This window comes from Semicossyphus pulcher, unplaced genomic scaffold (genome assembly GCF_022749685.1).
Source record: "Semicossyphus pulcher isolate SPU_LCO1_2020_fin unplaced genomic scaffold, fSemPul1.0.p SCAF_22, whole genome shotgun sequence".
Taxonomy (NCBI): Eukaryota; Metazoa; Chordata; class Actinopteri; order Labriformes; family Labridae; genus Semicossyphus; species Semicossyphus pulcher.
This window is the reverse complement of record NW_027211696.1, coordinates 9,778,587-9,890,717: the sequence shown is the minus strand read 5'-3', so window position 1 is coordinate 9,890,717 and position 112,131 is coordinate 9,778,587. Positions and strand designations below refer to the sequence as shown.

Below are 112,131 nucleotides of genomic sequence, written 5' to 3'. Positions count from 1 at the left end.
ACACCTGGTTTGACGGGAATATATAAATTACAAGTACATGTAGTTTTGAAGCATTAACAATCTTATCATCTCCCATTCTACAGCTGCAGGAAGCATCCCTTTTGATTTGTTCTATCAGCTCCCACTGTATCTGCACCACTGTGCTGACTGTGCAGGAAGCTTTACATTCACATCAGCATGTGACTTTGTCAATGTATATACCCTTTAAGAGATTTTTATCATTTATAACGGCCCATTTAGTGTATCTGATTCTGGGTACATCATCGCATTCAGTGCATCTGTCTTTTTCTTTTCCACAAAACTATCTCTTTCTTTCTTTCTCTCTTTGTTTGATGCAGTAGTTAAAAGGAATATCATCGAAGGAAATGAAAATAATTTGTGATGCTTAAATAAACTACCTTGGTATTCTTTTAAAGCAGCTCCACACCTTACATTAGTACATTTCAATGGAAAAGACAATGGCGCAACCTACTGGACATGTTATGAATTGCTATTTCTTAGCATGTTGGACACAATGCAAAGAGATTATACTGAAGAACTTGAAGAAATACATCCAATATCTAGTGAAATACACTATTTTATTAACTATGGCTAACATATAAAATGTATCCATTTAATATACTTTAAATATAAGCTTAATTCAAAAGAGGCAATGTGCCTGCAAACTTATTTCAGATGTATTTTTTAAATATATGTTTTTATATTTTAAATGTATTATGTACGGAAGCCCTTAGCGGACAAGAATCCATACATTTTATTTACTCGGTTTTCCCCATAGACTGTTTTTTTCCCCACGATAAGGGGTAATGTTTCTCTCGAAAATACACAAATGTATTTTTAAAAACACCATTTTACACATCGTTATATGCAGAGGAAGGTAGAGAGAAGTACACATTCTCTATGTCTCACTTTATCTCATATAACGTTCAAGCACAAAGTAATTTAAACACATTAAATCTTTATTTAGCTTTATTTCTCTCTGCTAAAGTTATTGTTACTCATTAACAAATGTTACTATCTCATGACATGTTAGCAAGTTACGACAGCAAAGTTACTCTGTTAAAAAGACAAAATATCTGACAAATGTGGAGAAAAGCTCTATTACCGTTTAAATTAAATAATAACGAATGAATTCAACTATGTAGGATAGGTACCTCTGTACTCAATCAAATACTTTGGCGCAGATTTTATCCATAGCCTACCTTTTTACTTGAAGTTGTAGACTGGAGTTTTTCAAACTGAAGACACCGTTTTTTTCGTGACTTGGACAGGGCAGATGTTTAATTGCTAGCTTGGAATTCATTAATTAACATTACGTTTTGTGCATGATAAAATAGGAACTTTGTGGGAGCATTCAGGACAGATGTTGCGCATGCGCTTCGAGTGACTATGGCAACTACATAAACTGACAAACGTAGTTAACGTAACAGTTTGCGTACTGATATTTTTTTACGTAGAGTTGTGCTATGCTCGGTTCGAGTACATGCTAACGTTACACTGTGCTTTTATCTTATAACCGTTGTTATTTTCTGACAAGTGGTTCAGAGGAATACTGACTGCGGGCGGATAGTCTCTCTCTCTCAACCCGGAAGTACAGGTTAGTGGGGAGGAAGCTCTTAACATGCTCGTTTCAGTTAGCAAGTAGCAGCTCGTGTGTTCATCAATTATTAAGTGAAATGCCGTTAAATTAAGTTATATTTGTAGATAGAAGAGCTTACGTTAAATAATTGGATTGCTTTGGATGAGGCAAAATTCACTTAAGGGCTTTTACATCAGTTAATGTAAGACTTATTACGATCATAATGAATAATATCAATAATAATTTTGACCAAGTCTAATACTGTATCAGCTTGTCATTAATCGCCCCTGTTATCACCAGTGACATTGTTACAGATTGAATCCCGACAAGAGAAGTAATAACACCAGGTTCATTCATACATCTTTGACAGCCATGGAGTTTCTCCCAGTACTTGACCCACTAGATAAACCCAAAAAAGGATTATGGTAAGCAAATACAGATTCCACTTTTAATGTATAAAGATAACGTTTTTAACTTGCTGAACTTGTTTTCTTGTCAACAGGTATTCTTTGATACCCAGGGGAGGAGCTCCAGGTGTTAGCGTGGGTCACACCTGCACGTTTATTCCATCTGCAGATGAGGGAAAAGGAAGAATCCATATTGTTGGAGGAGCCAACCCAAGTGGCAGTTTCTCACATGCACATATCATAAATCTAGGTAAAAAGTAAGAAACTGTCTAGGGATATCTGTTTTTTGTTGTTGTTTTTTTTAAATATAGTATATATTTGAATAAAGCTTATATAATCAATATGTGTGAACAGGTTAACATAAGGGATTCAAGCATGTGTGCCAATTAATATGTACTTGGCAGGGTTCTTAGTATGTTCTCTTTACATTCAGATCATGAGGCTTTTTTGCATTCTTGTCCTTTCTGACTCCACCAGATAATCATGAATGGGACATCCCGGAGTGGGAGGGTTTGGAGCCGCGGTATGAACACTGCTGCTTTGTGCCGGAGAGCTGCGCTCAGAGCCTGTGGGTGTTTGGAGGGGCACAGCAGAGCGGAAATCGCAATTGTATCCAGAATTTACAACTAACAGGTAAATCCCAATCTAGGTTCACCCTGTAATCTCTAATCCTTATTAGTAGCATAGCACTTAGGTAATTACACAGAGTAATTCTGACTTAATTCATAGAAGAGGAGCTAATTTAATGTAGCAGTTAAAACTTTGCAAATCACTTGGTTTTTAATTGTTCTGTATGTAAACACTGATTTCTGTAAACTAATTTCTGTTTGTCCAGAGAGCGGGTCTTGTTGGAAGAATGTATCAGTGAATGGCAAACCCCCCAGTCCGAGGACGTACCACACCAGCTCAGCGTGCTTAGGGGACAGACTGTACGTCTTTTCTGGCGGGGAAGCAGGAGCTGCACCTGTCTCAGACCCCATGCTTTATGTCTTTGATACAGGTTTGTGTTGAATTAACCAGCTGAGCAATATAATAGGCGTGTTCTTGCAACGCAACACCCACCTATGATGTTTACAAGGTATGCTGTATTACCACCAACACTGAGACAGTTTGCCCCACAACCCTACAGGCTAAATTACTTTTTTATTTTATGATCCTGAAAATACATAATTGTCATTATCTTGTTCTATTTATTTTGAATTGAGATTGTAAACGTGACTTTTTCGGAAATTATGTGACAAATCGAAATTGACTATTTTAGAGATAACAGAAAGAGGTAGTTGGCAAACTGCACAGATGTTCAGTGGCTCCTTATCCCCTTTAGAAACAAACCACAGGTGTTTTTTTTATTATTTTTGTTGAATAGATTCCTTCTCAGGACTGATTTGACGTGAATGCATGCTTGATTGACATGTTACTTTAAGTTTTGTTGCACCTGTTAAATCAGGCTAACTCTTCATAAGTAAATAAGGTCTAATCACAATGAATGATTGAAAACACCTGTGTGGGTGCGCAACACCTTTTTAAAGGGCCAGTTCGCCAATTTTCAACCTCAGTCCTATCATGCCATTATGGGGAGCTAATGCCATTAGGGTAGAAAAAAATTCAATTTCGCTCTGTGCCTTTGGAGGACGCTAACTGCTTTTCCAATGGGCCCTGGAAAACCTCTGCTAGGCTACATAAAACATGTGGCAGAGGCCAGGGATCTTTCTAAATGCATGCTGGGTGTTGTAGGAATATAGAATGGACAAAACCACAAGCTGTTTGTATAACTTTCTCCACAGCTATGTCAATTACACATATTACTGCTTCTATTGATTACAGAGAACAACAGTTTTGACTAACAGTGACTTTTTGTAGGGGCATATTGCTTTAATATCTTTGTCGCATTGCATTTTGTGCCTTAAGGGTCCTGTGTTTTAGTGCATGTTGTCTCTCTGGCATTGCTAGCATGGATACTTACATGTAACAGAGCCATCATAAGTGTCATTAGTAGCACCTGCCCTTTTCCTAGAATAAGTCACACTGCAACAATATAATGTATCCTTTAAAATACTCTCCTTATTTACCACAATGACAACGATAAGCAAATATGTGAACGCTTTTATCCTTTTTCTTCCCAGTGTCGTCCACATGGTCCCAACCAGAAATACAAGGCCGCCAGCCGCCAGCCAGACATGGCCACATTATCGTAGCAGTGGGTACAAAGATCTACATTCATGGCGGCATGGCTGGGGACAAATTCCACAACGATATGTACTCTCTTGACACAAGTAAGCCCTATCGCTCCTGAATCATAATACAATCAATAAAGCTAATTTATTTAAGCTGTCTAGCATTTATGTCAAGATAAACATACTGGAGTAAATTGTAAAGGCTCAGAACTAAAAAAAATATAAAAGCACACACCTTCTATTTTAAAGGGAGCATGAAGTGGGAGAAAGTGCAGACCAAAGGAGACATCCCACCAGGAGTAGCGTCCCACTCAGCTGTGGCACTGGGCAAGAACATGTACATTTTTGGGGGAATGACAGCAGATGGAGCGAGCAACTCTATGTACAGATTCAACAGTGGTACGCAAACTTTTAGAAGCAATTAAAATTGCTTGATTTGTCTTACACATCACTTGAAATATAAGTCCTCTCATTACATTTAGCTTGTGTACTTTTTTTCTCCTTTTTGCAGACAAGAATAGATGGGTCCTCATGAAGTTTGAAGGAGATATGCCACCCAACCGCCTGGACCACTCAATGTGTTTGTTACCATGGAAGGTGTGTGCGGAGGGGAATGAAGATGAGGAGCAAGCCAACAGCCCGGCAGCCTCAGAGACAGTAAATTTAGCCTTTGTATTCGGAGGGATGGACACTCAGGGTGTCATTCACAATGACTGCGTCGTGACTGTGGTGTCGTGATGTTGTAATAAATTGTTTTAATGTTTTATTGGAAACCCAGGATGTCTATTTTGTACTGTTGATACTTAAATGAAAAATGTTTTTGCAGGTTCACTAGAGCTCTGAAGCGTAGATCTTGGTTCTAAGGACAGGCTGGAAACAAATATAATGACAGACAATAAAGTGACATTTTGTATCAAACATTTATTTCAATGTCTTTCCAGAAGTACAACGACCAGATTCAATAAATAACTTTAGCCTTGCCTGTGGACATAATGAGCCCTTGATGCCACAGACTTCGAACTCAATGGACCCACTAACACCTGCCCCCCCCGCCCCAGCCCACCCCACCCACTAAATCCCTCCCAACTACATAACCCCAACAGGACTGCCTGAGAACAGCAGCAGCAAGCCTCATATCCAGGCTGACGAATATCTCCGCCTTGCAGCGAAGAGAAAACACCTCTCCCGCACACTGAAACCTATTTTTAAAGTCTTTCAGAAGATTCAGCATGGTTGGTTGTTATCGCCACCCCTTCCCAACCGTTCCTCTCACTATTTGAGTCCCATCAGTCCAATATGTACATCTAGGTGCCGCTACCAGAGAGGCAAGGGGCGACAGAAGAGGCATCAAACCTGCCTACAACTCATCCTTCTCCTCTTGCTCGCTCTCGCCGCCCTCGCCGCCCTCTGGTGGTGGTGCTCCTGCACTGCCATAAAGCTTGCTGATAATGGGTTGAACCACCTCCTCCAGCTCCTTCTTCTTAGCCTGGAAGTCCTCCAGCTCAGCTTCCTGGTGGGACTCCATCCACTCAATCTTCTCCTCTACTGCCTTCTCAATGATTTCCTTGTCCTCATCCGACAGCTTGCCACCGAGCTTCTCCTTGTCGCCGATCTGGTTCTTCAGAGAGTAGGCGTAGCTTTCCAGCTCGTTGCGGGAGTCGATTCTCTCCTTCAGCTTCTTGTCCTCGTCGGCGAAGCGCTCGGCGTCGTTCACCATGCGCTCGATGTCCTCGGGCGTCAGGCGGTTCTGGTCGTTGGTGATGGTGATCTTGTTCTTGTTGCCTGTGCCTTTGTCCTCAGCTGTGACACGGAGGATGCCGTTGACATCGATCTCAAAGGTGACTTCAATCTGTGGTACGCCACGAGGTGCGGGAGGGATGCCAGTCAGGTCGAATGTGCCCAGCAGATGGTTGTCTTTTGTCAGAGGACGCTCGCCTGAAGAGAGAAAGAATGAATGATTAAGCTTTTGCAAGATTTCGTTTTTCATGCGAGTTTTTAATTCATGTTAGGAGTGTGCAACTCTTACCTTCATAAACCTTAATGGTGACAGTGGGCTGGTTATCAGAAGCTGTAGAGAAGATCTGAGATTTCTTTGTAGGCACCACGGTGTTCCTGGGGATCAGCTTGGTCATCACTCCTCCAACGGTCTCAATACCAAGGGTGAGGGGGCACACATCCAGAAGAACCACATCACCTAAAAGAGAGGAAAATGTTCAGTAAACGGGATAAAAATGGCCACTTCAATGAAAAAGATACAAAAATGTATGATAAGGATGCCTTACCAGTGTCCTCCTCTCCAGAAAGCACTCCAGCCTGCACAGCAGCTCCATAGGCCACAGCCTCATCAGGGTTGATGCCCCTGGAGGGCTCTTTGCCATTGAAGAACTCCTTCACCAGCTGCTGGATTTTGGGGATACGGGTGGAGCCTCCGACCAGGACAATCTCATCAATGTCAGGCTTTTTCAGGTCAGAGTCTTCCAGCACCTTCTGTACGGGCTTCATGGTGGAACGGAAAAGGTCCTAAAACAATAAAAGATTAACAAAAAGTTAATAAAATCAAGAATTGGTGCTTAAGTCAACCCTTTAACAGAACTGAAGTGATTGATTTATAACTCACCATGTTGAGCTCCTCAAACTTGGCACGGGTCAGGGTCTCAGAGAAGTCCTCTCCCTCAAAGAAGGACTCGATCTCAATGCGGGCCTGGTGCTGGGCGGACAGCCCCCTCTTTGCCTTCTCAACCTCGCGACGCAGCTTCTGCACAGCGCGGTTGTCTTTGCGCACATCTTTGCCGGTCTTCTTCTTGTACAGCTTGATGAAGTGCTCCATGACGCGCTGGTCGAAGTCCTCGCCTCCAAGATGAGTGTCACCGTTGGTGGCCACCACCTCGAACACGCCATTGTCGATGGTCAGCAGGGAGACGTCGAAGGTGCCGCCACCCAGATCGAACACGAGGATGTTCTTCTCACCGTCTCTCTTGTCCAGACCGTAAGCAATGGCAGCAGCAGTTCTACAAAAAGAAAAAAGAATATATTAATTAAAGGGTTTCAAGTTTCAGTTTCAAACCGTTAACAGATGAATACATTATCTTACTAGGATACTTACGGCTCATTGATGATTCTCATAACATTCAGGCCAGCAATGGTTCCAGCATCCTTGGTGGCCTGGCGCTGGGCATCATTGAAGTAGGCAGGGACAGTGACCACAGCATGTGTAACCTGAGGGAAAAATGAGAGCATTAGATTTGATAATGCATATTTTATTACCAAGTGTTATATCCTTGTATACAGATATTTTTGTACCTTCTTGCCCAGATAAGCCTCAGCAGTCTCCTTCATCTTAACCAGCACCATGGCAGAGATCTCTTCAGGAGCAAATGTCTTCATTGTGCCGCCACCAATGTCAACCTGAATATGGGGTTTGCTCTTCTTCTCAGTAACCTAAGGAGGAACATAAATCATCAATGTTATACAACATGACAGATGCTCAAACATTAACCAAAAACATGAAGACTCGATCACAACTACCTTTACTTCAAACTGTCAATAGTAGAAATTTACCTTGAATGGCAGGTACTTGATGTCCTGCTGCACAGAGGAGTCCCCCCAGGCGCGCCCAATCAATCTCTTGGCATCAAAGACGGTGTTCTCAGGGTTAGAGGTCAGCTGGTTCTTGGCAGCATCACCAATCAGACGTTCACCCTCACTGGTGAAAGCCACATATGATGGGGTGATGCGGTTACCCTGGTCATTGGCGATGATCTCCACACGGCCATTCTTGAACACTCCAACACTACAGGAACACATAAAATTTGTTAGTGTCATTTAATTTTCAAAGTTTGCATTACTACATTGTGATCAAAACAATGAAGACAGCTGTCACTCTTGTTTTCTTACCATGAGTAGGTGGTCCCCAGGTCGATGCCAACCACAGTCCCCACACTCTCCCTCTTGTCGTCGTCATCGGAAAACACGGTGCCGGCCATCAGCATTACCACCCACAACAGCTTCATCCTTGCTCGCTTTTTTTGTCAAATCTACGGAGAAGAAACACATTGTAAGAAAAATGTGGCCTTAGGCTCATGACGTGTGCTCCCTGCCTTCCTTGTTCACCAAGCTACAAGCTAAGGCTAATGCTGGATGCAAGTTACTGGGTCTTAAAATTCATTATGTAACGGAAGCGGGGCCAAAGAAATCACAAAATGTCAAACCTCTAAGTCTTGAAAGAGCACTGGTAAACTGGGTGGAGCATAACTGCCTCTTTCTATGGATGTTAACACCCCTGACTACATTTTTTTTTTCAGTCCGCCGGTAGCTAGCTAAACCACGTTAGCGTGCTTAGCAGGCATGCAGGGGAACATAACGTGCCATAGGGAGCAGTTAAAAGTACTTTCTTTTTGCATGGTATATTGCTGTAACATTGGCTGTCTATTAGCATTAAAACATATGGTTAACATCGGTTTAATACATCACTATCGTCAAAGTTGGCTTAGCTGTCTTCATCATAATAAAAATGTCTTCAAATTATGTCTTACGTTGTCGCAATATCATATTCAAAACAATGTTTTCACATACCTTTATCGCAGAATTGTCAGTCAATTAACGGCCTTGACGTTGCCTCAATTGGTACAAGCCTCCCAATGCAAAGTGTGTCTCTTTTATCTGCCTTTTCTGTACTCTTTCCTCTGTGAAGTGATGTTGAATGAACAGTGCTCTCTCCATATATAAGCCGTCACTTCTTCCCAATCGTGGAGGCCTGCCATTGGCTGAGCAGCTGCTCGTTGGAACGCGCTGATTGGTTCCACCCGGCACGCTGGCCGCCGGTGATTTGCACACATCAGGTCTCGGCGACGTCACGGCTTTTCACCACTGTGCCGCTGCTGATTGGCTGTCTGTCAAGGGTATTCATGAACACAGTTGGAGCACTGACACGCCACTCTAAAGACTAGGGAAGTAGACTTTTTCACATTTTACAGGCTTATATTTGAAGTGAGTGCAATTTTTTTGTTATACTAGACCCACATGTATAAAACTTGCATTCATTCTCATGTTTCTGTTGTTGAGCTAGTTTATCTGAGTGCATATTTTGTTGGTATCATGAGTAGTAATGATGACTCACTACAATGAGTAAGACATGTAAAAGCCATGTGTAATATGCATGTGACTACATAGCCTGAAAGCAAATGTTGTTGCATCAGATGAACTATTTTCAGACATTTTCATCATTGAATGTACACACTTGCAATTATGGCTGACGATTCCCATCATCAAATGCAAGCAACACGCAATAGTTAGAACATAAAGTTTTAACATAGAGGCACTTTCCATTTCAAGTACACCTGTGATCAATATACATAATCATTAACACACTGTACATTTAAGCAGATCAAACACAATGACACACACTGTATTATCTTACGGCCTACAGTTTCAATGACAAAAGTCTAAATAGGTCAATGTTAGGTAACTGGTTGCCAAAGCCACACTCTAGTCTGTTTGAACCCTTTCAAATATGTAGACTTATGCCAGCCAAAGTATTTAGTACTGTCACTAAACATTTAATCAGATGTAGCCTGTGTTTCTCTTAATTATGATGCTCGCCTATGTATGTATTTATGTAACTAACACGAAGTTCTCTTCTCTTGTAAAACCAAGCTGTAACACAATAAATATGAAAAACAGAGTGAAAAAGTAAAATCTGCAAATAGGATGAGGTTCAAAAACAAATCAGCTTGTTTCAGGAATTTGTAGAATCAAGGATTATTTAAAACAACACAGAAGATTAAATAATGTTGGCCTTCAGAACTATTTTGTAAACAGGTGGATTGTGCTTGTGATTGGAGGGTATAAAGTTTTGATATGCCCCGTGCTTTCTGCTGATCTCTGTCACTGGCAGTGTGTTCATTTAACCTTTGCTAAGGTATCCTCCTGTCCCTGTGTGGTCTGAGTGCTGTGGGTCAGACTGAGAGGAAAGCAGAATTATAATTCTTCATTTGTCTTCAGGGGGATTCTTGAGCACCAACTAGCCTGTGTGATACGAAATAGAAAGTAAAACAATGACACTACTGAATACTGGAGGAAGTGATGGAGATCAGATATAAGAATGGTGCCAGCTGAAATGAAGAAAAACGCGAATTAAAAACATCATAATTAACAATGGTTGTTGTTTTTCTTTTTTGTTTGTTTGTTTTACATGGTACATAATAATTGACCTCTAACCCTTAAACCATTAGAATAGCTATTTTCTGGCATCATATACATTAGAATTACTATTTTGTGTCATAATCAATATATGTAAAGATTAACATTTCTGCAACAAAAACACCTTATTGTTCTCTAATAGAATATATCTGTAAGAAACAAAGTTAGCAAGTGGTAGCTGTGGTTGTGTGAATATGGGGTTAAAATGATTCCCTTATTCAATGATGTTCATTCACCCACAGTTAACTGATTTAAATACAAGTTTATCCTTACAAAAACACAATAACTTAATTATATAGCCCTTGTAATTATACAAATTGGAATTAGCATACCTAAGCTATTATCATTTATATTACCACCTTACAGTTAGAAATTCCTGAATGTAAATCCATGTAAATGTCACATGAATTTCACATGAAGTGCTCTACAATGTTGACTCTCAAATAAAATATGATGCAATTTTCATGTAGGAACTTGATAAGAGTCATATATATGGATGCCCAAGTGGTTATCTTTCAATTTACATTAGCTCAGTGTAAGACTGTCAAGATGTAGGCCTACACAGTGGTCAGAAAAAAGAAACTTAACAAGCAGAATGAAAGGAAAATTGATACATTTCTAATATGAAAGATATACACTCACCAGCCACTTCATTAGGGACACCGGAAAAATCTAATGAAGTTCAATACAACAGCACTGCCATGGATTCTGCTTTTATGAAGTTTAGTTTTTGTTGACTTTTGTTTTGGTGAGTCAGAACTAAATTATATTGAGATGTGTCATACACGAGGGGGCCAGAGTATTAGAGACACCTCTGAATATAATTCAGCTCAGTACAGCCCCACCACCAATTATGACCTTGATGCTGAAATATCATTGAATTAACACCTCTATGACAGCTTAGAAAAAGGCCTGTACATTGTAGGCAACATAAAAGCAAATCTTATGGTTTAGCTGCTGTATTGGATTACATTAGATTTTTCAGGTGTACCTAATGCAGTGGCCAGTGAGTGTATATCATTGATCTTTGTTAACCATAATGCATATTCTTGCATGTTTATAGTAGTGAACACACCTAGAGGAACACAAATAAGAGAGTGACCAACATGAATGAAAGCTACAAATGTCACAAATCTCAGTAAAGACAGATAATCAAATTATAAGTGCTTACTTTTTTTTTTTTTTTTCAAGATTTGTTTTTATTAACAGGATGCTTATTTTACAATTCCATTCCAACAGAGCAGGTGTATGCATATTTATTTTAAATAATAATAATAATTACATAATAAATAAATAAATCATAGAAATAATAAAAATAAAGAATACGCAGTAATTATATATCATGATAATAAATAAAATCTTTCTCTCAAATTACTAATGATTATTATCATTAACTACAACAACAACCATATATAATAAAAGCAACAATATCAGTAGCAATAACAAATAAAAATATGAACATTTAAGATGCTTACAAAGTAATGGTTGAAACAAAAATAAATAAATAAATAAATAAAATACAGCAAAAAAAAGTAAAGGGGTTCAATTTTGTTTAAAATATAACAGCAATACATATTTTTTACACCTTACATTTAATACAAGATGCATATGAACTGAAATTGAAACAGCGTGAAAGTGAAAATTTCACTAAAGCAACATTTGTATAAGAAACACAGGCCCAGCGCTGCGCCCCCTATCGGCAGAGACACCAACAGACAGCAAACTGATGACGTGGTTCGGTCCGTTGACCAGAGCAGCAGTATGGCCGACCAGAGCAGGCAAATTAAACTCGCTGCAGCTAAGAAAAAGGTAAAGTATCTTTCAACTTGCCTGGCCTAAAATCTTAGGAAGCACTGGACCTATCATAAATCTGCGTGTTTGTGTTGCCGGTGCTTTTTCCGTTTTGTTATACATTTCTTGGCGGAGCAGGGGTGTTGTCATTACACGTCGTCCGACCTCTGCGCTGTCGCTCGTCCCACCTCTCTCGCTACTCTTGAGGCTTCAATGCGCAGGACACACCGGTGCTTGTTCTGGGCCTCTATTGATAGCATTAACTTTTCCAGATTATGTAGACTATTTTTAGTTAATTGAGACATTTATAGCATCCCCCTCCGTTTACCTAGTCAGTGATTAACTTAACTTACTCTCTTTACCCTGTGGTTTCATGTGTCTTTCTAGCTAATGTTGAATATGTTATTAGCAAACCTTAACGTGCTAACTGAGGCAAGTTATCGTTAGCAGGCTGGCTAACTGATGAATAGTTGGCTATGTGTGAATGTAAAGAATGCCACACAGCAGTCGGGCAGCTTTCTACCTTATCTGCAGGATGGCTCAGTTATCTAAGAAATGGACAAAAATAAGCAAATTTAAAACAAACACTGAGCTAGCATTGTAGCACAGTTAGCTTGATAGAATGACGGGGACTGTTTTGACAGCTGACACCCCTCTTGTCCTGTCCTGCTGGGGGCTTTGGCTAGGTGTGTTGTTAGGAAGATGGCCTTATCAGTTGTGAAATGTGAGCTTCAGGAAATGACTCGTCAGCTTTTCTTGCTGTCTAACAGCATTTGTGGATTAGTGGTCGTGCTGATAAAATGTAACATTTAGCTGCAGTTCATCATTAGTGTTTTAGTTCCCCCTTTGATCTTCTCTGGTGCCATACGGCAGCTGTCACGGGCCAAATGCCAAAACAAACGCATTACCTAAGCACAGATGATAATAGTTTACCACAAGTTATCGACTTCATCTTGTTTGGTTTAGGACAGTCAAGCAAGTCATAATTACAGCCAATAACCTCTCGACAGTAGCTATGCCTTCAGTCTACATTAAAAACATTTTTAGTTTTTGAGTAACTGCTGTATTTTCCTCTCAGATCAAAATTTACATCCCCTTATTAAGCTTGAGAGATCCCTCCAGCGATGCATCTAGTCTTGATATTATTACCAATCAGTGTTCAAAGAAAAGGAATACAGGGTCATTTATTAAAAAAAGGCTGCAGAGAAGTTTTCCATCACTCGCTGCACATGTTTTACGTTTACTTTTTTCTTTATTTGCTGCTCAGCTGAAGGAGTTTCAGCAGAAGAGCTCCCCTTCTAGTGTGGGAGGGGAAAAGGGCGGTGGTGGTGGAGGAGGTGGTGGAGCAGGGGCGAAGAAGAAGAGGAAGGTGAAGGGACCGAACCAGCACGATGCATCTTCAACAGACAGAAACTCTCCAGTCAATGTAAGTCATTCCTAGTCGTTCCACCTATTTGCCTGCTTGTCATTCTGCGTTGTTCGTCAAATAACAACCTCTCTCTCTGTCCTTTGTGGGTTCTCAACCTTTTGTGACCCTGTGATATAAATCTTACTATTCTGAACAATTCACATTGACTGTTATGTTTCTGCTTAGGCAGAAGAAACAGTGTTTTGTGTATGCACATGTTCTGCATACAATCTGCAACATTTCAATAGGAACATTTTAACAGCAACAAAGCAGAGCAGCGCATACCTGATAGAAGAGAACTGCACGCTGGTAGATTAAGTCCTGTATTGTTTGTTTTCTCTAGTGGAATGATTTGTAATGTCCTGCTCAGCCATTTGTCACAGAAAAGAAATGCTGCTTGTAAATTGATACGGCTGAATTACTATAAAGTAGGCAGAAGCTTTAGTCCGCTATCAAGCCCACACTGGCAACAACACAGTAGTAGCTGACAGGGCGGACAGGACGACTTTCCAGGAAAGAAACGGACACTGTAAAGAGATGAACATTATACTGCCCATGGTTATAATGCAGTTGTAATTTGTTTAATATCGTTTGAATTTCAAGCACACACAGATCATTGCATGGTGAAGTTTCTCAAGTCTGCAACAAGGTTTGCCACACACAGTAGACGTTTGTCTAAGCCTTAACACATTAGGTGTCATTTGGTTTTGCAATTTGGTTGTGAAACATCAGCCTTATTTCATGAGGCGCTTTTCAAAATATATGCAACAACAGGAAGATAAAGGGCTCATGCTCTAGCTATTAATAGGTTCTTGTTTGATTCTTGTCTGAATGGATAGCATGTGGACAGATGCACAGGAAGTGATCCTTATCAAAACAGCAAATTCTACATCTGATTCACGATAATTAAATAATCATTATCATGGAAGCGGTGAATCACCGTCAGATGCTTAACATTACACAGACTTGTATGAATTACAAACCATGCTCTGCTGATGTGTTTTAACTCGGGATTCTGGAGAGCTCAAAATGTCACATATGTTTGAGCTCAATATCGAACACGTCTCATTCCGTGTGGTCTGCTTTTAAGGTTCTGGCAAGCAAATTGAGAGAGTCAGTGAGGACACACAGTTAGACATGTGACTCTGGCACACAGCTTTCACACACAGGGGCTGACTCTCAGGTCAGTTTTCCGCCAACAATGTCGGCCAGCAGTTCTCCAAAGCCTGATTTGAATCTGAGAGCTTGCTGCAATGTCTCATTGTTTGTTCTGATGCTGTTATTTTTCCAACCACATTTAATTATCTGTTCTTTTATTATTTGTAGATAGAGTCTTGTAGTCTAAACAGGGTCTTATGTTGATGCTGGAAACAACCAAGGGAAGTTTTAGGGTGTAAAGCAGAGAAGACTGATTCACTTCACTTTTTTTCCTGCCTCTTACTAAAGCATATTTCTTTGACCTTTAAGACCGTCTAACTTTTCAATCAATCAAAAGGCAAAGGTGGCACATGCTATTTTAAAAGGAGACATGTGAGCAAGGTCAATTTGTTAGCTTGTGGAGCTAATTGTTGAGGAACCTGGAGCAGCTTTGGATTCACAGGTAACATTTAGGAAACATCTGTGCAGCACCTGTTCAGACTTAAGTGTTGTTTACGTGAATTTTAGTGATTCATTTACGGTTATTAAGGAGCCTTGGTTGTCAGCTGACTGGATGCACTAGCCTCTGTGTCTCCTCATTACATATCCCTCCTCCTTTTAAAAATGTCTCCTAGCAGCTGCTTCTCTGTGCCTGTTTCCCTTAAATCTCTATCACTGGCTAAACTGTTCTCTCCCCTTTCACGCCTCCTCCTCCACCTTTCTTTCTTCTTTCCTGTAGTTTGACCGTATTTTGAAAGCTTTTACTCAAAGCAATGGAGTAGTCCTCCCTCCTTATGGCAACAGTCAGGTGAGCCTCTGTCTGTCTCGCTCTGTCTTTCCTGTCTCCGTTCTGCCCCGCCTGTTTTTTTTCCATCTCTACTTCAGCTACTCCTCATGTGGTATTTATTATTTCCCCCTGCTTTTCCATTCTGACCTGCTTCTTCCGTCGAGTGCACATATTTGTTTGAGTCTCAAAGAGCAGGAAGCATGGGACCAAGCTGAGTGCAAACTCTTGCATTGTTGTTATGCACCCTAAATCCTTGTTAAGAGAGTGCGTTAATGGATGAGACAAGATGAGGGTGCACAGTTGTTTCTCGGAGGTCATCTGAGTGTTGGTTATCTTCTACACCATCTTATGTTAAAGTTCATTGTGGCTAACGGGATGCACCTTGATCAGTTGTTGCATGTGATATATGAGCCTGGGTGCATCTTGCAGGCATGCATCAGTAAACAAGAAACTATTTTCTCATTGCTACTTATGTGCTTTTGTTTTTCTTGTGTCTTGTTTGCCTGCACTAAAAGTATCATTTATCTACTACATATAATTACAGCTGTCTCTGTTGCCTTTAGCTTCAAAGTCAGAGAAACTCAAGCAACATAGAAGGCTTATTCACTCATTTACACAGCACAGCCTGACTTCTTTTCAGTGCTTTCATTCTGCAAGTGTTGCAGAGAGCCCCATGGGGATCAGGGAAGCAGCTTTCCTGCCACAGCTCAGAGCTTGCATTCGCAAATACCAACAATTCCTCCACTATCTTATTATATTATGTCTGCTTAGATCAATTTAACTGAAGTTAATGGAAACACATTTAAACATCATTGTGATCATAACAGCTCCTTTTCTCAGCATGTAACCAGTGTGTGCATTTTTTGCGTGTGTGTGTGTCACCCCAGACGTTTGCAGACACGGAGGTCACGGGGTCCTCAGATCCTCAGCCGCTGGAGGACCCAGCGGGCGAGCCCTGTCGCGGCTCACCCGTGTCTAACCCCGCTAGCGCTAACACTGCTACTAATCCTGAGTCTGCCGGTCACAACGCTGACCTGCAGGTGTGTGTCTCTCTCTTAATACCTCCCTGTCGTACGTGCTCGTGTTTGTCTGCACGTACTGAATTTAAAAGTCTGTTGCTAATACGTGTGAGATGAAAACAATCTGCTGCTTTTGTTTGTGAATTGCATAATGTGCATCGTCATCACACATTTCTTTTTATCAAATGTTCACTCCGTGTTTTCTGTCCCTTTTTTCTCTCCATCTCTCTCTCTTACTTTCTTTCTGCAGGACTATCCTGACACCAACGGCAATGACAGCTTAGCAGAGGAAAAAAGGTGAGGAGAAAAAATTGCAATGATAAAAGTAATTGTTAATTACTAATGCAACATAGTAAATAACAGTTAATGTGTGTGTTTTCTGCAGACCCCTGTCTTCCACAGAGAGCCTGCGACAGCTCTCCCAGCAGCTGAACGGCCTGGTCTCTGAGGTACGACTTTAAAACTGCCGCTGTCATCCTGTCTCTCTCTCTCCCTCCCTCGCAGACACACACTTCTTTGTCATACACTGTAAGACTTTTTACAATAACACTCTGCCACTGATGTGCACTCCCACCAAGAGGGTGTCGCGTCTATTCTTGGCAGGAATGCACTGGAGGCATTTTCAAATTTGCCAGTTGTTCCCAATGGCCTCAAGCACGCTGGCAGCATCAACTGCGAACCTGCTTCATATATATCCTCTGAACTCGGCTTGCACAGTCAACAGCCAATCAGGAAGTGTGCTTATTACTTTTAATAAGATGGGTATTATATTGCAGATCTTATACTGGGTTTTACATTGATACTATAAGCTTATTTATTTACTTTTAAGGAGATATTTTAAGGGTTTTGTTGCCCCACATGGTGGTGAAATGCAGGTGCTACAACTGCTGACTAAACAGATTGCTCATCTGCAATGCATCTGCTTTAAGCTCATACAGACAGGTCATTGTTCATTAAATCATGCACCTCATGCATTGCTACAGAAACAGTGTTTTTGTGGGAGATTCACTGCTGAGGAGTTGAGGCCGCACATTTACTGCATATAAACCACCTAATGTGCGTGTCCGTTTCATTTCAGACATCTGCTGCTTACGTGAATGGAGATGGTGCATCTTCTGTCAGTGAAAGAGAACTGGAGGTAAGATGGAAATCTAACACGCAGAAGGTAAAATCTGAAACCTCAGTTAAAAGCCAGTCAGGTCATTTAATAGCATCTTAATACCAGGGGATTTACAGTGAAGAGGCAGCCATGACATTAAAAGCAGGCCTGCATATGAGGTGAAACTCAATTCCCGAACATACTGTGGTAGAGTGGCTTAACTTTTGCAGCACTTTATTTGATACAGGACAGTATGCTGGCTATCTGGCTGTGTGTAATGGTTAGACTCATGTTTTCAATGCCGTCTGTGTAAAATACCCAAAACTTTCGACCTTTCTGACTTTGTGTAATCTAATTAACCACACAACGTGCATCATATCTACTCCCCAAAGTGTGCCTTGCCCTTTGATTTATCTTATACATGATACAAGTACAAGTACAAGCTAACAATGTGGTTGTCATAATGCATCCTAAAAAAATTTCAGGTATTTCAGACGATTGCTAGATGGATTGATGATTGACACGTTGATGCAAGGCAGATTAGATGTCTGAGTAAATGTATCAATTAGGGGTGCCGGTCTGGCGGTCGGTCCTCGACTCTGTCCCTTGTCCTTTAGCTGCACGTCATCCCCACTTTGTGATGTCACAAAGTGCAGCGTGTAGTAAAAACTGTGTGAAACCCGGCGTCCACAGCAGTCTGCAGACTGAGCTGAGAAGCCTGGAGATTACTCCAACAGACTTTTACCTACAGATCTGGAACTTGACCCATGTTTAGTCTGGACATCCAACATTGTAACATTATATATATGTCTTAAAACAGCATAATACCCCCCTTTAATAAAGGCAAAGGCCAAAAAACTATGATTTTATTTTTTTGAGACAGCCTTTTTAATCGGCCCATTAAGCGCAACTTAGAAACTCTCAGACTTTCTATGACAGCCTGGAGACATTAAGGACATGTTAGATTGACTGTAATGACGCTCCCCTACCTTTAAACTGGCTCCATTAATGAGTTTAACAACCATCATTTATTTTAATTATCTGCCTCACATGTCATTATCGAAACACATTTTTTTGCACCACTTGTGGAGGTTCTATTGTTTTTCCTTCATGTTAATAATTCACATTTGAACTCTTCTGCTCCTACCACGTATTCTTTGTTTGACTTTTTGCCACTGCACTCTTTTTTTTTAATTTGTTCTTTCCCGGATGCATGTGTGCACGTGATAGAGTCGGAACCAGGAGCTGGCAGCCGCCCTGGAGTCCAGCAACCTAACAAACTCTCAGCTCAATACCAAGCTAGACCAGCTGGTAAGAAGCTGTGTGTGTGTGTGTGTGTGTGTATGTGTGTGCATGTCTGTGTGATCGGAGTAGCCCCCTTTTTTCCAGTCATCCCACAAGTACCACATCAGTGCATGTAATGTTTGCATTCTGCATGTCATCTTAAGTACCCACGCTGCTAACATCATGCATGGTTCTTATGTAAATTATCTTTCATTTAGGTTGACTAAAGTATAATTAGAGCTCTCATAATATGATGCCTTATTGTAAGCACACTAACAACAGTAGCCTCAACATAGAAACAGAACAGGTTCCTACTTTGAGCTGTCCCTGTCCTCTCTAGCATGCAGATGAAATCTTTTCTGCTTGTAGTTTGGTTATGTCTTAAAGACCTAGATATTGTGTAACCTTTCTGGGATGATGAAATACACGTTGATCTCTCCAAAAATTAACCTTCTACCCTGTTGGTCTGGCAGGTACAGCAATCTCAGGGGTTCTCGGATCAGCTACAAAAGGTAAGACGTTACCCTCTCTCTGTCTGTTCTTTTCCATCTCTATTCTGGTCATTCATAAACGTTGGTATTTTTCTTCCCTCAGGAGCGAAAGGAATTCGAGCAGAGATTTTCAAAAGAGCAGGGAGCCATGCGGGAGCAATTACAGGTAACCTCCCAGAACACATTGATTGAATTTGCTTCTGAAAATGTGTCATGGCAGACTTTAACGTCCTCCTTGCCCCTTTCTCGTTTCAACCCTCCCGTCCCTAATTCAACGACGTGATGGAAAGTTAGTCAACGTATATATTCTCTGTTTGTCTGTCTTCTCTTAAGGTTCACATCCAGACCATTGGTATCCTGGTATCAGAGAAATCAGAGCTACAAACTGCACTACAATACACACAACAGGCTGCACGGCAAAAAACAGGTGTGTGTGTTTTAAAATCAGATGATCGGGCACTCGAATGCCAGTTTTTCATCTTGGCGAGATCTCACCTCACCTACTGCAGTTAGTGAACAATTTGTGTGTCTGTCTTTCTTTGTGTCTGTGCGTGTGTAGGTGAGGCAGAGGAGTTGAATAACCGTCTGCAGGCAACAAAGCAGAGAGTGTCGGAGCTGGAGAGAACACTGTCCTCTGTCTCAACGCAGCAGAAACAGTTTGAAAAGGTACCACACATCGCAGTAATTGCCCCCTCGGCGATACAGAGACATGACATAATAGAACCATTTTGACTCTCAATGAGGTGCATGCATGTAGCATAGATAAATTCATGTTTTAAATTATTCCCTGAGATGTTTCTTTCCCGCTGTCTGATTAGTTTTTTTTTCCCTTTCTGTCTCCAGCACAACAAAGAATTTGAAAAGGAGAGAGACAGCCTGAGGCTAGAGGTGTTTAGACTAAAGTAAGTCACTTTACCCTCGCATACACAAAGTCATGTTCACGCTAATATTTCCACAGCAGAGGGTCTGTTAAAGGAGACATTCAAAAAGCCACTGTCAGTCAAAGCTGGTGTTCTCTGTGATCGATAGAAGCAATAATATTTGAAGTTGGCGCCATAGCTGTGGAGACAGTTGTACAAACAGCTCGTGGTTTCGCCCGTTCTACATTCCTACAACACCCAGCATGCACTGCGCCCCTCACTCTGAAAGGAACGGCCCAGCGAGAGAGACTGGAGTGAAATACTACCGTTTCGATGCCGGCAATGGCTCAGAGTGGTACAGAATCCGAAACATTGACGAGAATATACCGGTGGGTCTTCAAAAATCTTCAGGTCTGCAGTCTACGTTTCAAACCTGATGATTTTGAACGAGACATGACATCGTTGGCGGCCGTCTTAGATTGAGGAAGTGTAGTTTAGCGAGCTCCCTGGCCAGACTACGTAAAATGCGTCATCTGGCGGAGGTTTTCCAGGGCCCATTGGAGAAGCGGATAGCGTCCTCCAAAGGCACAGAGAGAAATAGCATTTTTTTTTCTACAATAATGGCATTAGCTCCCCATAATAGCATGATAGGACCAAGGTTGAAAATCGGTGAACTGGCCCTTTAAGAATCACTTGGACATTCATTTATTTTTACTTGTTATTGTTCTCTGTTTCCTGCCCAGGGACTACAGATGCAAATTAGCTAAGAAGCTGTGCATTGTCCCCCACGTCACACTGAACTCTTATAGATTTAAAATGATGAACAATCTGTGTGTGTGTGTGTGTTTGCAGCAATTTGAGTGAAGAGTCGAAGCAGCAGAGCTCCGAGCTGTCGGAGCAGCTAAAGCTGAGGACAGAGGAGAACGGAGCGATGAGGCTGGAGGTGGATGATCTTCGCAAGAGGCTGGAGATGGCTGACCTCATGCTGCAACAGGTTAGTAAGGACACTCACATTTATCTCACCAATAATTGGCAGTGGTGGATCAACATTACAGCCAATCTATGACAAAGCCAGTGCTTGGGATCAGAGCCTAAAATGTTTGTTTGCCAGCAGTGCAGCCAAATGTTATCTTTTGATGTATGTCCGCATTTCACGCCAATATTTTTTTTAATTTCTTTCCAGTACTCCAGTCAGTCAGATCCCTCCAGTGCCAACCAGCAGGTCCAGTTACTGGCGGAAGAGAAGCAGCAGCTGGAGGCGCACAATCACCAGGTGTGTGTACAAAAACCTCTGAACTTATAGCTCAGCAAAGGTCATGATAATTTTCCTACTGACTCATCTGATGTCCTCTACCTTCCACTTCTTTTCTATATTTCATAAATTAATACAATTATCAAGTATCTCTTATGATCTGAAAATGTTGGTTTGTTAACACCCCTTTCCCCTTCATATTTCTGATGTTGTAGCTGATGGAGTCGATTGCCCAGCTGCAGACAGAGAGGGACGTCTATGCGGGGCAGATCCAGGAGGAGGGCCGTGTATGGAAGGACAAAACAGAACAGCTGCTCACACAGGTACGTCTTACAGTAGCTTCAGCATAGACTTTATGCTGCGCTAAAGCTTTGAAAATGAAGAAAGTGGTTTGTTCTTGTTATTGTTCTTTTGTTTTGGTTCGAAACCAATGACTGTATATAAAGATGGACGGCGCGTCTCCATCTGCTCTCATTGTACGAAATTGAAGCCAAAACACCTCCTGTGACGGGCGCTGCCATCTTGCGCTGGAGCCAGAGCTCCAAATGCAGGTGGAGCCGCTGTAGCCACTTCCGCTAACCAAAACACACACTTAAATTACGTCACGTTGAAGCACAAGCAGATTTGGAAGATATGGAAACTTCAATGACTGTAGTGATTGTGTTAGTTACGTCTCCTCTCGCCGTTCGTCCTCGACTCTGCTAATCCGGAACAGATCGGCTGCAGGAGCCGTATTTGTCAACACAGCTGTCAATCATCCTTTTTACAGCATCAAATAACTAATTAAAACTAAGACTTGGACATAAATCAGCATGATAAGCACTAACTATAATGACAGAAACCATGTTGGTGTGTATTTAGATTTTATAATTTGACTCATGTCCCATCTGTTAACATGGAGGAGGCGGGCTTTACGACCTATACTGCAGCCAGTCAGCAGAGGGCACTCTAAAAGTTTAGGCTTCACTTTTAGGGAGCTGTCATGTCGTCCATCTTTTTATACAGTCTATATTTCAAACTAATTACTAAATAATTTTCTGTGTGTCCAGGTATCTCTGGTTGCAGAGGAGAGGGACAGAAACATCAGCCGAGTCCAAGAACTGGAGGCCAGCATCACAGAGCTAGAACACGCTGCAGGTAAGAGAGTCACACTGCCTTTATATAGTGCGTCTTCCTTGTTCTGACTTTTAAGTTTAAAAGTTTAAGTTTAAGTTTCTTTGAAGTGAAGAACACCTTTATTGTAGGGAGCAAGCATTGTAGGGAAGGAACCATGGAGCTCTCATTATATATATATCATATATCTCTCCTTAGTAGAATTAGCAATAGTGCAAGATTATGCCTTAGTGTAAAGGGGTCACAGTAAAGCATCTTAGAGACTGGGCACACTTCATTGACACTAAACATGATTGTCATGCTTCTTCCTCGACAGCGCTGTTGTCCCAGGAGAGACAGACTCAGAATGCTGCACAGCCTCAGTCCTCGGGGCCGTCAGAGAGCGAGCTGGCTCTGCAGGAGTCCCTCAACACTCTGTACCAGGAGAAAGAAGCTCTGACAGCACAGTACCAGGCACAGGTAATCACACTGATGTTCCTGTACGCCCCTACTACACTTCACCAAAGTTCCTTTTAATGGTCATTCTGTTCATTACGTAATGTTTCTCATTAGTACTCTCTGGTTTGTGTGTCTATAACCAGCTTTTGTGATGTTTCCTCTAGCTGCGAGATAACAAGCAGCTGAGCCGCCTGTGTGCGGAGCAGGAGACGCGTCTCGGGGAGCTGGAGCGGCAGGTGGAGAGCGAAGTCCAGGAGGCAGAGGACCGCCGACGCATGTTAGAGGACGTTCAGTCGGATAAGGCTACTATTAGCCGTGCGCTCACCCAGAACCGAACGCTGAAGGACCAGCTGGCTGAGCTACAGAACGGCTTCGTCAAACTGGTGAGGATGAAAATGTAGCTGTCTATCTGTGTCTTTATTTGATGACTTTATATTGTTCATGTAGTGCAGCCTGAAGGGTGGGAGACTGCTGTGTTTAAGCCAAAATTCCTGTTGCTCCTTCATTTGTACAGACTAATGAGAACATGGAGCTGACCACTGCCATTCAGTCTGAGCAACACGTGAAAAAGGAGCTGGCTCGTAGAATGGGGGAACTGCAAGAGGGCCTGCACAACGTCAAAGAACAGGTACGGTCAGTTTAAGGTATTTTTCCCTGTACTTAATGTCATGCACAGATGGTAGCGCAATGTATAATAATAGCATCCAGACAGAGATGACAACACAGCTGATTTCTCCGTTTCCTCGACTCCAGCTGGAACTGAAATCTAAGGAGACTCAGGGTCTGCTGGAGCAGAGGGACCAGGTAGTCGCCCACCTGCAGCAGTACCATGCAGGCTATCAGACCCTCGCCTCAGAGCGGGAACAGCTCCACCACCAGTACCTGCAGCAGATCCAGCTCATGGACCGGTTGCAGCACGACGAGAGCCAGGGCCGCGTGCAGCTGGAGATCAGCCACAATCAGCTCAAACAAGCGCAGGTGTGTATGTCAGGAACACCTTGTCCAATGATAATGTATGCATGTATGTTGTGGTATTTTTATGGCGTGCTGTTCCCATCAATATCTCTCAGACAACCTCAAACAGACTTGTTGTTTTAAACGCCCCTCTGTCTCCCCCTACAGGAGCATTTGGACCTGCTGGTCAGAGACAACGAGCAGCTGAAGGCGGAGGTGAAGGAGCTGCTCAGCAGCTCAGCTCTCAGTCCGTCACCTCGGGACCAAGGTAACATTTTTACTATTATACTGGTATATTGGAAAATAAGGCTCCATCTCAAAGCTTCTTTATATGTTATTTCTTTTTGTGCACCTTCCTCTAAAATTGAAAAAGTAATAAAGGATTTCTTTATATATATTTCACTCTGTCACTAAGGCGATGGAGTGGAAAGCCAGTCCCTGCACGAGAGCCCAAAGAAGTCCTCCTCCATAGTTATCCCAGAAGACTTTGAGAGCCAGACAGAGATGGTGAGGAAGTTGACATTTACACAATACATCCAGTGCGATGTCGCTGAAAAGACATTACAATGTAACATCATTTTGGCATTATCCTCAACTTTTTGCACCTCACAGGAGGAGTTTATTCGAGGAGCTTTGGCCGAGCTGGAGGCGGAGAGGGACGAGGTCAGACGACAGCTGGAGGAGGAGCACCGGCTCCACATGGCTGCCCGACACCAGGCCGCCGTGGCCCTCAGCCTGGAGCACCAACACCACATCCACCAACCTGCTCACGACCATCATCACGAGCACGATCACACTCAGGACCAACATAGTCACTGTGAACACAGCCACGAGCATTCAGGTGAGGAAGACGAGAAAAACACTGCCTGAATATTTAGTATTTGCAGTGCTTTGTGTAAACCAGCTGTTAACTTTGCGGCCCTTTTTCCCCAGACGGAGGAGTACCAGTGGAAGTTCATCGCGCTCTGCAAGCCGCCATGGACAAGCTTCAGCAGCGTTTCACCTCCCTCATGCAGGAGAAAGCTGACCTGAAGGAGAGGGTGGAGGAGCTGGAGCACCGCTGCATCCAGCTGTCTGGAGAGACCGACACTATAGGTGAGACAGCGGGATACTTTTTCTGTGTATACTTAGAACTTTTGGTTGAATTAACACTCTTAAAACAGAAAGGAAGAAAACTCTATGTCCTGTTTATGTCTCTCCAGGGGAGTACATAGCCCTGTACCAGAGTCAGAGGGCCATCATGAAGCAGAAACACCAGGAGAAGGAGCAGTACATCAGCATGCTGGCCCAGGACAAGGAGGAGATGAAGGTGATATATAGCAACCTTTTTACTGAACGTGCTTTGTTTTGTTTTCCTCCAAACTTACATTTCTTTGCACGTGTCTATTTGTCCTCCCCCGTTTATCAGGCGAAGCTGGCCGAGCTGCAGGATCTGGTGATGCGTCTGGTGGCTGAGAGGAACGACTGGTACAGCCGCTACGCAGGAGCTGTAGCCGGCGCAGGCACCGCGAACCCTGACCTGCTTCCTGTCGGGGAGGATCACATTCACGCAGAGCACCATGCACACGCACACTCAGAGCTCGATGCTGGCAGTGGAGCAGGTAGGCACAAACTGTAGCACTGTTGAAGCGCTCTTTATGTTTTATTCAGTGTAGCTTCACCCTCCTGCTCTCCCTCTCTTTCTCTGCACCAGAAGCCATGGAGATCATCCCCCTGTCGGAGCCCTCCGCCGGCCATGAAGCCTCCTCATCCCAGACGCTTTCCACCGGCTCGGCCCAGACCGACTCCAAACCTCTGGGGCCCAACGAGGACGGCACGGCCCAGCAGATCATGCAGCTGCTCCACGAGATCCAAAACCCCCAGGGGGCGCTGAGATCGCCCCCCTTCCTCGGAGAGAACCCGTGCATCCCTTTCTTCTACCGGCCGGACGAACAGGACGAAGTCAAGATCCTGGTGGTGTGAGGTGCGACAAGAGGCTACGTACGTGCGTGTGTGCGTGTGAGATATTGGACATGTCTTGAAGTCTGGGGAATATTAGACACCACAGTTTCTAGCTTATTTATCACAGAACTTTGACACCCTGCAAAACTGGTCACAGATATGTGAAAGATGACCCCTCTCTGTTCTGTGTGTTGGCACTAATGTGTGCATGGTGAATAAGAGAGAGCATTTTAATCCTTGTGTTTGTTTCCATCTACGATGCTCTCCCCAGGAAAATGATAATCAGTATTTCTCAACACAATCTGATTATTCCCTTTTTGTCATTCCCATCCCCCCTCTCGTGTCTCCCATCTTACACATAAGTGCAATAAAGGGGCCGTCCCCTGGCTGATACAGTACTTAAAGAGCTGTCCGAAACGTAGCAGCCTGTTTGTGTGCAACTCTCACTTTTTACACAATTCACTGTACAAAAATGCCAAAAAAAAAAGAGCATCACGTTTGAATGTAATAACCCGATTATTTACGTGCGTGTTCGCGTGAAATGTGAGGAGAAGCGACGATGGCGTGAAAAAGGTGCAGGGAGGGGATGCAAGATGTAAGAGAAAGTCAGTGAGGAAAATAGGAACAGCTTTTGCTCGTTACACGATCGGGATCAGGAAGACGGACGCAGGTGTCGCAGTTTGGTTCTGTTGCAAAACCTTTAATCTCTCCGTGGTCGTCTTCTCCTCCAAACACTGAGAGTGAGTCATGTTTGTACAGTGTGTTAATTTATGTAAATGTTCGTGGTGTGATGTTGTCAAACATCCTGTTCGACTGAAAGAGATCACCAGCGTTACAAAGAGGTGGTTTATCAGTCACTTAGGGGAGAGATGCAATTTAAAGACCCCATAAGGAAAACACTTTTAAGTCGGATTATTAAGTGTTTTATCTGCTTCAGATTTGTGGTGCAAGTAGCTGCTCTCCACGTTTAAGTTCTACTTTACCTTTACGCCATTAGCGTTACACATACAAGGCTCATTGGCTTGAGGAAGTTACAGGAAGTATTGTCTTTACTCATAACTCATCTAATCAGGAGGCATTAGGTCGGCAGCTCGGCCTCTCATTACAAACTGGAACTTCTTCTTCACGGGTTCTTTAAAGTTCCCAAACAAACCGACACTATAAAAAGGAGCGGGTTCTTTTCTGTTACGTTCGCTCGCAGCTCCACATATCAAAGACGAATCAATGCACATATTTACAACTGGACTGTGTGAGTGACGCGCGTGTGTGTGATCCAAACCTTTCCTTCAGCCGAAAGTTGCATCCGTTGTACTTTATTTGTAGATCAGATTATATAAGTATGATTGCACTAAAACTGTACAAAGCTTCTCATCCTTGGGACAAATTTCAGACGCTACCGCAGAGTCTCTTATTAACGTCTGCGGAGGAGGGGAAAAAAAGGAATCCTATGAAGCCCTCGTGTTACGCTGAGGTTTCCGATCGAAGCGAATGAATTGGGAGCGTGTCGGCGAGTGTGTGTGCGGTGTTGCACTCGGAGGATAAAGGAGGAAGGTGTGTAAATATGACTAGAAGTAATGACATTCAAGAAGTTATTCCTGAAAGTGAGGGACCAATCAGAATTTGAGAAGTCCTTCAAAAAAATTGTAGAAACAAAACTCGTGATTGGGTTTGTTTATAATTTATAAGTTAACTTGATCTCCTCTGGGCATTAACAGCAAGACATCTGAACGAATGAATGAAGATGCTCATATTCACATGTAGATCGACGCTCTCCGCTCACATCTGAACACAAAGAGCGGCACGACGACGGCCTTTCATTCATCATTTCAGATCAAATCGCGGCAGGAGCCTCTGTTTTCTAAGAGTCTCTCCATGATTTGAGTTTGCAATGCCACGAGGGTCTCGCTCTACATCTTTTTGCTACTTTATTGAGGTATTTTTACCCTCTTATTTTGGATGTCTTGGAAGTTTAAGATCTGTCGTGTTTACTTTGACATAGAGGACACTTTAGTTCAATTATTAAACTGCACACTTGTAAGTAATCACTAAAAATAACGGGACAGGAAGCGTTAGGGTAAATTCTGGTATTTTAAGCCTAATTATAGAACGCAAAATGTATTTAAAGTATAATGTGGAGGCCGTGCTGTGTGTGATCGGTGCACTACATCTGCCCCAAACAGCAGCGCTTCGTTGACATTCTTAATTTATAAATTCCTCGCGTTGTAGCGTTCCGTCACTTTTTTTTTCCTTTTTAAAATGTGCCACAAAAATATGATTTTCCTTCACTTTGATTTTGGGAGTGGTCAGACTAAGAGTAAATATACAATAAAATAATTTTAGTGTTGTTTCGGGGCTTGCAAATTGAAAACAATGTGGATGAAATAAATTCCCACGCTTTCTAATTCACTGTTAAATATGTAACGTGTGATTGAAACCAATAGCAACATGAAATCATCTATTGTCTTTACTGTAAAGGAGGTGGTGTATATACTGTAACTGTGTAACATATTGTATAATATTCTGCCTGGTGTGTGGGGGGAAAGCTGCTCTGCCGTATTTACTGGCAGTGTGAAGTGTGTGTATGCCTGTTAGTTCGGAGTCGGGCGTCGGCGGCGGTTACTGACTGGCTGTGATTTATTACAAAGATTGACTAAAAAAAAGAGGAAATATTCTATTTATTTGGAATAAGTTAGTATCTCAACTAATCAGTTTTAATGTAAAATAGAAGTGTTGGATGGAAATGAAGGATCTTTCAGAGAACTGATTTGTTGGAGGGCTGCTTCTGACAGAAGCTTACTGATTTGTTTTTTCTTCCTTGAGTAATATTTTCTCCCCTTCTCCTGAATAAAGCTGATTGAGCAACTTGAACACTTTGTGTCTTGACTCCTGTATGATTTTTATTCTCCTAAATGTTCTTCTGTGACTTTGGTAGTAAAATTACCGGACGCATTTTAATGTGTCATAGTCATAAACATTGAATTTCTATGTCTGGTTTGAACATAGGGGGCCTTTATGTGTTGAGTTTGCATGTTCTCCCAGTGCATGCGTGGGTTCCCTCCGGGTACTCAAGCTTCCTCCCACAGTCCAAAGACATGCTCGTTATGTTAATTGGTGACTCTAATATGGCCCTTAGGTGTGAATGTGACTTTGGTTGTTTCTGTGTCAGCCCTGTGATTGACTGGTGACTAGTAAAAGTACAAGGTGTAACCCCGCCTCTCGCCCAATGACAGCTGGGATAGGCTCCAGCCCCCCCCTCGATCCTGAACAGGATAAACGGTATAGATCAGGGGTGGGCAACCCTGCTCCTGGAGGGCCACCTTCACCTTCAACACACCTGATTCCAATGTTTCGCTCGTTACCAATCCCCTGAGACGCTTCAGTTGGTTGATAACGAGCAGATCATTCGAATCAGGTGTGTTAGAGTGCGGAGAAACCTAAAACATGCAGGAAGGTGGCCCTCCAGGAGCAGGGTTGCCCACCCCTGGTATAGATAATGGATGAATGGATGTTTCAGAGATGAGTGAAAATGCCCATCACAATTTTCTTAAGCTCAAGCTTATTTATAGAAAGTGTGTCGATCGATTGTTGATCTTAAACTAATGATTTGGATGTCTCTTCTCATAAATCTCATGTATTTGAGTGTATCAGGTGTTTTACATGCTTATTTTTGGGTTAGATTGTGAATAGTTGTTAGCCCCATAGGGCCGCCTAAGCGGAGGGCGTAGCAATAGTATAGACAAGACTGAAATCTTTGTGCAGTCTGCCCTTGACTGTGTATTTGTTTTATTCCTCCAAAATCCTTCTATCATTGGTGACAACCTCACTCCACAGATCCCATGTGGCTGTTCTGCTAATGTCTTTTTGCACAAAGAAGAAAGAAGACGCTCCATTCAGTACACTGAAGTTTTTTTTAATGTGTTGACAAAGCATGGCAGTCCCGCAGAGTAAAGTCACCGTTTCATCCACAGCAGGTTGAACAAGATGCAGGGCCTGGATTCTGCAGGAGTTCACACATTCGCACCGTCTCTCCCTGCTTTTCTACAAACATAGAGAGACAAGAAAAACAAGAAACACCCTCTCTGCAACAAGCTAAAAGTATCAAACAACCTGCCAAGGTCCATGTACATCACTGCATTACACATTTTTATAGGTTTTTCAAATATTATTTCCATATACATACACTCATTTATTCAGAATAATTTAAATATTCAGCAATTCCAGACTAAAATCTCTAGACAGTGGAAGTACAAGTCCCACAAGATGCACCACACATATACATAATAACACGTTAAGATATGTCCATCATAAACTATTTACTGTTAAATAATAAGTAGAATATGCTTTTAAGTTTTTGTGTTGCAGTCGTGGAGTACTAAGATTCACAAGGGACGTGTTCAGGTGGTTATTAAATGACTAGAATGACATCAATTGAGGTACAGAGATGAGTATTTGTGGCTGGTGGGTTGTTGTTTTTTATCAGGGGGTAAAAATACAACACATCACACTGACAGCAGAGCTCAGTGGCAAAAAACAGGTAGTGGAAAGATGGATTCAGATCACAGGATCTCAAGACAGCGACGTGAGGTGGAGACAGGAGGAGCGATTGAGAGTTTTATGCATAGACTGTGGCTGTGTTCATGATCTCACTCACCCCCGTGACCACTGAGAGAAGAAAGCAAAGGATGAAAAAAAGAGGGAGAAAAACAAAACAAAATGAATGGCAAGGCAAAATGCTGAAAGATTTCCTGTAGGTACATCAGAAGATTTGATGCATATTTACACTGCAGCCATTTTCCTCTGACGTCACATTTAGGGTGGGAAGCTAAAACACTGTTATAAAGTTGTACAGTTGTATTCCAGGTTGAATGTCCTTTAGGTGAAGTAAATCTGACAGATCTTTAAGTCCATATTTGACAACCAATTAGCCACCATTAGCATACAACCGTTCCCAACAAACGTTATGTTGCCAGCTAACATTTACTTTCCCTGCTAACATTCCAGTTGCTAGCTAACATTCATTTTCCTAGCAAACACACCCGTTGTTAGCTGACATTGTTTTTCCTCGGGAACATCTCCGTTGCTAGCTAACGTTTACTTCCCTAGCTAACATACCCGTTGCTAGCTAACATTCCCTTTCCTAGCAAACATACCTGTTGCTAGCTAACATTCCCTTTCCTAGCTAACATACCCGTTGCTAGCTAACATTCCCTTTCCTAGCTAACGTACCCGTTGCTAGCTAACATTCCCTTTCCTAACAAACATACCCGTTGCTAGCTAATATTCACTTTCCTAGCTAACAAATAAGAAAGTGAGCAGGTAGCTGAATGCTAACATGACCTGCTGTCTAACAGAAGCTAAAGGCGTTATCAAATATGAGGTTTTAATTTGAAATATGGACAAATCTGCCTTAAGATTTTCACAATTCCTTGTTGCTGATCTATCAGGATTTGTCAGATATGCCATTACACAGGATTTTTGCAACCTGGAAAACAATTAAACAGCATTTTGAGCTTCCCACCCAGAGTGTTTCGTCAAAGAAAAATGGCCGCTGTATAAATACAGTGAATGTGGTTGAAACTGACTTACAAACCCTCTCCAAATATCTAAAACTTTTCCCATTAGGGACCTCATTCCCTTTGAATAAAAAGGACGTATAAGGAGCTATCTAACAGTCTCGAGGTGCATGCGACCCATGCCACAGATTCCCTTCCTCTCAATTTAAAATGTACTCTAATTCTTGTGTGATTAATGTCATTCAGCAGCCTGCAGAAGGACATTCAATATATTGCACTTTCTATTTTAATCCCGCCTCGATAAGATAATGCAGTACTGTTTTTTTTTTTCTTAGAGAGGAGGAAAAGTGCCATGGGAGGCGCCTCTTTCAGCCAAAAAAAGATTGGGAACATTTTCTTTGTTGCATAGGTTCTGTGGAAGCACAGACAGCAGCGTTTTTTCGAGGTGGTTGTGTGTGAGATTAGTTCAGTGAAATTTTTTTTGCTGTCCACTCAGAATGATTCAACTACACAAGAAAGTTACATCACAGGTGAATTCAGTGACAAAGAGAAAGAAAGGATGAAGAACAGCAGCTCCGATCTGTTCAGGCATCTGAGCGTTCAAGCCTTTCTCCTTCGTGCGAGCCGATTAAGAGTGAGTGATTAAGAAATTGAGGGATCTTTTTCTTCAAGCGTGACAGGCAATACAAGGTAAGTTAAAAATGTTTTGGTGAAGTTTTCCTTTATAAGAAAAAATGAAATAAATCATAAAAGTTAACTGGAGAAATAATAAGTAGGTCAGCAGCCAGAACACCCTTTAAAAAGGCTGGAGTATAGAGAAATACTCAGGCGAAGTGTCATGCAGAATTAGCAGGGATACACTGTATATTCTGTATGTATTTGCTTGTATATACATAGAAACCGTAAATATATGGGTGTGTTTTATGTAAGCAGGTGAGCATGCACATGTGCACACACTCACAAATTTTTTATGTCATATTTTCAACAGTTTTTTTTTTAAGTCTGAGGGTGCAGCATGTTCGTATGTCAGTCATGCAGGTGTGTTTCAAGTATTCTGCAGCATCTCTGTGTGAAACAGAGGAGTGTGTGGGTGGTGGTGGTGGTGGTGTTGGGGAGGAGGGTTTTGGGATAGAAAAGGGGACATGGCTTGTTGTAAGGGAGCGGGAGAAGGGAGCCGGCTCAGGTCAGGTGTGGCAGAGGACGGCAGGAAGGTGGCACTGTTGTCCATGACCTCTTGGATAGATGGACGGAGGGAGGAGGAAGGGAGGAGCTCAGAGGTCTAGTGGGTTGGAGAAGGTGGGGGTCTCCGACTGTCATGGACGGAGAAGATGGAAGAGAAGACGGGGACAGGTTGGATTAGTGTTTTATAGTTGTTTGCATTCTTAATTTTAACTTCAGTTTAGGGTTTATACTTACATTTTGTTATTTCAGGACCCCTATAGTTAAATTCATGCACATACATATAAATACAGTACCTTCACTCACACAAACAACCACCTATATCACGTGATAACACATGGAAGGACACCTGAATACACAGCCAACATCACAAAGATGTTGGGCTCACTTAACATGTCCACAATGCAGGTAATGTATGTTTGCAGTTGTGGCCAAATGCAGGCAGTATTACTCTGTATCCCAGCATCGTGCACTTATTTAGATTAATTTTAAAATTCTATGTATCAAACGGTGTAGTTATTGTTGACGTTTTATGGCACAGAGATTAACAGACAAAGGGTTTGAATTTTGAATTCGCTAAAAAAAATCTCCTTCACTAAACCGAGGGGGCAAGAGCTATTAAACAAGTATGTTAATTAATATAAAGAATAGTTTGAAACTAGTCTGCTCTGTTCCAGGTTTGCAAATTGTAAAAAAGTTGTAAATATGACATGTAAAAAATATTTGATGAGCTAATAGGTACTGACGCTAATGTTGGCGTTAAACCGTTTTCTAGCTATCACTACCGTAGCTAGCTGACATATCCATTTGCTAGCTTACAATACAGTTTGCTAGCTATCATTACCATAGCTAGCTAACATATCCATTTGCTAGCTTACAATACAGTTTGCTAACTATCATTACCATAGCTAGCTAACATATCCATTTGCTAGTTAACAATACAGTTTGTTAGCTAACATTACCATTAGCAAAGCCTTTCCTGTCCTTTATCATACTCAAACGTTCACATTAGCTTAGAAGTTGTTGAATGCTTACATAAGCTGCTGTCAAACGATAGCTAATGAGTAATTTAATGTGTTCATTTAACTTATATATGCTTGCTGCCCCTTCAAGAGGTTTATAGCGAGTAATAAGTGGACTTTGGACGCAGCTAAGTTAGCTGTTAGCTGTGTTTCTAGTCTTATGTTTAAGCTAAGTGACCGCTTGAGGTAGCTCCATGTATTAACTTTACAGAAACAGTGATATTAAACTTCTAATCCAAATTTTATTAAATTTTTTGCGCAATGTCCCTCATTTGTATCTTGTTACGCTTTACAATGAGGAAACATCTACTTGTGAACCGTTTCCTTTGGGCGATATATGTCTGTCAGTTATCGTGCTGTTCCATTTAGTTTAAGAGGGCTTTAAAGTTAAAACTATCTACTCTTCCCTTGTATGGTTTCTGTCTGCATTTTCACTCAGCTCCAAACTGAACAATGATATTGTTGGATACCATAACTTTTGAGGAGAACATCAGTCAATCAGAGACCAAGTTAGGGATGGGAAGGATGTCCTGGCCTACATACATTACATACAACACTGACACAAAAAAACACAGTAATCAAGTTTGAGGAGTTGAATCCTGGATAACCCTGCTGCTGCTGTAATGTAAAAAAAAATCTTTGTTCACAAGACACGTTGACACATTTTGATATATTGACACCCCTTCAATAAATACATTAGCATCAACTCCAAAAGGCTCAAACACTGATGCAAACACACACATCCTCTGAAGTGGATGTGTGTTTGCCCATGCAGCGCACTGAAAAGAGAAAAGAAAAGTGAGATAAAAGAAGAGGGCATGCAGCAAAAAGATGCCTTCTGAGAGGAGGAAAAAGGAAGTTGATTATGATGGTGATGACGGACAGTACCCAACGTACCAGAAATGTTAGTCCTCACTGGTCAGTGATGGTGATTCTGTAGAGGGAACCATAGTCATGTTTGGGGAAAGAGGTGTGGTGAGGAAAAGACAGATGAAGAGGAGGAAAAGAGAAAAGGTGTGCAACAGTTATAGTGCAGGAAAAGACCAATGTCACATGTGCTCAGCTCTCACTTCGGACAAACCAGAAAACATTGTGAATTCAATTCAATTTGGATCGAGGAGGATTTTGAGATCTGAAATTTGGCAGTGAGAGCTGTGCTCAGCAACTTTAGTGTCTCCTTCTTTGAGAGAGCCAAGCTGCTACTCTGACAATGAATCCAGGATTAAAAAAAAGTTAGCTAGCACACAAACACAGGCAAGCACCAAGCAAGTTTAACAGGTGCAAAGGCAGATATTAATGGAGAAAAGTAAACCCACTTTTTTTAGTACAATCTAACGTTATTCCAGTGACAAGGATTTTAAAGTTAGTCGCAGGGGGACAGTGGTTAGGTGGGTGCAAGCGATGAAAATGAGTGGATGTCGGACAGCGTGTTGAAAATTCAAAGTGGTGGAGGTGAAACTGAAAGAGGAAAATAGTCCATTGATAATGAGTCATATCATGGTCTATCTGTCTAATTTGGGATGTCTATCAATCTATTTTTCTATTCTATAACAACCGTATTTCTTTCACTGACAGTTACCTCCTTTATCCCCTCATCCAGGTGTCTTCACATCCCCCTTAGTAACAGAAATACCCACACTTCAGGTTGGATATCTTCTTTTAATATTATAAGCTGTGGTTTGGATTTTAAGCTCCTTGTGCTGCAGGATACGTTACAATTTCCCCCCTTTTATCCACTCACCTAGGGACACTTGGGGGTGCTCGGTTAGGCCGGGAGGGCACGGTGGGTGGTGGCCCACTGTAAGGTTCCGGAGAAGCCCCTGGGCGAGAGGGTACAGGGGGTCCCCCAGCAGGAGGAGGTCCAGGTGGGGGCCCACGGGAGACTGGGCGGCCCGGAGGTCCTGGTGGAGCTCGGCGGTTTGGAGTTGGACTGGTGGCGGGAGACCTGGAGGAGAAGTTGCACAAGTAGAGTAATCTAGTTACAAATTAAGATAACAATATCTGATCTTATGTGTACAGCATCTTTTGTGTATCTGCCTCTATTGTAGTGTGTGTCCAATTAAAATATAATAAATCTATAATAAATTCTGTCATGTTGAAACTTATATTATTATTACTAATATTGCACTTGAAAATTCAAGAGTAGTGATCTTGTTTTAATCCTTGCTTACCTTCCTCCGGAGCCACCACGTTGCACTTGCAGCCAGGAGTCGTCCACAGGAGGTGGCATGGAGGTGCTTACGGTGGATGTGCTGATGTCACCGATGATGCTAAGGGCCTCCCTTAGTGCGTGGTACATCCGCAGCATCTCATCACGGTGCTGGGCCTGCTCCTGAGACTCCTCCATCAGCGTGTTTTGGTCGCCGCACGAGTACAGCTGAGCCAGCAGGTCAGCGTTTATGAACTCTTTAGTCTGGACAAAAACAGGGAGAGGTGTTTTGCGATGAAAGGTAGAGTTGACACTGAAAAGATGCCTGCTGCGTCCCACGATGTTGACCATACTCACACAGCGGCCATTTCCCCCTGAATTCACTTTCAGGGTGGGAAGCTAAAATGCTGCAATAATGTCATACGGCTATGTTCCAGGTTGTAAGTTGTATAAATTAATCTGATAAATCATTAGCATTACACAGCTTCTCTATTGATAAGCAACTGAATTAATAATTTAAAGTGAAAATGTGGAGGGAAATCTGGCCCTATTTAAAGTTAAAACAACACATTTGAAAAAGTGTTGGCTACAGTCAGACAACTGCTAACATTAGCATTCAGCCACTCAACTGCTAACGTTAGCATTTAGCCACTTACTGGATAAAATTAGCGTTAGCTTGGAATTGCCTGAAAGCTAATGTAACTGTTTTGTCAGGGTTACATGATACAATATGAAAGGTGTGAATTACTAGCGCATGTGCTCTTAGCTAGGTATTTTTAAGCTAGGAATTTACTTAGCTAACAAATGTTAGCTGGGAAGAGGTTGAATTTTAGCATTAGCTGTAACAGTAGCTGAAGGTCGGTCAAATATTTGGTTCTACTTGAGTTAGTGCCCAATGTGTTTTCACTATAAATTGTCTTTACAGTTTCTTATTAATTGAACATTTACCTGACTAACAACCCAACACAACAGTACAACCCTGTAACAGCTTCCCGCTCTGACTTCAGAGGAAAATGGCCGCCGTGTGAATATGGTGAGCGACTCACATTGTTAATCATGAGGTGCATGATGGTCTTCGGCATCAAATCGCGGACAGTCTTGTTGACGATGGCCATGTAGGAGTCAACAAGGTTACGGATGGTCTCAACCTGCCGCTCCAGCTGAGGGTCCATGCTGTGCATTAAGTTATCAGAGCCATTTTCATCACCGCCTTCACTCTGTAGAGACGCATGAGGGAGAGAAGAGAGAGAGCAAAGAGTTTAACTGCAGTTCAGCTTCAGCTAGAAAGAGTTGTCTGTTGGTGCATAATACAAAACAAAGGTCAGACACCACAAAAGAGGGATTGGACAGCGAAGTGGCCTCTTTGTCTTTCTGGTGTTCTCAGCAATTGGAACAAAGACAACAATAGAAGGCTACTCTCAGTTAGTAAAGTAAGATGATAAACACATAAAACATTAGAGCTTATTACAAATGTGACAGCCAACTAAATAAGTCTTTATAAATAATCGTTTCAGAGTGTGAAATGTACTTTTAAAGACACAAACACTATGAAGACATACCTTTCCTTCCTTGTCCTATATGGTTAGACAGCGATGAAAACATACATTGAAAAGGGACAGACACAGTGTCACATGAGAGACTTGACAACATATAAGCAGACTCCAAATAAACAATGGTGTAGACAACTCATGTAAAACAAAGTATAATTACTTTCATACTGCAACATAATTAATGGAGACATATCAACTTACTATTAAAAATGTTGTACCCTTGACTTTTAGAAGTATGCAGCGATAAATATTTTAAAAATTCTTACCGCGACGCGTTCAGGGTAAACTCCGGCTCTGAGGAAGGAGGCCTTCCAAGCATCTACATCTTCCTGACTCTCACAGGCCAGCTCCAGCTGACGGTAGTCCTTATACACATTTCTGTGGCGACACAATGAGATGAAAAGTAAATGCTGAATGATTTTCTTCATGTTTTACACCCAAAAATGTTCCACCAGGAATGTATGTCCTTAAACCAGAAAGTACTTTAACTTAAAGTGATAATCTCAAAGATTTTCATTTAAATAAATGTCTGTTATGTCACTATCTATCGCCGAAACACCTGATGAAAGCCTTTGCATTTGCAGCATTATGCACTGGGTGTGACATTCCCAGAAAATATCACACACAAGCAGTGCCCAGTTAGTGATGCGTTTTCCAGCACCCAGCAGTGGTTGGTCTGCCAGAGAGGGTAGACGGAGCTAAGCGGCTGCTTTTCCGGTCTCTGCAAGTGTTGCGAGTAAACAGTAATCTACTATGGCTGAACAAACAAAGTAAAGGTCGATGACTACAGATACAACTTCAACAATAAGTGAAAATCCAAAGAAAAAGAAACAAATTCGACGCTCAGATGAAGGCAAACAGTCTAAAAAGGAAAGCGACCGTCAGCAAGAAAATCAAGACTTACAACCGTGACAAAGGGAGCCAACCGTGGATGTCTAGATATGATGGAAGTGTACCCCCACCAATGACCATCTATCGCTATAAGGTGCCGCTGGAGAGAAGGAAACGGTGATCTTCGAGGTATATTCACGGTATAACTTTTTTTCTTCTTCTACATTTTAGATGCAAACATTGTACTTTGACTTTCAGCACATTTTTTTCCACAACATTTCTCGATATAATTCTATCTTTTACTTGTTGTATTTTAATAGTATGGTATATTAGTTCTTAGTTCTGGAGATGCTACCCAGAAATCAAACGGATCTTGAAATGCTTGAATTGGCTAAAGAGCTAATGCTAATGCTAATAGTCTCTTTTTACTTGGAATGGTTTTATAGGCTATATTTCTAAGACCGTCGCATTTGTTTGAAACAAAGAATGAAACGTGCATCTATACCAATTATTACACAGGGGTTGTGCAATATTTCACTCTTAAATTACCATCATGTTTGGTGTAGTGTACTAGTGTCCTGTCTCGTACTCTGTATCCTATGACGTAAAAGCAGCTTACGGCAAGTTTCTCCTCAAAGACACTGAAGTGTCTTTTTATCTTATCCTACCTTTGTTCGGTGTTGAAGAGGGCAAAGATGTGCTTGCTGGACATGAATCCTTTCTCCACATCGCGCAGCTTCAGGTTGTCCACCTGCAGCATGTACTTCTTCTCCTTCTCCTGCAGGGGGCGGAAGAGAAACACCACATTACACATGAGAAGAGGAATGAGACTTGCTGGGAAATTTGACTTGAAACTGTAATATAGCCTTACAGAAGTTGCACTGACATTGTATATAAGACCAAAGACACTGGAAAAGCTGCAGTGCAGTCTTTATGGGTGGATTATTTTCTTACTTTGTACTTGACATTTAAATATGTTGCAGCATTAACATGAAAGTCAGTGATATACTGTATAAAAAGAGACAAAAAGAAAGCAGACGAAAAAGCTCGCTCATATCAAATTTAACAGCACGTAAAATTGGAAGAAAAAGTCAAAAGGGAAAAATGGGAAAGTTGTAGACAATCCTTGAGTCTGTGGTTTTGATTACAGTTGTGCTGAGAGAAAGAAAGGAGCGGGGGGGGGGGGGGGGGGGCGAGCAACAAATGAGAAACACACACCAGAGAGAGAGAGAGAGAGAGAGGGAGGAAAACGTGTTCCAGTGTAGAAATCTCTTGTACTTGTAAATCTGCACACAACATATGATATCCAGACATCCAACTATTTATGAATCAGGGAACCTCAAAGTTAGTCAGCTCAGTCTGACACATGCCAGCCCTCTCCCTCCCTCTCAATCTCAGCGTCTCTCTCTCACACACACACAAACACACACATAAGCACACACACATGTTGCGGTTAAGCTCCTCAAAGTCTATTGTTGCAAAGTGAAGTTTCTTTACCGAGGCTGCATTTGGATGTGTGTGTGAATGTTTTACCGAGACAATAAAGTACCTATTTAAAAAAACAGAGAGGCCAAAAATAGTACGGGGTGAGCGAGTTTACGCACACGCACACACACACACACACACACACACTTTGGTTACAAACAGCACCTTTGAGCGTACTCTCTAACTAACCTTAAAACCATCTGGATGGCTAACCGCGGGCCAGCCCTGCCCAACCCAGTGTGTATGAGTGTACGAGACAGTGTGTGTGTGTGTGAGACAGAGACAGCGAGACAGGGGGTTTTCTGTGTGTGCGACCAAACTCCTTCATCAAAGGATTTATGACCTGTGCAGCCAAATGGTCGTATCCCCTAAATGCATGTAAAACTCTCCCTCACACACACACATTTGGCAGTGACGGTTCACCCAGGTGTCCGCTGTATAAAAAAACCCACTAAACAAGCAGTCCAGACTGCACAATGCTGACATCATCATTTAAAGTGACGGTAAGGGCAAAGAAGTCCCCGTCCTCCGTCCGAAGTTTGTTCAGTATTTCTCCATCTTTGCCTTCCTCCTTTTTTTTCTCTCCTCAGATTTTTTTTTTTCCTCTTTCCCCTTGTTCCCTCGCTCGCTGGCTTTCCCTCTCCCTGGGAGTGAGCAACCTTGGACTGATTCATACATTTTCCTCTCCTCTGGCCAGTAAATCCAGTCAGGAGAGTTGGAAAGGGTGGAGGAGGAGGAGGAGAAGGGGGCGAGTGTGTGAGTGTGTGCATGATGTGGGGAAAGTACAGAGAAAGGGAGCTGAAGCAGGGGCAGAAAGGCTAAGTATTAGACGAAACATGCTTAATGTAATAATATTAACACAATAAGACCCATTATGTGTAAGCAATTATTATAAAAATGTGTTGAAAAATGGAAAAATTACCTAAAAACAACACAAATTGTCACAACGGAAAATCTATGAGTATATTTGCAATATCACATACACATTCATCTGTCAGCTTATCTGAAAGTTTTCTGTCAGTCAATCAGAGACTCTTGCATGTGGGTGTTTTTAGTGTGTGTGTGTACTTGTGCTGAGTGAAGTCGGGGAATTGAGTGCTTTCACATATGCTCCCATAAAAGCCAGCCAGCTACAGCGGGCCAACTTAGAGATTTCAGACATAAAGCACACACACAGAGACTCTTGAGAAAACAAACATTCAGATGCACACATGACATGCATAAGCAATATGAGATACATATGTTTGAAGTGCACACACGCACTATATTTGACCTTTTTTGCAGCATTTCACTTGGATGCAATACTGTGATTCAGCGTCCAGGAGACAAAAAGACACAAATACTGGCAGTGCAGTATGGATTTGCGATGGCTAAACCACTACTTAGCTGTTGGAAACGTTCCACTAGTTTGAAATAATCACCATGAAAACAGTCTAAGTGTAATACTGTAAAAGGTTTTGTGGGTACATGTTCATGAGAGTTCTAATTCTACCTTCCTTTGGTTTGCTTTGTCTCAATTAGTTTGTGGTATTTAGCAAACATCACAAATATGCACCAAATTAGAGACGTTCCAATGCCATTTTTTCCTCACCGATACCAATGCGATACCAATACCGATAAAATACCAATACAACACCGATACCAATATGATACCATTACCGATACAATACGATACCAGTACCGATACAATTCTGATACCGATACAATACTGATACCGATAAAATACTGATACTGATACGATACAATACTGATACCAATACCGATAAAATACTGATACCAATACGATACCGATACAATACCAATATAATACAATACAGATACGGATACCAATACTGATACAATACTGATACTGATACGATACCGATACGATACTGATACCAATACAATACGGATACGATACCGATACATACCAATACGATGCGGATACGATACGGATACCAATATGATACCATTACCGATACAATACGATACCAGTACCGATACAATTCTGATACCGATACGATACCGATACGATACCGATACAATACTGATACTGATAAAATACTGATACTGATACGATACAATACTGATACCAATACCGATAAAATACTGATACCAATACGATACCGATACAATACCAATATAATACAATGCGTATACCAACACTGATACAATACTGATACTGATACGTATACCAATACTGATACAATACTGATACTGATACGATACAGATACGATACTGATACCAATACGATACGGATATGATACCGATACATACCAATACGATATGGATACGATACAGATACGATACCAATACAATACCAATATGATACAGATACAAGTATCGGTACCAATAGCGATAACAAGACTTCAGTTTTTGTGGATACCAAGTACCCCTCCGGTACCACTGTAATATATAAAAACTATTAAATAAGTAATGTGATTGCTATGATTGTTATCGCCTGGCTCAGTACACCGAAGATACCACAAACTAAACACAAACCGAGCTAACGTTAGCGGCAGCCTAGCTTGCAGCCCCTTCTGACTTCATGTGCTAGCTGAGCGACAAAGAGATCCTGATTTTAAACTTCACACTGCTTTATTTGTCTAATTACCTGTTTTGATGATTTTAACTAAAAAAGTAGAAAAATACAGTCTTAAGATGTGTGATGGGAAAACAATGTCTGCTGACACTTTGACATTTGATTGACGTTACCTTTTCTGCTAGCACCGTACTGATGTTGTTAGCTAACGTCACATGATAGTTTACCTGAAATCAGTTCTTCTTTGCTGCTATAAAAGTAACTAATGGTAGCCGTGATATATAGCTTTTTGACATATGCAAGGTCACTCTTAAAGACAGGTGTAAGTTTAGAGATTTAATGACAATGACATTTTCCCCGACTACACCATTTTGCACCAATGGTCTGTGTTATGCCCATGTGCTATATGTAGCTCCTACATTGCTGCTAGCAATTATCACAATTATCACAATATGCCTGACGTGATGTCTTTTGGGAGGGCTTCAGTTTGTGGTGCTGTTGAATTATATTGTGGGATGATTGTGTTATTTAGCCTTCCCTCATTGATAGAAATTTGGTGGGCAAAAATAAAAGATACACTTGTCAGCATAATGCAATTAAAATGGTTTCTAAAAGCTGATTTTAACCTTCTTGCAGGCTTCTTTAGCTAACTGTAGCTGATACACTGGCAACGAAGTGTATAGCAGTGTGACTCTGCATATTTCACATTACCAAAGAAAAAGACACACACACACATACAAGATGCTCTGGGTGTGGCTGGCCTTGAGGTTAAAGAGTACCCACCATGGCTGGGCACTCCTTTATGTTTTGGGTGACTGTGTCAGCCCTGTGCCTTAAGTATGAATGCAACATTAGCAAGTAATGCTACTCAGTTCAGTTTATTCACTTCCTCACTGTGTAGATTGTCCATTATCCAGGACCTTGCTGTGAACAGTTGTTCTCTACTGTCATCAATTATTTGCATCTGATGCATTGCTTTTTCTACAGCAGATTTAAGCCTCTTTTTTCTCTGTAAATAGACCGGTCTTGCGTCAGATTGAGCACATTTAACTTCTTTCTTTCCGTTATCCCCAAAAGCAGAAACTACTGTTTGAGGGAGATAAGTTATTTACCTCTTAGTTTACATGTAAGCAAATGTTTATGTAATAGAGAGAGGGAGGGGGCATGAGGGAGAGCTTTGAAGGTGTCTGTTGTCAATGGTGCAATCGCTTTGTTTGGCTTCAAGATAGCAATGCGCCACCGATGTGCTTGAACACACCTCATTGTAAGAACAACATGCCCATGGGTGCGTAAATGGACGCAATTAGATCAGCTAATTAAACAACATGGGTTCTGGGCATAAAAACCACAACGTAAAAAGTCAAATACTAGTAGTGAAACGTCCATACGGCGCTGCGCTTTGATTTGCGCCAGGTGCGAGACAGAGCCCTATTTGTCTATTACCTGACCCTTTAACCTGAGATACTGTTACTGAAACATTTGAAGGATACTTGCTCAATTGTTTTTGGAAAATGTTTAATAGATTACTTTATGTCAGGGCATCATTTATTATATAACTCTCTCTCACACGCACACCCGTACACACAAAGCAGCCCAGCCAGTGCTGGTATGTAACCTGTGGTGTTTGGAGCAGTGTTTAAGCAAAGTACTTTCCATGGTTTTGTTTTGATAGTGAGTAATAGCAGGCTCATTATGAAAAGTTAGAGGAAGTTCACTTCTGCATTCATAAAGGCACACCGTCCAAAAAGACTCGTACTACATCAGAACGTGGATGAAATATGGCGTTTCAAACACACTCACACACAAACACACACACACACGGGGCCCTTACACAGAACATATCCAATTAACACTTTGGAACAAATCTGAGTAGTTTGATGGGTAAACCAAGTAGATGGTCGTTTACGGCATCCATGTTGTTTTAAGAGGCTGCATGTCTTAGTGTATGTGTGTATGTGTGTGTGGCAGTGTGTATGTTGATGTGAGTCTGATAGAAAAGTCCTGGTAACTTGGGCCATGCATCAAAGGGCTGCGGAGAAGCCGCACGGCATCTGGGAGCAATAACGTTGCTTCTAACCCTTCATTACCACAAAGACTGGGCCCTGGGTGGCAGCCAATGGCAATTTTCACAACCCTCCTCCTCACCTCCCTTCGTTTTTCTTTCCCTCCATTCTTCTACCATTCCCCCATTTGAGCTCTGTCTTTAAAAAAAAATTAAACACACAGAGCATTTCTGTGATTCTTACACAGTGAGGGAAGGGAAAGACATAAAAAAGGATGGCACTAGTTGGTTTTGGAACACTTGTGGAAAAGCTTGTTTAGCATCTAAACAAGGCAGATATTGCTGAGTCTACATGTAATTAAAAATCCCACTAACGCATGCAAAAGTCTGTTTGGTCTGTGAGTAATGTGTCTCTGAAAAACAGCATCTGAGGAAACTTAATTTGACTTAATTCCGTTTGGATGTTATTTAAAGTAAAGCCACATGTTGCCAACATTTAAACAGGAACAGCTAACAGTTTAGCTGACAGGATTACAACTGGGACTAGCTAGATTCGAGCCATTCTGAGGAAATGTGTAAAAACACACAGCTGTTAGTGACTCATCGAGCTAAGATTGTGCAATAATGCTCATAACACATCACCTTGGGCAGCCCGCCAGTGTCCGCACTCTCTAGTACTTCATATTTCACAGTAAGTGATACTTGATAACACCGCGGACATAGAGGTTTTTCTAGCTCGTCTGTCAAATCCAATCTGGAATGTCGACTTTCACAGGGATACAAATGTTAATGTATGACATGTTTTGTTTGGCTATTCGATCTTGCTTTTATCTTTAGGCTCAGCTGACACTAAAAAAGTGACAGTTTCTGTGCTCTGCTTAGCTCTTCCTGTGGGAACAAACACAAATAAACAGCGAGAAAGGAAACGGGTGTCCACATGACAATGACACAATCAGCCCTCAGTCCGGTCAAGTATCCTGGCAGGTCAGTGATACCTTCCTGTTTAGCAGCTAATTGCCAAGCAGTTAATTATCTGCGCTGCGTTTTACTCCTGCAGAAGGTCAGTGTAACAACCCAGGGGGTGAGCCGGGACATGTGATCAATCACTGCTGACCACCAAAGAGTGGTGGAGGAGGTAGGGGGCAGCCCGCTAACCACATAAACACGTGAAAATCCCAACACGTCCAGCGACTGCTGTCTGACAGGGGGCAAAAGCTCTGGTCAACATGTTTGTTTAGTGTCTCAGTGAAATACAATCACAGTTCACGGTGGTATGAAACCAGAGGAAAGTGCTCTTATAAAAATCATTTAAGTGGAGGAAAGAAAGTAGGCGTTTACTCAAGTACTGTACTAAAGCACACATTCCAGGCATTTACTTTACTTGAGTATTTCCATTAGATGTAAGTTTATACTTCAACTCCACTATAAATGTGTTGATTTAGATCAAGCAATCCTTTATCTTCTATTTGTTAAGCTAAATTAAGTATTTAAAAACTGCATTATATTCATTCAGTGGCCATTTTCCTCTGACGTCACACTTGGGGTGGGAAGCTCAAAGGCTGCTATCATGTTGTACTGCAGACTCCCTGGTTTGCTAATCGTATAAATGTAGGAAATCTCACAAACTGTTTCCATTTCACTAATTTTGGATTCATCATCAATTGAAAAGACATTAGATAGGGAAAATATGAAGGGAAAAAAAGAAGCACAAACAACAACAACACACGTTATGAATTAGGTACCAACAGCCAAGTCAAAACTGCTAACATTAGCAGCATAACAAATTCAAAGTTATGCTAGCTGGCTAAGAGATATGTTAGCTAGTCAACTGTCATGTTAGCTGGGTAAAACAAAAGTAAGCTAGCAAACAGTAATGTTAGCTAAGAATTTAAACATATCCTATGGTATTGTCTAACAATAACACACACTCACAAGGTTATCTAGGAAGTGGTTGAATGCTAACCTAGCTGTTGTCTAACAGTAGCTAATGGATCATCAAATAGACTGTTTTCCTTCAAATATGGCCGCATATTCCTCAAGATTTTTACTGTCCATTGACTTTTCAGATCAATTGGGAAGTGGTTAAAATACATTTCTCTACATAAAAGATTTGCAAAGCTTGAACACAGCAATATGCTAAAGCTGATATTCCCACCCTGAGTGCGACATCACAGGAAAATGGCGGCTGTGTAAATGTGGTAAAATGTTGTAGATTAAACCACCTACAAGCACTACATAGTTTCTTTGCATAATGAGAAGGTTTTTAGCACCTGGTAGTGGTAGCACTTGTACTATGGTGGATTTATTTATTCATAGTCATGCGTAAAGAGGTAAAAATCCTAAAGTCAAAAAGACAAATCAAGCCTGTATTTGGTTTCAGTTTTTACATGTGAAACAAATTTTATAAGATGTAATGACAGGTGAAAAAAGACATCCATATGTGCACCTATCAACTGATACATTCACATCTGAGCTGGAGACGTGATGCCAGAATATATTGAAGCAAAACGTTCACATGTGTACACCAACATGAGGTCACACATGAGGTTTCATGTGCAATTTTATAGCGAACGTTTCACAGCAGTAAATGCACATTGTACAGTCCTTATATGTTTTCGTGCCATGACTGTAATAGCTGCAGGGAGTTAGCGTAATTTCTGACCCTAATCCTCGACATTCAAACACATTACAGTCATTTCATCATCACAACTGTATGAGTAATATATGGTAAGACCTAATTTAACTGCTGGAGACCTTTTATAGTAAAATGACATAATGTAACATTTTCTCTCCTAAATATAACTTGTTCTGCAAACTGCACAGAGGGTGTGTTCGGACTGAGTGTATTTTTATGACATGATTGTGCCAATGGTGGGCAGAACCAAAGGGTGGAGAGGGACGTTCTATTTTTTTACTTTACACATTTACAGTAAATCTCAACCTTTAAAACTTTATGAATGTGAAAATCTCTCAGTGATGTCAAAGGTCAGAGATTCAATTGTTTCTCATTCATGGAATCATGGAAAATTTAAGACAAAAAACTGTAAATGAGAATGAGAATATATTCTCCAGAAGCGTAACGCGTGTTATTAAACCCGTGCATTAATCTTTACTCGTCTGAATACTGCCACAAAGGAAGCATTGAGTCTCACACACACGTTTGTTTCTCTAGTGATTTTTGTGTTGACATTATGTTCTGGATACGCGATGAACAATCAAAAGGGGACAATGATAATTTACAAAAAAGAACAACAAACATTACTCATCTCATCACTCAGACACAGTATACTTTGAGTTATCCACAACCCAGCCTGCGCACATTCTCTGCTCCCTCTGACACGCTGCGGTTGTCAGTCGACTCTTGTTTCTCTTTTACGACCTCTAACCCCCTTCTTTATGTTTTCTTTTACAATGACACTCTGTCATTTATTCATGTTATGCTCTATAAGCATCCATACATTTGTCTATTGCCTTCTAAAAGACACATCCTCACTTTAAGCCTTCTGTTAGATTACATTTCATTAATTTCAACTGTTAATTCAGTTTGACTGAAACTTTTTCTTCCTTCTTGTCATCTATGCCCTCCAGTCGAGGCAGATGGCTGTTCAACATGAGTCTGGTTCTGCTCGAGGTTTCTGCCTGTTAAAAGGAAGTTTTTCCTTGCCAATGTGCCGAATATTGCTAAGTGCTACTCATGGTGATTCATGTTGGGCCTCTCTTTAAATAACATAACAAAGAGTCGGTCTAGACCTGCTCTTTTTGTAAAGTGTCTCGAGATAACTCTGGTTATGATTTGGCGCTATACAAATAAAATTTTATTGATTGATGATTGATCTGTCTCTCAGCCTGATGTCCTTTAAATTCATTTCAGGGTTGAAAAGATACAGAAGCCAACTTGTTTTTTGTCTTGTTTCTATCTTTAATAGCGTGTTATTACTATGTGAGTGAGAAATAGTTGACTGTGCCTATGTTCAGTCTCATAAAAGCTATTTTAACTAAGATTTGAGGCTACTTCATACTTCTACACCACCACATTTCAGAGGGGAAATATCGTAGTACTTACTCCTATACATTCATTTTCAGTTGTAGTTACTTGTTTCTAGTGACTAGTGAAAAATAAGTACACAGTAGTGTCTGGTGTTTTTTAGCAGCTCCACCAAAGAGACATTTGGCAAATGGCTCACATAATTTCATTTAAGTACCTGTTCAAGGCCTAAAGAGGTGAAATGATCCAACATTTCACATAAATTCAAATATAAGAGAAAAGTCCCATTGATCATCTCGTGTCCCCTCAAATTTATCTTGTGACCCTTTGGAGGGACACAACCCCCAGGTCTGAAACCACTCGACTAAACTAACTGCATATAACGTAGTTAAATTAAGCCATATCACACGAGAGGCGTTACGTGTACAAATATCATTACGTCTGTGATCGGTCATAGGCACAAGGCCGCAGATAATCTCAGCCGTGCTGATATTCAGTACAACATCATGACCTCGAGTGTGATATTGCTTTTATACAACAGCTATACAGGTGGCAAATAGTAGTAAAAATTAACAACTGATTATTTTTTGCTCCACCAACTAAACTAGTTCCACAACTTAACTGAAACTGGACTTTTGTTGCCAAGCAACCCAAACATTCTCCTGCACGCTGCGTCCACAGGTTACCACAGATCAGCTGTTATTTTTATTTGTCTGTATGTTTAACCAATGAAATAAGAGTCTGCTGTGTGATTCAGAGGTACCAGCTTGATCAATGTAGACATACACACGGTCTGCTGTAATGTTAATTAACAGTATTCAGAACACCTGGCTGAGGCGGAGGGATACACAGAGTGAAAAGTCCCAGTGATGTTGTTCTCTATATCAGCACTCACGGAATGCCTCTCGTCCAATCAGATTACTTGGTCCGAACAAACTGTTGTATAATATAAATATCTGTCACAGGGGACTAGACTTTTACTTGTAACTGAGTATTTTTACTTTAATGTATTGTGAATTTTATTTTACGTAAACATCAACCATATTGCACAATATCTAAAATATGTTGGACAGTTTCTTGGTCTTCCCTGTCAACAAATAATGACTTGATATCACGAGGGAGGAAGAAAATAACACCGAGCTATTATGTGGTTAACTCCAACAAGAGTAATGGAGGATTGACATGCTATCTCTCATCCCAAAACTATGTGAGCTTTCACTGTAACTCAGCTGACATGAATGGGGCGGGGGGGGGGGATTCCATTTTGGGGCTGCTTTTGAGGGTTCGGCTCGCGTGTTGCAACATAGTCTGAAATAAATGTACAGTATGGGGTTCACACCACCCCCAAAGGTACAAATACACCAACGGAAACTGACGGAGACGCTCGATTCGAGGTATTTCATGATAATATTAACCCGCACTATTTCATGACAAGACAGATTAATAAGGCGCTGGAAGTGCGTGCGTGTGTGTGTGTGTATGCTTTCTGGCTTTACTGACTAAGAGTTAGAAAAGGAAGCTGCCTGCCTGGTCATCCAAACAGTGGAAACAATGTTGGTGCGACCGCAGCGCTCTCCCCACCCTCCCATTAAAATTCACTCCTTCCAATCCCCGAACCCAAAACTTTACTGCAACAATAATGACGATTGATTTCCTTAATTCTCCTTTCTGGCTTCTGCCTCGGCGACATTTTTTCATTCCTTTTCATTCCCCGCTCGCTTCGGCTTCTTTTTTTTCCGCCTCAGATTTTTGAAGCCTCTTCCCTCTTTCATCCCCACTTTCTTCCACTTTCTCCTCCTCATCCCTCCATCTGTAAGCGGTACTGCTGACTCGTCTCTCCTGGGATTGCGCCTGCTTTGATTTGGAGCTCAGAAACCATAGCTAAAACAAACACGCGGCTTTGGCCACCTCGGCACACACACGCACACGCACACATATATATATATACACCTGGAAACACTAGCGGTGATTGCTCCTGTCTGCCAGAGGTAAGACTGAAACCTAAATGTGTGTGCGTGTGTGTAAGAAGGTGAAGAAGGCAACTTTTACTACTTATGTCTCAACTTTGAATCACTCTTTTCCTTCTTTTCCACACACACACGTACACACACAACCTCGCTCTGGTTCTGATTTACCAGTAGTATGTCACCCTTCACCAGTACCCCCCCTTCCCTCTCCTGTGTGTGTGTGTGTGTGTGTGTGAAGGCTGCATAAAGGGCTCTTTATTCGAGTGGGACAGGGAGAGGAAATCAGCTTTAGAAGTAAAAACAGAGGGAGCAGGAGAGAGATGGAGACCACAGGGCTGCACATCTGGAGTTATTACAAGGCTTCCTCCTGCTTGCCAAGAAAACGCCGACATTCCTGCCCTCGCTACAAAGACCGAGGAGCCTCTACGCTCATCCAGACCCGCTCCTACACACACATCCATCACTCCGAAACCACACATACGCTCACATGTACCATAAGCAGATACACTGGATGCACAGGGAAGACGCATATACGCCTCCACGTGAGCGCACGAACGCAGAGACGTCCTCCCATCTCCCGGACATACGCTTCCACTAAAAGTAGTTCCCTCCCTCTGCAGCCAATCTGTCACTCCCTTTCCAAACTTCCAAACTTCCTGTTCACCTTTGACCTTCCACTTTCTCCTAAAAATCCAGAGAAGAAAGAAAGAGAGAAAAAGAGGGAGGGGAGGGGGAAAAAAAGCCAGACAGAGAAGAGAGGAGGGGAGGGGAGGAAGAAGTACAGAGGAGAGGAAAAATGGGGGGCCGGCGAGCTCCACCTCCTCCTCCTCCTCCTCTTCTCTCCATATCTCCTCTCTCTCTCTCCTTCCTTTTTCTTCTTCTGTCTCTGGAAGGGGAAACTTGATGGCCAGTTCTTTGCCACGTCGAGCCTCCAGCCGGTCCACTTTACTCGCTACTGGAAAACTTGTAGAAGTAGAGATCGAAGACAATCGGCTCGGTTTGCGGCGGCGTTGACTTGAAGGACGTCGGGAGATGGATCGGAGCGAACAAGTTTAAGAGGAGACACAGCAAATATCAGCGAAGAAGAAGGAGAAGAGGAGGCATCACTGAAGACGGCAAGATGTTTGGAGTTTCAGGTATTCCCTCCGAAAGGAGAAACTTCTTTAAGGTTTGGCATGTGTAAAGGAAATTAAACGTTACGATGTTGTAGTTGGAGTTGGTGTTGGGTCAAACTAAGTACGATCCCAGCTGACCGCAGCTATTCCCTTTTACATCGAGACCAAAAAGGAAGCCTTTGCGTGCTTCTATCTTTTAGTTTCGCGACGTTTTAGACTGTTTACGTCTCCTGAAATAACTTGGTTTTTGTTTATTTATTCTTGGCCGGGGGGTCAGCGAGGGCAAACCAAGTTTACGTTGCACAAATGTGCGCTAAACGGGGTTTGACCCCTTACTGTGTTTATACATTAGAGCTTGATTTATCTTTGAGCGCTGTCTTCTTCACCCGTTTTCCATTTCTAAAAAAAAGGCTTTGCCAAGATTATAAGTTTTACAAGTAATATCCCAAACTAACACTTGTTTTATTGGGTAAATTATCAGATTTATTTAATGGATTTATGACTCTTCAAGGACTCTTCTTCTCCTCTAGAGCTAGAGAAGGATCGCTGCTTCCCACAGCGGGAAAAACAGGAGGGAATGTCATTTAATTTGCCAATCCTTGGCTATCACATCTGTCTAACCTCTCCTCCTCCTCTTCCTCCCCCTCCTTCATCCATCCCTGACTCGCTGTTTCTCCTCCAGCCCGATCAGCACTTTGTAAAAGCAGACCGGAAGGCTCCAGAGTCGGACGCTGGAATCACAGTGAGTATACGTCACAATGAGTTTGAATGAAAGCGTCAACGCTCCAGCCGCAGCCTCCTCCAGCCGCCCGGCCCGCCTGCCCAGTGTTCAGACTACCTGTTCAGGAAGTAGTGGTTGTACAGTAGTCTGCACATTGGTTAGGCTGGCCGGGGAAGCACGGGACGACTCGAAACTCCAGAGCGCATCCGCCTGTGGGAACACGCAGCACCACCCTTCATGCATCTGGTCTAAAAAACCCAGGAACGAACCTAAATAAAGCACCCAAAGGCTCCACCGCAGAGGCCTCACCCTGGATTTATGAGTGGCGGATACATCCAAACTGTTTTGCTGTGTTGATTTCTGCATTGTTTGACTTGTCGAGAGTGAAACCTGATGAAGATGGAATTGAAATAAACATGAATGGAGATCAATTTGATGATGTGTCTGTTTGTCTTTTTCTCAAGCGCGGGGATGAAACAGGATCACGCTCGTATAAATAGACGTGATGGTTGCGTGACATTCTCATCATGTTGTTTATTTTCCTGCAAAGGCCTAACTGAGAGCTGAAGCAAAAAAAAAAAAGCCTCAACCACACAGAAAAATTGATAGCTAAGACCCACAGTAAACCCCCAGCGTTGCTTTGCACGCTTCACCAAAATGTACAATTATCTCGGCCTTTCCTGCGTCGACCTGCGGCGGCTTCGCTTTACCTCAAATGACCATGTAATGCTCGGAGGCGGGAAGCCACCGTACGGAAATATTCGCCTTTTTTTACGACTCTTTGTATAGCTCGCCCAAAATAAAAGGGAGAAAATTGTGGCTTTAGTGATTGTAGGTGACGTCATGTGAAGGGTTACAAGTTTAGCTACACAAACCATGCTTGGTTTTCCATTCTGTTTTCTCTTTGTCTCGGCAGTTTGTCTTCCAACCCGCCTGTCTTTGATAAAAACCCCACAATGCACCATTCTGACCTCCCTCTTTCTCTCGAGTACAAAAGTAGAGCGCAGAAACGTTCACACGGTGACCCATCGCGGAGGAACGGCGACCGCAAACCAACCTGTTTCCATTTAGAGCCCCTGCCGCAGTGTGGCACACACACACACACACACACACACACACACACACGTGCATGGTATAGCAGACGTGTTTCTGGTGAGCGCGTTGAAAGCTGCAGTCTGCCTTCTCCCCCCAGGATGTTTACAGCTGGGATCACCAGGCGAGTCTGGCTTTCTGGCAGCTTTACAGCGAGAGAAGGGAAACCCGGGGCGCACACGCACACATGATGAGGCATCCAAAGAAAATAGATCCTACAGCCGCAGAAGGGACAGCAAAGTGGTGTCTTAAACGTACTTTTCTGTGCGTGTAAATGTCTGATTTTGATCATAAGGTTATATATGTATCACATGTGCTGGCAGGTTACACAATCACAGCCGTGTGGGCCATTTTTCCTCCATTCACATCCTCCATCCCTCCCGCCCTCCTTCTCCGCGTTGGGGAACTTTAAGCAACAGAGCCGCCTGATTCAAAGAATTGGCATGTCCTGTGGTAATACAGACCAGAAGGTTTTCTAGGCACACACACACACACACTTTTACACACACATGCACTCTAACCAAAACATCCTGGCACCGCTCGTTGGGTTGAAAGTTATTATTAGTGTCTGGGGGTGGTGCGTGCGTGTGTGTTTCTCCGAGTGTGTGTGTAACCAGGCTGCGGCGAGGGTTTTCCCCATGACGAGAGGCAGTCAATAAAACGGCGCTGCGCTGTTTTGCGAGTCGGCGTAAAGAAACATGTAAAAAGTGCGCGTATGAGAGAAAAGTGGACAAAAAAAGTGACGTTTTTTTAACTCCAAGCTGCCATTTATATTTAAATCCAAACACAAAGCTGTTTCCAACTTTTCATCAACTGTGTGTGTTTTGGCAAGAAGCCACCCAGGTGCACATGTGTGTATATGCCCTCATGAGAACCTCTGCTGTGTGTTTGTGTGTACTTGTGTGTGTGTGTGACAGGGCTATAAAAGTGTCCAGCTTTGATAGAAAACAAAACGTAAAGTCCTTTGCAGTGCCCTTCGGCCCTCGGCGCTGAGCTTTAACACCAGCGCCCTGTGTTGGTTTTGGGTCTCCCCGCGCCCTCGCTGTTCCATGTTTGAATAAATATACAGAACAAGAAGCGAGGGGAGAGATGGAGGGAGGGCGGCGGAGGAAAGAATGAGACAGAAAGAGAGAGAGAGGAGTGACGGATGAGGGGGGGGAAACCAAAGAAGAAGAGTTTCCTCTGGTTTTCGAGGGGATAAGCTTTCGAGGATGTTGGAGGGAGCGGTGGGAAATGACGGGGAGGAAAAAGATAGGAAGGGAGGATATTAAAGCCTCCACCCGAGCTCTTACTCCCCTTTCTCCTCCACCTTTGTGCCCCCACCCCTCCTCTCTCCTCCTCACTTTCTCCCCCTTCACATGGTCCGTATTACTCCTGCTGCTAACCAGCTAACAAGAGACACTCCTGCCTTCTCCACTACGATCCAGTCCTGCTCTCGCTCTGTGCCCCGTCTTTGAAATGAAGTAAGTTTATTAGAAGCAGCTTGTGTGTGTGTGTGTGTGTGTGTGTGTGTGCGCTTGTGTGTAATTGGGAGCAGGGCAGGGCAGGGGGGCTCTGGTATGCACATGTGGGTGCCAGCTTTGGTGTCTGACATTCTGGGGGGTCTTGACTCTTTGTAAAGGGCCTTCTCAATTCTACACACACACACACACACACACACACACATAAAACACACACACATTATGTCAGCGAGCAACAGTGCGGCTGTGGCTAAGGCCTGGAGACAGAGAGACTGTGGCTAGCTCCTAATAGTTCTGCAAAGCATCATGGGACACCGCTCTGACCAGCCGGTCCAGTAACAAAACACGGCGGGTCAAACCGTCTCAACGTGCTGAGGTTAAACATTCGTTTCTGCCTTTGGACCAGAAAGCGGAAAACAGACTCTGAACTTACTGAAAAAAATCTCCTTGTTCTGTAATTTGTTGGAAAATATTAAATAAAATTTTTTAAATAAAATTTTTACCAAAATGGGAGCATAGTTTTTTTCACAAGAAAATGTAACGTAAATTGGTACGACACAGTTTCAGTCTGATGACAAGTTTACGCAGCAGTCAATTTTTTTCCCCCAATAAATCGTCTTTTTATTTTGTGCTAATGTGCAACTTTCTAAAAAACCCTGAATGCACCATCAATAAAAACTCTGCAAAGAGGTTCTAAATTCAGCAGTCTCATTTTGAGACCTACCGTAAAATTCAGTGTATAAGATGCACTTTAATACATTTTTTTCATCTTAAAAGTGGGCTGCGTGACTGCGTCCTACGTACCGGTGCGACCAATATACCAGTATAAAATGCAGAGAGAGGTATGTTAATATGTAACTGTAATTTTACCCTATAATCTAGCTAAAGTTGTCAGTTGTTAGTGCTGTTTTCAAACTAACGCGTCGTTGCGAACGTGCGCCGTCATGATTGCCAGTGCAGCCGCCACCTTCACAACAATCAACCATTACCATTACCATGGGCTGCCAGCTACTGCTAGCTACAGCACTGGTAGCTAGCAGGATTACAAACTTGACATGATGAAAACAGATGGTAGGCTATGATATGTGTGTGTTTTGAATGAAAATAAATTGAAATAGTGTTCTATACACGTTTTTATTAATAAAGCTATAGAAAACCTTTTTCCCTCTGGGATATCCCCTAAAACAGTCTGTGTTTTATATTCAGGTGTGACTTATATTCCAGATTTTACGGTAATTGACAACAGTACATGACGCACAGATAAATTGCTGGGACAATTTTCTCTCATTGATTAGATGGGTAATTTTTTATTCAAGGTTACACAAAAGAATAAAAAAAAATCTCACTTTGACCCTTCTGGGCCTCCGTACAAATGCCAAAGATAGAGTATATTTGTGGTTTCTTACAGACACCGTCTTTAATAGCGCCAGAAAACAAGCCCATTTTTGAACTGTTAGACATCCCTCTTACTACATACTGTGTATCTTGGTCTTTACCATTAAGTGAACCCTTATCATGATAGATCATGTCTGAGACGCAGTTTGTTTCAAGGTTTATTTCTGTTTGTGTGAGTGGGTGCTTTGGATAAGTGACACCCATTCATTTGTTGTTTTTTTGTTATTAAAATATGTAGAAAAATCAATTAACATATTGATGAATAAAAGCATGTCCTTACTGAAAGAAAAGATTATATTGCATATTTATGACGTGAAAAGAAAATCTGTTATATTGCGATCAGATTCTTTTAAAACTGTTTTAGCAATTAGCCTCAAAATGACCCCATCAGTCAGGTCAGCTTTATGTTACAAAAAATATATAAGCAAATATGTCAAAAGCTTTATTAAAGACGTTATCCTCCTACTTCCTGCAATGTGCTGAATCATGTTTTTTGCCAATCACCCCCGTTCTTAAACAAGCTAATTAGTAATTAGCTTCGTTAGCTTTGGAAACACTACAAGGCTAATAAACAATTTGACTGATGCCCTCAAGATTTGACTCAAGACACCAAGCCTGCAGCTTTAAGCAGAAAGTCTTTGTGTGCAAACAGAGTCTTACCTCATCGTCTTTGTACCAGGACAGTGACTCAGCGGTGAGGACAAACCAGTACTCTTTGGCTCCTCCCTTCATGATGCCGATGTTGTTGATGGTCAGCCAGCCCTTCCTGATCACCTGAGAGACACACAGACACACAGACACAAAAGAAGACTATTAAAAACAAAGAACACCTTAACGCACACACGTCACAAATTTAACACCGTATTAGTAATCCTGTGTCTCTAACACACTAACTTCTGCAAGTTGAGAAAGAAGCAACTGCCACAGACAACAGGAGGGTGACGCTCACCTACATGACTGAACACACTCCTCACACCTACTTTCTCTCCTGTTTGTCATTCTCTCCCATAAACAGAAACTACAGACACATACAGTACTTGGTGTGCGTGTTAATTACCTTGAACCGATCGTTAACTCCTCTCTCCGGCTGAATGAGAATGTGGAGAGAAGGTTACAAAGCTATACGCCAGCGCAGGGGCATTTAGTACAAGCTTGGTTCAGTACCCGCACATTACAGCTGGCTGCTGGGACGGCAGCGAGGGAGGCAAGCAGGGCGGATGGGGGCAACAGGGGGAGTCATGAGGCTAAAACAAGAGTGGCCCATGTCAAACCTTTCCGAGACCATGCAAGGAATGCAGGAGCCTGCGGGTTTATACTGAATGTGCTTTTGGGATAGAAGTGGCAGAGGGATCAAAATCTAGTTCACCTTCATTTCCAACCACTTTTATATATTCCTCTTCTTTTCAGTACATAGAGAGATTTGTACAGTGCTAAAATTTACGATGAAATTCTCTTTGTTTAATTAGAAACTTGGCTGACTATCCTCATGTCTTCTTTTTATTGCTTTTATTCTATCATTTATTTATATTTGCATTTTTTCATTTGTCTCTTTAAAGTTGTAATCTGGAAGATCTCAGTTTCTCTTTAGCGGCAACTTATGGCGATAAATAGTCATTTCGGGAGCACACTTTCCAGATATCCAGACAGTGTTGCATGTTTGATGTCTCCGGTTGTATCTCTTGATTTTCTTTTTGTTTGCCTTCATCTGAGCGTCGAATTTGTTTCTTTTGTAGTTGTATCTGTAGTCATCGATCTTTTCTTTGTTTGTTCAGCCATAGTAGATTACTGTTTACTTGCAACACTTGCAGAGACCGGAAAAGCAGCCGCTTAGCTCCGCCTACCCTCTCTGGCAGACCAACCACTGCTGGCTGATGGAAAACGCGTCACTCACTGGGCGCTGCTTGTGATTTTTTCCGTGAAAGTCGCCACAGACACCCAGTCTGTAATTATACTATATTCTGCAAATGCAAAGGCTTTCATCAGCGGGCCATAGGCTCAATCACCATAGATAGTGCCTTAACAGACATTTATTTAAATGAAAATCTTCCAGATTATTCCTTTGACTGTCTGTCTTTCATCAACCTTCTGTCTTCACGCTGCTGTGTCTGGACGGTACCTAAACATTGTTGTGCTTTATTATTGTTTTGATTTCTGTTGTTATATTTCCTTCCAAAGATGCTGTTTCTTGCTTTGTCCATCAAAGCAATGTGTTAACTGAGTTTTAAAGGTGCCACATAAATAAAGTTCTTATCATTATCAGTATTAATATTATAATGAACCCGTTGGTGATCCAGCAGTATAAAAAGCATCTTTCGTCCTGCATATCTCGTGTTAAATCCTCGGCTTCGGGGGAGTTTTCTGGAGGTCAGGGGTCGTTTAAACAAGGAGAACAGAAGCTGCAGGGCTACAAACTACATTTATCTTTAACAGGAAGTGAAGATCCCCACTTTGTTTACAATGTGCCCTAACCTTTAACCCCCAACCTGGGTGGTTGTTATGACAACTGAAAACCAGCTTAAGTCTGGTTTTCATCCCCCCTAGCCTTCTGCTACTTTGGATGAATTAGGCAGAAGACAAAACAGGAAGTTGTAGAGGAGTAGTTTGGTGACGTGTGTATAAAAGTGTTTGATAATCTCTTTTCTCTTTGAGATGCATTCAAGAGCACATGAGTGACTTTCTCTTTATCTAGTTCAAGCTACTGCTGGGGGCGTCTCCTCTCTGCCAAAGTGAACCGGCCTCCGTGTAGAAGTCACAGCGAACAAGAGGAGTGAATCTAGAGTACATTTCTCCTCCTGTCGTGTAAGTGTGTGTATGAGTGTGTGTGCCTGCAGTGAGGACGCAGCTGAAAAAAGAGAGGAAAAGGAAGCAGCCAAGCATCCCCCACCACAGCCACCTGCCCATCTACTGGTGGTTAATACCAAGCTCATTTCACACAAACATACGACACACTCACGAATCGACTATCAACTATAATCCATCACAGAAGAGACAAACGAGTGTACACATGTATTTGTATCCTGACATACGCAGAGCGTGAAAACATGAGCACATACGCATGAAAGCCTTTTTCCAGACATGCACAGAATCAATCAATCACTCACGCGCACTATTCAAACACACACACACACACACACACACACACACACACACACACACAAACACACACACACACACACACACACACACACACTACTCACCATGATCTCATCCTGAAGCAGAAAAGCCACAGAGAGGACGACAGAGACGAGACACAGCAAAGAGAGAAATCACTCAGAGGAAACAAGAAGGAAACAAAATTATAGAAACCACCAAGAGCTGAAGACAAAAGAACGTGGGGAAAGTAGAAGAACATTTTCATGCTTTAAGAGTGCAAGAGCAGAAAGAAAGTCATGCAATATCGTAGTTAAGCATACAGTTAAATATAAGTGAAGTTGTGTGCACAAGGCTTAAGACTCTGTGGATTGTGTGAAGGATCCGACATCTCAATAAAACCGAGGACTGATATTCTGCAGAACCTCTCACTTTGTCCTGACGTCATTGCCATTTTCATCGAAAGAACAAGTTGTTTCAGGATTCGACAACTGTTGTCGATTAGTGCGTGAAAGAGCCGTACAGGGCTGCATTGTGTAGCGTATGGACTCATGCCCGGGGTTACAAGATACTGTATAGCTGTGCTACATTTAGCACGGGTAAAACAGAGAACTGAGCGCTAACAGGAGGAAGCCTTTGGGGAAGGACTGTATGAAGTTCAGATGTCATGTTTCTGGCAAACAGACGCTGCATGAGTTCAGTCTGGAAGCACGTTCCTTTAAGGGAATTGTAACCTGTAAAATGTAGCAGAATCTGTCAACGTGCGGTCACATACCTGGTTTCCAGTTGCCTTCTTTTTGTTCATCTGGCTGATCCTCTGCTGAGCGCTGCACAAAATAAAACACACCATTAGATACTTCTGCATTTCGGCCTTAATCTGTGCATGAACGGATGAATCTTTAAGCATTTCACTTTAAAATGAAAAAGAAGAGAACAGAAGCTCACTTGGCAAATCCAATGAAGTCCTCATGGTTGGTGTTCATGTACGACAACTCAATGTCTATCAACAGCAACACCTGAGCAGAGAGTGAGAGCGTCCACTTTTATCAATGAAGGCCCACTGACAATATACTGAGACATTCAAACCTTTTATTTTAACTTAATGCTATCATAACAAGATATAATAGCAGAAAACTACTACTATGTTTTCAATGTATTTGGTGTTAGTGGCACAGTCCAAGTGAAAACTGGTGCAGTATGAAAGCTAACATCACGCATGGCTACAGTATGTAGAGAGTGGCTTTGTAATACATAAATGTAATGCTCTTAAAATGATAAAAAGGATTGTAAACATAAAGTACACCTGAAAATATGAATAAAACAATGATACATTCATCGTTAAAGTCCATAGCTTAGCACAGATATTACTTTTCTTAAAGCTCCTGTGAGGAACCTTCGATTTGTGTTGATTTTGGCGCCCCCTGTGGACAAAGCCGTACCTCTTATCTCTTTGCTAATTTTGTCCTGTACATGCTTAAGTGGTGGTTTTTAACAAAAAATCCCACCCTGCTTTCTTTAACAGACATATGTATCACTCACTTTAAATTTTTGCCCTGGAAAATGTAAACAAAGGCAGCATGCAGTTAAACAATTTATATGACACCTACCCCCCGCCAGCAGTTTCAGGCATTAAAAATGACTATAGAAATAAACAATCTTGTCGCTGATGGTCTGGTTTGCTTTTGTCGGTCATATAGAGTAATCTGAATTAATGTCAGTCTGTTTCATACCCCAAAAAAAACTCCTCACAGGAGCTTTAAGTAGAGTTTTTAGGTATTTGTACTGTACTACAGTATTTATTAACTGACAACTTTTACCCCCTACAATGTGGTAGAAAAATCGCTACTTTCTACTTTGTACTTACAAATTACATGTAATAAAACAAACTACTTACTTTAGCTTTAATGCATTCATGGTAAATTATTGATTCTTCTTATTTCTTTTATTTTTTAACATTAACATATAGTCAGTTCGAGACCTTGGTGTATCTGTCAGTGCATTTAATGCACTAAAGACACATAACAAGAGAAGAGGCGTCTATTGATAGTGAACTTGTAGCGACATGGTTAAAAGTGAACCTGCAAACGTTGCCAAAAACGTCGGAGCAGATTCAGAGCAGCATTCACCATCCCAGTGATTTGCACATTGGAGCAAAGTTATCATTATTTTCAGTATATCATTATTTTCGATCTAGATATTTCCTTTCCTTTTAACATGTAACACAAGTATCTGTTCTTCTGCTTGAGTCAATTATGTGTGTATTTCTTTGCCATTTTTAAACCACTTACTTTTCTTACTGTGTGTTTATTCTTTTATGTCATACCTGACCCTTAGTGCGGCTTTCTCGGTCCCTGATGTGCTGGGTGACAATTCTCTCCATCTCCTCTCTCAACTGGGGATACTGGGCCAGCTGTGAGCACAGAACGCAGTCGGTAGGTAGCACAAAAACAAAACACGCACATGTGCCAAATCACACACACACACACACACACACACACACACACACACACACACACTGTCTCAAAACTACATTCAATATTCAGAAAACCACTTAACTCACTGAACCACATCACACAGTTCCACTATTACAACAAAATACATTACAGAAACAACTTAACAGGTTATGTTGGGGGGAATATATCCCAGACTCCGCTCTAGTCTCTGCACACCCCGACATACGGATGGAATTGAGTTAAAAGTCCATTTTAATGTGCATAATTTGTCGCTAATGTGGAACGAATGCAGAATAATAGTGCAAAGTCTGTGATATTACCACACAAACACAGAGTAAACAATGTTCCTGGCAGAAAAGCTTCTTTTTCCCAGCACACTGTGGGTCTTTTTCCATGAGCTCATTGTAAACCCACGAACGCAGACATTGGTGGGCCTCCAATGTGACAAACACATTTGGAGAAGTGTGAGGAAAGAAGAAAAAATCAAAACCAAAATCACAGCCCAAGAGAATAAAAAAATATAGGCTGTCTTCTTTTATGTTACAATGCATCTTTCACGTCTGTCAGATGGTTTGGCGAGTGAGTGGACATCAATCAATACATCTCCATCTGTTGATTTAGTGCATTCTGGGTTTGGTCCAATTACAAGAGAACACCCATGACAAATAGACGTGTTATAATAATGGGACACACTGTTATAGCACACGCTGTTATCATTACAGACACTATGAGCTAACTGTTGTGCTAACTATTACCTCAAAGTCTAAGGAGCATTTCGCTAGCTCACTATGTTATTTTGTTGCAAAAAATAACTGTTCAACACTCTGCATTAGAGAGTTGTAGTGCTGCTTTTTATTAGTTGTGTTTATGATACTGCTCCAAAGAACAAAGCTCTATTTCTATGTCCATGAAGATGATCTAAGATGCTAACCTTTTATCACAGACCTAGCTCTAGCCTTGGTCTACTAGCATTATAGCACAAATGTAGCCAAAGCATGCATATTTGAGACTATCATGGTTTATATTTAAAAAGGGTCAAATTAAAGTATTAAAAGCACAGAGCTGGAGACTGCTGGAGTTTTCAACCTAATCATGAAGTTAGCGTAATTAGCTAGCAAGCTACAACATATTTCAGCTAACAGTTGTAAGCTAGCAACGAGAATCCTGCTGTAGCTTTTGCCTTTTAGCATTACAACATGTATGGTGGTCCCACATGCATATTTAACTATTTTACTTTGTTTTTAAAAAGAGGCAGACATTGTTTTTTGTTCATGATATTAAACACCAATTGGTTTTAAAAATTACTATTGATTCAGAGTGATATGTGCAGCAGTAATTATTGTAAACAGCATAGCGCTAATGCTACAATGTTACAATTTGCAACTTACAATTTATTACAAATTAAGAGTTAAAATACAGTTTAAACGGTACATTCTGATGTAATTAAAATGTTAACAATTTAGATTAATTAGTCAGATTTAAACAAAAAAAAGCTAGAGCATTCTCTACGTAATCATGGAGTTAGCTTAATCAGCTAGCCGGCTACAACAACAGCAGCCAAGTTTTAGCTGACAAAAACAACACTTAAGCTAAAAACAATAAACCCGCTGTCTTTTTTGAGTCTGTAATTAAAGGCCTTTCTTACAACTAATTACATAAAGTTTTTAATTACTTTGTTTTTTGCAAATTGCTAACACATTGGGTAAAGACAAATGTTCCTTTGTTCGACGTTGTTGTCAGCCAACAAATATTTCTTGCGTGTTTGTTATATTCTTAAACTATGACTGTTAGGAACAATCACACATAAGGTTTGCAAGTTTTTAGTGCTGTATATGTTATTTAAATGTAGTTAACAGAATAGCTCTAGCACCCTATATATTAAAGTGTCACTATTGTCCCATTATTAAAACTCTTTACTGATTTAACGGAGCCCTTATTTGTGCTACAGAAAAGGTGCATTGTATCTTCAAGGTATACAAAGGCTCAATATCTGATGAAGTGTTCAGTGTCTTTAAAAGTGACACAGAAACACAAAACTCAGAGCTTTTTTAACAAACAAGGCAGCAGGCAGAAATGCTCAAACTCAGACCAACATGCAATGCAAAGGAGCAGGGAGGGATGGGAGAGAGGGCGGTGGAGGAAGACTTCAAACTGACCCCTTTGTGGATTTTCCCAACCACTGTATATTATCATACTGTATCTTTAAATACAGTTTTGTCTCTGAAAGTGAAATCAAGATAAAAGAGTGACAGAGAAGAGAAATCCAAAGGAGGTCACGCTCTCTTTTAGGTTTGCTTTGCGAGGAAGCAGCCGGTTTTAAAAGGTTAAAGGAGGACAGGATGGAGAGGACGAAAGAGAAATAAAAAGAGAAATAAAGAGATGCTCGAATTCAGTTAATTAGTCAAAGAGTGGAACTACACAATCAGTCACTCCAGTAACTTAAACCATACTGACAACGACAAAAACAATATGACTCCAACCAACTTTTTTTTTTTACACATTTTGAGGGCAGATATTAAAGAATTATTTTAACATGCAGGTCTGTTAAATTGTCATTATGAGGCCAATAATTGACAGAAGACAAATGACAAAGAATGTTTAATTAAAATGTAGGTTAAATGGTTACACTATTACGATCTGGTATAAGGATAGACCGATATCGGCTGGCTGAAGTGACACGCTTTTGAAGAAATATCTTTTATCTACGAATGTTCAGAATACACATTTTACCTACAGTAGCTTAAAATTTGTTTAAAGGTGTGTATTTATTTTGGATGAGTCCACATTATTTAAGCTATTTCAACTGAACATTAGCAAAGATGCTGCTTTCAAGCCAAACCAGCAGCGTGGGATATATATAAAAAGGAAAACAACATTTTTTAAAAAGTAAATTATCAATTAAATTTGTTAAAAAAAAAGTGTTCTTGAAATCGAACTTAAATACTTTTTAGGAACATTTTTAGCTGTAAGCTTTACTAGGATATTACAGAGCTTTTTTTGTTAGCTCTAATGTTGCTGAATAGAAAGAGTAAACCTTGACTAAAATTTAAAACTTGTCTGAGTTTTACAGAAAAAGAAACATCTGAAATTTTTTCCGCGATTGTAAGGACATTTTTAGAAAGAGAAAACATCAAATTATGTTTATATCTCACTCTCGGAGTCACTGTTTCGTGTATTTTGGTGTTATTTCTTACAATGATTAACAAGAATACTATAAGGAAGTAGTTAGTGGCTGTTTTTTATTCTCTATTGCATCTATCAATATTGATAATGCCCAGCCATCGGTCTACCCATACCGATAAGATTAACATAAATAGTCAAAGTGGCTTAGTTCTCTTAGCATTTTACCTTTTGACTACACTTTTGTATGGTGGAGGTGAGTTCGCTCACTACCATATCTATACACTTCAGTGTGGGCTCCTTCAGCTTTTGGATCTGCTTTTTCACTATGGCCTCAAAGGCCAGGTCAGGGGTGAACAGCCCCGTCCTGTAGGGATAAGCAGGCGGCACGGGAGAGAGGAGTGAATGAAATAAAAGGAAAGACAGAAAAAAGTTGGAGATAGAGGAGAAATGAAAGCACCAAATGAAGAGTTAGAAAGAGAGAGAGAGAGAGAGAAGTGAGAACATGAAAATGAGGAGTGAAAACAGATGGCGAGGGAAAAGGACAATACACAGACGAGGGTGGTAAAAAGAAAATTGGACATGGAACAGAAGAAACAACAGATTGAAGATAAAAAAAGATAAAGAGAAGGTGTGGAGGTTTGGGGGGGGTAAACAGCACAGAAGGAAGAAAATGCAAGTGAGACATTTGATTTCCCCTGAAGCCATTCTTTAACAGGACAGCGCTGGAATCTCGCTCTATCAGTGAAGAGAAAACAGAGAGAAAAGATGAGAGAAAGAAGAAGAAATAGAGGGAGCTCCCAGCCTGCACGACTCCACCAGCCAAAAAACTCCAAGCAACGTACCGCGAGACAGCAGCTGTGCAACCCCGACGTTTAGCCAAAATGCCCTGATCCCTCCCGGTGTTGACCCTTTGTCCACCCGTCCCTCCTTTTCCTCTGACTTCTAGTGGGAGTGTAATCATAACATTTATTATCCCAGGGCCTCCAGGTTGTTTCAGCTCCAACCGCAGTTAAAATTGTTTGGTCACAGTGGATCAATTTGGATACAGACTACTGCTCTTTCTCTGGCCGCACTCACAGGCCTCTGAAGCTGAGAGTGCGGCCCCTAAGGCCTGCTGAGGAGCCGTTAAAACATAATCGTCATGGCTCCTGTCTGCTGCAGGTGCACGGCTACAGTCTCACACACAAGGAAGTCTGGATGCTGAGGTCATCCAATATGGCTGCCAGGGATTCTAAATAACTGAAAAGGAGGAAAGCAAAGGTGGAAAGAGTATCTTAAATCTTCTTGAAAGAAAGGTGTCAAAGTGTTGATAATCTTTTCTTTACAACAAAGCTTGTATAGAGACACGTTCAAACTTAAACCACATGCCAATTCCACACTAAATACCAATTTCGAGTCTGGGTGCACAAAACATATTTCAACATACAATACGTGAAAGCAAGATTTCTTGTATAAACAAGATTAAAAATTACTTTTATACATATTTAAGCACATATTTAAACTAAATCATATCTTGTGTGAACAAGATACATGTAATAATTTGTGTGAATAAGATATAAACAAAATGATAACTTGCAAAAAAAAATCTATCTTGTTCAAACAAGTTACACAGAATAACAAGATAATGTCTTGTTAAAAAAAATACTATTTCTTGCAAGCAAGATACATGTATTTAGAAAATAAAAACAAGTGGTATCTTGCCCAAACAAAATCATATCTTGTGCAACAAGATCTAAGTTAAAGCATGATATCTTGCGTAAACAAGACTCATGTAAACACTTGCAAAAAAAATGTATCTTATTCACACAAGATACATTTTTTAATAACAAGAAAATGTCAAGTCCAAACAAAATATTATCTTGCGCTGAGAAGACACACGTAATGACAATATAAAAACAAGTTGTATCTTGTCCGATCAAAATCCGATCTTGTGAAAACAAGATACATAAAATAACTGTAGAATGCTGTAGAAGTTTGACGTTTATCAGCGCACATATTGAAACAACTTCTGTTAAAAACTGTAATGTCCTCTGACATCTTGCTTACAAACTGCATATGGTTGGTACTTAGTGTGGAATTGGGACGCAGCACAGTTGTGCTCCTGACTTTGCCAAAACAGCCCACATACTCAGTAATTATTACTTTTCAAATTGGATTTCCAACTTTGAAGTAACACAGGCACTAAAAACATATTTAATTCAAGCAAAGAATGCTGGTAATTTTCCACTTCCCAACTTGACTAGCTGGCAACAAGCCTTTTAATCATTTTTGTAAACACAAGTCCTGAGGCTGCTTTGACATTTAATGATTTACAGGCAACCATATTTTGATGACTGTTCAGCCTCCACACTGGTTTTCTTCAGCACAGCTTTCTACCACGGCCAGCCTGTCCAGCCAAACCCCTCCAAAGCGGTACAGTAGGCGGGCAGGCAGGTACACCGCAGCCCACCCTGTCTCTTCAGAAGTCCCCTCGCTGTCCAAAAAAACAGCGGGGACTGAAGAGAGCCAGGTGGTCACAGTAAAAAGGAGTGAACAGCAGAGGGACTTTGAAGATGAGGGTTGAAAATAAAAAAGTGCTATCTATTGTTTACTTGTTTTTTTTACCTTCTTGGTACACTGCCTAACCGTACTGACTAGCTCAGATATGACCATGTCCACACATTTGGTGCAAGGCTCTTTAATCTTCCCAATCTGCCTTTTCACAATGGTCTCAAAGGCCATGTCCGGGGTGAAGAGGCCAGTTCTGCCCGACAGAGAGAGAACCAGCCACGGGGCCAAAAAAAAAGAAGAGGAGGATGGTAGAGAGAAAGACAGAAGGAGGGAGGAGAGTTGGGTAAAGAGAAGAGTGTTAATTGTTATTTTAGATTTATCCTCCGTTTCTTTTCCCTAAACATTAACAGAAACAAATTACACAGAGAGAGGGAAAGAGTGGCACTATAAAAACAGCTTAAAGCAGAATTTTCTAAGAAATTAAAAGAATTGTTACATAATCTGTGCATAATTTAGACATTTCCACGTAATTTGCCTTGAAAGGTTCAGAGTTAAGGGTGTTACTGCAGACTGGTTTGGGTGTTATCCATTAAGAGGATGCATGGGATCAAACTAGATAAAGAAAAGTTGATGTATTTAGTAGTTCTGATACTGATATAAGTATCGATATAGAATCCCAGTATTGGCATCGGTCCCTCGTTCAGAAACAGACAGAAATCAGTATCGGTATTGGTCCTTCATAAAGATATCAGTATCGGTATCGGCCCCTCATAAAGATATCAGTATCTGTATCGAACCCTCATACAGATAATAGTATCGGTATCGGTCTCTAATAAAGATATCAGTATCATATCAGCCCCTCATATAGATATCAGTATCGGCATCGTCCACTATACCGATATCTGTATCAGTATCGGCCCCTAATACAGATATCAGTATTGGGCCCTCATACAGATACCAGTATCTGTGTCAGTCCCTCACAAAAATATCAGTATTGTATCGGTCTCTCATAAAGATATCGGTCCCTCATAGACATATCAGTATCTGTATAGGTCCCTCATACAGATATCAGTATCTGTATCGCTCCATCATAGAGATATCATTATCGGTATTGGTACCTCATACAGTTAACAGTATCGGTATCGGACGCTAATGCTGCCAAGTGCAGTATTGGGTGTCAGGTATCGGGTATCTGGTATCCGTGAGTACCTCAGTAAATGCGCAGATCTGATACCATAATTTATTAGCCTCCCCCCCGCCCCCAAAAAAACCAACAGGTTACAGTTAAATTATCAAGTGACAATAACAAACAATAATAGTGCTCTGCTAGAGAAGAGTGTAATGTTAATCAAAGCCAGCAAAATGTCAGCAATCAGTGTTTTTCTACCACTTTTATGCATTTCTTTAATCCTACTGAAGTCAAAGTGATACTTTGTATAATTTAAGTCTAGGCATCAGTATTGGGGCGTAAAAATAGTGGTATCGGACCATCTCTAGTATTCATTTCCACAGAAGACTACATGTTTTTTTAATCAAGGTTTCATCTGTCAACATATCTGCTGATGACAGATCTGTGATACAAAAATGCCAGACACTAGCTTAGATGGAAAAAACAAGTGTCACACAAGAAGTAGGAACTTATCTGAACCCAAACGTTCTCTCTCTTCGTGTACTGAGGACATTAGTATTCAATAGAGCGCTCATTTTAAGTATAGAGGTCTTTGCAATTAGATAAGCAAAGTCAGTAAGATGCAGTCTGGCCAGCAGAGGTGACTGAGATGAAAAGAGAGAAAGAGAAGGAAATAAAGAGGAAGTTAAGCAGGGATGGACGGAGAGGTGAGTTTGAGGGCAGACGTGCCTGATTCCGTGGATGTTCTTGATGGCGTAGCTGATCTCCTTGCGGAGCTCTTTCTCATCAAACTCCATCTGCAAAAGAGAGACAGAGACAACAGGGAGGATTAAGTGCACGCACTCTTTTTCTAACAGATTCATAGATCAGTTGAACGTCTCTCTCCCCTAATTCCTCTATTAGTCAAATTTCAAGAAGTTTGTATAAGTACTTAGAACTCTCTAGGATCACTATTTTTAGACTCTAGAACATTGGGACTATTGAAGCAAAGGTCTGACAAACAGCACCTCTAATTTTGACAATTTAAAACATTGTATCTATTTTTTAATCACAAAAACTAAAATATAAAAACACCAAGTTGGATGGTTATGTGCTGACTTATGTGCTGGATTATATTCTTAACCAGGAACAGTGACTTTCATCCAACAATTTTGCAGGAAGTCAGTGCACCCGTCCAGGAAGTAGTCCCCCTTTACCCCTGGTAAAAACCATAAATTATCTTTTCCCTTTGTAAATAAACTTGATAAAATTTGTTCACTTAACCAGGCTAGTTCCCTCTGCTTTTAGTCTTTATGCTAGCTAGGCTAAAGGTTATCTTGATCAAGCCTCACGCTGAATGGATATACATAAGAGTGGTATCCAACCTCTCATCTGACTGTAAACTGTTTTATCTCAACAAAGATTCCTAAAAAGCATGTATCATAAACATATAAAACATTATAATTCTTTGTTTTATGAGTCGATCTTCTGGAACCGGCTCTGTCCTCGCAGTGGGAAACCGGCACAGTATTTTCTGAGCCTTCAGTCACAGACCGTAAGTTTTTATATCCTCAGAGGGAGGGTGAAGGAGGACAGAGAATGATGGATGAAGGGAAAGAAATGAGGTGGGCGGGGCTAACTGAGAGAGAAAAGTGAAGAGAGATCGAAGACGTAAATGGGGGGGGTTGAGGTAAAATGTTTACAGAGGTTGGGTGAGAGTGAGGGGACGAGGAATTTTTGGGTCAGAAAAGCCCAGAATTACACAGAGACATGGAGAGGAGACACATTCTCAGTCACTGCGGACCAATTTATAACTGTAATATGATGATGTTTTATGTCAAACAAACAAAACCAATCTCATTTCTGCTGAGTAAACCGGCTATAATGCTGCAAATGAATACAAGAAAAGGATATAATGACAATATCCACAAGTCTTTTAGACGTTCCAAAGAATTTTGGGTCTGAATCGTTTGTATATAAATATTTACAGCAATGAGCAGACATGTTTATGGTTTGGCGGTTTTGCCAAAATCTGCAAAATCAGATGTTTTTTATTGCAAATTGCCGCCACAAAGAGTTACATTGTTGCTTTCTTTTTTTACCTTGTGAGGTTTAAAGGTTGAGGGATATCATTCCTCATTTTTATGTCACTTTTGTATTTTCAAAGGAAAGAAGAGGGAAGAAAAGTAAGACTAAACAATCCTCGAATGATCCTAAATGTTGCGTAGCCCATAATCTGTTTTTCACTATATTTTGAGGGTGGGAGAGCCTTGCTTTATCCTCACAATCAAACTGAGCACGCGCATAAACACGACCTCCTGCAGACACACACCTTGACCAGTTCGAAGGGGAAGCGTTCGTGGAAGATGCGATTGATTTTGGCACCACCTGACAGCTCGGCTGTGTCGATCTGGTCTCCAGAACCTTCTATACACTTCTCAAAGTCCACGGAGAACTGCTGCACCATCCTGCAGAGACACACACATCAATGAATCTATGAGCCTCTGATATTGTCTGTCCTCTCAGTGTATCCACTCACTGGAGCAGAGCCTTGGTCTTGCGAGACGGGTCGTCAGGTCTGAAGTTCTTGTACTCCTCCACCTCCTTCTCTATGGAGAGCAGCTGACTCTGCAGCTTGGCACGCAGACCCGGCAGGGTGTCTCGGATGTGGTTGGTCAGTTGCTGTCAAGGTCAAAGGTCAAAGGTCAGAGTCAGATCACTTATAAACTTGTATACTACTTAGTATGCCAGACAAATATTTAGAAAGAAAGTCCCAATACATGTGAGTCAAATGCAGTATGCCAGAAATACCAGGAGATCCTCCTACATGAGGTAATATTTTGCAACATGCAAACTAGCACGCTTGTTTGGCTATTCAGACACAGTATTATTTTATTGAAGGATTAATCCTAACAAGTTCCATATAGCTGCACGGTGCTGCAGTGGTTAGTGCCGTCACCTCACAGCTAGAAGGTTCCTGTTCTGAACCCCGGTTCAGAAGTAGTGGGCCTTTCTGTTCGGATTTTGCATTCTCCCCGTGCATGCATGGGTTACTCCGGCTTCCTCCCACATTTTAAAGACATGCTCACTAGGTTCATTGGTGACTCTAAAATAGTGCGAATGATCTGTATATCTGCCTCTATGTGTCGTCCCTGGGATTGACTAGCGACAACCTCTCGCCCAATGGGATCGGCTCTAGCGGTATAGATAATGGATGGATAGGTACAGTACATGCTCCAAAGTATATAAACATAGCTTACATTTTAAAACAAATAACAAAACGTAGGAAAAGAAAAGAAGAACAATTACAAAAATTGAGTAAATTTTAAAATAATTGATTAATTGATTTTGTTGTTTTCAAGTCATCAATTAAAAGAGCACTGACACATGTGCTGCAGACTGTGACGGATTAAGGCCCAGTGTAATGACAAAGCAGTCCCAAGAATATTAAGTAAGGATGCACGATATTATCGGCACGTTATTAGTATCGGCCGATATTGGCTTAAAAATGGATATCGGCCAACACGGCGAATGTCCGCCGATATAATTAACCGACCAAATAATGGGCTGCTGCATACTTGATTAAACGCCCGACCTCAGCGCAATGTCCCCGGCGCGGCGCAGCGTGATGACGTCACGTGTTACTACCTGCAGCATGAGAGAGTTAGAAGCCAAAATGTCCGTGGTGTGGAAGTTTTTCGAAGTGTCCGAAATAGAAAGCAAAACTGCTATTTGCAATGACTGCTCAGCTTCGGTGAGGAGGAGCCAAGGCAAAGTCTTTCAACACTACAAACTTGATTCACCATCTCAAGACCCGTCACCCCGACCGTTGTAACAAATGTGATAAGAGTATCACCATTATACTGTGCGCTAATTCAAATACAGAAGAGAGCTGATGATCTCTGCAATTAGGTGTGCGGGAAAGAAATATCGGTATCGGTATCGGTAATCGGCTAAATGAGTTGTAAAATATCGGCATATCGGATATCGGCAAAAAATCCAATATCGTGCATCCCTAATATTAAGTATGCACTTTATAAAGAAAAAAGCTGCAGCGTGTACATAAAGCTCCTGTGAGCCCTCGTGGTCAAAGTGGTTTCCTTATCTCTTTTCTGATCTTGTCCTGCACATGTGTTTTTTAACAAAAAATCTCATCCTGTTTTCTTTTAACATTCAAACGTATCACTCGCTGTGAATCTTTTCCCTTAAAAATATAGAAAAAATGCTGATTTGGCAGCGCAACGTTAATCCCCTCGTCTGACACCCAGCAGTGGTTACAGGCCTTAAAAATAACTATGAAGACATAATCAATCTTGTCACTTATGGTCTGGTTTGCTTTTGTAGCTCATATAAAGGCATCAGTATTAATTTCAGTCTGTTTCATAACCAGCGAAAAACTCCTCACAGGAGCTTTAACTAAAAAAGATAAAGTATGTGATTTTAAAGGCAGGGTTTGAATACAGGGAATGTTTCTCTTCTTTTACGCACCTGATTGAGGACTTTCTGGAGGTAGGGAGTGCCCATGCGGTCAGCCAGGTGTCTGTACGCAGGGTGGGAGAGAAAGAACTTCCTCTCTGCACCCATAGCAGCATTGATGTCCTTCCTTCCATCGATGTCCTTCTGGCTCCTGTTCACCACACCGATGTAACCTGTAAGAGAGAGAAGAGACGTTTTTAATACAGTCTGAGAGATTTGCAGAAAACCAGATGCAACTCTTTTTTTATCACTTCCTGGAATTTTTAGAGCAGACTGGAGCAGATTCAGTACTTGTGGCATGACTGGTGATTCGACTCAAAGATAGTAAAATTAGAGGAATCTGGGATTCTGCTGGGCTTTTCGAACAGCCAAACCACTTAAAACTGTGTTTAATAATGTTTAGCGGAGGAAAACCACATTTCAGGGATTAAAGGGAAGAGTACACATGAAGGATGAATAAAGGAGAAAAGGGAAGTAGAGGGGAATTACAGGAATAAAAGTCAGCGTGTGTGTGTCCAAGCTTTTAAGACAGAAAGAGAAGAAGAAAAACAACCCCGGAGAGTTCAGGTCACGCAGATCCCGTTTCACCTCCAGTTAAGTTTCCTCATGCATCACTCAGTTAAAGGCCGTTTCATGCTCTATAACTAATGCAACTGCGAGCCAGCAGCCTTGTAAATGTGAACATCCATACAGCATTAGACCGACAGAGAGAGAGAGAGACAGAGAGAGAGAGATGGGGGAGGGAGGGAAAAAAACATAGAAAAACAAAGGACATGGAAAATATTCAAAAGCACATGCCTGGGTTCTAACCAAGTGCAAATGGAAAAGAAAATCACTGCATCAGCACATTGCAAAAAAGGGCAGCTCACAAGATGCATGCAAGCTCTTTTCCAGGACGCTGTTTTTCTCTCTCCCCCCCCTTATTCCCTCTTTCTCCTCTCCAGCTCTTCCTCTCGTCTTTCTGTCTGTCTTTTGATTTCTTAGGCAGTTACTTTTTATTAAACCCTCCGTCTTTATTCTGCTTTTGTTTTTTTCAGCGGTTGGAGAAGCTTTGAGTGCCGCTGCCATATTACCACAAGAGGGAAACAGTGTTTCAGTGCGCGGGCCCTGAAGGAAAACCAGAAGTGTGTGTGTGTGTGTGTGTGTGTGCTCACCCCTCCTGAGTGGAAGCAGCTTATTCTCCAGGATGTCCTTCGCGTCTGTCCCCTCGTCCATCAGGTCCAGCTTGGTGATCACACCGATGGTCCTCATACCTGCATGTGCACAAACACACACATAAAACACAAACAAAGTGTTAAAAGAATCAGATGACAGAGGGGCAAAAGGCCATTTAAATCTGTGGTTCTCAGCTGGTGGGTCGGGACCCAAAATTGGGTCGCGGAGCTGTTTTAAGTGGGTCCCAGATGTGTGCTTGAAAAAAAGAAAGTTGTGACCAAAAGTCGATGCTGCGCTTTTATTCTGAAGGACATCTGTTTCCTATGACGTGCATGCAGAAGTAGTGTTCACACTCCATGTATCCACTGATTGGGTAATCCCAGCCACAGTTACATTCTTGAAACTTGATGAGCCCGACAGTGGTTGCATTTATGTTGCACTTTTTTAGTTTATTCCTGTTGAAAAAAGGCGGTTAATTATATGATTTGTCGAAAGACTATTTTCCTCTTATGCACTGCCACTTGCTGGTCATTTCGCTCGACTATTACTGTTGTGTTTTGTGATGTTGAAATACTCTGATGTTTTGTTCCGTCTCAGGTCCAAACTGCACCATTTTTCATTAAATAAGTGGTTGAAGGGGTAACAAAAATCAGAAATATCGGTCGCGATTTATGAAAATCACTGATTTGAATCACTAAACGGGGAGATTTTGGCATAAAGATAAGATAATTAAAAGGAGGACCGCCAAAAAATTTACGAAAGTTGATAATTAACATTGGAAAAAATAAATAAAATACACTTGAAACGATCACAAATAGCGGTTGGGAGGTTTAAAATTAGATTTTGCAAATGTCCAAATGATATAAAATGTGTGAACTTCAAGGAGTTGTTGCAGTTTGTTCCAGGGGTCGGCACACAACAACTAAAAGCAGTCCCTCCAAGTTCTGACCTAACCCGAGGAACATGTGGCAATAACCGGATTGAAGAGCGTGTCTGATAAAGCCCAACCCAGAAATGAAACTTACTCAAGCAACTGTTAACTATTTAAAAAACTGCAGTTTTAAAAGTTAAACATACTAAAATAAAACTTGTAAACGTACTTAAAAAAATTTTTTTTTTAAATACCAAAAGCAACTGGCTACTATAAAAAACGTATCCGTAAAACATACTAAAAGAGTACAAATAAACGTTTACTACTTTTGATACAAAAAGTAAAAAAAATTGCAGTTTTAAAAGGGAGCTGGTGGCAACTGAGCTCTATGTTACCTACTGAAATGTATTTGAAAAAAAGAACTGGTTACTGTCAAAAACTGTAGTTTAGTAAAATGTACAATATCTCCCACTGAAATGTCGGAGTACTAATAACTAAAAAGCTGTAAAATGAAAGTACTCCTTAAGCAAAATAAATCTAATGCTCTTACTGTAGTCACTTTCCTCCACTTGCTTATTTCAATGTCAGTGAGATAACAGTGTGTGCATGCATGCATGTGTGTGTGCGTGTGTGTAGTTACACTCACCCTGAGGGTCGACCTCTTTGGCAATCTTTAAAGCGTCAGAGTTGGCCAGATCAGAGTTGGCCGGGGACACGGCCAGCATCAGGCAGTTCTCCTTGGTGACAAACTGCATCAGCATTTCTCTGATCTGAGCCTCGATGTCCACGGGCTGGTCGCCCACCGGCACCTTCGTCATCCCCGGCAGATCCACCAGAGTCAGGTTCAGCACTGGGAGGAGAAAAGGAGGCGGGGGGCGTAAGAGAAGATAAACCAATGAAGAGAGCTTCGTCAGATCTATAAATGAAGAACTTACAAATATTGTTAGTAAGACAACAACATGTAAGAAACCACAAACTAGTGTCTGTGTACAAATAGAGTGTCTTCAGCCTCACCATGAGGGGAGTAGACGCGCAGGTTGATGGGCACAGGGGAGATGCCCTTGTTGACCCCGGTGATGCGATCGGTCTCGGCCTCTATCTCCTGCCGGACCTCGTCAAAATCTGTGAACTTTTTGCCCTTACAGTGGAGAAACTCGGCGTGCTCTGGAGGAGACAGTAAAAAGAGATCAATTAAAATGAGACTGTTAGAGATCAGAAGAAGCTAATAAAAGGAAGAGAAGACGAAAAGAAGGGCAGTAAACAGGAAGCTTCTCCAAGTCTGTGGAGACAGATGGACAGGAAAAGATGGGAAGATTTCCCCGGGTGGAGGAGCGATGTTTAAGACTCCTGAGGGACGAGGGCAGGTTTCTAAATGTGAGAGCTAAAAGCTGTGTCACTGCTCTTAAGCGTCTTCTTCTGGGGAGAATCAAAGGAAATTCTTAAAAGGAATAGAGCTGTTGTGTCATTCAGACTTGTTCAAAGTGAAACATGAAACCAGTGGGATCTAAGAGGGGAGAAGGGGTTTTCTGCAGTTGTTGACATCAGAGCAGAAGTGCTTTAAAATGCAAAGCTTTGACCAGACTAGAAAGAATTTATACAGGCTGCTAAATATCTCCTCAAAAACATCTTTGCGTCCCTACAAACACATTTTCTACAGTGTGTGCTTGACATCCTCATCGTTCATGGACGGTATGTGCAAACTAATACTTTATAGGTGCTGATGTGTGAGATATCCTTACCTGTGGGACTGGTCATCAGCTGCAGAACCAAAGGACGACGGGTCACAATGCCAGAACCACGGGGAAGGAAATCCCTGTAGCACAACAGAGAGACAAAAATGTACATTAGATTCAGAAGGTATAAAAAAAAAAGTAAAAATACATAAAGTTTCGCATTTGTGATTGACAGACACACTATCTGAGGTGTGAAGTGTGTGTTTGTGTACACACGAGAGCATTTGTCCACGCAAATTACAGCCTGCCAACATGTTTTTATGTTGTTGTTGTTTTTTCCCACACACAAAACACTGTTTTCTTCCAGGGTGCGTTTCAGCTGCTTATGCAACAGCAGCGTCAGCTCGCCACTGGCACTGTGTTCTCCCCCAACCAGCTGACTGGACAGTTACTATTCAGTGATGTGTTGTGTGTGTGCGTGTGTGTTTACAGCAACAATAACAAGCGGCTTTTCAACACTTGCACTGTCGTTTTTAATTTAACATTGACTTTATCGGCTTGAGTTGAAAAAAGTCATTATACAACATACATTTTAGTGAGTTAGCAGAAAAACTATGAGCCCATCCAAAGACTTACTTAAAGTTATACAACAGTTCTGAAGGAGAGAATCTTTAGCAACAGTATTCAATAAGTAATGGATGAGGCCTGAGTTTGAACCTGAAGCAAAGCCTGAGGCAGTTTGGATCCACCAGTCATGAGCGGCGAGTTAATCAGGGCCAAACTGCTTCTGCTCTGTGACCCAAACAGAACATTTGAATTCAGCACATATGGTGACAGACACATGCTGCTTTACTTTTGAAGAAATACTGAAACATTATGGGAAATATTTGCTAGGAAGATTGATACCTCGTTCATGCCTGTGAGCAAAATTTGAAGTAGGAGCCGGTAGCTGGTAAGCTTAGCCTAGCATAAAGCCTGGAAACTGGAACAGCTAGCATGACTCTGCAAAGCTAGCTAAATCTGGCTAACAGCACCGCTAAAGCTTTCCAATTAGCCAGCTATATTTTGTTTGTTTAATCAGACAAATAGCATTTTATGGGATGGGATGTTAGATAACACACTACTTATTAGTCAGGACCAGGAAGTCTAAGCCGGTTGCCTGGCAACTGGTCTGGCTGAGAGATGATCCAGCATATTACACTGTAAAATCATTACTTGTTGGTTTTACACTTAAGTGTTTGTATGGCTTAAACAAAGGAGATACAAGGTTCTGATAAGTGAGCTTTTGAGGTGCTAGTCACTGGATTTTATTACTGTTACTCTAGCTGTAGCTGTTTCCAGTCTTTATGCTAAACTAAACTAAGCTAACCAGATGCTAGCTTTGGCTTCAAATTAAATGGGTAAATATGAGTATCTCTCTTTGTATCCAACCTTCTAAAAGTGAATCTGCTTTCTATCCCAAAATGCTGAACTGTAACTTTTATTTTTAAGAATCAAGAAGCAGGTAATAGTTAGTTACCAAGGTCTGGTTATGTAAAGAAGCAGCTACACTAACACAAGTAAGGCAATGTTTCTGTTTCATGACTTCCTGGTTGTTATTTACTTAAATTAGCTTATACCTGATTCTGACCTTATTAGCAAATGGGTATCTGCCATGCCAATTATTAACATTAAATACATTTGTGTGTCATTATTGTTATACACATACACTTATTGCATGACAGACAATAATACAAACAGGCTATTAAGAAGCGACTGTCAAAAAGACATCATAGCTAATGTTGCTAATCCTCCACTCCTGCTACTCTGGGTAAGGCAAAACTGGGGCAACATTTTTGAACACTGATTCGATGTTGAGGAAAGGAAACCCGTCTCTCTGTTGGCTTTTATGTGTGTCTGTCCATCTGCCGGTCTACCTGCCTGCCAGTGTGCACGCTCGTGTGTGTATGTCTGAGTATGTGTGTGTAGTGGATGTGTGGGGCTGTCCCTCTCTCCCACTTGGACGCCTTTTTAGAGGAGACAGATGGCCCTAACTGCAGGTTTTCCTCTCACTCTACTCCTCTTCACCCTCCCATCAAATTGCCTCACCAAGGATCCTTGAAACACACACACACACACACACACACACACACACACTGTACTGTACTGTATATGGCCCTGTGACAGTAAAGGAGATGTGACCGCACTATGACTCTCCCCTCTCTCTCTCTCTCTCTCTGTTCACTCATCACATACCTAATCCTGCTGAGAGGGTAAGAGCACCTCCCTCTCACCCCCGCCCTCCTGTGTTTTCCTCCCCCACGGTGAGGAGCGGGATGAAAACACAGACACTCGTGCGACTGCCAAAAGCACCGACACAATCCCTCGCCCAGCAGGGACAGACAGTGATGGAGACTCGATGAGAGATTTTAAGGTTACACAGAGATACCTTCTACATGCACTCACCTACAAGTGCACTCAGCAGCCAGTGTCTAAAAGCACTTTATAACACAGTCTGACAGTGTATTCGGAAACACTATTTATCTATCAATCTATCAGTCTATCTATCCATCCATTTATCCATCATCTATCCGCCCATCTAATACTCTCATACCTTTCCACAACTACATTTATATATCGGTTTATTACATGTTTACATACTGCTTATATATGCTAAATATGGGTACATGAAGCTAAGTGTTAGCATGCTACGATATTAGCGTCTCATATTTCACTGCTGCAGCACGGTGTGTAACATTCGATACACACCAATCTAAAATTTAGTTTGACATATTTGGTCTTTAGAAACTTTTTCTTCTTCTGTGGGTTTAAACACTGTTTGGCTGTATAGCATGCTAGTCATATTTAGCACAACGTAAGCTAACTATGGACACATTATTGGAAACATTTTGTCGCGTATATAATCTATTTATGTATTTTTGTTTGACTTTTGTAACATTATAATGACGTACACTGATTTGTTAGATATTTAACCAAAATCAGACACACCCATTAACAGTTTCTGGATTCAATTGATTTTCTTAATAATCAATAATCAGGGTTCAGGGAGGTCACAGACACACTGAGCATCACTGTTCAAGAGTCACACCCGAGCACCAATTAGATTCACTTGGTTTTTCTCATTTACTTGTGTCAAATAACTTTTATAGAATAAACGTTAAGTCACAGAATCATTCATACACTCTCTGTCATGTAGGCACAAGCTTACACACACACACACACACACACACACAAACACACAAGCGTGGGCGACAGCTGCTGTCGAGGAGTGACTCATTGTTTCTTTGTTATAAACTGTACACATTCAGTGCTGTATAAACAATCCAGACAGACACAAACACACACACAAACACACTTGACCTATTCACTCAACTGGACTTCATCAGTTCCCAGCAGTACTCGAGCGCCTCCCATATAAAATATTTACATTTCAGAGTGTACTTTCCCGCCTAATGAGCTTTAAAAGAAACATCATTGATTTTGTGATTGTTTTTTTTATTGAGCCCTTCAGTATCTTTTGTAAAAGTCATTTTAGAAAACATTCAATTTTTAGCATTTATGTAGTATGATTAAAGTAATTGTGAGGCACATTTTGTCACTGTTAAAAACTGTACTTTTCCTGCAATGCCTTAGTGAATACAGGTGTCCATGTGGGGTGGGTTTAATCTCATTCTGTCTGTTCTGTCTTGTGTCTGGTTTTCAAAGTAAAGGCAAGAATAACCAAAATAAGAGTGAGATGTAAACTGTTTAGTTTTGCTCTAATGTCTGGATATACATATAATTGTAAAGAAAAGGTGTTCAATTTTGAAATCGCATATAAAATCTGATTGCCTTTATGTTTATAAATGTTACATAAGCCATCATCATAACTGGAATAGCTCAAACTCAGCACACAGCTCTGCTGGTGTCTTCATGTTCAGAGCCACAGCCTCATCTAACCCTGCTCTAATGCATTCAGCAATAACAGCCCTGACGGCCTTGAACAGGCACAATCAGGTAATTTCCCCTCCCAGCAGTAGGATGAGTCTGCCCTTTTGGTGATGGATTTCACTCTCTCACACACACACACACAAACACACACAGTGCTGTAAGCAACAGTTGCCGATGGAGCCAATGAAACGGCAGTATGCTGGATGGTGGACATCCAGATTACACCGGAGCCAATGGGAGGTTGTAGTGCAGGTAAACTGCGGCCCAAACAGAGATTAGTGTTAATCCTCTGTATCAGGACTCTCCGCTGTCTCTCACTGACTGCTGTCTCACGCTTTCTGCTGCTTTGAGAGTTTATTTCAGCCCTTGAAATGAATTAAATACATTTTATTACAAAGAGCACAAAGTGTAAGACAACTTCAAGTAGTTTCAGAATAATTTACCCAGATGGCTCATGCCAAGGGCTTTATAATTTGGTTCAATCTCATGCAGAAACAACTCGTCAATCAATTAATGAGTTGATTCAGAGGCAACTTTCTGCAATTTTCAAGCAACACAGGATGTTTGATCTCATCATAGCAGCTTCCTGTATATAATGACTCTCCTCTGTGTTTCTATCACACTCCCTCCTCCTCTTTCTCCTCCTGCTCGTTTTCATTGAAAGGAATAAAGGCTTTAACGCAGCACTTTACTGTCCTCGTCTCTCTCACATGAGTGAAGCTTCTGCTACTCGACGTAATGCCTCCGGCCTCGTCTGTGTTATGCAATACATGAAACAAGCTATACATCATGGACTTAATCTCTGAGTGGGGGGGTGGAAAAAGTGAGGACAGAAACGTCTGTGATGACGCTTTGCGTTCCCGGGTTGCACGAGTACCAGCAGCCTTCGAGGATAGCAGTGGAATACATCTCAGGATAACGTCACACAGACTTTTATTTTCCACCAATTTCTCCTTTTGCATGCCACTGTCTGAAAAAGCTGTAAAACCCCAAATCCTGTGGCAGCTGTGGTGCTGGTTTAGGGTCAGCTGTCTTTTAAAGAGCTGTCCATGGTGCTGAAAGTCGCCTCTTAAAAACCATGCAGCGTAGATTGCACAATATGCTTTTATACTGTTAATAGGATCCATACTAAACATGCTGCATGCTGTAGGCAGACGCACGTTAAAGATAAAGTGTGCCTGCTGAATCTAAACCTTACAGAAACTCTTTAAAGCAGCTTTAAAGTGGATTTGTACCTTACTTTTGTCATTTTCCAGAGCAAATATGTAAAAAAATATCTTAAACTTGAAGGCTTCTGATAGATTTTCAGAATCAGGACGTATTAGTAAATGCTGCTCAACTTCTTTATATATCATATTTCCTTTCCAGAATGCAAATCCGCAAAAGAAACCCTGATTTATCTCAGTTCAAGAAAAAAAGAGGGTTAAAGAAAACTCCTTTTCTTCAGCAACATTTAAACTTGGTCAACATTTTGCTTATCACAGTGACTCTTGGTAAACTCTATTACCTCCTTTCAAAATAAAATATCCCATTGTGTATGTAATAATCTTGAATGAAGTCTAATATTAACATATATTAGCCTGACTTCCCACCTTCACCTGAGCAGGTTTCACGCAGCTGGCAGCTGCACATGTGGGGTCACTGGAGAACAGTAAAGCTCCCAGCTTTGTTTCTGGTAATTAGACTCATGGGAGACTAAATTACAGACTGGGTGACAGAAGCAGATGGGAAACGGGGGAGGGTTGTGATTCAGAAAATGTCTTATTCATTGTGGAGTTAGAAGGGATAAGACCAGAAGATAGAGGACATAGACGTGGAATGATGCTTCATGTGTGTGTGTGTTGGAATAGTCCATAATAGTTTTATAGCCTTGTTAACTTAATAAAACACAATTCAAAACTTAAATCTGCCATTTATTCAGGAAGAAAAGAATGCAAATACATCTAAACCTTCTTCTCATTTATATTTTTAGGTTTAGGGGATCCCAGTCATTCGAGTTTAACCTCACTGCTTTCATATCTCACAGCAACAAAGCACCTTTGAGGTGCATCTAAACGGAAGGAGACAGAAAGGCCCGGGACGAGCAGGTTTAACAGAGGCACCAGCAGACTCTCTATGAGGACGAGTTATAAAAGCAGGATGAAATTACACTGAAGGAGAGACGATAAAGGGGAAAAGATCAATTTGATTAGTGTCCTGAGATGTTCTCTCGGCAGGCCGGGCGTCCTTGTCTCTGAGTCACGCCTCCCAGGCATGCAGCAAGATCTAATCCACCTGAGAGGAAAGGTGTCATGGTGAACTATATGGCGAGATGTGGAGTTAAGTCTACACAAATCCCGTAGCTGCTAGTTTTTGCCTCAACTTATGCAGAAATGTTGTAATTTAGTTTGATAATTAGAAAAGAAAAGTCACATAAAAAAGTTAGATCAACCGTAACCACCAAACGGAGGGAGAGAGAAAGCCAGACGCAGAGCTGTGTGAGCGAAATAATCACTCCTACATTACTGCCAAAATTTTGCAGCAATGTTGGCAGTTTCTATTAAAAGTAAAAAGGATTAAAAGGCGGGTGGCTTAATAACAGCCAGAAAGATTACTGCACTGATAGGAACAGCATATTAAAAAGGCTCCTGAGAGGCACCAATGTGCATTTCAGAATAAGAGACCAGGAGTGTAGAAAACCAGCGATGTGACATGTAAACAACAAAGTACAGATGTGTACTGTAAGTGTGCGCTGGTGCAGACAGATAACGCACACAACACAATGGGAACACTGGGAGGTGGACCTGAGCGACGTCACTGCAGCTGGAGCAGCGAGAGCGCATACATTAACACACAGCAGTGCTGCTGCATGACAGGATGCTACTCCGCAGGCTGTTTAACGAGATGGCAGCGAAGCGCAGCTTTTACTGACACATACAAACAAATCATTTGACGTTTTTATTACAGTTAATGGTTGGATTAATTTGCATGTAATAATATTTCATTTTTCCTCATCTGTCTCCTGTCATGATGGTGCAAACCTCTGGTCCCTCGAGTGAGGCGGTGTAATTAGGCACAAGCTGTTTCTCTGGCTACAGCTGAGTGAGTGCAGTAAAACGTGGCCCTCCTGATGAGCATAAACAGATTGTTTTAACAGGGATAATTACTCGTAAATAACTTTTGATTTATAGAAAAGCCCATCAAAAAATGTCTAAAACAAAATGCCTGTTTATTTCTTTATTAAAGGGCTAAAAAATGAACTTTAAAATGGCTAAAAATGGTTTGTAAAGCAAGTTGTATTCGTTTCTGTGTGTATTTCTGATACTGGACCTTATTCAAGTGTTGATATGGACTTAATGGGGTACTCCTCCCATGTCATACAGTTCTACTTTAAAGTTAAACAACGGTTTTTGTGGCTCCAGAGGGAGTTGTACAATATTTGTACTTGAGTCAGCATCAGTTTGGGCCGAAGAAATCAACAAAAAACCCTCTGTCGCCTCATTGTCTCTCCTTAAAGCTAGCATCACATGGCTATATTAGCCGCTACTAGCATAACAAACCTGATTTTCGAGCTTGTGCTCAAGTTGCATTGTGGGTAATGTAAGTTATAGCAAAGAGGAAGAGTAGGTGGAAAATCAAGGACTATAAATCTGTTTATGTACCTTGAACCTTGAAGTGTGATAATGTTTAAATCCACTGAACGGCTGCATTGTTCAGATAAGACCTGTTTAACCTACTGTACCTGTTAAATCGGGATTAGCACTGTGGCCAGGTGAACTTTTTGACTCAGATGCCAAACAAATGTGAGAAAAGGGATTAAAAGTATCAGCCAAAAGAGATAAGAATGGTAGATGTGTTCACACACTTAATCAGATCTACCAGAGAGTGATTGATCCATTATTGGTCCCTGCACAGATGGATCCTCGTGTGTCCTCTGGGAGGTGTAGCATTTTGTGATGAGTACCCGGGCCTTGTTTTATGTGGGGGGATGAGCTGGCTCAGTGCCACAGTATACGCACACAATCTGACCTTGCTTAAGTGGGAAATACTGCTGAATCACACGCTGCGTGCACGCAGGATCCAAGGAATGAGTCTACGGAGCACAAAAAAATCTTCAGATCAAGTGAAATACAAGGAAGCAAGTTAGCTAGGGCCTCTCGTGTTGTTGTTGCCTGCATGCAGTAAGCTTCACTTACAGCATAAGCACTGGCAGACAGATGGATGAGCTGAGCTGGAAGGGCTCAAAGCTCAGGTGGACTCTCTCTCTCTCTCTCTCTTTGCCTCTCTGCAAGGTCACACTGCAGCATAGCAGATCAGATTTGTTCCCCTCTCTTTGTTTTATACCATCATCAGCTCTGACAGACAGAAAACTGTGCATGTTTGCAGGACTGAAACCTCTCCAAACACACACATACTAAGGCACCACTTTGCTCCCTTGGCTGGGCAGGGTTAAATAGCCTGAGGCCTACAAAACAGAAGCACTGTCAGAGTAACAACAACAACAACCTGCCTGTAACTGTACCTGCTGTACAGGAAGTCAGCATCCAAACTGACAGCATCTGTGACAGAGGTCCTGGGATTTATAATAATAAACATGTACAAATGTGTGTCATTTTTGCTACTATTAAATGAAGTTTAGCAACTAACTTTACCTTTTCTTTATAAAACCCAGAGGTAGTTATGATACTAAATGTCAACTTATTTCACAGAAATGTGTGGTGCCGTGAATGCATCACGCAGCAGTCAACAGATAAACTTCCTCGGGGATTTATGCAGGCCTAACAAAATAATCTCCTGGCCTTGGTGTCGTGTCTATGGAAGAAGGCAGGGGGTTAAAGCAGGAGACAGGTCCCTGGGTGGTGGGTTTAAAGCTGCTTCAGGAGAAGGGGGATGGGGACTAACTGGGATGTATAAAGTGTAAAAATGAAAGCGACTGCGACTGATGCACCGGGCCCGCACTGACATGCAGTGCAGACGCCTGGAAAAGCTACTTACTTCCCGACGAAGTTCTCCAGCACCGAGCTCTTCCCCGCGCTCTGGCCGCCCACGACAGCGATCTGCGGCAGGTCCAGGTTTGCATTTTGCCCGATGGCGGAGAAGGCATCCTGCATGCGGTTCACCAGAGGAATCAGATCCTCCATCCCCCGGTTCCCCATCTTTGCAGCCTGGTTTCCTTGTCAGAGCAGGGAGTGGAATTATCTCTTAGTTTTCTCTTCGCCACCCTCGCTTTCAGAGGGTGTTTTTGCTCTGCGCACACGCCGGTTCACTCCTCGGTTTGCTCCCTCATTGACTGCGTCTCCTCGGTGTGTCAGATCACCTCACAGCTAGGAGGACTCTCTCCACCACCGAGCATGAACACTCCTCTCCACCGAGCACCGCAGGGGGGAGGAGGATGATCTCTTGTATTTTCTCAGGAGATCCCTGCAGTTCTCCTTACGCACCGCTAGGTGGTGACCATGGTGTGCGTTCACTGTCATTGCACGTCAAAATGAAGCGTTTACAGAACAGGAAAAGTCTTATTCATCTGACACACTAAAGTCTAAGCTTGTGTGAGCGCATTAAGAAAGGTGAAACGTTTCTGTTTTGTGTGATTTAACATCCAACCACTATATTTTATGTGATGCCTAGATCTGTCCATGGTGCTGAATCTAACTGCACCGAAGACAGAGGACAGGGGGCACTGCAACTTTCTGTATGTTTGTTTTATAATGAAATATAATGAAATATATGTTTGTAGACCAACATCTTGGTACAATTAAACACTTTTTAAAAGTTACCTGATAGATTTGCCAATAGAACAAATTATTTATAAAAATGATAAGGATTTTGATGAATGTACGATGCATAATAAAAAATAGATATGAATAATAAACACTAAAAACTATAATGTAATCGTATTGTATACAAAGGAATAGTATTTTCTATAAGCGCATAACATAGGCTATAACATGTACAAAGTACCTTTACAATAATATCCAATTATATATTTTATATATGACATGTACTGTATATAATGTACCCACGTACAGTGTTATCTGCTTCTTTAAACATAAATACATTTTATTTCAGTATCTAATTTCCACTGCAGGTTAGTGTAACAATGATGTTCCACTTTTATCAATTACTTATCTCAGATTGTGCTAAAAGTGTAAAATGATGATTTGAAACACAAATGTATAGAAATCCTCAGCAGTGGTGGGATTTAAGAATGAAACAGTCTCATTGTTTTAATGTTTTTGAATATGTTATAAAGAACACTTTCATTTGCAGACATCTAGCCTTTGCAGTAATCTAGACTTTGCAGTACCCCAGACAGTCAGCAGGGGGCGACAGTGTGAACTAAATTCACTGTTTTGGGTTTGTGCTTTATGCAAGTTGCACCGGTGCTGAGAGAGCAAACTGTCTAACCCCCTGCTATGGTTTTAGTTAGATAATCAACAATCATCGCTGCTCCCCTGTTTGAGAGGTAAGTCGGAACAAGTGGATGAAGCGTAAGCCAATATGTAGAAGGTATATGTGGAGACGCAGCTGGTTTATCTGCGAGCTAGCTAGCCATTTCAGTGCTTCGCTAAGCTAACTTGTTGGGTCCAGTTACTGAGCGTTAGCTAATGCTAGTTAGCTACGTTTATTTCATAGCAGGTGTACCTTGTTAGCTTATTGACTAAAGATGTCTAAATTGTGGTAGGATTGGGATAATAGATGTTTAACACGCTGTTTTCTTTTTAAAGTTGGACTACCGTGTTAGGAAATTAAAATATACGAAGAAAACCAAAAAGTAAATGATTGTTAGCTTACATGCGTGCTAGCAAGTTAGCGTAGCTACTTGTCAAACAAAACATAATAGCGACCTGTTGTCTTGCAGGATGCGCACTGCTACTGAATTTGTCTTTACAGAAAAAGAGTTTCTTCTGACGGTAGGACACGTAATCACGCGTTTTCTTTTCCCCTCTGGTACAGAAATATTCAATTGTAAGAGGTCTCGAAATATTGGCACCTCACAGCTGCTCATCTGTCAACTCGCAGTGTAACGGAGGACATTGAAGCCCGTTATGTTCAATCCGCACATACATCAGCAGCAGCAGCAACAGCAGCAACAACAGCAACAGTTTCACCAGCACCTGCGGCAGCTACAACAACTTTTCCAGCAGCAGCCTCCTCCCCCTCCTCCGCCGCAGCCGCCTCCGGGGCATCATGTCGCCCATCACCACCACCAGACGCCCCGGTAAGCCCGTCAACGCGAGACCGGGGATCAGGCAGGGCCCTCCGGATGTTAGATATTTGTCTGACGGTGACTGAGCTGGAATCTGCCACTGCACATGCCAGACTGTCTAGAGTGGCTAAAATTGAACAACATTTGTCCAAATCCTGCAGCACTTTTTGTTATTGTGACGATAAATCCCGTCAACTCCGAACAAAACCTCATTTTTTATTAATTAGACGCGTATTCATTTATGAAACCATGTTTAGTTGAAATTTAAAATTGGACTATTGCCATGCTTTGTTATATGGCCAAAGGTAATGTTGATTTACTGCAAAAACAATGTTGCAATATTGCATACAAAAATGTATGATCATATCACCTCTGTCTGGTAAAATATTATCTTAGTTTAATCACTTTTAAAACCATAAGATAACATCTTTTCCTTTTTACAATTACTTACTTACTTTTACAATACTTATGTTCTTCTAAATTAGATTAGATTTTCTCTTACATTAGGTTAAACTTTTAAAATTGAATCAGTGTTTTAAAACAACAGTTTTAAGAAGCTTATACTGTAATGCCTTGTGATTATGTACTATAAATAAGAACCAAAACTGGGTCACAACACAAGCTTAGGTGGGAAAAAGATTACATGATTAATCATCGTAATCAAGAAATAAAAATCACATGGTCAGCTTATGTCTGCATTTGGAAAGAAAGCTTCAAGCTACATCAGGACAGCTGCTAATTTAAAGAACATTACAGATGTGTTTAAAATATATTTCCATGTTTGTAGGAAAGCAGTCTACTTTGCTCTGGTGGACATGTATAGATCTTTTGGTTGAGAGTAAACATTGTTCTTTAGCTGCAGATGTCTTTTGAAATCATGCTTAATGTCTTATTTTATATTTGTTGCCCAGAGCCATTCCTGTTACTCCCCAGACCGGCCAGCCTCCAAGGATGGTCAACCTGTGCCAGGCATCCCAGACCACCATCATCGCCCCCAATCCCATGCTGCAGGGGGCTTTGCTGATGCAGCAGATGCAGGGTACAGTTTGGATTATGGTGTAAAGACAACACCTTTCCCTTTCTTTTCTTTTTTTTTTTTTTTTTTTTACCTATGTTTCTCTTTTCATCCAGGTAACATGCGGAATTTCGGGATGGGTGGACAGCAGTTCCGTCAGTTCTTCGGAGCCAGGTCGTCTCTGCTCGGGCCGGTTCCCATGGGCATGGCCATCAAGACCCCCATGATGGGTTTCCCAGCTGCTAGACCGTTCCACCCGCATGCTCGCTTCTATAATAATACCACCGCTTCCACCACGACAGCGTCCTCTTCCTCGTCTTCCTCCTTCTCTTCCATTCCTACCCCGGTAATTACACAAGCACCATTTTAATGACTGTAATCACTGTGTATGTTTTAGGTCCAGTTGGTTCACTGAAGTAGGGTTCTGCTGTTGAGAGATGCATCAACTGCATCTTGACTGTAGACTTAAACGTAGGCAGTCTTTTATGTGTTTTTGTTAGTGTTTATCTCAGACTGTATTGTTGCATTACTGTTAATTTTTCTGCTAATACTCACAAGCCAGACTTGTTTTTCAACAGCATATTTGCAACCCTGTGCTCTGTCTCTTTGTGTAGGACGCTGCAGCTCGCCAGACAGACAGAAAGAGAGACAGCGAGCAGATGGCAGCAGGGAGCTCAGATGACCAACCGGCAGCTAGCAGCACCAACACCAATGACAACAGTGAGAAGACTGAAACAGGTAGATATCCAAACTTACCTTCACTGAAACATGTTGATTGTTTAAATTTAGAGCTTGATTGAATATACTGTTTGTTTATTTCATGTGTGGCTTTCATTGGATGAGGTCAGCGAAGTGAACGTTTGCCTTTTTTGCCAACTTTTTGGCTTTGCCTTTTTTCAACCCACAGATGGTGCAGTGGGAGGAGCGGATGGACCCACACAGCCGTCTGAGGAGCAGCTTGGAGAGCCTGCAGTGAAGAAGCAGAGGACAGAGGGGTATGGAGGACATTTTTTTTTATTGCTGTGAATATAGTTGTGCAAGAAAATCTTGACCTGAAGTTACATCTTCACTGTTCAGGTGACAAAAATATCAAAATAAGATAATAGAAGTTATTTGAATCTCATGTAAATTAAAAAGGAGTGGAAGCTTAACAGAAAATATCCTCTTTTCCACAGCTTACCCTCATCTTTTTTCGTTGTGTTTCTTTCAGGTCGCAGGAGCCTAAAGAACAGTGTGTCGGTGAGGCCGTCACTATTGCAGATCTAGATGGAGAAATACTCGATTCAGAGTGTAACAGCAACGCAGAGGACAGCCAGTCTGGAGGTAAAACCCACAGAAATCTGGAGTAGATGCTCTCAAAGCAAAGATTAGCGTAAAATCCAGAATATAAATCACACAGGAATATAAGACGCAGTCTGTGTTGGGGGGTAAAAAGGTTGACAATAGCTATTGTTTGTTATTTCAACACTATTTCAATTTATTTTCATTTGCAACACATTAAAAACACACACAAATTATAGCCTACCATCTGTTTTCGCCATGTCAAGTTTGCAACCCTGCTAGCTAACAGTGCAGTTGAGCTCAGCCTACGATAACGTTGACTGTTTTGAGGGTGGCGGCTGCACTGGCGATCATGTTGGTACATGTCCGTGACGAAGCTTTAGCTACATTATAGCGCCATCGCCTGGGTAAAATACCCTAACACAATAAAATACCCAATAAAATTATGTACTGGTATATTGTAGAGATAAACCGATATGGTTTTTTCAGGACCGATACCGATTATTAGTAGTCAAGGAGGCCGATAACCGATATTTGAAGCCGGTATTCATTTGCAGTAAAAGTGAAAATATTGGCGTCAAGATTTTGAATAATACAAACTCCAACACTTAACTTTGTTTAAATGCCTTTAAGCATATGCATCAGAGCCAAAATAACCCAGTTTTAAATTGATCTCTTATCGGCCGTCGGATTAATAAAAAAAAAGGTTTTTTTTTTATTTAAAAGATGGCCGATGCTGATATGCGTCAAAATGCCAAATATCGGCACCGATAATCGTCCCGGCCGATAATCGGTCTATCCCTAGTATTTTGGTCGCGTCTTATAGAACAAATTTTACAATATATCTAAAAGTAGCTTGTTATAGTTCAGTTGTGATGAAAACTTCTCTTTTGGCCTCAATTTTTTTCCAGACTGCGCCATTCTCGAGGAACGAGGCTCCACAGGAGGGTCCGATGTTGTTGAGGCTGCTGAGGAGAGCAGAGCTGCTGAGGTGATGTTATTGCTCACTCTAAAAGATAGATCAATGCTGACTATCATATGTATGTCATGTCTCGGTTATATAAATGCATGACACTGGGTTTAAATGTGGTTGCGACCTCTCTGCAGGTGCACAGCTGTTTGTCAGCGCAGTCCCCGTCTGGCAGGCTGAGTGAAGACGACCAGCAGGTTGATTTGCCCGCAGAGGAGATGCCAGAGGGCAAAGACGAACCTTTGGCTTCACCCGACAACCAGGAGGAAGGAGAGGAAGGTGTAGCGGACGGGGCAAACAAGTTCTACTGCTACCTCTGTGGCATCACCTGCCACAACCAGCAAGTAGGTTGAACATGCAGACACATCAACATGTCTAAACAGCTGCTTTTATGTTAAATGTTATCCCTTTTTTTGTGTTTGTTTTTGCGCAGAACTTCAGGAGTCATATGAACAGTATGTCCCACCAGCAGAGGATGATGGAGATCCAGCACATGAGCAACGCTTGCCTGGTCACCCTGCTGCCACGAGTGCAGGAGTCTCTACAGGGAGCTATCAAAGATGGGTCCGTTTGAAACGCAATCAAACTTGTTTTTAATATAAATAATTAGTCATCTTTTTATTTAAAGTAATTTTTTCAGCCTAATATCGGATATACTTTTAAAAAGAGAAAATGATTCTCATAAATATTGTTCTTCTGCAGAGAGAAGAAAGCTGACTTGAAGCACTGGTGTGCCACCTGTCACACTCACTTCACCAGCAGCATCACGGACCACCGTCGCACCCAGGAGCACAAAGTAATCAGCTGCGCCTCTTACAAATAAGCATATTTTTACATATAAAATGGAAGAAACAGCTTCTGTGTTTGCTTTGAATAAGAATAATGACACATGAACTGGTGTCTCTCCTCAGCTCGCCAGTCGAGCAGCCGTCTCCTCCTGCACAGTCTGCAAGAAACACTTCAGGACCTCCCAGATCTTTGTGGAGCACTTGCAGTCCCAGGAGCACAGGCAGAAAGTGGAGAAGGTACCTGTTTGTATTCCCGATTGAGAAGAACCATTAACCAACAAGCATAGATAAAAATCACCGCTGACTGTAACTGCTGCTGTTTGTAGCTCCAGGAACAGGAGGGCTGTGAGGCCTTGGGCGACCTGACTGCCATGGACACAGACGGCTTCGCGTTGGAGGAAGTGGAGGGCAGTGAGGTGGAGGAGGGAGACGAGACACAGAGGAACGAAGGAGACGAAGATGACTCTGAGAAACAGGTGATTTGCAAATATTTTTTTTTTGGTGTTGAAGTCTTTCCAATGAGGCGTATGACGATATTGCTTTTAAACAGCCTGTAAGCTTTACTTCAACTCCGAGGCAGATTCAACAATGTGAACATTTTAGGCTTTTTAAGTAAGATAAATAAAAACTAATTTTTTTATAGCTGAAGAGAACATAGGACAAAATGAAGTGACCAGAACTTTCCCCTCTTTTTCTGTCAGACGTTTTTCTTAAAGCTTACCTAGCACATCAGCGCTGTCAGTCACAGCACAGATGTTACAGCGATAGGTGGATGGAAAGCTAGATGGAAAAAATAGGCTGGAAACTAACAGGTTTAATATGTAAATTGGTAAAACTATTAGAACTAGAGTTGGGAGGTTGGACTCTTTTTACCAACTAGAGTTTGTGTGAACCACTCACTGAAGAGAGAGAGACGGGTTTTAGACTCACTCGAGTCAGTGACCCAGAGCTTGAATCCCCACCGGCCAAAGCACCCGTACAGCCTGCACACAAGAGACTTCCATCGCTCAATCGAGCTAACTTCGGGTTTAGCGCTCCGCTAGCATTAATTAAACCAACTCTGAGGTTAAAAAAAAACTGTTGTACCAAATAGTGGAGATGAAAAGATTTCATTTAGAACTGTTTTGTTGTGAAAGTCAGTCAGTCAGTCGGTCGGTCGGTCGGTTGGTTGGTTGAAAGGATCGGTCGAATGATTGACTCATGACTCGCACATTACTAATTAGTACCGCGTAGTTTTAAAACTATTTGTTTCTATTTCTCTGGTGACTTCTTGCAGGATGGCTGGTCCTCCGTTAAAGAAGTGACTCTGAAGAACATGGCTTGTGATGAGCAGTATGACCCGGACACAGTCTATGGTAAATAACACACAAGCTCCCCATTTCTCATTCACATTCATCTACTGATATCAATCCGTATTGCCACGTGAGATCAAATGTACGTTTATTCTTGGATCTCTTCTATCTGCAGGATCCAGCTTCTTTGTCCCAGTTGCAGGTTTTATCTGCAGACTCTGCAACAAGTTTTACCACTTTGAGTCGTCTGCGCTGCACAGCCACTGCAAGTCACTGACGCACTTTGAGAACCTTAAGGTTTGTTTGGATGATTTATTTCGCCTTGTTTCTTCTATTAAATACAGGGAGCTGGTTTTACTGCAGGTTTTACTGATTTTACTTATATGCTGTGTTGCATTATGTTTATGCTTTCTCTTCTCAGAGGCACAAAGAGTTGCTGAGTAAAAAGGTTGAAGCTGCTGGATCTTCCAGAGAATGTCTCCTACCTGCAGACAGCCTCGGACCCGTGACAGAAAACAGCGCAGAGTGGTTGGACGAGAATTTCCTCTTCGACGATCCCGGTTCAGTGATGGAGTCGATGCAGCCGACCCTTACGCTCACCCGGCTGACCAAACCCGACCCAACCTCACAGGACTGCATCTCCACAGGCAGCACAGACCAAGACTTAAGCCTCCACAGCAAGGCAGAGGAGACCACGTCACAGCAGGATTCTGTAGCTCAGGAGGATCCGGCTGAGTCCAGAGAGGAGGCAGACTCAGAGCCAGCAGGTGCTGCTGATGAAGAGGAAGAGGAGAAGGAAGGTCCCGCTGACACGGGGAAGAAGAACGGCACAGGGAAGGCGAAAACCACATCCAAACGCAGGTCAGGGAGGGCCGCGAACAGACGCTGAGAGATGGTGGAAAGCAGGAAACCAGGTGCAATGGCAACCTTTGGACAGGATGCGTCTGTCTGTGAAGAGGTGCTTTCATGAAACAGAGACCAAGAAGTGTTGGGAAGTCTGGATTTAAATAAACACCAACTAATGGGACGACTGAATGATGTTAAATTAGCGTGGAACATGATTCTGATGCTCTCCCAGGGTGGGAAATTAACACCTCACATCTTTCAAATAGAGAATAAATCAGTGGTTGGTAAGGAAGGTAAGGTTTCTTTATGTTGGCTCTCAGTATGTAAAAGAAATTCCAATCTCCAGCCATAGTGAAACACATTGACACATGCTGTGTCCCAATTCTATACTATTCTATATTCTTGTAACCTTTGTGATTCCCTGAGTTCCCAAGCAACACCAGGTTGATGATTGACATCTGACTGAAATTTTGGATGAATTATTTTTTAATCACTTTTAATTTCCTTCCAGCCCCATCATCAAATTTTAATCTGCCCAATATGTTGGTTGATATTTCCATCAACTTCAGCTGATCTTGTCTTTAACACAAATTAGCAAATGTTAGCATGTTAAAATGCTAAGTCATCAATATCATTATTATTATTATTATTTACAGATTCTACATAGAAACATAGAATATGTAGGCAGGGACGTGGATTTTAGGGATGGCAACTGTTCTGGTTTCCGTTTGTAGTACGCTTGTAGTCCGAGTAATATTGACCAATCGCGTATCAGCAGGCTGCGGCGTATGCAGGAAAGACAGTCCATGTGGAGAGCAAAAGCAGGCGGAACGTAATGCGCCTTATAGACATCCCCGCTCCCATCAGCAGCTATCTAACCATGATTTAGCCTAGCACAATCGGATTTCCCGACTTCCTCGAATGCATCAGATCGAACCGACCAACGTTCAACAAACAGGCATTTTAAAAGTAGCATTCTTCTCCTCTTGAGGACAGACCTGACGAAGCTTGATTTTTTACGTTTTACTAATCTGCATCATGATGTTGAAATTTCGACCTCTTAAAGCTGCTTGTTTTGTTATAATGCCAATTGCATCCTAACCCTAAAAATGTCATAAAAACACAAGTAGATTGGGAGATTATTTACAGTATTTTAAAGCTGTCGTATGATTCTTTTTAACTCTAATTTTAGGTTGCCCATTATGTCCAATCCCTAAACACACAGTACATTTTCTGTCCCGTAGTCTCCGACACCTGCTGACCAAAAAGTTAATTTCCCACCCTGCAGAGTCGGAGCCTGAAGGATCAGGAAGTCAAACGAAGGCTGACTGTTAGCTTTCGCTACATCTCCAGCTAGCAACATGAATGATTGTTAAAGTCACATGACACACAAGTGGAGACATTTTCAACATCGCTGGCCTCGTAGCGCACGCTTTTAGGGACCTGAAACGTAGAATGTAACCACATTAGTGTTTGAGCTGGTGGCGACTTTTGTTTCCAAAGGTGTTACATTGGTACTTTGCTTTGAGTGTTGACATGCTGAATCTTGAATCTGATTATAGCTTTGTTCAGGGCATTTCATCATAAATAACCATCTTTATTTAATTTTTTGTTGGACATTATTGTTTCAAGTTGATGTCGTATTTGAGGAAAAAGTTGTCAGCAGCTGTGGAGTGGAAACGGAAACAGTCCTGCACAAAACTGGCATCTTCCCCACTGCATGCACACGCAGTGGTGTAGAAGAGAAAGCTTAATAAAATTAGCTGACGGCTTCATCAACAAGGTGTTTGATGCTAACGAACTGACACTGAATTTAAATTATGAGATGTCCCCTACTTTCCTAGGAGTCTTTACATTAACAAAAGACTGCACTATGTTTGCAATGTGCATATTTTTAAATTTAAAAGCCTGTCAGTGAAGGAGTGTATTTGCTGCTTAAAGCTACACAGACAGTTAAGTTGTTTTTTACTTCCTGGTCTGTCTTTAAACTCATAATACATTACATATAAACGCATTTCTGCAGAATTAATCATTTCGATACACCTGGAAAGGTGTGCTTACGTATGGGGAAAAAGCTTCATGAACTGGCATTGCTGTTAGTGTTAGTGTGTGCTCATTATCCTCCAAGTAACCATTGCATTGATACATTTCTTCTCATTAAGTTGTTTTATTCGCTAAACACTGGACAGATAAAAATAGGTTAATGGAAGGAGGAGGATCTTTGCACACTTTAAAGCCTGATTTTAAACACCAGTTCCTAAAGCAGATAATCCCAGTTATAAATCATACAAGTGAATAACTTTGGTTCCAGCATTTCACTCGTCACGAGGAAGGATGCATTACTTGTCTTCTGTTCTGGAAACATTTCATCCTCCATTATGAGAGAAGGATATTTTAAACCACAGACGTGGTTTGCTGACACATGTAGCAACTCTTGTAGTCATGGTGGTGATTGTCACATGATAGGAATCGCATCACGTTCCGTGAGAAGGAAAAAAAAAGAAGGCACGATAGAAGAACTGATTGTTAGATCTGAAACAGAAGGGAGCAGCAGAGAGAAAATGACATGTAAAATATAATTTCAAACAAAGCTGTATGTTTCTTATTGTATTTTTATTCAGCTACTGACAAAATGAGATGAACAAACAGGTGATGTTTTCTAACTGCTGGAAGTTTAATGTATTTTTGGATGTTTGTTTTCTGTTTGGGGGTCATTTTAATTTATATTAAAATGTCTGATAATTCCCACTTTGTCGACTTGATTCTGTTCTTTTTTGGCTAGCACATACACAAACACAACCCGGACCACATCACTTATCTTCAACAGGTTAATGACAATAAACAGTCGTGCTGCAGATTGAACGATTTAATACATTAGACATCAGGAATGTTGCATATTTACTTATTGGGGTAATACAAACAAAAACAGACACTACAGCTTCTACAAAGCTACATGTCAACACAAAATGGATCATCCCTCTACACAAAAGTTCAACTCTGTCCCCTATTTGAAGACAAATTCAGAAGAATTGTGGGATTATGTGTTTAACACATCAGCATGTTTGATTTTATGAGAGTAGCACGGGACAATCTGAAGTCTTCTATTGGTTTTCTAATCATTTTTAGTAGGTTCTTGGTTTAAGCATTTGTTCTCAGAGTGTCACAATTGGAGCTTTGCAGCACCGTCAACAGATCTTTAACAAATGTGATATAGATTTCACTATACGCACAGTTCAACAGAGCATATATACTGTATATCTCGTATGCTGATGGAGTTGTAACTTCACAGAAGAATCAGACAGCATGGTTTTTGCAGATCCAAGGGTCATCAGAGGTCAGGAGTTGAGTCAAACTTTAATAAATATTTCTTTCTAGCCCTGCATTTTGCTGAACTCGAGCCCCGGCATCTACCCTGCTAATGTCACTCGTTTTTGCAATCCCCAGCGTCCTTGTTCTGGTCTTCTTTGCCAGGTGAGGAGGAGTCCCCATCTGCAGGACAAGCCTCCTCCTGGTTCTCGGAGCCAACCAGCTGGGCCCTGAACTCCAGCCGGGCTTGCCGGTTTGACTCCATCAGTTCGTGCAATTTGCCATTAAGTGAATCATTGCGTTCTTCCAGGTCATCCAGATACGAGTTGATCTGATCCAGCATGGAGTTGATGGCTTCGTACTCTGTGGATATGCAGCAGAGCAAGTCTTTTTATTTGGCAGGCAAAATCAAGAGCTTCATTTAAGATGTAAAAATTTAATTACTGATTTGTATGCCTATGACCCAAGCCAAGCATGCATATTAAACAATAAATCTGGGCTGATTTAGCTTTTTATACCAGACACTTGCTGATACATCAATGCCTGTCTAAACAAAATTCTCATCTAATTTCTACAGTACTGAACATATCTATTTAATTTGATGATTTGAACGAGGATATCAAGCTGACAAGCAGAAAGACAGCTATCAACTTCTATCAATTTGAGAGTCAGTGGGAGTACATACAATGATAACACTGGGGCAGATAGGCCAAACATTGAGATCAACCTGCTTTAAGATGAGAAATCACATGACCCAGCACCAGCACCCCGTGACACCAAGTCAAGATGTAATATGTTATGTTATTTAAAACTATTGATTTGGGAGAAACAGTTTTTAATTTGCTGTTTGACTTTAAGAACAAAATTTCATTGAGAAAAGCACACTGAATTTTATTTTAGGTGGGATTACCCCTTTGTTTTAATAACGTTACTAGCATTGACTACAATGAATAAAAATTTAACTCGTTACCTTCTTCGTCGCCGAAATCATCATCGTCGTTGATAATACCGTCGTCAATCGAGATGTTTGGATCTCCATTTGGTCCAGACATTGTTTATATATTTGCGTCTAATATTGTATTACAAAAAGAGTCACGTTAGCTAGCGTTACTGTTAAGCTAGCTATGTTGCCGGCTGATTCGCATTCGCAAATCAACAGACAACGATTCAAAATCTGCGAAATCTGCACTATCAAATGTATACTATAACGTTATTTTCAGACTGGATAAATCAAAAGTTTCCAGGAGAATCTCTTCAGTTGATCTGGTTAGCTAACGCTAGCTTGAGCTGTCATTGGCAGACGTCAAATATTTGTTTACTGGCCTGATGCATTATGGGAGAAATGAGGGCGGAGCTGTAACGTTGTACGAAAAGATTGCTTTAGTGGCTGAGAGATGTCTCACTCTACAACGATTACCAAATGGATAGTGGAGTGAAAAAATATTTAACTTTGCACTGTAGAAATTCTTTTAAACTTTTTAAAGTTACTATTAATAATGCCCGTTTCAAGCACGTACCGGCTTTTTCATTCAAAGTTATCTCCGTATAATTATAACAAACTTGTGGACTAAATGTACGGTTTTCTGAAAAGTAAACAGAGTTTGCCTTCTTAATTGTTCCCGTCTTTGACGTCAAGTTGTCAGATTCTGTCAGTCAGCTGACTTGAAGCACTGCTAGCACTTGACTTAAGCCAATTAAAGTTTATTTCTATATCGTGGAAAATTATAGTCATTTAAACTTGTCGACGATAAAAATAACAATAATAATTGACTGGCCTTTGTTATAGTAGCATGTTTTCCCCCTATGCTATAAAGTTCATCGAGCCTGTTTAGCATCAAGCTTTCCAGCTAGCGCTCCTCCAAAAAACTCCAATCTTATTTAAATTAATATAATCAAAGTATCGCGTTTGATAAATACCAAGCAGATTGCTGAATCAGGAGCTTTATCTTTTCTTCAAAGCTGCCTTTTCTTCTTTGATCAGTGGAGGGCGCCAATATATCAAGCTACTCATGGATGCCACTGAGTCGGCGCAGTCAACACACGTGTAGACATTTCCTGAAAGGGGCTGCCCTGATCAACACACTGAAATACTTGTTTTGAAGTGTTTTTAAGCTATGGAGGAATTACCTGCGGACCTCAGAGCTTTCCTCCGTAACCACCCGTTTCTTCAGCTTACAGATGGCAAAAAGGTTAGCGAGCTAATTTCATCACGTTACACGATACACCCTACAATGTGATGCTAGCAGTGTTGCTAATTTATCTCATGAACCATGAATTGTGAAGTGTTGTGGTAGCTAGATGTGTTGACTGAGACTGGACAACCTGTCAATGTTTGCCAGGTTTATTTGCTGCATAAAGCCAAGCTACATGAGTAAATGTACCACATGTGTCCTAATTTGTTGTTTTCAGATCAAATGCACTCTGAATGGCCACGAGTTTCCATGTAACCTGACAGAGCTTCAGAAATTCACTCAAGGGAAGAAATATGAGAAGCTGAGTGCTACAGCAGAGTTCAGCTACAGCCAGTATGAACCACACGTTGTGTCAAGCACAAAGCAACCGTAAGCAGACGTACCATTTTTCCAGAGAGAGCACCTTTCACTACTGGCAAATATTGGGAATAAAATATTATTTCTTTAATAGAAATGTGAGAAGATAGACTGCACTTGTCTGATGCTACTTTTGTCTTTTCCAGCAACCAACTCTTCTGCAAGCTGACCCTCAGACACCTCAACCGGCAGCCACATCACGTCCTAAGACATGTTAACGGGAAACGCTTCAAGAAAGCCCTCGCCAAATGTTAGTCCAGTACTTATCTACATGCATGTCCCTTTGTTACAGGCTATTAACTGTACTGGAGGTTAGCTATGGAAAAGTTATGGGAAAATAGTTTATTTTTCTGAATCACTTTTCTGCTCAACAACCAACAATTACCAACATTTTTATGTTTTGAGTTAACATAAAATGTTACATTTTTGTTAAAAGCAAGTATTAGTCAATTACACTCCCATTCTAACATCAACCTGGCAGCTTATTAGTCACAATATTTGCAACATACTTCAGTATCTATTTCATAATTAGGCTGTATTATTTTTAATAACTTTTTGCATTTTACATTAATTGGTGCTGCATGTCAGCATTGCGTTTTTTAAATTAATCAGCAACCATTACAATGTTTTGTCAATACATTGACTGCATATTAAGCAATATTTTGTTCTTCTCTTGTTTTGAAGTCATTATTGTGATCTGGAAAAGAGCCAATATGTTAATAGAATTTTAAGTCACTGGCCTTGCAATCCATGTAATACGAATAGTAGTTTGACTACTCACACTGTGACTGTTTTCATTCCTGCTCTAGATGAAGAGTGTGTCAAGCAGGGGATTGAATTCACTCCAGCCAGACTCAGACAGAAAAAGCCCAGAGACATCGGAGAGGAGGTCAGTCGGGGGAGGGCCCCAAAACACGGGAAGGGCTCGTGGGAACCCTCATCCAGTGACGAGGATCACAGTGACTCAGAAGACAGCATGAGTGATCTCTATCCACGTCAGTCCCAACACTGCTGACATACTTGCTCACTTGTATTTTGATTGCTACTTAACTTTGTTTTAACACTGTCATATCTTCCCACAGCCTCTGTATTCACTTTAAAAAACCCGGAGGAAGAGAGTATGGAGGGTGACAAGGATGAGGAAGAAGATGACTTCCAAACAGATGAAGACGAGGAAATGGAGGTGGATAAGCAGGCGCAGCAGAAACGAAAGAAGGTCTGTAGAAATCTGAAATAACATTTTACTGTAACTAGTGTATCATTGTCAATATAAAATGTACTTGACTTTGCTTAAAGCTGTTATTTTTTATGTGTTTCAGGTCCAGGGCGGCGGTTTTCAGAAGAAATTCAGAAATAACCACTGGAAAAAAGGCCGTAAGAAACCTGGGAAAGCACAAAGTGAAAAGTGAAACCCAAAAACATGAAAGTGTAGTATTTTTATACCTGGTGATTTGTGAGGGAGCAGCACTGCACCTTCAGTTTGGAGTAGTTTGCCTGTGTCTCAGCCAGCCTGACCTTTTGTATACCAGAACATCCATTAGATTTTTCATATTCTCTGCATATGAAAGATTATCTGTTCTCCAAGTTATGATGTTCCAATGAGGCTAGGTATTGTTACATAGGAAATCTGTTTAAGGCAGCAAACACATCATGTTGACTTGAGGAGTTTATCTCAGGTTTGCAATAAAGCGTGCTGACATAAAATACAACTTAATGTGGATTTGCAAATGTTGTCTGTTTTTTTTTAACATTCCAGAAGAGGAGGGACCTTTACAAACTGTTGCATGCTATAAAAACTTATGTCATTAAACAGAAAGGTGCAATTTAAATAAAACAACAAAAATACATCTTATAGATTAGACATTTTCCAATGTCTCCCATCTAAATAGATGTATAGGACAATACTTATTACTTACAGCTTATGGCTGTTGATTTGCTCTAACAAAAACGGCTGTTATAGTGTACACTGAACCACTGCTTGTAAAAATACCAGTTTTTTTTTCTTACTACTAAACTAACATGGAACAGGCGTGTTTCAGAGTTTATAGACTTTCCCCTAAGTGTTTAGTCTTAACAAGCCAAGTACGCCCCCTTTAAAACCTCCATCCCCATTTCCCTTCACATGGCTCTGGAAGTTTGGTTCAGCATCTTCTCAGCAACATTATCTCCACCAGCCAGAGGAGGAAGGAGACACTTAAGTTGGTAGAAAGAACTGCCAGGAAGGGTTTCTTGTACGCTTCCGTTGGGCCCCTAAAAACCAGCCTGGACTGTAAGCTGCGGATCAAAATTAAATAAACATTAATTCTAAATTTAAGTTATTTTACCTGTGGACATGTGTCAACAAGAATGAAAATCCCAGACTGCAGATTCTTATAGGTGATCTGTTGAAGATGTACAGATCCTTCTTGTATGAAAAGATTTTAATTTCCTCTTCTATTAATTAATTAATGAATGAATTGGTTTATTTAGTTTTAACCTCAGTAAAGTTTATTCAAATTATCATCGTGGTTATAATTTGTATGCACAGAGTACAGTAGGGGTGGTGAACTCAATATACTGCCATGGTTATTTTCTTTAAAGTTTGGATTTATAGATCAAATATTTTTTTTAATAAACAAGTAGCATTCACATCTGTCCAAAATAGTGTGATCATCTGAATGCGTTATGTGAGAGTGTGCTGTGTTTGGACGCCTAAACATGAGCATGCCTTCAAGTTGATGGTAAAAATAAATACAGGTAGGATGGAGAGTACAAACTAGTGCTTGTTTACATGTGTAACAGTGGTAAACAACGCTGGGTAGCTGTGTCAAGCCCCTGGACGATCAGTATACGTGGCATACAGCGGTTGCAGAACCATGTAGGGGGGCTCTGTGTGTCTGTCGTCAAACCGCGGGGCATTGTGGGGCGGAGGCGGCCTTTCTCTGCGTGTAGCCGATCGGGGAATCTTCAAGTAAATAACGTTCACAGGGGGAGGAACAGCCCGAGCGCAGCATACGAAAAACCCAACACACCGACACTGTGTTGCGCTTAGCCTTAATTATTAATAATCATTATATTTCACAAATATGGGTCAGGAGGATCTTATGAACACAGCCGAAGACGTGGCAGACCAGGTAACTTCAATTTCAGCACGACAGTTGATAACGCTAGCCGCTGTTAGCATGTTAGCTGCTAACTAGTTTGAGCTTGGAGTAACGTTCAGCTCTCGAGCGTTTCTTCAAACAGTGTGACGCCTTTTATTATTGTTTCTACAGGTCCACAGTAGCTAGTTGTCAGCGTTAACATGACTTTGTTTATTTTGTTTAATACGGTGGCTAGTTAACTCGTGTTGTAATTTGCAAGACAAATGGTTGAGGTGTTTGGTGCTGTCATGGTTCTCCAGATGGATTACATAGATAGTATTATTAATTGACAAAGACAAAGTGCGCTAACAGGTATTAATTTTATTGTCTACCTCCTTATTAGCTTGTCGTCTGGTTTATTAACAGTATCACAGTCAGTGTCAGACGAGTCAAACAGTGCCAGCCGTTATTGTGAAATAACTTAGCTTAGCCTCCAAGTTATTGGCTAATACTATTAGTCATATTGTGCATTAGCAACCTAAATGCATGACTTAAGTGGACGTTTAGAGTTACAGAACAAGTTGTTTAATCTTTCCTAAACTGCATGTGGCCTTGACAGAGCTGCCCGACCACACACAGCCCAGCCAAAACCTGCATGTGAACCTTCACTTCATTACACAAGCCACGACTACCTTCCTGTCGTGTTCCCCATCTGATGTGACTCAAGTCAGTACACTTATCTGCAAAAAGTGAGCTGAGATGTCAGTTTTGAGGTCTGCATGTGACCTATTTTACTTTACTATGTGGACTGGTGGAAATCCCCAGAGATTGGGGTTTTCTCCTTTGTCCTGTAGCTACCTCCTGGCTTCTGAAGTTAGTGTGCTATGGTGTTGTGTGCCAAATTCATGGCCTTGTGATTGTGCTGGACAGGCCAGAGTTTCAATGTTGTCTGTGTCCTTGGGGTAGTACTGTCGCTGTAAAAATCAAGTCATAGATCAAGGTCTGTCTTTGTTTATGGCAGCCGTGTTAACTGACCATACCGCTTCTCCAATCTAATTGCCACTGATTGATTTACACAAATGCCATCATGCATGCTATGTCTTGTAAAAAGAAATAAAAATATTAGGAAAATAGAACCTGAATAGTCTTGAAATTCTTCCTGTTGAGCCCACATGTTAAGTTCACATCCCTTTCTAAGGGGTCTTAAACATGTTACTCTACAAAATGGTCTATTTCTAGGCTGTTGCAGCAACCTGAGGCTTGTTCAGATTGGCTCCAAGTTGGTCCATTCATGTCCCACATAGCGGTAGTAGTGGGAGTTGGTGGACGCTGATAGGCTGCTGAGGTCTGACAGTGCTGATGTGGACTGCAGAGTAGGCGGGGAAGGGAAGGGGGCAGGTCACAGCTCCTCTAATGTGTCATTGTAGTGTCTAAGGATCCTTTCATGATTTCTGTTTGGGTGAAGAATTGGTGGCTAGTTTCATATTTAGTTTGAACAACCACAGCATACTTTGGTTCTAAGAAATACAACAGGCCATTTGTGGTTGTGATAGGGAGGCACAGCTCTGATATGGCTTGAGATTTGTGGATTAGTGAACTTCCACCCTGCACATGTTTTTGCCCTTTTGCACTTTTATTCAACAATTTATTCAACTATTCAATAAGTATTTTATTCAGCTATTATACCTTTTTGTATTTATGTTTAATATAAAAAATCTTTTCAGGAATTATTAGCATTTATATGAACGGCTGCTATATAAGAGTCTGAAAAGTATTAAAGAAACATAGACAAATTGAACAAAACCATTTTGTACTTGCTTAATTCGTTTCTATACCTTCTAAAGCAAAGGAAAAACTTGCTCAACAGCTACCACACTATTTGCCATTGCTTCAGGCTGTAGTGTAGTCTTTCCCCTTCTTTGCAAGGCAGTCCACACTATTTGTAGGACTGTTTTTGTTAAACAAAATTAAGACGCAGTCTATCACAGCAGCAGTTCTGCTTTAAAGTGATTACTGTAATAACATTCACTTTGGTTGACAATTATGTTTAAACGACTAGTGGGTTAATTCCTACCTCTATGATTGACAATGTAAATAATATTTTGCAGCCATCCTGACGACTTCTTTTCCTTCTTATCTGTCCGAGTAGTAGCATGTCAGAATATTGTTGGGTTTCATAAAATTAGTGTTCAAGGATTTAAGTTGTAATTCTGTTATCTGATGTGTGATACACAGCTTGGTGTTCTTTCTCACATTTGCTTTCGTAAGCAAGTTTAGCGATGCCTCGTAAACCACATCCTTTGATTGTTTTTCATGTCTTTCTTGTCAAATTACTTATCCACTTGTCTCTCTGTGTCGTCAAGTTCCTGCGGGTAACCAAACAGTACTTGCCCCACCTGGCGCGTCTGTGTCTCATCAGCACCTTCCTGGAAGACGGCATCCGCATGTGGTTCCAGTGGAACGAGCAGAGAGACTACATTGAAGCTACCTGGAGCTGTGGCTACTTCCTGGCTACGTGCTTTGTGCTGCTTAACCTCATAGGACAGCTGGGTGAGTGAAAGGGAGATACTACACTATAAGGTTAAAGTCAGGACATGAGATGAGTCAGGAATAAGGATCTTGTGTGACACAAATTCTGGTAACAGCAATGAGTAAACGATTTTTTAATGCTAGAAATACGAGGCAAAAAAGCGTCATGATCCAGGGTGAAAAGTTTAACTGGCATTTCAGCCCCATTGTGTCTACAGTTTGCAGAAAGTTATGCAATGAATACACATTGAACTTCACTTCTGGGTTACAAACTACCTTGCTGATTAGAGAGGTCAAAAAAGACTGACAAGACTTGTTGAAGGAAGGAAAGAGGCAGCCCACTTTCCTACAAATACACTAGTTATTGAAGTGGATTCAAAAATACATCCCCAAGCTCTTAGAGCTCTGCAGCAGATGGGCTGTCAGTGCAAAAGTAGCACACTTCACACTGATGATGCTAACACTTAAAATGTAGCAAGAAGATGTCAGGTTCCATTCTTGTCATAAAAACCAAAATATAAAGCTACATCGCTGCATACTGTAGTGGCCAAAGCATGACATGATGACACTGAAATATTCCGGACAAACATGACAAACAAGGCTTAAAAAAAAAGGAATTCATGGACGAATCTTGCTGTATTTTTTTCCCCACCAAACTTTTTATGGCAGATCAAGCAGCACACATGACGCAGCAAGTGTTTATTTATTGGCTTGAAACTATTAAGTATTCAATTTCTGTGGCAAATCGTCTGGTGTTAACGTGACTAGATAAACCATATTCTTGAACATAATTTCTGCCTAAGTCTTGTTTGATGCTTTTTAAACAATGGCCCTCTTTACACTGCGGTTCTACCTCAGTGCTGTTATGAAGCTCCGCTGTCATGCAGCCTTTGCCATTTTACATTGGACTAAGCAATGCCGGCATAAAGTTGCCCCAGTGTGTGTTTTTACATAATATAATAATAATAATAATAACTTTATTTATATAGCACCTTTAAAAACAGAATGTTTACAAAGTGCTTTGACGGACAAAGCAAAGGCAGGAAGCATACATACATACACGCATACATAGCGCTCCAGCGTTGCGGAAGCAGAACGTGCAAAAGGTGTAAACGGACAGTGTGTTCTTCTAATACACACACACGGCGCTGTTCCGCCCTCCCAGCTCTGCTGTTTACACTGATGCAGTTTTGCCTCTGTTACGCCTCTGTTACTACCTCCGATGCCGGCTCAGAGGCGGAACGACTCCCACTGTTCCGCCTCCGTGTGTTTTACATAGAAGACAGTTACCTAACAGAGGCATAATAATCCCGCCTTGAATTGGCAGTGTGTAAGTGGCTAATGAGTACAACATTTCCCATGATCCCATGGTATTTCATGGCTTTATCAAACTATGTCTTTTGTTATTGTTTTGATTCAAAGACCACTAACTCCAAAAATGACATGCTGTTTGTTTAAGTGGTCTTTACAAACTAATCGGTAAATAATAGTTATGATAAATTCAGGTAACATTACAAGAAAGAAAGAAGTTCATAAAAAACAAAGCAAACTGTGATCATAACTATGAACATCTCTGTCTTGTTGTGTTTGTACCAACAGGTGGTTGTGTCCTCATCCTCAGTAGAAATTTTGTACAGTATGCCTGCTTCGGACTATTTGGCATCATAGCGCTACAGGTGAGAACAATGACTCTAAGTTTACATATTTGAAGAACACAAACAACATGTCTTTGGATCTGATGTGAAATGTCTTTTTTCCCCCACCAGACTGTTGCATACAGCATTTTATGGGATCTTAAATTTTTGATGAGGTAAGTGCCATTTATTGAAACTTCATCTAAAATACTTTAGTAAATAAGATAGGAGTAATCACCATTACAATTGTCAATACAAATGTGTGGGGCAGCATGTGGTGCTTTTGCTGCATCAATGAAAACTTCTGCTTGATGTGGTTGTAAATAAGAGACGATCTGAGTTTTAAACAGACACAAACAATTACTGTTCACAAGACCTGTGATTTATTTAAACATCGACAGGCCAGATGAGTCATAGGCTGTCCCTTAAATCGGTTCAGTACAGTGTTATGAGTTCTTCTGTATCCGCTTTTTGTGAATTTGTATTAAATGTGCAGTTTGCTTGTTAAAGCTAAACTGTAGTGCCGAAAGATTTTTTTTCTGCAAATGATAAGTTGATTGACAAACAGGTGAAGAAACTAGTTTGGATTACTGATATATAATTTAATAATAAATTAAAACTAAAAATAGTTTTATTATTGGACATTTTAAGCCATTCCATAGAGTAAATGACAGGACATCTATTGATGTGAGTGAGAACACAAAGTAACAGTTTAACAGCCTCTTTCAGTCAGTCATGAGATCAGCTGATAACAGTTTGGCATTTGATATCATCATCAGTAAACAAGATTCAACTCAATGCTCTGTGAGCTACAGAATGTTTTTTGCATGACTAACAGTTTCTCTCTTCCACCAGAAACCTCGCCCTCGGAGGTGGTCTTCTCCTGCTACTGGCCGAGTCTCGTTCGGAAGGAAAGAGTATGTTTGCTGGAGTCCCCTCCATGGGCGAGAGTTCGCCAAAGCAGTACATGCAGCTGGGTGGTCGAGTACTGCTGGTGCTCATGTTCATGACTCTGCTGCACTTTGACTCCAACTTCTTCTCTGTGAGTATCACAAACAAGAGCCTTCTTCTAACACAGATGAAGATAAGAGCAGTGCGCTACCACATACCGGCAAACGGAGACAAAATCTAAAGCGTTTAGATTAACACTTAAAGGGGCAGTGTAACATTTTGGACATGCATTAGCTGTCTTGCTTAGAGTTAAACGAAACCATCTATACCGCTCTCAAAATATGAAACTTAAGCTTGCAGCAGGTTAGTTTGGCATAAAGACTGGAAGCAGAGGAAAACAGCTAACCTGGAAGTAACTACATGGAGTCTCTGGTTAGTTGCCTTCTGAATATTCTGGAACATAAATCCCCTGCAAAAATATATAGTTTTTACACTTCTCTTATTTCATACTGATGAAATAAATTATATCTAAAGTCTTCTCCAGCACATCCCACGGATTCTCAATGGGGTGAAGGTCTGGACTCTGTGGTGGCCAATCCATGTGTGAAAATGATGTCTCATGCTCCGTGAACCACTCTTTCACATTTTGAGCCTGATGAATCGTGGCATTGTCATCTTGGAATATGCCCATGCCATCAGGGAAGCAAAAAAATCCATTGATGAAAAAACCTGGTCATTCAGGTAGTCAGCTGAGGTCATTGTTTGGGCACATAATGTTGCTGACCCTCGACCTGACCAAATGAAGCAATCCCAGATCATAACACTGCCCATACAGGCTTGTGCGGTAGGCACTAGGCATGATGGGTGCGTCACTTCATCCGCCTCTCTTCTTACCCTGATGCGCCCATCACTCTGGAACAGGGTAAATCAAATTGAAGCCATATCTTTCGATTAGCCTCACTGATGAGTGGTTTTCTACACAGGCTACACAGCTGTTGAGTCCCAGTCCCTTGAGTTCTCTTCACATTGTGTGTCTGGAAATGCTTTTGCTTTCATTATTAAACATAGCTGTGAATTCTACTGTAGATTTTTTACGATTTGATTTCACCAAACGTTTAAGTGATCGCTGATCACGATCATTCAAGTTTTTTTTTTCTACCACATTGACACATTTTAATCACTGCAGTAATTTTCCAATGGAAGGCTTACCTATTTGCTTAATTAAATCCAGGTTGTGACTTTTTTTTGGCCAGTGTATTTGAAGCGTGTGCAATGACAGAAACTTTCCAATGTTATTCAATTCTATTGAAAGCAAGCAAGATTAATTTGAAAGAGCAATGAGCATGTACATTTCCTCAACATCTGGATAAGATAATCATGTTAATTCATTCTCATTTGACTTCTACATCCGACATAAATACAGAATTTATGCACAATTAAGAAATAAGTCTACAAGTCTGTTGCAAAGTTGTCTTCTACTGTTTCCGGGAGACTGCACACTTTTTGGCGTCACTGCCGCCCCTATTTATGGCCAGGAATCGCATCTAACTTTGAGACTCATCTTTGCTGTAGTTGCAGCCGGTGTAGATTGTATAATAGATGCTGTGGGTCTGATGCTACAGTATCAGTGTAGATTCCCAGTTTCTCACCTTAATGCATATTGCCTTAAGGTCTAACTTGTTCTTCCCTGCCTTTGCTGGTGCATTGCAGCATGTCTTTGCATGTTACTACCACCTGTTAATCATGGGAAAAGCATGACAACATTGGTGGGGCCCCTGTATTGACACACACCGCCTTTTGTGTGCACATGGGTTCGAGTCAAAGAACAAATGCTCCATAGATGTACGAAAAGTCAAAAACTCCACAGGGAACCCTCAGGTGCCAAATGTACAGACTAGACACTAGTAGAATTATAATTATAATATAAGCTAAATAAAGTACTTAATGTAATAATACCCCTTAAAACACAAACCAGATTTACAGACATGGAGATTGCTTGTGTGTTACTTTAAGTACAGGTACTTCAACATGTGCATTCCTCCACAGATCCTGCAGAACATGGTCGGAACCGCCCTCATCATCCTCGTGGCCATCGGCTTCAAAACCAAGCTAGCGGCGTTGACCCTCGTCGTGTGGCTCCTCGCTATCAACGTCTACTTCAACGCCTTCTGGACCATCCCCGCCTACAAGCCCATGCACGACTTCCTCAAGTACGACTTCTTCCAGACCACCTCGGTCATCGGCGGCCTGCTGCTGGTGGTGGCACTTGGACCCGGCGGAGTGTCCATGGATGAGAAAAAGAAAGAGTGGTAGGCAAAAGGGGGGTTAAGATCAGAGGATTGCACTGCACCACTAATTTCCCCCACCGACTGGGACACAAAGACCCTCCCTCTACTTCAGTTCCCCCCCATCAGGGTACACGTTTTTTTGTTTTTTAGCTTTTTTTTTTTATTTGGCCAAATCTATAAACACCCATCTATAGACAATTATTTTTCTAGGTTCTTCCAAACCTTTTGGTTTTTAGTTGAACGTATAAAATGCCACATTTTTCTAAACCCTTCTCGTGTGTCCTCTCTCATGTATGTCAAAGTGCAAGGTAAACAACTGATGGATAAGTGGAAGGAAAGATTTATTTGTTCAATGTGCAGAAGCAATGACATCTGAACACAGATGATTTATTGTGTTTTATGGGTGTAATGCTATAAGTTATAATAGATTATCGTTCATATTTTCTCAATAAAACCGAAAAAATTGGATGGAGTGCAGCAGTTTGGGTTCCCTCGATGGATCTTTTTCCTGCCGTTGGATCGTGGAGTGTCTGAGACTGACTCGCCATATTGATCTGAGATCTTGAGCACAGATTTGACAACATCTCGCCTTGATTCTCCAGGTTTCATCTCCCCTTTTTGTTTTTTTCTGCCTTTCAATACATCTGTACACCTTCAATTTCAACCGACTCCTAATCACAGGGGAGTCGAATCCGCAGGGGGGACGTGTACATTATGTACTAAGTGGTGGAACGCAGTCGTGCTTGATAGAAAAATTCAACACAGTTGTTAGCTCCGGGACTTGTTATTGGGCACTTTGTACTGTACGTCTGTGGCAAATGCCTACCTAGTGAACTGTATATGATCGGGGATAATAGTGGGGAAGGGGGGTCAACGTTTGTGAAACACCATATTCTGCGATCTAGAAAAAGCAAAGAGGACTAAGCAGAGTCACTAGCCACCTGGACTTTGTCTTTGCTCAGTGTTTTTTGCCATGTGTAAGAAAATAAAAAAAATATTCAGTGTATTGATTTTCAGAAGTTTATATTGTATTTTTGATCATTTGTTTTTTTGATTTTGGAAGTTCATGGCGAAGAAATAAAAAAGCAAAAACATGAAGTCTATGTCTGGGTTAAGATTTTTAGCCCTCTGCTGGAACAGATCATAACACCTATGTAAATTCTTGAGTACGAGCCATTCAGTATGGTAAAGTCTCTGTGAGGACCTCTGGATAGCATCTCTAGTTAAGCTAATAAGAAAAACAGCTTTTCCTTTGCTGTACTGGTGGAAAAATAAGAATGAAACCAAGATCTATATCAATCCTATTGGACTTCTCAGACGTCACTGAGCGTGTTTTAAGGTCCGACTTTAAGCAAATACTGACCTCTAATGGACTGCTGTGGTAAAACCTCACTGAAAGGGAGCATTAAAACATATTCAGCCCCATTCATAAAATAACGTAATACCGTATGATGGCATGACTACATACATATAGGGGTTTGTAATTGCAGCCCTGCTTGAAGCACTGTTTTGTGTGCGTTTACAGTGGTATCTGCTGAAAAACATTCTCCCTAACAACTGTTGTATTAACCTTTTCAGTTGTATACAAGATACCAGGACCTTTTGATAAATAGGATTTGGATTTAATTCATAAGAGGAGGAGTGTTTCATAGATACCTGAGCCAGATGACAAACTTGATACAAACTCACCTCAGTCTATTAACGTAATATACTTATATCAGTTACAGGAACAGAAATAAGAAGGGCAGCGTAAGTAGGGCAGCAACACACAAAGTTACGAGTTAATGTTGAAACAGTTCAAAACCTGGTTACGATAACAAATTGTGTAAATATTTGACTCTGACCATTATAATTTCCACACCTCTGTTATTAAAACACTGTGCATCTCATTACGTTTTCTCCATTAGAAGTGTAACCTAGAGGAGCTTCGTCACATCATCACCATTCTCCAGTGGAAGGGCTCAATAGAAGGTATCATTTTTTTCAACACTGGAAGGCATTTATAATGGGCACTTTATCATGTCTTATCTGTCTGTGGGCAGCATCCAAGAGGGCACTTTGTTGAGCTTTTGTGTCATTTACACGAGAGACAAGTACACCACTGCATCCCTCTATTTTGTGACTATGTACTTTTGTACCATATGTACCGAAATAACAAAGCATGCCTAGTTATGGGGATTAAAAGAGGCATCAAATCTTCTG

General features: G+C 41.3%; 8 protein-coding genes and 1 long non-coding RNA gene across 17 annotated transcripts; 5 read left to right on the top strand and 4 right to left on the bottom strand.

Moving 5' to 3' along the window:
- The first annotated feature begins 1,536 nt into the window (after positions 1–1,536).
- rabepk (Rab9 effector protein with kelch motifs) lies at positions 1,537–4,933 on the top strand. 3 transcript variants are annotated; one of them, XM_069673650.1, is made up of 8 exons: positions 1,537–1,597; positions 1,880–2,004; positions 2,082–2,236; positions 2,464–2,619; positions 2,822–2,986; positions 4,110–4,259; positions 4,410–4,559; positions 4,672–4,933. In XM_069673650.1, exons 2-8 carry the CDS (start codon positions 1,952–1,954, stop codon positions 4,896–4,898), a joined length of 1,056 nt encoding a protein of 351 aa, XP_069529751.1. In that variant the 5' UTR covers positions 1,537–1,597; positions 1,880–1,951; the 3' UTR covers positions 4,899–4,933. The 3 variants fall into 3 exon arrangements, with proteins under 3 accessions (XP_069529751.1, XP_069529753.1, XP_069529752.1); XM_069673652.1 differs by having other exon boundaries at positions 1,545–1,597; positions 1,950–2,004; XM_069673651.1 differs by lacking the exon at positions 1,537–1,597 and adding an exon at positions 1,638–1,781.
- Positions 4,934–5,242: 309 nt separating this feature from the next.
- hspa5 (heat shock protein 5) lies at positions 5,243–8,871 on the bottom strand. The gene is made up of 9 exons (XM_069673300.1): positions 8,733–8,871; positions 8,055–8,194; positions 7,719–7,950; positions 7,461–7,598; positions 7,264–7,376; positions 6,778–7,168; positions 6,443–6,680; positions 6,187–6,354; positions 5,243–6,095 (listed from the first exon to the last, which is right to left on the bottom strand). Exons 2-9 carry the CDS (start codon positions 8,168–8,170, stop codon positions 5,518–5,520), a joined length of 1,974 nt encoding a protein of 657 aa, XP_069529401.1. The 5' UTR covers positions 8,171–8,194; positions 8,733–8,871; the 3' UTR covers positions 5,243–5,517.
- A 3,224-nt stretch (positions 8,872–12,095) lies between these two features.
- golga2 (golgin A2) lies at positions 12,096–28,800 on the top strand. 6 transcript variants are annotated; one of them, XM_069673186.1, is made up of 28 exons: positions 12,096–12,167; positions 13,417–13,575; positions 15,434–15,502; positions 16,369–16,521; positions 16,751–16,797; positions 16,886–16,949; positions 17,579–17,638; positions 18,830–18,910; positions 19,357–19,395; positions 19,478–19,540; positions 19,708–19,801; positions 19,934–20,040; positions 20,218–20,276; positions 21,087–21,228; positions 21,418–21,507; positions 21,702–21,809; positions 22,536–22,623; positions 22,916–23,058; positions 23,202–23,420; positions 23,552–23,665; positions 23,791–24,015; positions 24,160–24,259; positions 24,407–24,498; positions 24,604–24,832; positions 24,925–25,086; positions 25,194–25,300; positions 25,400–25,592; positions 25,685–28,800. In XM_069673186.1, the coding sequence occupies exons 1-28, from the start codon at positions 12,120–12,122 to the stop codon at positions 25,951–25,953; spliced, it is 3,324 nt and encodes a 1,107-aa protein (XP_069529287.1). In that variant the 5' UTR covers positions 12,096–12,119; the 3' UTR covers positions 25,954–28,800. The 6 variants fall into 6 exon arrangements, with proteins under 6 accessions (XP_069529287.1, XP_069529289.1, XP_069529288.1 ...); XM_069673188.1 differs by lacking the exon at positions 15,434–15,502 and having other exon boundaries at positions 25,688–28,800; XM_069673187.1 differs by lacking the exon at positions 15,434–15,502.
- A 2,560-nt stretch (positions 28,801–31,360) lies between these two features.
- Positions 31,361–34,593, bottom strand: LOC138601761 (uncharacterized). Its single transcript, XR_011309181.1, has 2 exons — positions 34,544–34,593; positions 31,361–32,755 (listed from the first exon to the last, which is right to left on the bottom strand). It is a non-coding gene; the product is annotated as an uncharacterized lncRNA (long non-coding RNA).
- A 790-nt stretch (positions 34,594–35,383) lies between these two features.
- On the bottom strand, positions 35,384–85,603 carry dnm1a (dynamin 1a). Of its 2 annotated transcripts, XM_069672935.1 has the most exons (21): positions 85,264–85,603; positions 76,426–76,499; positions 75,701–75,850; positions 75,333–75,536; positions 73,815–73,913; positions 72,673–72,833; positions 70,724–70,866; positions 70,517–70,652; positions 68,935–69,002; positions 67,191–67,329; positions 61,334–61,420; positions 59,956–60,026; positions 59,786–59,837; positions 59,118–59,129; positions 56,978–57,007; positions 56,581–56,694; positions 38,845–38,954; positions 37,612–37,723; positions 36,842–37,012; positions 35,818–36,059; positions 35,384–35,591 (listed from the first exon to the last, which is right to left on the bottom strand). In XM_069672935.1, the coding sequence occupies exons 1-21, from the start codon at positions 85,422–85,424 to the stop codon at positions 35,384–35,386; spliced, it is 2,544 nt and encodes an 847-aa protein (XP_069529036.1). In that variant the 5' UTR covers positions 85,425–85,603. The 2 variants fall into 2 exon arrangements, with proteins under 2 accessions (XP_069529036.1, XP_069529037.1); XM_069672936.1 differs by lacking the exons at positions 56,978–57,007; positions 59,118–59,129.
- Positions 85,604–86,650: 1,047 nt separating this feature from the next.
- ciz1a (cdkn1a interacting zinc finger protein 1a) lies at positions 86,651–96,264 on the top strand. Its single transcript, XM_069673739.1, has 16 exons — positions 86,651–86,734; positions 87,226–87,490; positions 88,390–88,517; positions 88,610–88,839; positions 89,108–89,231; positions 89,401–89,488; positions 89,704–89,816; positions 90,686–90,765; positions 90,882–91,088; positions 91,178–91,308; positions 91,447–91,540; positions 91,656–91,769; positions 91,859–92,008; positions 92,809–92,887; positions 93,000–93,121; positions 93,246–96,264. The coding sequence occupies exons 2-16, from the start codon at positions 87,318–87,320 to the stop codon at positions 93,711–93,713; spliced, it is 2,301 nt and encodes a 766-aa protein (XP_069529840.1). The 5' UTR covers positions 86,651–86,734; positions 87,226–87,317; the 3' UTR covers positions 93,714–96,264.
- A 136-nt stretch (positions 96,265–96,400) lies between these two features.
- Positions 96,401–98,264, bottom strand: bbln (bublin coiled coil protein). The gene is made up of 2 exons (XM_069673740.1): positions 97,947–98,264; positions 96,401–97,339 (listed from the first exon to the last, which is right to left on the bottom strand). The coding sequence occupies exons 1-2, from the start codon at positions 98,026–98,028 to the stop codon at positions 97,092–97,094; spliced, it is 330 nt and encodes a 109-aa protein (XP_069529841.1). The 5' UTR covers positions 98,029–98,264; the 3' UTR covers positions 96,401–97,091.
- Positions 98,265–99,031: 767 nt separating this feature from the next.
- surf2 (surfeit 2) lies at positions 99,032–101,239 on the top strand. Its single transcript, XM_069673705.1, has 6 exons — positions 99,032–99,165; positions 99,386–99,537; positions 99,672–99,775; positions 100,335–100,520; positions 100,608–100,741; positions 100,845–101,239. Exons 1-6 carry the CDS (start codon positions 99,091–99,093, stop codon positions 100,932–100,934), a joined length of 741 nt encoding a protein of 246 aa, XP_069529806.1. The 5' UTR covers positions 99,032–99,090; the 3' UTR covers positions 100,935–101,239.
- A 1,206-nt stretch (positions 101,240–102,445) lies between these two features.
- surf4 (surfeit 4) lies at positions 102,446–111,027 on the top strand. The gene is made up of 6 exons (XM_069673333.1): positions 102,446–102,638; positions 104,951–105,137; positions 106,716–106,792; positions 106,883–106,926; positions 107,606–107,792; positions 109,688–111,027. Exons 1-6 carry the CDS (start codon positions 102,591–102,593, stop codon positions 109,952–109,954), a joined length of 810 nt encoding a protein of 269 aa, XP_069529434.1. The 5' UTR covers positions 102,446–102,590; the 3' UTR covers positions 109,955–111,027.
- Positions 111,028–112,131: the final 1,104 nt, after the last annotated feature.

What these genes read in the sequence shown, in the direction of transcription:
- dnm1a (XM_069672935.1), bottom strand. Translation starts at nt 85,424, where the DNA reads ATGGGGAACCGGGGGATGGAGGATCTGATTCCTCTGGTGAACCGCATG. An exon ending in TCCAGAAAGTCCTCAATCAG is followed by an intron (nt 70,867 to 72,672) that starts GTGCGTAAAAGA and finishes TGACCTTGACAG; the next exon opens with CAACTGACCAACCACATCCG. An exon ending in TTTACCCTGAACGCGTCGCG is followed by an intron (nt 37,013 to 37,611) that starts GTAAGAATTTTT and finishes GCGTCTCTACAG; the next exon opens with AGTGAAGGCGGTGATGAAAA.
- rabepk (XM_069673650.1), top strand. Translation starts at nt 1,952, where the DNA reads ATGGAGTTTCTCCCAGTACTTGACCCACTAGATAAACCCAAAAAAGGA. An exon ending in CCAGAATTTACAACTAACAG is followed by an intron (nt 2,620 to 2,821) that starts GTAAATCCCAAT and finishes CTGTTTGTCCAG; the next exon opens with AGAGCGGGTCTTGTTGGAAG. An exon ending in TATGTACTCTCTTGACACAA is followed by an intron (nt 4,260 to 4,409) that starts GTAAGCCCTATC and finishes TCTATTTTAAAG; the next exon opens with GGAGCATGAAGTGGGAGAAA.
- surf4 (XM_069673333.1), top strand. Translation starts at nt 102,591, where the DNA reads ATGGGTCAGGAGGATCTTATGAACACAGCCGAAGACGTGGCAGACCAG. An exon ending in TAACCTCATAGGACAGCTGG is followed by an intron (nt 105,138 to 106,715) that starts GTGAGTGAAAGG and finishes TTGTACCAACAG; the next exon opens with GTGGTTGTGTCCTCATCCTC. An exon ending in TTGGCATCATAGCGCTACAG is followed by an intron (nt 106,793 to 106,882) that starts GTGAGAACAATG and finishes TTCCCCCACCAG; the next exon opens with ACTGTTGCATACAGCATTTT.
- golga2 (XM_069673186.1), top strand. Translation starts at nt 12,120, where the DNA reads ATGGCCGACCAGAGCAGGCAAATTAAACTCGCTGCAGCTAAGAAAAAG. An exon ending in TCAGTGAAAGAGAACTGGAG is followed by an intron (nt 17,639 to 18,829) that starts GTAAGATGGAAA and finishes TGCACGTGATAG; the next exon opens with AGTCGGAACCAGGAGCTGGC. An exon ending in AGGACAAGGAGGAGATGAAG is followed by an intron (nt 25,301 to 25,399) that starts GTGATATATAGC and finishes CCCGTTTATCAG; the next exon opens with GCGAAGCTGGCCGAGCTGCA.
- bbln (XM_069673740.1), bottom strand. Translation starts at nt 98,028, where the DNA reads ATGTCTGGACCAAATGGAGATCCAAACATCTCGATTGACGACGGTATT. An exon ending in TGATTTCGGCGACGAAGAAG is followed by an intron (nt 97,340 to 97,946) that starts GTAACGAGTTAA and finishes GCATATCCACAG; the next exon opens with AGTACGAAGCCATCAACTCC.
- hspa5 (XM_069673300.1), bottom strand. Translation starts at nt 8,170, where the DNA reads ATGAAGCTGTTGTGGGTGGTAATGCTGATGGCCGGCACCGTGTTTTCC. An exon ending in AGTTTGAGGAGCTCAACATG is followed by an intron (nt 6,681 to 6,777) that starts GTGAGTTATAAA and finishes TTATTGTTTTAG; the next exon opens with GACCTTTTCCGTTCCACCAT. An exon ending in TTCTGGAGAGGAGGACACTG is followed by an intron (nt 6,355 to 6,442) that starts GTAAGGCATCCT and finishes CCTCTCTTTTAG; the next exon opens with GTGATGTGGTTCTTCTGGAT.
- ciz1a (XM_069673739.1), top strand. Translation starts at nt 87,318, where the DNA reads ATGTTCAATCCGCACATACATCAGCAGCAGCAGCAACAGCAGCAACAA. An exon ending in AGAGGACAGCCAGTCTGGAG is followed by an intron (nt 89,817 to 90,685) that starts GTAAAACCCACA and finishes ATTTTTTTCCAG; the next exon opens with ACTGCGCCATTCTCGAGGAA. An exon ending in CAGGGAGCTATCAAAGATGG is followed by an intron (nt 91,309 to 91,446) that starts GTCCGTTTGAAA and finishes GTTCTTCTGCAG; the next exon opens with AGAGAAGAAAGCTGACTTGA.
- surf2 (XM_069673705.1), top strand. Translation starts at nt 99,091, where the DNA reads ATGGAGGAATTACCTGCGGACCTCAGAGCTTTCCTCCGTAACCACCCG. An exon ending in AGCTTACAGATGGCAAAAAG is followed by an intron (nt 99,166 to 99,385) that starts GTTAGCGAGCTA and finishes TGTTGTTTTCAG; the next exon opens with ATCAAATGCACTCTGAATGG. An exon ending in CATGAGTGATCTCTATCCAC is followed by an intron (nt 100,521 to 100,607) that starts GTCAGTCCCAAC and finishes ATCTTCCCACAG; the next exon opens with CCTCTGTATTCACTTTAAAA.